We start from the raw sequence: 144,179 nt of genomic DNA on the forward strand, positions 1-144,179 counted from the left end.
GAATTATCATGTGCCAAGATAACGGGTTCTGGTAGTATTCGTTTGTGTTGTGCAAGTATGTCATCGAAGTATTCATCGACGATATCAGTGACGTATTTTCGTAGGATGACCGGGGAAACATATCCTGGTAATTTAAAATTCGGTAGTTCAGCTTTGGTCAGCGAGTACTTGCTCAGAAATTTTTGTTTATCGGGGGATGTGCTGGTGATTACCGCCTGAACCACGTGCTTGTTGATATACTCCATATCTGAGGCAAGTTGATTTAATATCTCAATTTGTTTAATAATTTCTTCGCGTGAACTTGTCATCGCGGTGCTCACCGTGGATATATGTTCTTGGAAGTGTTGCCGTAGATACCCTCGGTGCGTTCCATGCGCGTCACTGATACCCTTCAGGTACTCAACGATGTCGTTCAGATTCATAACAACTCCAACACGCACCCGTGTTGCGTCGTCGTCACGAGTAAAATTAAATATGATATCGACACCGCGCGCGACAGGAAAAATCTTACCCTGTAAATTATCCTTGCGGATCTCATCAAGACGTTCTCGGTGTAGCGGTGTAATTGTGTGATATGACTGCGCGTCAGTCATGTAATCAGACTTTTCTGGTGCAGGTGGTATCGATGGTGTCAGTGGTGGATTTCGAGGCCACCCTAGCACGGTTCTGATTGAACTGTTATAGATATCAACGGCGTAACCCGGCGTTGAGATTTCGATGATCGTTGACAGCGTTGGCTCGTGTGCTGTTATGCTGATCTTTGATTCTTTTCCGGTGACACGTTTTATTTGACGCTGTATTTCTTTGTTGATTTCTTCTATCTGATAACTCCCAGTGGGTAACGCAATGACGTTCCAATCTGGGGTTCCATCAGCGTTATTCTGATATGAAAATACAAATGAGTTATTCGGCGATTGTCCGTGAAATGATGTCGACCTGATATTGGGCCAACTGTGATATACTCGTAATTGTGCCAACGCGATTTCGGTAACTGGAATTGCAGTTGGAAAATTAATGCTGAACTCTGGTTGCGTCGACGATAGTGATATCATTGTGGTCCTTACCGGAGTTGTATTCGCGGCTATGTCGAGCAACGCTTGTCGTTCCATCGTTATTTAACTTTATCGTTTTTAAATGAAAACTATTTGCAGGTTCAGTGCTTGTTGCGCGCTCATAGTCGCTGCAGCACGCAGACATCAGAGTGAACTCAAGATCTGATATGTTGTTGTCGTCTACGCTAGATGATATCAACGAGGACAGTTTCGAGTAGGCGCTGTTGGCCGCGTTGGCTAGTTGTTGATACTCGTGCAATTTTGCTGTCGCGCACGAGGATATTTTTTTCGCGATGATATTGGCGACTCCTGCGATCGTCGTTGACGCTGAAATTGTGATTGTGATCGCGATTGCGGTCGTTACCGGAGTTAGCGCAGACAGTAACACACCCGTGGATGCAACCACGGCGGATACCGAATACACTGTTATGTCCAGCACGGTCACGCGGCGTTTATATTTTTTTATTTTTGTTGCGCATCTGTCGATGGTGTTTTTCAACGTTGATTGCCATTCGCGTACCTGATCATACCGGTATTGCTGAGCGCTTAATGACTCTGTCATTGATGACGTTGTCATCGGTGTTGTCGTTGACATTATTTAAAATCGCTAGCGATTTTCAATTACGCGGTAACCAATTGAGGTGTTTCTGCGACGAATTCCAAACACCACCAGTAAGATGTTGCGGTTAATTTCTTGTCTGCGGCTTCAAGTATGAATATTTCTTCGGTTCCGCTGTTTAGTATTATAGTTACAACCCCGGAATACTTATCGGTGGAATGTCTCCAGGGATATGTTGTGAAGATTTCAAATTTAGCGGATGAAAACACAGACAACCTGTACACGCCAGTGACCGTTGCTGTGTATTTGATAGTATTATTTTGTCGGGACCATGTTGCGAATCCCGATGATACCGTGTATACGATGTTGGTGATATGCCCGGGGGTAACTCCAGTGGGGACTTTAATCAGACTGGTTTTGTTAACGATCTCAGGAATACCCGATACGATATCTTGCTGTGTTTGTTTGATCGTGTCAATGTTGGTTTTGATTTCAGAAAGCTTCATATCGACGACCAAAGGAGCCCCAAAGAACTTATCCACGGTCTCGTCGGTTTTTTGAAAGTTTCTTCGAAATCTTGTAAACGCGCCCACGTGAACATCATACTCTGCTCGCAACGTGGCTAGTTTACCGTCAATGGTGTCTACGTATTGTTTGTTTGCGGCATCTTCGGGACCTTCCGGATTTTTTAGAACGGTTATTTTGTTGCCGTTCATGCTGAGTTCACCTGTCATTGTATCACCGGTCTTCGCTACACGTTCCCGGGCGACTTTTCGTGCATCATCTCGCAGCATCGCAATTGATATCGACGAATCTCTGACTCTGCCGCTGTCAGTGAATACAACGATGTTGTCCGCGGTAGCTCCAAAGACCCTGCGAATTATGTCATTCCACTTAATATTACTGGTTCTAGTTTGCCGTGCCTGTCCTGAAAAATAACAACCTCATCTGGGTCTATCCCGGTCAGATTTAAAAGATTATCAACGTCATCTTTGGTCGCATACTTCGATAAATCGATATCTTTTTTTTCTTCCTTGGTTCTGCTTGATCTTCCGTAAATATCAACCATTATCTGTTATGGGGTTGTTTAAATTTGGAAATCATTTTTGATTTTTCATCGTGTATTCATGCACGACTTTATGAGGAGGAATCGCTGGATGTTTTGTTATCGCGGCGAGAACATTCAAAACCTCTTGACCACATATTGGAGGATCAATTAATGTTTGTGTTGGTAACGTTGACTGCCAAACTGGAATTGGAAATCCTTGGACGTACCTGAGAAATTCAACTGGCGGTGCTAGCCCGTACGAATCGAAATAGATAATTCCACGCGGATCGATCGCGTAAGCAACCCAATGAGTCCCAGGGCCTTCCTTGTTGTCAAGATTAATAATTCCTGTTTCCGGATTATTCGGTCGTGCTGGTAATTCATCTCGCATAAATACACCTTTGAAGGATTTTATGCGTAATTGTTTAGCAGCATTAAGTAAATCAAAATTAGAAGCTGGAAGCTTCAATGCTGGAAGTGTTTTCAAAACCTTTTTGGGTACCATGACGCCGGAGTCCCCGGTAGTCTTAGACCCGCTCCGTATTGTTCCACTGGAAGTTTTAAACGATTGGGCTGAGGCATAGTTGTCTTTCGGGGGCGTCTTGTTGGTTTTTGTGTTCTTGTTTGTCTTTTTTTTTTAACTTTCCTTGTGTAAAATTCCCCTTCCGGTTACTTTCTTTAGTGTCATTCCAGCAGCGGTTCCAACTGCTCCTAACGAGGCTGCCTTTGCCGCGGCGGCTGCTGCTGGTGCTAACGCGGAGGCAATTATTGGGAGAAATGGAAGTATTCCGCCGGTCTTTTTGACCATATCTTTGACCGCGGCCGGAGAGAGATCAATTCGAACTCCAGTCGTGCCCTGCTTCGCGCTGTTGAAATGTTTTAGCTGAGTTTTAGTCAGCGACAGCTTGTTTGAACCACCCGCTAGCTGATCGTGCTTTAACGTTATTGATGTCCCACATGTGCTCGCGTTTTTCGATTGTAATTTCTTCACCTGACCAGGAGTCAGTGACACATTAACGTAACTGTATGACATTTTATTTAATATGATGTTGATCTAATTGTTTACAAGTGGAAACCTAAAAGGTTTTGGAGCACCTACAGGTTTTCGGAAAACTACAGGTTTTCTACTGGGGCATCGATGACTCTCATTCGGCCGCCAACACCCTCAAGTAGCATTGATTTATCAGAGAGTATAACAGCAATTGCTCTGAAACCAGCGGGACCTGCAAGTACGACTGGAGGTCCGCCCGCATCAGCTACTGCAGGTGGAAACTGGCCCACGTTAGCCTTGAAGTGTATATCAACGACAGATTGTTTGGTTAAATCCATATGTTCCAGAGAAAAGTAATAAATCAGATACCGCGTTATGAAATCCAACTGAGATATCTGTAGACCAGTATCAATATTTTGATCACGTCCCATAAATGTCAGAAGGCGGTGATACGCACGTGCAACCTTATTGTCGTCAAAATCTATACGTATATCTTCGGACGGTTCTTGATGTCCGTTTACCCGCAGCGAAACCTCTTTGACCTGAAGTTTGTCAAATGCCATAGGATTTCTTGTTTGATCGTTTAATCTCTTATATTCTTGGAATGCAACGAAAATATGTCGTGGCGCTGATACTCCCTGCTGTGATGATATATGCCACGTAAATTGCCAGGCTCCGGAACCCAGAATTGAATCTGTTGTTGTTGTCAACCACGATATTAATGATTTACCACCTGAGTCCATGAAAGAGAGTAGCCGTTGCTCTTCAGTGATCGATGGGGACATCACTGGCATCCACAACGCAAGCTTGGATAATACTACTTTACCATGAAGTGCTCTAGTTGCGTCAGCATGAGCACCCGGACCGTGCCAGATAGCATCATTGCTATCACCTTTTCTGACAAGTACAACCGTATGATTGGCTCCAAAAATAACCTTTCGGACACCTCTGCAGAATCCAAAGATGTGAGACAGCGGAATCGCACACGAAAATCTTCCGTCATCTGATAACATTGATTTGCGCGCTGCAAATCCCAGATTGTAATTAGAGTTGGGAAATGCTATATTTTCAACATCAGCATCAGCGTTTCTGGCATTATTTCGTGGTCGTCTTGAAATACTGGGTCTATGATCCGGATAATCAGAATTATCCTTAGCGAACATCATGGTCGGACCGGCTGATCTGGTGTAATCATCTGAGTATCTTGCCAATCCGATAATTGTTGTGGCAACATCGACGTTATCCTGAATTGTTTCAATTTCTGTCCCGTCAATACTATATGAAGCACTTTTGAACAGCGCCATGATGCCGTTGTTAACAAAACCAACTTGGTCATTTGCTCCGTATGCTGTGTCATCGTTTTTTAAAATCCTACCTTCGACTTCAAGAAACGCTTCCGCGGGCAAGAAATATCTGCTTGTATCCTGAACTCGTAATTCAATTAATCTCGGCTGATTGGGTGCTATTGCTTCGTAAGAATAATACTGATAATCACGCACAGATTCATCTTTAAGCGTTGGTGCATCCATGTCGAACGCTGGATCAGATACACGTTTGAACATTATATAAAATTATTGTCGTCTAAAACGAAGACCACTTCCTATCAGGCTCGTATTTATTTGTTCGGGTATTTGGTTTACTAGCGCCGCAAGTTTTTGATTTGCGGATTGATTTATTACTTTACTGACATCCGTGGGCATAAGTTCAGTACTCGGCAATTTTACTGGCGGTGGTTTAACCGCTTTTGGTCTACGTGCTAACCGTAACAGTCTGTCCTTGATTGACGTGAATGCTTTACCCGCAAGATCAACAATTGCTCCAGGGGCTTTATCCTTGACAACATCAATCGCTTTCATCGACAGTTGTTTCGCAATCGGTAACGCCTTAGGGGCTATCCTTGAAAACAAACCCATAACAACATCACCGAGACCATCTCCGTAGGTTGCTCTGTAGACCGGTAATCGTGAATTTACTACTCTGACTGGGCCGGGTCGAGTATCGTGTATGATCATTTTATTTAATTGTTGTTTTCTCTAACTAAAATTATTAGTCGCTGTAATAACCATCTGCGAGTTCATTAACAAGTTCACGGTAGATGCCGATATCCATGATACCACGCTGAAATAGTCGTTGACAGATATCAGCCGCTTCATTAATTATTTCTGGTGAGTTATTTCCGGCACGTTTTCCTCCGATGAGCACTTCTAACCGAGATACATCATCGACGATATTATTAGGGCAGGGAATAAAACCCGATCCAGTTTTAGGTTCAAGCATCCCCAATTCTTCAAGAACATCCCCCTTCGGAAGATCAGAGTAAGACGGCGCTGGTTTCTCTTTTTTAGGTCTTCCCTTTCGTTTAGGTGGTTCAGGTGGCGGTGGTTGATGTCTCTGTGCTGTAACTTTCTTTCGCTCCTCCTTCGCTTGTATTTTCGCGATTTTTTCCTCTTCTTTTCTTTTTTCTGCTTGATCTTTCAGCAATTTATTATACCCAATTATACCCGTTTTTATATAATTATAAGTATCATCACCTTTAGATATTCTGGAATAATCTCGATTTACTTTATACACATAATCAGCCCGCTCGGATTGAGACATACCCTTGACAGCTTCTGGTTTTAGAAATTGGTGTCTGCGGCGATAATTATCAACAATCCAAACAGAAAAATCTCTAAGCTCATCTACGGTACTCAGTGGAATACTTTTTATTTCGTCGATACCATCTTCGGTAAATTTTTTAAGAAATGTTTCCTTGGCATTTGCAAGTGGACCTACTGCACCTGGACCTACTGCACCTGGACCAGCTGCGGCTGGTGGTTCACCAAGTATTGCTTGAAGCAAACCCCGCTCTGGTTTTCCGCCCTCAATTGCAGCCTCTTCTTCAGTTCGTCCTTTGATAGCAGTTAAAACCTTTCCAGTGACTGCAGTGATAGGTTTAAATAATTCCCCTGTGGTCGTTGCGAAACCTTCCTTTACTTGCTATCGTTGCTGTAATTTTTCTCTGACACTATCTCGTACAGGAAGAAATTTTTTTATTGCTTCTAGTCGCTCTCGAGCTAGTCTAGCGGAATGTGCTTCTCCGATGTTGGCCATTATTGTTTACTTAAATTTTTAATTCACAACAGAAATCCTAAAATATTTTACAACATAGCAGCAGAGAGACTGATCCCGTCGAGAAGTTCGTCGACGTCACCTCGCGAAGAAACATTTTTTATAGCGAGTTATCGCTGTCGAAATAACCCTTCCGGCCAGAAAAGAGGATTTAGTCATCATAGTTTCTGGCTAGAAGGGTTTATTTTGTGAAATAAGACCTTCTATCAGAAGAGTTTTTGATAGATGGTCCTGTTGGACGAAAAAGTTGGTGGGCTCAGTCTCTCTGCTGCTGGTGTAAATTGGTCCATGTACGTATAAGCGTGTTTTAACATTGCGGTGTAAACTGGTCCATGTACGTATAATTGTGTTTTAACATTGTGGTGTAAATTGGTCCATGTACGTATAATTGTGTTTTAACATTGCGGTGTAAATGGGTCCATGTACATATAATTGTGTTTTAACATTGCGGTGTAAATTGGTCCATGTACGTATAATTGTGTTTTAACATTGCGGTGTAAATGGGTCCATGTACATATAATTGTGTTTTAACATTGCGGTGTAAATTGGTCCATGTACGTATAATTGTGTTTTAACATTGCAGTGTAAATGGCTCCATGTAAGTATAATTGTGTTTTAACATTGTGAACAGCTACTACGTGCTTTACTGAACATCTTTCTCTAATTAAATCGTGAATTGAATTTTATATTATTTTTCGAAAGTTCTAACAAATTTTCAGCATTGATTCTTTTCTGCATATTCTCAACACATGCGTTTACAAAGAAAAAACTTTGATTTTTGATCAATTCCGTTACACGAGTCTCTATGGCTATCAGTTTTAACAACTTTTCTCAAAACAGTATTTATTTAATTCACTATTAGGTATCATCGATGCGGCCTGAGTAAATTCTAATATAAAATTTGTGTTAATTTAATCTGAAGATGTCATAAAGCAGTTACTATTCGTTCAACAATTTATAGAGCTGCATTTTTTAATCTTATCATGACTTTTTTTTACTTCATTTCTTTAATCACTTTACAAATCCACAAGAACGCTACTACGGGATATGAATTGTGTGCATCAAGTAAATCTATTGGATATTTAGAATCACGTGATCAGGAATGTATTGAATATTAAATTTTATTATCTCGTTTTACAATTCCTGTTATTGGGATTCGAGACTCAATTCCATGTTATTTAAGCATAATGAATACGTTCATTTGGTAAACGTATATATGGCCAATAGAGAGGACGAGCACTATCGTGGAGGTGATGATAAAACACACTTACATATCATGTAATGCTCAGTTCTTATTGAAATCCTATCTATGATCACAAGATCACAATAAATCAACATGCCAAGGAGAAAAAGGAGAAACGACACCAACAACAAAAATTTAAGATGAAATACATAATTTAAACGCAGTAGTTAAAAAGATAATAACCCAACTTTTACAGAGAACTAAACACAAGATAAGCCGATTTAGAAGCAATGATGGAAAAGATGGAAAGTTGTAATGTTAAGATAAAGACCAAAGTAGTATGGATCTGGTACATAGCTCAAAATATTTCCTTAATATTGAAGGTTTATGACACAAGCATTGTAATAACAATGTGAATTAATGTTGATGTAATAGGTCCAATAGATATATTAAATAGAGAAATGTTTTTTATGAACATAAAATATAATGATTTGGAAATTCATTGTCTATAATGAAACGGAGGTAAAAATCAGAGCAATACGCTAATGACGCCTTTCTGTTATTAGATGGTTCTGATTTGTCCTTCGCGGCAACCATGCAGCATTTAAATGACATTGTCTTGGTGTCAAATCTGGAATGTAATGTATTTAAATCAAAGCTATTTGAATTAGAAAAAAAAGCTATAAAAAATATTATAATGAAACAGTATGTCCTAAAATTACCAACGTCCACTTGAGATTACTAGGAGTAGATTTCTCTTTGAACTTGGATGATATGGTAGAACTTAATTATTCGGCGAAGTTGAAGGAAGTAAAGAAAATATTTGGCTGGTGAACAAGAAGATATAGGGCGTCGTTTACTAAACAAAGATGGTTTGTGGAATAAAACTGGTTTCTGAAGATTTGAAAACAAATCACTAATAATTTCAAACCGTACTTTGCTCTTAACTCAAACATGAAAGTTGAAATACGGTTTAGACAAAATTTTACTCCTTATGTAAGAGAAAAGAATAAATTTATTTATAAAGGGTGATAAGGACCAAAACATAAAAGCCAAGTGGTAAATCTGAAACTTGTTCCAAGCAGCTAGGGAATGCGCAGATGAATGGATCAGCTCTTTTGTCATGGTCAAGATTTAAACAAAAGAGATTCCGATTTCTTCACAGAAATATTGCCACAAACCTGTTTTTGAAAGCGATTAATTTAACTAATAATAATAAATACACCTTTTGAAAGGTAGGAATAGAAGAAATTGAGCACTTATTATATGACTGTTGGGTTGTTGAACACTTTTGGAAAATACTTGTATAATTGATCTGAACTTATGATCTAAAATTAGTTTTACACAAAAAATTGTCCTTAAACGAAAAAGCACTTCTGTCGCGTTATCTTTCTAACTTACTCAATTCAAATATATAAACAGGAATACATTTACGTAAACATCATTATTTGCTATTATAATATGATCTTTGCTCATTATTTACTGTTGCTTATTTTTCACTATCGTTATTTGCTTCAACAAGCTACAAGAACAATGATTACATATAGCAATTCAAACAACTTGATCTCTCTCGGCAAGTAATTGTTTATAATCAACCATGTAGAGTCAACTGTTCATAACCTAGCGTGCTGCTCTATGCTTGGAAATTCTCTGGAGTGATTGGCTGGTTTATTTATAGTAATATAACTATATTCGGGTAAGTCAGGTAAAAATTCCTGGCGTCTCAGTAAACACACCAGATAATTCGAGGTCTTGTATTTTAAGGGATTCTGAATCGACGTTTTGAATGTATCAATCTACTGTCACCGAATAAAACTAAATTTTGCAACATAAAATATATTTCCACAAGTTGAAATGATTTCAAATGTTATTAAAACCTATAAATATATCTTCAAATTGAAGATAATTTTAAATTTATTAATTTTAATGTGAAAAGAATTGTATATTAAATGTTTTGTTGCCATTACCAGTGAAAGAATAGCTACTTCAAATTTAGGAAAGAAAATGTGTTTAGTTATAGAGCAAAAACAAAATGAAATGTTATGATTTATTATATCATTGTAATTTGCCTTGTTGGAGAAACAAATGGCTGCGGCAATTAAGATTGTTATTTTTTATGTCTGCATAAATCGTGGTAATTGGGTTCGTACAACTAAGACGGAAATGTTCATTACATAATGGTTCAATGAATAATTTAACGGCGATCAGGATATACATTTTCCTGTTTTAAATTATGGTGTGCACGTGTAAATTTCATCAGCATTGGGGAATCTTTGCATTTCAGTTTTGAATTAGCAATTTTGTCCCATAGGTGAATGGTTCATTACTGAAATATTCATTGCATTCAAGTACGAAACTACTATATTCTGCAATGCTAGCTTCATATTTCATGTACCAAGGGAACTGTTACACGCATCCATAGAAATTTCTGTTGAGTTTTCATTTGAATTAAGATGTTCCCTGGAAAGGTTTGTCACGTATAATCTTCTTTTAAATGTGTTTTGATCGTTTATGTATCGAACTGATTGGAGATTGCGGATTGCGTTGCTTTGTTGCATTAATGCGCAAAAGCACCAGAATTGAGGTTCTTTTGTTTGTTGATAACATATAAACAATGTAGAACTGACAGTAGCACAGGAATGTTCGCTACCAAAACGGTAAGGAACATTCCATAGGTTATGATGTCTGAAAATGTATAAGGTAATTTTGGCATTTTAACATTGAATTGTTAATCAGATATACACATTTGCATGCATTTTTCTTTATGTGTTAAATTGCAGACAGAAACATATGGTCTAAAAATGGGCACTCATTGTCTTTTCAATCACAACATACTCTGAAACTGAAATTTTACAAGCTCTTTATGCATATCAATGCATCATTCAGAAAAGAATATAACCTATTAATGAATCATTTAATAAGAAAACTACAATATATTTAGGTCACTGAGCATGCTCTCTGGTAGGTCAAGAAGAATGTTCGTGCTAAAACGTGGAGACAGAAACATAATTGAAAACCTGTGGCATTAGATGTGTACAGCCAACAGTTCTGGAAGGTTACAATAACTGAAATTGGTCATGAAGCTAGGACAAAAAGGGGTCAATAGCGAATAAACAGGGTTTAATTGTGGGACCAAAACACGTTTTCAACGGACAAATTACCATTTCATAGTGAGATAAGATTGCTTCAAAATCTTGTATGCGACTGTTTTGTGACCAGTCTGTTTGACATACCGAAATAGGCTAGTAGAATGCACCATTGGAATTATTTATTCCACTTTTCTCAGTTGCGAACATATAATTACATTTTTATAGATCCATCAATCACACAGAGGAGTATAGAAATGCCTGTTTTGCCTTTTTTGTTGCCTTATGTTCCACTGACACCTTATACAGTTATCCCCCAACCGAAGATAAATGTTTAGCAATATTAATTTTGGGTAAAGTCTCGTACGGATGTTAGTGATTCCAATGAGTTTCACAAAATGATCAAATCGCTTGATTGCACAATGACGGATATTTCATGTTCATAATATCTTACTGTTCAATAAAATTTGTTATTTATGGAGTCAAGAGAAAAGAAAAAATTCAGGTAAGAAATGAAAAATATTCTTGGGAGATCCAGATGCAGTTTTTGTTTTATTAGTTTACATAGTATCATGTAAAGCTGTGTTCAAAATAGACGTTTATTTAATATTCAAGATATTTGGTGCTACTCGTTGAATTCCTCGATTTAAACATGAAAATGTATTCATATAACCGAAAGACGATACCTTTCTAATACAAACTGTTTAATAATGGTGGCAATCTGGTTATTCCTAACCTATTTCAGTTCGATGTAAGTGAAATCGTCGATACATTCAGATTCTTTGAAAGAGGCATAAGTTCGAAATATGCATTTGTTTAGTAATGCGAAGAATTTGTGATGTTAATGTGCTTAAACGTTACAACTTCAATCAAGTTTAGATGCTTTGCTCTCCTATGTCTGGCGTTAATCAAACGCAGAAAGTATATGTACTGAGTATTTCATTTTTATAGCATCTCAAATGAGTACAGGTCGATACAAGACAAAATTACGCAAAGTACACACAAAATGATTTGAAATCAAGATTTATTCAATTTAGGTAATATGACATTAGAAATTGAACAGGTGGGTTGTACATATTCCAATCTGGTCAACTAAAAAAAAACTTTGGAAAGACTAAGGACTTGCTGCCAGTAATTATAGGTGACTGCATTTGTATGGGAAAATATGAACGAGTTTTTCGGATGGAAATACTGCACGACCTTGAGAGTCCATATTTTCCCATACAAATGCAGTAACCTTTTTATTATATGATCATTTTCTTATTATACCTAAGGATTAATGATATAAACAACAATACATTACAAGAAACAAATGTATGCCCTATTTCAAACTAAATAAACAAGCGCAGTACACAACAAAAACGGTCTTAATGCGCACATAACTCCACCCAGAATAATTTGAACTTTGTCGCGCGCTAGACATAACTTTCGAAAGAAAATGGCGTTTTGGTCTACTTAAAAATGAAATTTAGATTCATATTGTGAATAAATGCGCATTGCAACAACTTTTCCATTTAGGCCGGAATGAACAGATTTGGGTATTTTTGTCAATTCTGTTAAATTTCGTAATAATGACTGGATTTATCTTTGTCAATTCTACATGAAGTACATTTGATTTCAGCAGCAAGGGAGCAGCGTTTTGACATCTGCAAGTATGTTTCTGTTCTGTCACTGAATGTGTCAAATCATAATGTGGAAAAATATGAAGTCTTACAATTGCAATTATCAAAGAGACGCGATGGAATATAATGTTTATTTCATTGTGAGTGCAGTAAAGAGGATGCTATTGCACATGGAATATAGTCAAAATTTTAGTACAATTTCGATATGTGTAATCAAGCTTGAGAACTCATGACATGGCTCGTGTAATTCGGATCTGCATAGATAAGAAAGTAAATTTTGAGGAAATTCAGGTTGTAAAACTGTAAGCAAATTTCTTGCCATTAATATTACCAGCTAAAGAAGACAGTTATGCCTAGTCACTTGCATATTATTTGTAGGACCCACATCTATACCTAGCCTAAATCCGAAACGTTGTATCAAAAAAGTTAATGCGGAATGAGGCAAAGCAACTTGTATGTGGCAGTCCATGAAAAATCTGTTTTAGTTCATTCAGAAACACATTTAATTAACCAAAGCGTAAAGCGTCTAATACGTGAGTGTACATTATTTGTTTACGAAGTAGTTCTTAATACACTATTGGGCACACGTCAGTGCAATATGAAGTGCACGTGAGTGCAATATCGTAAAACACTGAACGATTCTGACAAAGTAAAATTAACGAAGACAAAAATGACCATATAATAACGTGCATTTCGTACTGATTAATATTACATTTGGCTACTATCAGTCAGCGAATACATACTTTGAAAATATTACTTTTATAACTAAATCATTTAGGACTTTTAAACGTTGATGAATAACAATTACTTTTAGCACAATAAAAATATGAGACAGTTCATCTTTTAACTTTCTGCGCTACTTAACTACATTCCGCGATTGATAATGACTTTTTTATTTTAACTTATCTTCCTTCATTTGCTTGAACAAATTCCAGGTATACGTCTGTCATCTTTCGACCAAGGCCGTGACCTCGTACGCGAGCAGCATTAACTTCGTTTATAAATAAATGTCTCCAATCTCCTATTTTGGGGGGCAATCCCTAACTTTCCATGAAACATGTGAGAGTCAGATCTAATTCGAATTTTGGTAAGTTGTAATTTTTCCTACGATACATTTGTTTAATATTTTGCGTGGACTTGTATTTTCCGTGGACGTGTATTTTCCGAAAGATATGTCGAATTGTTTTGACTTAAAGTAGCCGCTCGGTTTTGCGACCTCAATTTGGGTGTCTCGATGATGTGATTTTGGAGGGAAAAAAGCCAGTCAGGATACTTTCAGGGCCAATCAAGTTTTTGTCTGTAAGATGCTTTCTTGAGTCCGAATTAAAGTCATATATGCTAAGTGCGTGCTTTTTGTGGGGGTATGGTGTCAGGGGTAGATGTATGGGTGCTCTACTGTAGGCAAGTTATAGATGTATATTTTTTACGTTAACTATACTGTATGTGTGCCATATATATATATATATATATATATATATATATATATATATATATATATATATAATTATATATATGTGTGTGTGTGTGTGTGTGTGTGTGTGTGTGTGTGTGTGTGTGTGTGTGTTTCGCTTGACCTGGTGTAATACAGTTTTCTTTTCCTGATTTTATTAAATTTCTTGTTTTCCTATGTTCCCTTGTTATGTTGTTGTCTTCTACTTGTGTCATGGTTTTCTTTATTAATGCTCTTATTCGCCCTGTTGGTCCCATGGTTTTGGGTTTTGGTCCTTCTTTCTTGATTGACCATTGGTCGTGGGTTTTGGTTGCCCATGTCCTTCTTAATTGATTGATTGATCATTTGTCTAGTTTAGTGGCTGATTTCCATTTTATTATGCTCACGTTTATGCATTTTTGTGAATTTTTTTGTTGCGATAATTTTGCTTTCCTTGTTTGAGTGAGTGTGTTATCTTGTGTCATTTATGAGCTTAGTTTATGTCCTTCTGGTATCTGTCAGAGGTGGGATGATGTAAGATCCCCATTCCTGATGGTGTTTTGGTTATCGCTGTCTAGGAGATCATCGACCACGGTGTTATTTAGTTATTGCCCTTATCGAGTAAACAATCAAATAAAATATGAAATGAATGGATGGAATAACATAGATCTGAGCAGAGATTTTGAATAGGACAACACGAGTCCCCGTAAGTAAATAGGACAACACGAGTCCCCGTAAGTAAATAGAACAACACGAGTCCCCGTAAGTAAATAGGACAACATGAGTCCCCGTAAGTAAATAGAACAACACGAGTCCCCGTAAGTAAATAGAACAACACGAGTCCCCGGAAGTAAATAGAACAACACTAGTCCTTGGAAGTAAATAAAACAATTTGATCAGTTACATAAATTAAACGAAACTGAACATGACATTTGAATGATACACTTTCTCTTAGAAATAGAGTATCACATTTATGCGAAATTCGATTAGCCGTTCTGATAAAACAAATTGCATCATATAATTAAGAGACTGATCAAACTCAAATTGCCGACGTGTCAGCATCACCTGGTTCTTTCTGATCTTTTCCGAATCACTATTAGCGAAAGGTTGACGTTGCCGTATTTGTTCTCTCTAGGGTATAGAGCTATTTATCCTTCAAATAAAATATAATACCCAACCTAAATACTTGTCAGGCTTTTCCACTGCTGGGATCAAACAATATTCCCACTCTTTTTACGTGAAATAGTCTTCCCGTAATTCGACAGAACTAGGCTGATATGGTCAGTACACGACCTAATAAACAACCACAACCCTATTACAGTACATTAATGTATTTTCTAGCTGCTCCTCGCATTTCTACTGGAACATGACATAATTAGACCTCTTAGACAAACCATTAAACTCCACTGCGGCTATAATTATTTTGCTGAAATATGTCTGTTGACACACGTTCCTAAAGCTAACAATATCGATTTTCGACTGAGGAGAATTCACAACTTCAGTACACAAATGAATTAATGGAATTCATTCCTTGTCCTGACTGCGTTACTTTTGCAAATTAACGATTCACTCACATATATTTCCAGACATAGAAAAATCAATTCTCAGCATACATGATATAAATAATTTAAGACAGATAATTTACTTCTCACAATTCGTATCAGAAGAAATGCATAAAATCTTTAGGCTACACGATTCCTATAACACCCAAGACAAATTAATTATCACAATACGCAGAATAATGTATGAAAGTCTTACAGTACATGATTTCTATTTCATTCAACACAGATAGATTAAGATTATTTTTTGAAGTCAATGAAAAGTGAAGTATGAATTTAAAACGAATAAATTTAGCAAATAATTACAAATTTACATCAATGAACATATTGTAAATTATGGCTTCCCTCAAGAAACTTATGCTGACTAATTTAGCCAGTGAGATTACCTAAACCTTGAATTTCGTCTGGGAACACACATCCCATCGTTTAGCTTAGTCAATCAGGATTGCTTTCTCTAACCGCCAATTTATTTTAACATTCCAATCGAAGACTAAATAACTCCCTCTAGACCGGCTATATTAATAACCATTTTGGAAAATATCATTTTATGACGCCTGTTTCAAAAGGCCGATGATTACCCAAAGGTTGGGCTGTGGTTAGGCTCAAAAGGTTATACTTTAATGTATACTCTCATTAATTTAATACATGATGCGATCATGTTATTACCTATTGTTGCCTGGGCACAAATGGTCTACATCGTGAAACGGTTTTCTGATGCATGTGTTATTTAAGTATAACCTTTTGAGCCAGTCATATTTCACCGCTGACGTGTGTGCCCCAGTATACATGTTTTGAAAATTAGAGACGCTTGTATGCAATGCATATGTAGTGAAGAAGACAATTTCTAATTCTCCCATGGAACAGGATACCTAAAGTTGAATAGAGTTAATGGTAAGTGAAAACTTTCTTTTTGCATCTACCACTGTTCTGTAATTAAAGAAGGGGTGTATCGTAAAGTAGAAAATATGGTATATGTAGCTCTTTTCACCGGTTGTCACATGAGCGCGACGGTGTCCCTGCAGTCAAAATTCGCGAAATTCGTAAGTTTCGGAGTCCGTAACTTCAGTTTGGTACAAAAAAGAAAAGTCAATGACGGCTTGATGAATAGAAAAATATCTCGTGAGTAAACTGAGCCATAAAGTATGCTAGTGTGTCTTTGAAGACGGAAATAGCAGAAGGAAATCGAGGGTCATGTGTGGAGCCAAGTATTTGGAAGTTACATACCTTCTCTCTTCTATAGTGTGATCGAGAGGGTCCTATGTCAGAACGGGTCATTTGGGTAATCTAAGGTATTTTTGTCAATCTGTATGATTTTTCCCCTTCAGATTATCGTTTTTTTTTCTTCTTCTTCTTTTTTCTCTTCTCAACATTAAGCTCGCGTCGAGAATCTGCGGTTTTGCTTTCCTTGTTTATAACGTCATTTGTTTTGGATCAGAAATAATCACAGGTGGCTGAGGCCACTCGCGGTCATTGCAGAGATGAGATGAGAAAGAAATGTACGATCACAGGAAATGGCAATAATGGCGAATACAACAATAAATAATCTTACATCTTGGCATCCGTCCGTCTACGGGAGACGATGGCGTAGCTCCAAAGTAAGCTTTTGTTTATCCTTCTTTCTAGCTCTCTTTTCAGCCTGTTTTATTCTTCTCTCTTCCTCTGCGTTTTGAACTCCCTGCCTGACAGCTAGATGCCAGCTGGAACTGTTGTTTGCACAGCCCTCCCAGTCGTTGACATTGATGTTTGCCGTCTTCATATCCTTCTTGCAAACATCTTTGTAGCGCAGATGTGATCGTCCAGTTGGTCGTGCACCTTCTGCTAACTCCAGTACTCATTACTCACTCCCCATATAACAGGCCCTTGGGAATGCGACCTGGGTCCATTCTCTTGACATGGCCAAGCCAGCGAAGGCGCCTCTCGCTGAGAATGGAGAACATGCTGTTCATGTTGGCGCGTTCTAGAACCTCTGTGTTGGGTACTTTGTCCTGCCACTGGATGTGCAGAATGCGCCGCAGACATCTCAGGTGGAAGCTGTTGAGTTTCCTCTCGTGTCTTGCATAGGTGGTCCATGTTTCGCTGTGTAGCGAAGTGAGCTGAGTACGCAGGCTTGGTAGACACGCAGTTTGGTCTTCTCTGTGAGGTTGGGGTTGTTCCAGACTCTCTGGTTAAGTCTGGCCATCACCGCTGCTGCCTTGGCAATCCTGCCGTTCACCTCAGAATCAATGGAGAGAGAGCTGGAGATGTTAGCCGAGGTATGTGAAGTTCTCGACAACTTCTAAGTTGTACCCATCGATGGTGACAGAGGGAGGGGAGTCTGCGCCCTGCGCCATGACGTTCGTTTTCTTCAAACTGATGGTCAGTCCAAATTCCTTACAAGCATGGGAGAGGCGGCATACCAGCTGCTGCAGTCCATCTTCCGTGTGTGATGTCAAGGCTGCATCGTCGGCGAAGAGCAATTCACGGATGAGTACCTCTGTGACTTTAGTCTTAGCACGGAGACGGGCGATGTTGAACAGCTTGCCGTCAGCCCTGGTATGGATGTACACTCCCTCGCTGCAGTCCTTGAATGAGTACTGGAGAAGCATGGAGAAGAAGATGGCAAAGAGCGCCGGCGCAAGGACACAGCCTTGTTTGACTCCGCTCATGACTGGGAATGCTTCAGATGTTGCGCCATTGAAGCACACTGTGCTGTGCATGTTCTCATGGAACGACATAATGACAGCAAGCAGACGTGGGGGGCAGCCGATCTTCTGCAGGCAACACGGGCGAAAGCCTTTCCGGCGATGCTGAGGAGGGAGATGCCCCGATAGTTGTTGCAGTCGCTACGGTCTCCTTTGTTTTTGTACAAAGTGACGATGTTGGCGTCACGCATGTCCTGTGGGATTTATCCCTGTTCTCAGCAAAGGCAGAGGAGTGTGTGTAGGGGCTGGAGCAGTGCTGGTTTTCCGCTCTTGAGGACTTCAGGCGGAATGCCGTCGCTTCCAGGAGCCTGCCCACAGGCAAGGCAGTCGATGGCTTTTCCGAGCTCTTCCATGGTAGGCTGTGTGTCTAGCTCCTCCATGACAGGCAGGTCTGGAATGGCGTCCAGGGCAGTTCCAGTGACATTATTTTAGGTTGCATATAGCTCGAGATAGTGATCAACCCATCGCTGCAGCTGTTTCCCCTGGTCTGTGATGACTTCGCCCGTCTTGGACTTGAGGGGGCGGTCTTGTAGTGGGTGGGGGGCCTTGTCCCCTTTTTGATACCCTCATACATTCCTCTTGTATCCCCGGTGTCAGCAGCTGTCTGTATACTGTTGCAAAGGTACAGCCGGTAGGTGTTGGCACAGCGGCGGGCGGTCTTCTAGGCATTGTTCCTTGCAATCCTGAGGGCTTGTAGTGTTCTGGGGCTAGGTGCAGCCTTGTATGCCAGGAGGGCTTTCCTCTTTGCCTCAGACACGGGCTCCATCTCCTCCCAGTTTGCCTCATACCAGTCGACATTCATTCGCTCCCTCTTCCCGTAAGCTGTGATGGATGAATTGTACACAGAGTCATGGATATGGGACCACTTGGAGTCAATGGTGTCATCAGATGTCACTTTGGTGAGGGCTTCCTTCAGTTTGCTGATGAACTGCTGTGTTTTCTCTGGGTTGCTTGCACAGCAGGTGTTGATGCGTGTATGACCCTTCTTCTTGGCATGGTTCAGCTTCTTGGGTAATATTCACACCTTGCTGGCCACGAGGGAATGGTCCGTGTCACAATCGGCACTGTGGTAGCTGCGGGTGAGGAGGACACTGGCCAGTCTGCACGCCTGGTGATGACGAGGTCTAGCTGGTGCCAGTGGCGTGAACGTGGGTGTCTCCGCGACACCAGGTGGATCTCCTTGCATTTGAAGAAAGTGTTGGTCACACATAGGCTGTGGGAGCAGCACATCTCCAGCAGTCGCTGACCATTCTCGTTGATCTTGCCCCTTCCGTAAAAGCCGAGACAGGTGGACCAGGCCTCATGGTCAGCTCCCACTCTAGCATTGAAGTCTCCTAGTAAGTAAAGGCTTTCATTGTTGGGTATACTGGATATTGCCTGATCCAGAGCCTCATAAAACTTGTCTTTCTCCTCTTAGGTGGAGCAGAGGGTTGGGGCGTATACGCTGAAGATGTTGACCGGGCCTAAGGATGTTGACAGCCGGAGGGCAAGGATTCTCTCAGTACCTGATGATGGAGGTTCAATGAAGGCGATTAGTGTGTTCTTGACGGCAAAGTCTACACCATGCTGCCTAGGTTCATCCGAGGGCTTCCCCTGCCAAAAGAACGTGTAATTGGCTTCCCTGATGGTGCCGCTGTCAGCAAGTCGGGTCTCCTGGAGGCAGGCAATGTCGATGTTCAGTCGGGAGAGTTCACTGTCAATGACGGCAGTCTTCCGTGCATCGTCGATATGCTGTAGATCAGCGGTCAATCCAAGACACATGGTCCTGATGTTCAAGGTTGCAAAACGAAGAGTTGGAGTCTTATTTCTTCTTTTAGTCTTTCCTGGTGCGGAGTTTTGTGGCCCACTTGTCGAGATGGTTCTCTAAGCTCCACGCACCCAGTGAAGCAGGCAGGCCATGGCGGGCAGCACCTTACTGACTGGGGGCTGCCCAGCTTGAGGCGGGCGGTAGCCGTCCAGTGAGACCTGGTGATCTCTCCCACCGTCAGAAGTAAGCCCTGGCGCCAAGCTCTACGCCAATCGAGCTTTGACTTAGAACCGGTAAACTGCTACTTCTCGTGTTGTGCCGACACCTTACGACGACGCTGGAGTGTCCTCTCCTGTGGAGCTATGAAGCCTGGGCAGGGTGGTATGGAGAATCAGCTCTTGCCCATGCAGCGGATCCCCCCTCTCCACGCAGCTGGTGTGCCCAAGAGAACGACGAATGCCGATACAGCTTGGCACCAACGGCGTCGCAGGAGTTGCCGGAATGACGTTGAAGTCAATGTCAGACCGCCTTAGGGACTCAATCTCCTGATTTTCTGTCCGGGTTTACTCCCTTAGCCTTTCCCATGAGTGGGTATAGCCACAAGGCAGCAGAGGTTTGGAATCGGAGTTTCCTTCTCCTAGATGAGCTACCATCCAAGGTTTACGAGTCCCATCTACCCGAAGCAACTGGTTTTAAGGCGCCAGTGGGCCGCCTTCACCCCTTCTCCTGCTAGTAGAAAACATGGTCTGCCGGGCTTCTAATCTAAGCCACTCGCGAAGGCCAGGAGCTGGATTTTAGTTGACAGAGGCAGTCAGAGACGCAAGCCGTATGGGTAATTTTTGGAGGATTGGGGCGCTTGTCTCCCACTACCACCCCGGGCAATGTCAACCTTAGACCATATGTATGTTTCTGTTAAATCTTCTTAGTCGTAACAAACCATGCCGTGTTCTACCATTCTGAAAATCATGCAAACGGCATGTAATGCATTTACGCCATTATTGTGAACGTGCAGTGCTGTTTAGTTTCTAAAAATACGTAAATGTTAATGTACCAAAATAACAATACTTATCTATTATATATATATATATATATATATATATATATATATATATATATATATATATATATATATATATATATATATATATATATATATATATATATTGGTTTCAATATATTAGATTAATTATTTTTCTTTTTTCAATACAGGAAATAACGAAAAAAGAATTTGTCATTAAATTCAACAGCGAAATTAATCGCTATTTAAATAATGACCTTCTATAGGGAAAGCAAAATGCGAAGTGGACGGAGATAAGAAATCACCTGATATTATTCATTAAACAGTCGACAACAAACAAGTTGCAATTCAAGTTTAAAGTCATTGCCATCGAAATATAAAGGTATTAGGCAATTTGACTTTTTTGTGGTTATTGTTATGCATAATGTGTTTACTTACTGGATTTAGACAAATTCAAAGCTCGGAGCGTTTTCTTTACTTGCAGCAAAGCGTGAAATTACTGTCAAAAAAACTGATGAAAATTGCGTCATGAGTTACCTGTTAACACGTGATATCAACTAAATAAAATGGCCGCTCCGAAACACGACTACCTGAAACTGATGAAAATTAATTCAGCAGATTACCACACGAATCACTACACATAAAATGGTGAATATTCAAGGCGTCATATATTTAAGATGTAAGTAGACAAGCTGTGTGATAAAAATGTGCAATCAATTAAAAAAATAGTCTCTTACAGCAACCAGGATACCGTATATGTTATACAATAGACCAACAAGTAGGTCTCCGTTTTTTTTCTGAGAATACTGCTAGCTACCAGTAATGTCAGAAAAAAAAGTGGTGACCTCTTTCAAAGAGTCTTTGTTGGTCTAGGTAATACACCAACCCACACGATGAAACTTTAAAGAATGTTGAAATCACGTATGTCGAAACAAGTCGACTTGTTATGAATAACATCGGGGTATTTAAGCGTGACAATTACGTTTAACAAATGCGGTCATTCATAATTGCACACTTTATCAAGTTTATGTACATAAATGCATGTTGGAGCAGTGAATGAGTAATGCCGTGCATGATGCAGTAAATATTATCAACTTGACGCTGTGTACCAAGTAGTCCTACATGTAAGACATAGCACATTTTGATTTTGTTGAGGTGCTCACAACATAAATATCAGCGTCGGGTCTTACAGGTAGGACTAAGGTAGGACTGTGTACCAAGACGAGTGAACCGGCATAACAGTACTTTACAGGACAGACAGCTGCTAAAACAAAATGAATGCACAAGAAAACACAAAAAATCCCAGAGAAAAGCAATTATTACATCAGAGGTCTCGCTAGGATTTTAAAACTAGGAGTCCAGGAATCCCATTTTGGTAAAACTGGGAGTCCCACCATCAAAAGTTGCAGTCCCTTCTTTCCTACAGAATCAACACAGACGTGAGTGCATCTATTTTTAGATGGAGAGGTTTTCATTATGTAATCACTAACTATACTATAGCTTCATTACACAGTCCATTGACAGGATCGCAAATTTATGGTTTATTTATTTGTATACATTCTTGTAATAATTTTAGGCAAATAAATACTATCTGATTTGCAGTTTTTTCCCGTATTTTCACAAATGCATGTCAAGTCAGAAAACAGCTTAGACCTTAAAGCGCATCTTGTGAATTCCACAACATAGCATTGTTCCATACATTTATGACCTACATAATTTGCATTTTAAAGTTAAATCTTGAATAAAATAATACCTTGGCTTTGGTTTCAATGATTTGTATATTTTTTCTGAATATATTTGCCGGATGATTTAAGAAAACAGACAATCAAATAAACTGGTACATCCCAGACTTAGTGAAGTCCGTCATTATTTCCCGTTAGGCCTACTGGTTTACTTACAGTTTCAAACTAAATTTATGATGAAATAGTGTATAAGAGGCAGCTAATATATATCCAGATCACCAATTCTGATCTTAAAACACAAGTTTGTATGTTTTATCATCAAATGATAGCATGCAGGAAATTGATAGTTGCTTACTCGGAAAAGGGTTAAAGGTCAATCAACTATCAAAACATATGCTTGTGAATGTCAACGTAATTGATATAAAAACTAGGCCTAGCTACTGATGCCTTGATGAATACATTTCACTACAACACTAGAACTAACCGGGCTAAGGCAAGGGGCATTTTAAAAATATGGTATGGTCAGTCAATGTACCTCTTAAATAATCACAGGGCGAAATTGTTTTCACTTTCCTAACAGAAGAAGGCGATGTTTACATTTTTAGGCGACTTGTCACCCACTTACGAATGGCATTTTGTCTACGTCTCAACATGTCTTGATTCTGAGGTCACATGTACTGCTTATTCCACTACATTCGGAAATGAACACAATAACAAAGCTAAAGTTGTTTATTTGATATACTTTTATAAATAATAATAATAATAATGATGAGGACTTTGTATAGCACCTAATCTTTAGAAGCTCTAAGCGTTTTACAACATTAGACAACACCTATATGATAAAAAACATAGAATGATATGATTACAAAAACAAACACCATAAAATTAGAAAACAATAAAAAACATGCTGAGAATATTTAAGGTAGGAAACATTATTAGGTCTTTAAGTTTTTTCTTGCAGTTGAAATAAGTGAGTTTTGAGAGCACTCTTGAATGGGATCACTGTGTCTTTGTGTCTAGGTTCAGTGGGCAATTCATTCCATGTTGCTGGGCCCTGGTATGCAAAAGAGCGCTGTCCATATTACTTTGCTTTCATAGTGAGAATAATGAGTATACGATTGTCAGAAGAGGAGCATAAGTATCTTGCTGGTGCGTACAAATGGGTGAGGTCGGATAGGTATGTTGGGCTAGAGTCTGACAGTGAAACGTTGCACAGAGAACAAATTTTGTGTTTGATTCTGGATCGAATGGATAGCCAGTGTAGGGTACAGAGCAGCGGGGAGGTGTGCTCTGATCGTGGTACTCTAAGTATGATCCGAGCAGCTGTGTTTTGAACTTTTTGAAGTTTCTGGGGCAGATATTGAGATGAACCAGACAGAATTGGGTGACGGTAGTCCAGTCTTGAAAGTACTAATGAACACAAGTGTTTTAGTGCATCAACTGAAAGATATTTGCGAATTGAGCTGATGTGTCTCAGCTCAAGATGTGCAGTCTTGCATATGTTCATGACATGTTGGTGCAGTGTGAGAGTACTGTCCAGATTAACACCTAGGTTTCGTACTGATTGTGTGAATTTAATGTTGGCATTGCTGATACTTATTGTTTGAGGTAAAGGTTGTGAATGAGAAAGTCTTTGTGTTGTAAACAGAATGGTCTCAGTTTTATCATCATTCATCTGTAGCTTGTTACATGTCATCCATGATTTCACATCAGAAATGCACCTCTCTACACCTTGGATGGTAGTATCAACTTCATTTGGGTGGCTAGATTTGTATATTTGGGTGTCATCAGCATACAGTTGGTGAGACACTGGATGATGATATATGACACTTGAGAGCGACTGAGTGTACAGAATGAAGTCAAATTTTCAAGAATATCTCACACAATTGGCAACCAATAACGACATTTTCTCAAAGTAGTCATAATGTTTTAGTTGGACTTTACTTACTGTTATGTCTTTTCTCTAATAAATTCAAATTCTCACAAAAGAAATGGACCTGTTTTCAAGTTTCATTGTCCTACATTTCACTTGGCTGAAGCGAAGAAAGCCAGGAATGCTGAAATCGGGTTAAGTTGAAATTTTATTCTTTAACGAAACAAATAAAAAAATATTATGCCTATTTGAACTGTAAGCAACTTTTCGTTTTGTTCAAGAAACAAATCCCTCACATGAACCTACTTGAACATACTTCGGCATACCTCGACTACCGTCGCAGCTCAACAAATTGAAATGTTTGTCAATGGAGGATGAAAATGCGTCCATTTGCTAGTGTCAGATTTTAATTCCACCAGGATAAAACTAGCTTTGTAAGTATATTAATTACATATCAATTTGTGGAAGAATGGCAGTATGGGCTGCAAAGCGTGAGAGATATTCCTGAAGTTTTGACTACTCAGTCCAATGTCAAACGACATCGGAACACGTCATACAAGGCCCTTATTTGGGGCGTAAGACATAGCACTAAAGTATAAATAACATGTGATACTTCTTACATTGTAGGATTATGTGTTCTGAAGAAAAACATTCCAAGAATTGCCAGTTGAGAGATGGAAACCAGCCATTGAGCTGCATATGGCTTGGAACTGAAGTTTGTGCAACTTTTATAGAGGTTAATAAGGTGTACGTGTACTTTACTTTTCAGATGAACATAATTCTTACCATCAATGCATCAGTTTGGAATACCAAACTTTTTAAATGCGTGTTCGAATAACGTCTTATTCATCAACTGCCGATGTGATCCACTGACTGCCACAGATAGTGACAACCGGTATTAAGTGGCCCAAGTCACTTATATCAATGAAAATTAAAAAAATTTTTTATCAAAATTTGTTGCCAGAAACTTTCACTAGTCAGTAAAAATTAGTACTGCTTTGAAAATTTGTTTGCATTTGTTGCCAAATGCAAAGCCTAGCAGAGGCCCTGGGTGACATGCTCATTTGACATGTTTGTTCATTTCTTAATTTCTGAATGTTTGCGTTTCTTTTCAATAGCATGCACTGCACTGTAGTAAGGATAAATATATCAGTATGCAAGTGTAATAGTCTTTCCTGTTTGTTTGCAAATCAATTGTCTATTTGCAGCTGCACAGTCAAGACTATTTTTGCCTGATTATAATAGGACAGTGTTACATGTGACCTTTCTCTCTTTTGCAAACAAGCTGATATTTCTCCAGCAATTTGTAAATGAAATCTTAGTTGTTTACATGTACTTCGATTTTGGCTGATGTTTGCTTTCAATCTTTTGCAGCCCAGTCCACATGTCGTCACTGCATTAGGTTGAAAACTCAATCCCTTTGGGCCAATATTTCTTGAGGTACAATTTGTTAGAAGAACACCATGGCCACACTCACAGCAAGCAGTTCTTGTAATCTGGTCCAAGTTGGGATTCTGGAACTAAAAGAAGGTATGTGATGTATACCTCGTATATAACAATAGTTTTCGCTAAGACATCAAAACTTATACATGGTGTTTGAATGCTTAATAAACCCAGGTGGGGTTAAATATGCACGATTGTAAAAATTTCAGTTGTAACCAGTTCTTAAATTCACCTTTCACTGAAATTCTCTGCATAACGACGTCGCCATTGTAAAGGTATTGGAGAAGGGGTTACGCTGACAGTATTCTGAGTACAGTAAAACCTGTCTTGAGAGACTACTGCTATGAGAGACCGCCTGTCTTGAGAGACCAGGTTCTCCATGTGCAGATGTAGAGATTATATAGTGTTATAACCTGTTATGAGAGACCACCTGTCATGAGAGACCATTATGTTTTGGCAGAATGGGTGGTCTTTCAAGACAGGTTCCACCGTATGCAGGAATTATACTTAACATTATGCCAATAACTCTCTTCATTATTCATTGAGACAACTTGCATTAAATATCATTAAAATGGCTCCATGCAGTTTAATAAACACTTGATGAAAAACTGTTTTTGATTTTGGTGTATTTTTCTCTACAAGGACTTTCTTCAGCTGTATTACAGTTACCATATTAGGATAACTTTGCAATATTTTATATTATTTATGAAGTATAACAATGTCCAAAGGCGATACTTTGAGGAGGGGAATATTATGTCAGTGTCTGCAAAGACTATTAAGTCTTACGAGTATATTCTGCAGGTACGATGTGTTGATTTGCACTGAAATGTTTCTTTTTTTGTGATTCAACATCGTTACAGATATAATCAGATATTTAAGTTCTGAACAACCAACAATCACAGTTGCACAGTTTATCTCCTATTCATTTGATGTGCTTATACAGTTTTGCGGGATCTTGCTTGCATATTAAGCAGGCGCGATCAGGGCCATGCCAAGCAGTAGCGTGGGAAAATTATTTGGCATTCGTTAAAGGTATGATATTCAGTCAAACTTTTGATAGGGATACAGGGACAAATGCCTGAACTAAATATCGGTACCAAATTTATTAAATATCAGCGTTTATTCTTAAATAGGTCATGCAAGCAAGGAGACAAGTGTCCTCCGTTGTAGTTATTATATGGTACATGTATGACAGGTCAATGGTAAGCAACGCTACGAGTCCCTGTGACCCAAAGTACATTTGGGGTCTGCATTTTATCACGGTTTAAAAGAACAAACTTGTCATAAAGTTAATAAAGTATTTATTTCTACACCTCTCACAGTCTGAGTCTTAAGTGTTCAACTTCTAACACCACTAGTTACTGATGAACCATGACCACATGAAAGAAGACATCCAAGTTTCACCCAAATTTGAGCCTTTCTCCTTTCATTATGAAATTGAAACATCATTAATGAAGGAATAATAATAGTAATTGCCATAATAATAATAGTAATTACCAGACTGTATAGCCCAAGCACTACTCAGCCTCATTATGCCCTATGTCTTCTTTAGGGTCCTTGTTCACGTTCTCGTCTCGTTCGGGCTTAAATTGGTACTGTCTCGCAAAAGCGAGCATAATTTTCTTAAGATTCGTTATGTTCTAAGAGTTCACCTTCCTCACACGATGAAAATGAGCATGACAAATTTGCCATAAATGAATCATCACTAAATTCAGTCATCATCACCACATACGCTAAGCTTGAGGGATTTCCAGACAGTATGTCACTTCCGGAAATCCTATTATCACCAGAAATATACAAATATTTCCAGAGCGTTTTCTGTAAAACATCGATAAATGCACAAGTTGTATCATATAGGTCAAGTCCTTGGAGGTTGGTATAGACACTGATGTCAGTTAGTAAGTTGCATATATTAAGGCTGTTTTCATTTGTCAAAAGACATGTGAAAAAAGGCTACAAGCGAGATAGGTCAAGGTCAGGAGTTTCTGGTAATATAGCTCCCTAACTGCTGTACCCGAAATGTCACAATCTGAAGTTTTGTCACTAAACATGCCTTATAACAGATATATCCGACAACCTTTGACCTTCAATATTTGCCAAGCCCCTAACCTCAGAAGATCTATCCAAAACTGGGTTATCCAGCAGTTTGAATGAGCCAGCACTAGTTCAGTCAGCAGTTGAATAAGAGGATGACCACAGACACAAACTCTTTGAATCACTTAAAATGGAAGCATCTCTTAGCAGTTTCACTCGAAATCAAGCGTGCGTCAAAATTGTACGTGGCTAAAGGGTGATGACTTTGATAGCAATGACTTACTGTATGGGCCAAGTCCCTTGGGGTAATAATGGACCCCAGGGTAAATTGCATGCTTTTATTTGTTTTCTTTATGTCTAGTAATGGTACACATTCTTATCTGGAGGCAGTCTTGGAGTGGCGGGTGGGTGGGAGTTGGTTGGTTGTTGTCAATGTCTGTTACATCTGTACATTTATTTTTTCAACCCTAGAAAGCGTATATATTTTTAATGAGTGGGAATTTCAAGAGTTTAAATCATTTGATCCAGGGACTTAGTTCTTTTGAGTAGGGGTGTACCCCAGGATCCTCGTCTCCTAGTGCTTACACCTCAATCATTGATCACTTATTCTCGGGCATTTGATGCTTGGAACTTGAGACATATTTGAAATTTAAGTTTAATTATGCCTACTCATTTAGCCCTACCCTGAGGATAATCAATACAATTCTAAGTGTTAATAGCATTCTAGGATAATGAATACAATTCTAAGTGTTAATAGCGTTCTAGGATAATGAATACAATTCTAAGTGTTAATAGCGTTCTAGGATAATGAATACAATTCTAAGTGTTAATAGCGTTCTAGGATAATGAATACAATTCTAAGTGTTAATAGCGTTAATACATTCTGCAGGCATACGGCTACCATTGACCTAAGTGTTGTGTGTCTAGATCTGAAGATGTAGTGAGAGTTCAAGGACATTATTACTTATGGCTGTATGTATTATAATATCCCCTTCTCCACTCGGAATCAGTGTTCACAGTATTGTTACTACTTCACAGTATTGTTACTACTTCTTGATTCTGTACAGTTTTGTTTTATATGAACACAGTAACAATGTCAGAATAAAGGTAAAGACCATTTTACATCTTACAACTTACAAACCCAGTGTACATAGCTAACAATAGTGCCATGTGACAACTGCTGTCAGACCATCTGTAAATAATAATACTAATAATAATAAAAATAATAATAATAACAATATAATGATAATAATGATAATAATAATAATAATAATAGTAATATAATGATGATAATAATAAATAATATAATAATAATAATGATAATAATGATAATAATATAATACTAATAATAATATAATGATAATACTAATAATAATAATATAATGATAATACTAATAATAATATAATGATAATACTAATAATAATAATATAATGATAATACTAATAATAATATAATGATAATACTAATAATAATAATAATAATACTTATAATAATATAATAATAATAATACTAATACTACTACTACTACTAATACTTATACTAATATAATGATAATACTAATAATAATAATGCTGATAATAATACTAATAATGATAAAATGATAATAATAATAATAATACTAATAATAATATAATAATGCTAATAATAATAATAATAATAATACTTATAATAATATAATGATAATAATACTAATAATAATATAATGATAATACTACTAATAATAATATAATGATAATACTACTAATCATAATAATACTAATAATAATATAATAATACTAAAATGATAATAATAATAATAATAATAATATAATGATAATAAATATAATAATATAATGATAATACTACTAATAATACTACTACTAATAATAATATAATGATAATTCTACTAATGATACTACTACTAATAATAATATAATGATTATAATATCATCAAGATGATAATGATAGTGGTAGTCATAATGACGTTACAGTTAAAACATTATGTTATATTTAAAGTCATAAATATGAAATTTATTATATATTGCTTTTTCAACATATGTTATATTTGTATTATTTTATTATAAGTATGCATGTAAATATTTGTGTATATGCTGATGTATTTCACATGCTTTTCACAGCTGGGCCTGGACCAGTGTTTACTGGTCTTGTGGTGTTGTATCCAGATATGGTAATGGTCCTAGACACCATGGTGTGGAAACTCCTTATTTACAGTCTCCAAGATGGACGTCTTCTTGCTGTATACAACAGACTGATGTCACGTCCCCGTGATATGTGCATATGTAACATACATGATAATGAAATTCAAATTGCGGTTTGTCTTTGGGACACTGGTCAGATAGAAATCCTGGACATCAAATCTACAGGTCAGGCACCATCGATAACATGGGTGAGAACTTTAAACATGAAGTGTGAATTCGATGAATGTCATGGTGTGACATATTCGAATGATAAACTTTTGATCAGTGGTAAGAAACAGAACATCTTATGTTGGGGCATTGTGTCCATTACAGATGGGCATGTGGACATGGTTCAGAAGATCTGTAATTGTGGGGTCTTCAGTGTGACCTACTTGGCGACTAGCCCCCGAGATGATGCCATGGTTTATATTTCGTGCTGGGCTGGTGACTGCCATGACATGTCTGGCGTATATGGATATAAAAGTTCAAAACGGAAGTTTTTCTTTCAACATGATGACCTGAATGACCCCAGGGATATAGTTGTGGATGCACAGGGATATATATTTGTATGTAACCAGGACCCTCCTTCTATTCATCAGCTGACAGAGAAAGGTCAGTTAGTGACTGTATACAAGGAGGGAATTCCATCAGTTCTCCAGGCCATGTTCTGGGAGGAACAGCAAGGACTGTTGTACGTTACAAATGTGCCCAATAATAAGATTACTATATACAGACCCATGTATTCCGGTCTGCAAGGTAATCCCTATTTCTTGTTGTATTGATCTAATCATTTGCATGATGTGCCAAATAAAACTAGATTCTTCATTTTTTTTCACAATTTTCGTGAATTTCAGTTTATATATAGAATAAAATTATCAAGTTATAACTTTATTACCAAGACAAATAAGTTTAAAATATGTAAAATATGATCACAATTAGATTAAAATCGAATTGGAAATGATAATAATTAAGAATGTTTGTTTTCCTGACAATTTTTATATAAAATGTTAGATGAGATTGATGTTAAAAATAAAATGTGTTGTTGTTGTTGTTGTTATAGGGTTTAACACCATTTTTCAGCACAAGATAGGCTATACATGGCGGCCAGTATTAATGGTGGAGGAAGAACCTGGGAAAACCCCAGAAAAAACCACCGACCCACGAGAAGCTACCGGCAAGCTTTCTCACATATCCACATTTGCCGAGCCTGAGACTCGAACCCACGCAGACAGTGGTGAGATGGCAGTGATCCGTGACGGAGAGCGCTTTAGACCACTCTGCCACTCGGGGCCCCCATAAAATGCGTAATAAAAATGTGAAGTTCTCCTTGGGCAAGACACTTGTCTCTAATTGCTTGGCACTGAATAACCTACTTGCAATTCTGTACCATAAAGCTCCAAACCTGAAATCGTTCTCAAAGACATGCCAATTTCACTTATGGGATAGCTTTTTGGGTTTGAATTTTGTTGTAAAATGTTTTGAGAATGCAAGGCCAATTCTGACATGCTAACCTGTCAAATTACATTATATCACCAGATCTTAGCGCTCCATTGCTTTTGTTGTAATACGATGAGCCCTAAATTTAGAAATTGTTTGCACTTTAGCCACCCACCCTATTGGTCTGCTGCTAAATTCATGTACCCTATGTTAACGGAGATGCCCAAATAACATTTTCTTCTGTACACTAAAATTAGAAAATAAAAAAATGTCATCCACCATGCCCATTTTTCACATCTGATTTGTGCACTTGAGAATGAAAACTGTGACGTGAACTAACACAGGCTGGGAAGTAAAAATTAATCATGTTTAGGTACGTAGGAAAATGAATTTTTGTTGACTTTCATATAAACCTGCTTAAGGACTATATCTATTCTAGAAAAAATGCAACCATATAATAGTAAGGGGTTTGGGTTGGGATTTTGTTTAGAACCATTTTTTTCCTGTTTTCTTTTACATCAAGACGTTTGATTTTTTTTACATACTAATATAATGAATATAATTGGGGTTTTTTCTCTTGAAATTCCAACAGTAATATATTTTTTTCCAACTATTTAAGAACCAAAATATTTTGTTTTCATCAAAATCCCAGCCAACTTCCCATCTCAGAAAAGTAATTGGCTGGCCCATTAGCATGTATTGATGCATGTACTGATGATCCTTAGTTATGCTTTCCAGCTAGAAATATGTCCTGTCAATTTCTTAAGAGCTGACGAATGTGTTCCCTTATTTAAAGACTATTTCTGTATTTGAAGCTCTTCGGGTGGCACCCCTGTATGCATGCTAGGTAGCTACAATGTAATCACTGTATAGGATCACAAGTCAGTATGGAAATTTTTGGCTTGTGCAGCTGTACATTAAAATAAAAAGAACACATTTTCAAGAACTTCTCATGTGGGGCCAGGATATCTAGCCCCATCTTTGCCGACCTAGAGTTTGTATGTATTTATATATATGGTATTGTAGATAAGATCAAGTGTCATAGTGAGACATAGCACTGTCTTGAAGAAATGTTGTCCCTAGGTTTTATTTTTTTAAAATTTTCTTACCTTGATACTGCATTTTTCAGGATTAATCTTACCTTGTCTAGTACTCAAGGTTTAGCATTCATTGTTCTTGATCTCCACATATTTCGATTGTTCAGGACAAAAACTGTCAATTTCGTTGCTCTTATGTTGTATAACTTTGAAAAAATGCTTTTGAAACACACTCAAAAAATGCATTAATTTATGAAGATAGAGTTGCCCGTAAAGTCTGCCATGAATTTTTTAAAAATTTAGAGCAGTGTGGGAGTGCAGAAAGGAGCAAATAAAGCGTTAAAAGTTTTGATCATAGTTTTATCTGGGCTTGCAAATTGTGATCTTAATTAAAATGCAGGGGTGTGTGGATGTTGTTGTTATTATTATTATGTTGTAAGGAGTTGATATCGTGAAAACTTGACCTAAATACACTGGAAACCATTTGTCGGCCAAAAGTCAGTCCCCTAGAATGTACCAAAAATGTATAAAACTATTCAGGATCACATGATCTTTGATATCCAATCCATGACCTTTGATATCCAATCCATGATCTTTGATATCCAATCCATGACCTTTGATATCCAATCCATGATCTTTGATATCTAATCCATGACCTTTGATATCCAATCCATGACCTTTGATTTCCAATCCATGACCTTTGATATCCAATCACCATAATGAAAAACTCTGTCAATTCATACCAGTTGGAGACATAGCAAGATAAACAACTAAATATTAAAATTTTTAGAAATTAATATCATGAAAATGATGCAGATATTAAGTCAGTGTAGAAACTACAGAGTATTCTGAATTCTGAATGCTGTTAACAAGGTTGACCATATTTATAGCCTTTCAGATGATAGGACACTTAAAACTGCATATTTAATTGTCCGCCTCAAGTGTTGAAAACCATTCACAGGAACGTAGCTCATAGTTTAGAGTACATTTATAGCTCATATTTTAGAGTACATTTATAGCTCATAGTTTAGAGTACATTTATAGCTCATAGTTTAGAGTACATTTATAGCTCATAGTTTAGAGTACATTTATAGCTCATAGTTTAGAGTACATTTATAGCTCATAGTTCAGAGTACATTTATAGCTCATAGTTCAGAGTACATTTATAGCTCATAGTTCAGAGTACATTTATAGCTCATAGCTCAGAGTACATTTATAGCTCATAGCTTAGAGTACATTTATAGCTCATAGCTTAGAGTACATTTATAGCTCATAGTTCAGAGTACATTTATAGCTCATAGCTTAGAGTACATTTATAGCTCATAGCTTAGAGTACATTTATAGCTCATAGCTTAGAGTACATTTATAGCTCATAGCTTAGAGTACATTTATAGCTCAGTGTATGCATCACATTGTGCACACTTAAGTTTTATTTTCTTTACTGCAAAACAGTCTCATTTAAAGCAGACAACTGGAAAATGGTCATGTGACTCACGTTTCTGTCATTAAAGTTGCCCTTATAAGTAAACAATTTTGCTTGCATTCTTTGTACATTTTTTCTCCATATTTGTGCACAACGTAACTTAATTAGTGTGCAACTTAGTAGGTGTAAGATGACTGGATGGGAGGGGACTGTGGAGATGACTGGGTGGGAGATGGCTGGTTCTCAGTATGATGGCAGATTGCATAGCTTAAAGCTCCTCATAACAATAAAATTAAGACTAATGGTAAATAGGTAAGTAGGTATTCTAAAGACCTACTAATATTACTCTTGCATACTTATTATACTTATATATATTGTTGTTCTGGTTATTTATTATAATCAATCATCCTTTGGTTGATAATTGTGAAACTCCATAATCGATTTTGTGTGTAAAGGGAGACTACTTCATTTTAGTTGCATGCAAAACACAAGGGTTTGTAAAACTCCTGTGCAATTGGTAAGCTACATAGGGCTTCCATGGAGAAAACAGCATTAGAGCACCATGGGAATGAACATTAATTAGCAAAAACTGACTATTGTCTGCCACTTGAGTATGAACTCTGATTAATACAATATGAATTACTTATTATTACTTTAATCAGTGAAATCTTAGTTCTTTTTCTTGCTGAGAGTTTGGATTCAATTGGAGATCCTGGCCTGGTTTGGATCAATTTTTCCAGGGTATATTAAAAGTGGGCGGGTTGGGAAAAAAAATGGGCTCTTGTAGGGCAATTATACTTGACTTAAAGCTCCATTGGTCATATATGTGGAAAGCATATGAGATGGTCCTGTCACCTTTTTGAACAGTATGATTGAATCAATGATTATTCCTTACCATTATGGCATATTTCACATAATATGAAACCTCACATTGTATGATAAATTAAATTCCTGCTTGTCTTTTTCATGTCATGACAACTGTACTAACACAAACAGTTCTTCAGTTTTAGATACTGCAGCGATCCCAGCAGAAATTCTGAGAATGAATGACAAATCTATTCAGTTGTTCAAAGAGGCGCTGAGATATGGCGAAGAAAGAGTCTACAACATTCGTGTAATGGTGGTAGGTCAGTTAGGTGTTGGCAAGACAACACTCATCAAGCGTCTTTTAGGGAAGGAGGTTGACATCAATGAAAAGCAAAGTACAGAAGGCATTATTGTCCATGTTCATTGTTGCAGAGTGTCACCTGTTACATTTAAATGGACTTCAAACACAGAAGGTAGGTCATTAATACCTATTCCAACACTTTAGCATTAGGTATGGAGATTTGTAATCATTGCTATCCCACCTGTTATTGCAAGGAAGAGGTGGAGGGGCAGTGGTCAGATGCTCACAGTTTTTAGTTACAGTATAGATGGAGTCCTGAAAAACAGATCACATATTATATGTCACAAATTATTTGGTTATAATCCCTGGTAATACTGTCTGGTTGTGGGTTTATTTATATGTGTTGTGTGTAGTCCTGTTAGTTGTCAGTGATTTTAATTCAATCTTTTAAGTCATTTCAGGCTATCCCATTTGACCTTGATTCAGAACCAGTATAGGGTTCTTGTAAACAACTTTTTATTTTTTTAATTCTTTCCCAGAGTAAAAATCATTGGTTTTAGTCAAGGCCATACTGGGAGTATGTGATATTAGTGATATTAGACATGTTAAAAGCTTCTACGTTGTTCTAGAAGGGTGATTATGTGACCCTCATATGAGTTGTTTTGCATCTTAAATTAGTGTATAACTATTTTCTATAGAGAATTTGGGCAGTCAGGCTTTAAACCATTGACACTTAACACATTAACCCCTGGCAACGAGTTAACATGGCCCGAGGTAGTAGCCTACTGCCGACCTCTGTAGCGTCATGGTCATGCAGGTTACACTAAAGTGTGTGGTATTATAGAAAGGTAGACAGATGTTGTAGCTCTACAATGATACCAAATAATCTGGAATTTCTAATTGTACTACAAAATAAAGAGGGGAAAATCTCATTTTTTGGACCAGATTTTTTTTCTACCCAATATTTGCTTGCGGTTGGAATCCGATTTTGTGTCCGGATTTTAGACTTTTTGGTCTCACAAACCGGTATGAACTGCAAACAGACAGATGAACCTTTGCAAAAAAGTAGGATAAGATGGGCATTTGGAATAAAGAGTGGTCTTAATAAATAATGGCTCCATTTAGCAAAAAAAAAAAGAACTCAACTTTAACTCTTCTGCTCATGCGAGAGCCAAATAGCCAATGAAAAATGATGTTTCTAATACAACTAGGCATTTTGTTATTGGATATCACCTGGAAGTTGGTATTTTCGGATGTATTCAGAAATAGCTATTAAAATGTATTTCCTACTTGAATTTCAGGCAAAAACGACAAAAACCTCCAGGGGTTAATGTGTTAAAGGTGTCTTGTTGTGACCAGTTTGAGTTGAATTTTTAATTTTTCTTCAAATTATTTGGACTCCCAAGAGATTATTTTTCTCTGGAAATACTTGTGCTCTAAATTAAATCTTGGAAAAGGACAGTTGTCAAAATTTACACAGAATTCAAACACTGGAATATTATTTTCTGTGATTCAGAAAGAACTGTTGACACATGAGCATGACGCTGACCACAGCATATGTCATCGCCTTCCATTTTGGATTTCATCAGGATTCAAACTCAGTTTCATTAGAGTTTTTTATTACTAGGACTTCTATTTTTTAATTCATGGATTATTCTTAGATTATTTTTGGATTTGATTTGTAGAACTGTAAGTTCTTTTTCTCATTTTTACATTATTTTTCTTGGGAAATAAATTATTTGTTAAATTTTACAAAGCTTGTTGTCTTCACTCTTGTATTTTGTAAGAGCCTAAATGTAACATGGTAAACATTATTATATGAAGTTGAGAAATACAGTCCAAGAAGGAAGTACTCCTTCTACTTCAAGACCCAGCCACCCACCCACCCCACACACACACATACACAAACAGCTCAAAAAATTCGCTGGATCTCAGAAAATAAATCTGATAATGAGCAAAATGGCCACATGTCAGAAATTATAGGAATGCCAGGACTTCACAATATGCCTATTGTTATACAGACAAAATGTGGAAATATCCACTGCAAAAATGTTTTTGTGTGCCCACTGGTGTGCCGTTGTGCCCTAGTGTACAGTTGGCAGGATTCCCACAATTCAGCTGTTGGAGAACAACAGTATAGCATAAAGAAGCAAGCATAATTTCTACACGGATTGTCCTTTAATGACGCACTTAAACTTTGCTAATTGAAATTAATACACTTTGCTAATTGAAATTAATACACTTTGCTAATTAAAATTAATACACTTTGCTAATTGAAATTAATACACTTTGCTAATTAAAATTAATACACTTTGCTAATTGAAATTAATTGAATGAATAATATTTTTAGTATTAAAATTACTTTTGATCTTTTCTATTCAAACCAGAATAAACACGGTAATGAAGTGATTGCATTTCTATTTTTATTATTGAATTATCATGTTTCCACTTTCTTTATTATTTATAAAGCCCTGAACCTGGAATTGTAACTTAAAGGTCTGTTTTTAATGATGTTCATGCATTATTACTCTTTGTTTTTTGTTGTGTTTTGTGTTGTACAGTGTGTACATCAGGGCTCTGTTTCATGAACTAACACAATTTTATGCACTTAATTAATTGTAAGAAAATTGTATACTGTTTTTGTACTAGTGTTTTACAGTGATGTAATTATGAAAATGTTGCATGTATAAGAAAGTTTATTTTTAATAATCTCACCTTTTGTCTGAGAGTTAGGTAATTACTTGGTAAATGTCATAGATAACTGTCAAGATGAACTCGATGGAGGAGATGAAAATGCCTGACATTGGACATATTGATTCAAAACCAGGCGGCCAAATGACAGAGAGAGAGAGAATGCTGCCAAGTCGCAAGTCAGTAAAATGCATGTAGACATGAATAAATTGTCATCTAAATAAGGCCAGCAAGAGAAAGGAAGTTTATTTATAAATGAAACTTTGTGAGTCAAAGGAACAGTCGTAAGCTGTGAGCAGCGTCTTCCGAAGTTTCTACTTTTTCTCATCGAGATAGGTCTTGACATCACTTTGGATGCAATTCTTTAATTAACATGAGGTGTACGAGGTGATCATAATGTTTATCAATGTAGCAAATAGCCCTTATAAAAATGACATGGGTTTGTCCTGTTTATTTTTTACAGTTCCGAAACCTTTGTTGATATGCCTTAGGTACAACTTCATAACCCTTCAATATACATTTTTTTACCACATCATAATAAGGACTCTGTTGTACCTAATGTAGACTTCATTAGTTTTACCAGTAAGTACCAGGGTTCTCAGTAGATTTCCAAACTGAAGAGTCAGTTGACCCTTGATCCCAAAATCTTAAGAGTCAGTTTTTTTGGATAGTCATGAGCCCATAACTGTGATTCCTCATTCCTGATGGAAACAAATAATGTTTAAGATTTCTTGTCTTTTGCTGAATAATGAGAAATACTTGTACGGTATTTTGAAAGAAACATACAATCTCATTTTTGTAAAAGTGTTTCTCTTTCTAACTATGTGTCACTGTGTGTATATTTGTATACAAAACAGATAGAGGATTGTTTTATACCTTATTATATTTTAAACTTCTCAACATATTAATTATCAACTGCTCAAATCATTTTATATGCAAAAATATACCCATGCAACTACGAATGTTATAAATTATTCAAATATCAAGGATGTACATCAAAGAATTATCAGTTCACTTTTCCACTCATCCATACATTTTCTAACACATTTTGGAGATAGAGTCTTCTCCTTCTCAGAGCTGACACTATCTTTCTGTTTCTTTGGAGTCTAAAGTGGTCTAAAGCGCTCTCTGTTACGGATCACTGCCATCTCACCTCTGTCTGTGTGGGTTAGAGTCTCAGATTCGGCCAATGTAGGTATGTGAGAAAGCATGCCAGTGGCTTCTTGAGGGTCGGTGGTTCTTTCCTGGGATTTCCCGGGTTCTTCCTCCGCCATTATTACTGGCCGCCATGTATAGCCTATCGTGTGCTGGAAAATGGCGTTAAACCCTACAACAACAACAACCATCTGCATTTGCCTCTCCTTGGGCATGCTCTGAACCTGCAGTTCATTCTCTTCACTCTGGATTTTTGTATTTCTTTCTTTTCTCTCTGATTTTTCATATCAAAACCAGGGACAGGCAAAAACCAAACCACTATCATTCAAAATTTTATTTCCCACAAAAATGTGAATACAAATATTATTTTATCTCTTGCTTTGTTAAAGATGCTTTGTCTTCAGAAAGATCAAAACAGCTGTCAAGTGCAAAGAACTTGTCTGTTTTCATAGACTATAAGCCATTCTGGGTAAGAATTGAAGCAAAGTTCTCCACATTAGATGATATTGCGATTGCTTGTTGGTTTCACTTTGATATCAGAAATAGGAAATTAAAGTCTTTACTAGGGACAATGAAAATTCCTGAAAAAAGTCAATTTAAATTAAAAACAGTTTTTTATATCTTTAAAATGGTTTAAAGAAATTCAGAAGCCAGATGAATCCCCAATTTCTGTTATGACTCTTAGTTTTCAGTAACAGAAAGAAGTGGAGCCAACAATTAAAGTAAATTAAGTTATTATGTTTCTACAATACAAAGTGAAAATTTAAGAGACACAGGATTGTGAATTAAATCCCATATAATACTAAATGTCCTATCACAAGTCCAAAAATATAGATTATTCTGAATTAATTCCAGTACTCTTGAATGTCATTTTGAATGAGTTCACAATAATATCAAAGTAATGTGTTAATCCAAAGTCAATAAAGCAATAAGTAATTCCAATGAATATTAAAATAAAAAAGTATTCTCAAATTACAACACAACTGTAAATGATACCCACAGACTGATCTTAAAACAGGAATGAATTGTTTGTTTACCAAGTCTGTATTTATACACATTTTCACATTTTACTTGACCTCAGCTTATATGAGATTTAAGGTTCCACACAGCTAGGCAGGATATGATATGTAGTGCAATTATGTTCTCTCTTGACACAGCTTTCAGAAATATTTTGTGATGTTAAATTAACAGACATTGAATGAACGAACACATTAGAACTTAAGTAGAAAGTTTAGCTGTATTGTATTTATAGAAATACCACAACAATCAGTTAATTGGCAATATACCATGGTACATGTACATGCAGGACCCATTCTTCAACAATCCAGTATACCAGTTAAAATACAAGCAATATTAATTTCTCTTCATTAGTAATCAAGAAGTTCAGAAATGTTTTAATTTCTATCTGACACCATTGTTGTGAATCTTTAAGCATTTTTAAATAGTGTATACCACATTTCATTGTGGTTATTGAAGTGAATATGTAATACATAACTACTGATTCAGTTCAGTGATTGGTCTCTTTCAGTTTCAGAGCAGAACTTGCGGCTGCAGCGTCTAGCCAGTGTCCTGAATGATAAATTCAAGAAGAGGAATTCAGATGATATGAGGGAGGAGAAAGTTGAGTTGATTGAAACAGGAGTGAAAAAGGTCCATAATGGTAATGTGGAAACAAAACCTGACCATGCCAGCCATTTGGAGAATGCTGACCAGGGCATTCCATGTAGCGCTGATTCAGATAAATTCCACTCAAGCCAAATGGTGGACACTAAATCAGCTACAAGCAAAGTTAGTGATGATCCAGTAGTGGAAATTTTGAGATTGCTACAAGATAAGGCTGAAAAACTAAAACACGAAACTGATGAAAATGTGCCTCTAACGATATTGGATTTTGCTGGTCAATTCGCATTCTACACAACACACCAGACTTTTCTAACAGAACGGGCAATATACCTGTTGGTTTCAAATGTCAGCGAACAAGTCACAGATCCAGTGAAGGATGACTGCTATTTTGATACAGATGGAATTAAATTATGCAAAGTATATGGTAAGTTTACGCGTATAAGCTTTCACAAAGAAATAAGAAATATATTCTGTATTCCTATGATCCCAATTACTATAGGTTGGTTGTATCTCGTTAAGGCAAAGCACTGTGAACACTCCAGCTTCCACATTTATGAACAGTTTGAAGATCATCACATTCTGCATGCAGTTATGTCCCTCTGATGCAGTTATGTCCCTTGATCCTCTTAGAATTTACATTGCTGACGAACAGTACTATGAATGCTTCAGAATTTGTATTCTGTATTTGGTTCAGTCCAGAGTTAGCATTAATCTTTAAAAAGAATTTGGTTGAATTCAACAATATATGTATTCGCCTTGTATTTCTCAGGGTTATTGCCCTTGATAACTTTGATGAGTATTTCTTACAGTTATACCCCTTGAGCACCACTAAATGAACATGTCTTTGAATCCTCTGGCATTGACCTCTTTGTCATTCGTATGTATTATATTATGATATTAATTAGTTGGAGGTGCCATTAAATGATATTAATTAGCTGGAGGTGCCATTAAATGATACTAATTAGTTTGAGTGCCATTAAATGATATTAATTAGTTGGAGTGCCATTAAATGATATTAATTAGCTGGAGGTGCCATTAAATAATATTAATTAGTTGGAGGTATCATTAAGTGATATTAATTAGCTGGAGGTACCATTAAATGATATTAATTAGTTGGATGTGCCATTAAATGATATTAATTAGTTGGAGGTACCATTAAGTGATATTAATTAGCTGGAGGTACCATTAAATGATATTAATTAGTTGGATGTGCCATTAAATGATATTAATTAGTTGGATGTGCCATTAAATGATATTAATTAGCTGGAGGTACCATTAAATGATATTAATTAGTTGGATGTGCCATTAAATGATATTAATTAGTTGGAGGTGCCATTAAATGATATTACCACACTTTCCTGTAAGATTTATTCCAAGATTCTGGAAGAACTTGATAATCAGCCTATTTGGATCATATTTCAGAAAGTTCTGGCTTGTCATTGGTTTTGAACAGCTTGATGACTTGTTATTCGGTCGTTTTAGTTATAGAACTTCATATTTAGGAAGATGATAATAATCTTAAGATTTTTGTTTAGGTAAATTTGCCAGCTTTTGCCTGAGATTAACTCAATATTTTACCCAGTTCCAAGTCCTGAAGCCATTTAGTGCAGAGGTGGACAAACTTTCCAGTGCAAGTGCCGCATACACAAATTTACACCTTGTAGCGGGCCGCATAGTTCATTAAGTAAAATAATTAATATTTGAAATAGCAAAAACAAAAGGTTTTTCTAAATAACATCATAATTAATTTTCAGTTGTTAACATGTTGTTAATATTTGAAAACTTAAACTTAAACTTCAAAAGAAGCACATTTATTTGATAAACAGAGTAACATTAACAGAGTCAGTGCGAATGATGACTTGTTCCTAGGCCGCATGAAAACCCTTGGCAGGCTGCATGCGGCCTGCGGGCCGTAGTTTTCCCACCCCTGCTTTAGTGGAATTAGACATGGACCATCCCTCTGGTGTTTTTTTATTTTTTTCATTTTCTCCCAAAATTGCATTTCATTTATTTTGGTTATATTTTTGCAATTGCAGACAATCTCTTTTATAACTGCTGCAACTTGTTATTCATCCTATATCTAGGAATTTTAGCCAAACATTTAGCTGACATGTTAGATGATACTGTAATCATTCCTTTAGTGTATGCATATCCTAGATGACTCTTAGCTGTAATAGCTATAGATGACAGATCAGAATGATTTTTTTTAACCGTTTCAAGGCAGAGGAATTATATTCACTCAATGATATCAAGAAATTTAACATGATCGGGTCATGTCAGTTGATTGACAATTGGTCAGTTCCATTGAGACATAAAAAATTATCTTTTTGAGAGATGTTGTCTTGGTTTACAAACAAAAATGTTATCTGCCCTCTTTATTGCTAGCTTCTTTACTTCTGCTTGTTAACATATGTGCCATTGTTCAAAAGTGGAACCTGTCAGTCATCTATCATATAACATACATGTCAGTAGACTGTTAACCAGTCGATCGTAAAATGTCAGAGTGAAACACATGTCAATACCTATGGGCCATTGAACAATATTATCTCTCAGAGTTAAGAAAGTTTCTGACTCGTCACATATCACGACCTAAGCCACGAATTTGACACGCAACAAAAATCTGACCTGCAATATTTAATATACCCATAAATTATGTGCATATTTTTTGCTGAGGTTGAAGAAAGATATTAAACATTAGGCTGCATTTATATGGAAGAGATGCTGGAGCTAGCAAGCAATGTGCTCACCTGGAATCAAATAAATTCCAATTTGCATAGAAGCCTTACTGTATGTACATGTACAGCTGTATATTGTATTTATATTATTCCAGGAGTTAACTCAGTTTGCATGAAATATAATTTATTTGCAAAGAAGTCTTAATGAGATCTTTGTGGACAGTATGGGGACAGTGTGTGGACAGTGTGCTAAGGCATTACATTCGCTTAACTAATCATTTGGACATACATACAGGGACCCCGAGTGGCCAAGTGGTCTAAAGCGCTTTCTGTTACGGTTCACTGCCATCTTACCTCTGTCTGCGTGATTTAGAGTCTCGGATTCGGCCAATGTGGGTATCTGAGAAAGCTTGCCAGTAGCTTCTAGTGGGATGTTGGTTCTTTCCGGGGTTTTCCTGGTTTCTTCCTCCACCATTAATATAATACTGGCCGCCATGTATAGCCTATCGTGTGCTGAAAAATGGCGTTAAACCCTACAGCAACAGCTAATCATTTAATGGTAGTAGTACTGAAATTCTTCAATAATAAGCACACATACTAACGTATATTTATCACAAATGCATTGTTTTGTGGAAGGAATCTCGAAAAAAGTTCAAAAATTCACTTCGGTTTGGATACTTTGCAATTTTGATTAGGACCTTGTTGACACTTTACTTTGTTGATGTCATACGTGATGTAACTTAATCACATTCTTATACTGATACCAATTCTGTGTCACTTTCCTTTTTTTAGAACTTGCTGAAGTTTGGTTGAACTCGATACATTCTTGTGCTCCGAACCCTGACGCAGACATCCCTCCAGTGATTTTGGTGGGAACACATACGGATAAAATTCCACAGGTATGTTTTGTTTTAGATGATCCAAATCGATATCCAATTCGATTGTTCAAGATTTTGGATTTAGCTTCATGCTAGTGGGTATATATATTATTGGTAATAGTAACAGAGTTTTCAAAAGTGGTTATTAAATAAATCAGTGCTAAATATCAACGGTATATTGTGGATTCTTTCTCAGTGATCCAAAAATACAATGTGGCCACTAATGTTGATTTTATGACGTTCTGACTATATCTTACGGATCATCATCTTAAATATGAATTATAAAGGTAATCAAGCAATTTATAAGAATGGATGACATTTGAGTTTGGTCCATTAGTTTTCTTGTATAATTAGATATTTTGTACATTAATACAAATTTAGACTTTAAATTAAGTATGGTTAAAGCTTAAAAGTCATCGTGGCGACTGGTCATGTTCAGCAGGTGGTAGCTCGTAACAGAGCGTTTATATAATAAAATCGATCCGTGCATTACGATTATGGTCAGAAATGACAGTTGTTCGCTCATAGCAGTTTTTACTGTATGGTTAAAGCTATAAATATCAATTAACCTCTCCGGTGGCATAATGGTTAGAGCATCTGCCTTGGATGTGGGAGGTTGTGGGCTTGATCCCTGGCTGAGTCATACCAAAGACTTACAAAAATGCTACTAACAGCTGCCTCGCTTGGCGCTCAGCATTAACAGGTTAGTGTTAGGACTGGTTGGCCTGGTGTCAGGATAAGGTGACTTGGTGGGACATCATGCTACATGTCTGAGGCATGATACCCCAGTGCTAGACATCACTATAAACTGTCACAGTGCAGACATGATAACGATAAGGCTGATTTTTTTTTTAAGCTACGTTAAATATCCAAATCACACACACACATAATTATCAAATAACGAGGTAAACAAGTATGTTTTAATGATGCATGTAAATCCATCTGACGTCAGAATGTATTACATACCTCATAAGATGAAATAAAGAGGTCACAGTGCTCTAGTAAATAAAGTCATATATAAAGATGTGTAGAGAAACGAGATAAAACAGCATAAAGAATTTATAAGCAGATTCGTGTGAAAACTCTTCATCATACAAAACCAGTTGTGAGATGAATGCTATGCATGAGTAATGTGTTGTTTGCTTCAGGACTCCAGAAAAGAGGTGTGTGAAAATTATTTCCGGCAAATTCGGTCCGAGTACCTTGGTGACAAGCCAACCATAGTTCACCTGGCTGATGAAGACTTTGCAGTTGACAATAGTGTGATTGACCAGAAGTTGGAGGACTTGAAAAAGAAAATTGTACAGCTTGCATCTGAACAGCCATACTGGGGAGAAGTCATTCCAGCGAGGTGGCTCCCTTTGGAAGAACGCCTGATGACCCTTAAGGATGCAGGTGTCAAGGTACACATGGTGGCTTGATTAATGTTTTTGATTTTCATGTCTGAAAGAAAGTAATACTTTCAGTGGACTTTCATGTCCAAAAAGAAAGAGAGAAAAGAAGGAAATAAAAGTTCGTTGGTTTTAATGGCATTTTAAACATATTAATGGCTGTATCATAACAAGGAAATGGGAGCTAAGTGTCTTTCCATAGGACACACCAAGGCATCTGACCTGGGTGGGTGGGTATTGAATCCTCAACCTTTGCATTATGAATCCAAAGCTCCAACAACTAAGCTACTGCAGTTCACTCCACAAAAACAACTGACAGAGTCAGAGTAAACTTGGACAATTATATAGCTGGCATTAGAGCTACTTCAGTTCCCTCCACAAAAACAACTGACACAGTCAGAGTAAACTTGGACAATTATATAGCTGGCATTAGAGCTACTGCAGTTCCCTCCACAAAAACAAGTGACACAGTCAGAGTAAACTTGGACAATTATATAGCTGGCATTAGAGCTACTGCAGTTCCCTCCACAAAAACAAGTGACAGAGTCAGAGTAGACTTGGACAATTATATAGCTGGCATTAGAGCTACTGCAGTTCCCTCCACAAAAACAAGTGACACAGTCAGAGTAAACTTGGACAATTATATAGCTGGCATTAGAGCTACTGCAGTTCCCTCCACAAAAACAAGTGACACAGTCAGAGTAAACTTGGACAGTGGTATAGCTGGCATTAGAGCTACTGCAGTTCCCTCCACAAAAACAAGTGACACAGTCAGAGTAAACTTGGACAATTATATAGCTGGCATTAGAGCTACTGCAGTTCCCTCCACAAAAACAAGTGACAGAGTCAGAGTAGACTTGGACAATTATATAGCTGGCATTAGAGCTACTGCAGTTCCCTCCACAAAAACAACTGACAGAGTCAGAGTAAACTTGGACAATTATATAGCTGGCATTAGAGCTACTGCAGTTCCCTCCACAAAAACAAGTGACACAGTCAGAGTAGACTTGGACAATTATATAGCTGGCATTAGAGCTACTGCAGTTCCCTCCACAAAAACAAGTGACACAGTCAGAGTAAACTTGGACAATTATATAGCTGGCATTAGAGCTACTGCAGTTCCCTCCACAAAAACAACTGACAGAGTCAGAGTAGACTTGGACAATTATATAGCTGGCATTAGAGCTACTGCAGTTCCCTCCACAAAAACAACTGACAGAGTCAGAGTAGACTTGGACAATTATATAGCTGGCATTAGAGCTACTGCAGTTCCCTCCACAAAAACAAGTGACACAGTCAGAGTAAACTTGGACAATTATATAGCTGGCATTAGAGCTACTGCAGTTCCCTCCACAAAAACAAGTGACAGAGTCAGAGTAGACTTGGACAATTATATAGCTGGCATTAGAGCTACTGCAGTTCCCTCCACAAAAACAAGTGACAGAGTCAGAGTAAACTTGGACAGTGGTATAGCTGGCATTAGAGCTACTGCAGTTCCCTCCACAAAAACAAGTGACACAGTCAGAGTAGACTTGGACAATTATATAGCTGGCATTAGAGCTACTGCAGTTCCCTCCACAAAAACAAGTGACAGAGTCAGAGTAAACTTGGACAGTGGTATAGCTGGCATTAGAGCTACTGCAGTTCCCTCCACAAAAACAAGTGACAGAGTCAGAGTAGACTTGGACAATTATATAGCTGGCATTAGAGCTACTGCAGTTCCCTCCACAAAAACAACTGACAGAGTCAGAGTAAACTTGGACAATTATATAGCTGGCATTAGAGCTACTGCAGTTCCCTCCACAAAAACAAGTGACAGAGTCAGAGTAAACTTGGACAGTGGTATAGCTGGCATTAGAGCTACTAACAAGATTTATAACAGTGGCAGGTTTTCTGCATGGGGACAATTCATCCCCAGACCATTTATTATCTTTCAGACTTTTAACAAACTGTGACATATCCTTTGTGTGTGTGTGTGTGTGTGTGTTATTTTCATTATTTATATTGATTGAAGTAGTATTGTATTATCACAATACACACATACATATATACATACATACATACGTACGTACATACACACGTATATGCATACATACATACATCAGAATGCAAAGTAACAGCCATTTAATGCACAGTAACTTCCATTCACAGCACATCTGCTCACGAAGCAAGTGAAATCTGCAGCAAAAGTAATTGTATTATGGTACTGAATACACACACACACACTCACACGCATACTGAATACCTTTGAAACTTGCTGATCTTCAAGAAAGGAACATCAGAAATATCCTGAATTGATATATGGTACTGGAATTAGACATTTCCATTTTGCAATAAAGGAAATTATCAAATAAAATTAAATATAAAACATTAGTCATATTTTGTGTTTTTAATAAAGCAATAGTCAGTTGTGATACAAGGGATATTAGCATCGAAGGAGTCATAGCTTGTTGATTGTGCAGTCTTTTGCCATTTTGTAATGAGTAGACCAAGTTATTTCAGTGTATGAATTAATCATTAATATTAATTAATTAATCATTTTTTCCCCATATCTTAAATTAAAATTACAGGAAAAAGTAAAGAATGCCTAAAAGTTTATTATTTACTTAATTTTTGTTTCACATGTAACTTAGACAATATTTGAGGGGCTTCCCCTCCACCATGCAACCACATAATCCCCATATGAACCCAAGAAACTTCCACTTCTAGCTAATGATTTGGTTGTCAAGAAGTAATTTAGTGACCGTGATGTGATTACCGATATAAAAGTCTTTCAGATGTTGTCATGTTTTTCCAGGAAGTAAAATATTAAATGACTTGATCTTCTTTCTTGCACTGATTGGGAATTTTATGCATTCCTGTTCTGGGAATATAACGTCAAAAAAGTACGCAGTATCATCTCAGTTTTCTTTCCATTTAAACAGTTAATTGTCCCCTTGTCTTTTCCTGAAGAGTGGAAATATACTATTTGAATTTGTGTATGTCTGTCTGTCTGTCCATTCATCCATCCGTTTTTTGATCCTTCTTTTGTTTCTGCTTTATTAAAATGGCATCGTCATTGAAAAGAAATGTGTGTTATGTGTTCTGGTACACATTCTTCTCTGCTTCGTGCCGATAAAGCCACTTGGGAGTAAAAGATGGAACTTTGTATACTTGCACATCATCATTAAGTGTGTTGGTACAGCATTGGAAGTTTTGTCTTCAAGGTTTTCCACTACATCAAACCACTGTGTAATGTTCATTTCATTTGTTTGAAATTGAGTGAATGGAACTCTGTATACTGAGATATCATCAATAGAAGGTGTCACATTCTACAGTTTACGTTTAGGTCCTGACTTGAAAGTCACTGCTCAGTTTCTGCTTACATTTTTCTTTCACCTAAATAATTTCTAGGCTACTTGAAGCTTAGGGATGTATGTGACAAATAGAATGGAAGGTATTAGCAATATGTGTCCATATTAAAGGTCAAGGTTACTTTTCAGTATTCTTCTCTTGCACTTTCATTTCCACTGTACAATTTTTTAGTTTTTGAGATTATGGGATGGATAATTTTTTAGTTTTTGAGATTATGGGATGGATAATTTTTTAGCTTTTGAGATTATGGGATGGATAATTTGTTAGTTTTTGAGATTATGGGATGGATAATTTTTTAGTTTTTGAGATTATGGGATGAATACATTTTTATTTTTTGAGATTATGGGATGGATAATTTTTTAGTTTTTGAGATTATGGCAAACTAGATTATTTGTCCCTATGAAAGGTCAAGGTTCATAGCCATGGCGGAAATATTTTAAGTTTTCCATCACACTTATTTTTAACTCATTACCTTCAGAACCGTTTGAGTTTAATGGATGCAGCTTGGTATAGTATATTTTACATATTCATTACACAAAATGTTGCATTCCACATTTGTTAATTTGTTATCCTATCTTCAAAGTAAAGTTGACAGTTCAAAATTTAAGCTTTTCCTTACACATTCCTTTTCACTCGGTAACATAAGAGCTTTCTTTTATTTAAATAAAGAACAAATTTTACATCTACATTATTGCTAAATGATGTGCTCAAGGTTCCCTTTTGGTCTGAAACTTACGAAAAGTTTTTCTACCTCTTTTCTTTTTGTGGTCCCTTTCTTGGCCTTGGAAATAGAGCCATGAAATGTATTTATTCTGTTTCTAATATGTGGAGCCCAAGTGTCTGTCTTGTCAACTTAATGATAAACAAGGAGTGGGCTTAGTATTGAGAGCCCAGGTTTTCATTCTTGTTAATCTTTTGATAAGTGTGGAGATTGTAGTTACTGTAATTATGCTATAATACAACAAATCCAAGTGTGATAACCTATTAATGCATTGTGAGTGGGCTTAGCGTGGTAATCAAGATGCGGTGGGATGTGGTGGGGTGGAGAAATTCAGTGAATATACTTGCTGTAACATATGTCAGTAAAAGCATATCAAAAACAAAAGTGTTCATGTCTTAATTTTTCAGTAAATAGTAATTGTGAACCAGATTGTTTATTTTTATGCCTGCAAGTAAATTTTTGCCACTATTAATTTAAGAATGTGTTTGCCTTTTTATCTACAGGTGATCCCATACAGTCTGCTGGAGAAGATGAACCAAGAAGGAACTGTTAATATAGAGTCCAAAGAAGAGCTGGACCTTTTTCTCAGGTTTCAGCATGATATTGGGAACATCCTCTACTTTGGGTAAGATAAATCTTTCCTTTGGAATAGATGCTTATAATTATCTGGTTCTGGAAAAGAAGTCAGCTGCATCACTGGTGTTTGCCACAGACCTAACAGTTCAACTCCAATCACAATTCATGGCCTCAGCAGTGTAGTCCGATAGTTGTAAAAGTGATTATAGAAAGGAGGGCTATTGGGTTTTGAGTTTTCATCAGTTTTTATATATCTACAGGCATAGTTGCTCTATGACATATCAACACTGTTGGTCTCGTATTTGCAGGATGACTTATTAAACATAGCTGTTCTGTGTCAATGAAAGTTTATTTTTCAATATATTGATATACAGGCTTCCTGTTTTTGAAAGAATTTTGTCAAAAATACAAAACTAAACATTCCAAGGCTTTACTTTTGCACATAATGATTAATGGTAAAAAGGTATTAAATCTTTGCAGGATAACTCGCAAGAAAGACCCACGTATAGTGTGGAAGTTTGTGTGGATCCCATTTTTAACTCTGCAGGAGATAGACCAGATCTGTTGTCCATAGTCTGTTGTTCCATGTCCATCTGTCCATTAGTAAAAGTTGATTATCATTATTGTTCCTGAACTACTTCGATGATTGTCATGAAACTGTAGACTTGCATATTCCTTTCTAAGTCTGGTTGGTCCTAAATGAAAATGATGCTGCTCAGACATCCAGTATGACTGCCACAGTGGCTTTCTGAATTCTCTTTGTTGTTCCTACCCCTGAATGGATGGTCCTGAATGGATGGTCATATTGGCATAATTGTTTTACTGTTTGGCTTTTTAAGGTTTTTGTTGTTCTTGTTGTAGGGTTTAACGCCATTTTTCAGCACACAATAGGCTATACATGGCAGCCAGTATTAATGGTGGAGGAAGAACCCAGGAAAACCCCGGAAAGAACCACTGACCCACGTGAAGCTACTGGCATACTTTCTCGCATACCCACATTAGCCGAATCCAAGACTCGAACCCATGCAGACAGAGGTGAGATGGCAGTGATCCGTAACGGAGAGCGCTTTAGACCACTCGGCCACTCGGGGCCCCTTAAGGTTTTTAGTTAGTCCTAAATAAAAATGGTGGCAATCAGTTGTCCAATATGGCTGTCATGGCAGACATCTTGACAATCTTGTTATTGCTACTTCATATCTTCATTGGGTTTTTCATCAGAAGACTTATAATATCCAGCTGGTCCTAAATGGAAATGGAGCCCCCCCCCCCCCAAGATACCTAACAAGGTTGACATGATAGCTATTATGAGAATCTTGTTTTTCCTGCTTCTTAAAGGAAAGTGATATCAACAACACTGTTTTCACAAAAGACTATTTATGATGCCAGGTTCATCTTAGGTGAAAATGGTGCTGATCTGTTATGTCTTATGGCCACACTGGCAGCCGTCTTGAAGATGTTGTTATCACTGGTATTTCAGAAAATATGGTCATATCAGCAAAAGACTTCTTATGATATATAATATATCAGTCCTAAATGAAAATGGTGCCAATAAAAGTGTGGAATAAGGCCACCAAAGAAAGCCATCTTGAATATGTTATTGCAACATCCCCAGAACAGAAAGTCATATCGACATGGGATTTCTGCTATTATGGTAAGGAGTTGGTTCTAAACGGATATATATAGTGCCACTCTGACCTCCAGTTTGGTCACCATGATGGCCATTTTAAACTTACATTGCATACTTCTTTAGATGGATGTTTATATATTTACAAGGTGTTTCACCAAAGGATGTGTTGTGACGTTGGTTCTAAATAAAAATGGTGCTGATGCTACATCTAGTATATATGGCAGCCATCTTGAAGATATTTTTTATTGCTTCTCTTGATGAATGGATGGCCATATTTGAAAGATGTTTCTTCCTAATGTTTACTTGGTCCTAAATGAAAATTGTACTGATTTTACAGCCAATATTGCTGCTGAGAAACCTAATTTGAAACTCTGTTATTTCCCAAAATGTATCAGACGTGGTTTAGCAGTGGAAAGACCAAACCTGCCAACTCTTATGATTTTGCTGTAAGTCTTACGAAAATTACCTTAAAATACGGACTTAAGGCATAATAGCAAAAACTACTGAAAATGCTCATTGCCAAAAAATCAGGAAAGTTTGTTCATCCATATTCGATTTGCATCCGGGTTTCATATTAGAAGTAGTGAAATTGGTCAGGGAACCAGACTAACTTTACAGCATTACATCGAACATTTTAATCTGCACCTATTTGTTCATGCAAAGTGTCTGCATGATCAAACTATTGATCATATAATTTTTTTATTAAAAATGGCGTCCAGCAAATGATGCATCTTTAAGATGAAAGGGAAAATAAGCCTCTTGAAAGTGTTTTGTGAATAAAAGCTGGAAGGAACACAGTTATGTTTATTGGACATCACATGCCAATTTGAGTATGACTCATGGCACGAAATATGATTGCCATTGTCATGTGAAATGGAAAAAGAATTTCCAGGAATTAGACAGCAACAAGCCATTGAGCTGTATAGGGCTTATAACTAAAATTTGTGCACTGTACTAGTGGTAAATAAAGTCTACGTGTGCTTCACAAACATTTTAGTTGAACATAATGTTTATCGTCGCTGCTCATTCCAAATACCGAACTTTTAATTCCGTTTTCCAGTTTTACAATAGCAGTTTATGATATTTTGTTACACCTTACTGAAAACTGGTCAAACGTACGGAAATAAAACCAACTGCCTTACTGAGATGGACTCATCAGGGTTGGCAGGTCTGAAAAGAGAGAAATGGTTTTATCTTAAATTCATGGAAATTCTTTTGTTAATTAATATCTTTTCACTTGAGGACTCCTGTTTTCTTATAAAAAATACCACAACTTGGCTCCTGTCTGCTTGACATGAATGTATTCCAATTTGATCTGGTAAAGAAAAGCTTAATATACAAATCATTTCATCATCAAAATGGGAGTGTGCAGAAATTAGGAATTGTCATCAGGTTTGAAAATTTGAATAAGAGATCATACATGATGTAAACTTATCTCTCGCAAAAATATTTATCAGTAAGTAACACAATACATATTGAAATACCAATCAATGAAAACCATTTTTACATGCCAACAGGTGGCAATTCTGTGAAAGCAATATCAATTAAAGAACTTTGTCAAGTGAAATTTGTGTTTTATTGCTTCGTTTCTGTTTGATTAAAAATGTGATGATTCCAACAAGTTAGTTGATTGTCATAGTGATGCCCACAAGTGCTTCCATGAATACCTAAGTGTTCCCATGAGAACCTAATTAAGTACTATCATGAGTACGTATAAATACTTATAAGTACCTAATTAAGTGCTTCCATAAGTACCTATTTCAGTGCTTCCATATATACCTAATTAAATGCTTCCATAAGTACCTAATTGAGTGCTTCCATAAGTACATTATTGTGTTTCCATGAGTATCTAATTAAGTGCTTCCATAAGTACCTAATTAAGTGCTTCCATATGTACCTAATTAAGTGCTTCCATAAGTACCTAATTAAGTGCTTCCTTACATACCTAATTAAGTGCTTCCTTACATATCTAATTAAGTGCTTCCATAAGTACCTAATTAAATGCTTCCATAAGTACCTAATTAAGTGCTTCCATAAGTACCTAATTAAGTGCTTCCATAAGTACCTAATTGAGTGTTTCCATGAGTACCTAATTAAGTGCTTCCATAAGTACCTAATTAAGTGCTTCCATAAGTATGTAATTAAGTGCTTCCTTACATACCTAAATAAGTGCTTCCATAAGTACATAATTGAGTGTTTCCATGAGTACCTAATTAAGTGCTTCCATAAGTATGTAATTAAGTGCTTCCTTACATACCTAATTAAGTGCTTCCATAAGTACCTAATTGAGTGTTTCCATTAGTACCTAATTAAGTGCTTCCATAAGTATGTAATTAAGTGCTTCCTTACATACCTAAATAAGTGCTTCCATAAGTACATAATTGAGTGTTTCCATAAGTGCCTAATTAAGTGCTTCCATAAGTATGTAATTAAGTGCTTCCTTACATACCTAAATAAGTGCTTCCATAAGTACATAATTGAGTGTTTCCATAAGTGCCTAATTAAGTGCTTCCATAAGTATGTAATTAAGTGCTTCCTTACATACCTAAATAAGTGCTTCCATAAGTACATAATTGAGTGTTTCCATAAGTGCCTAATTAAGTGCTTCCATAAGTATGTAATTAAGTGCTTCCTTACATACCTAAATAAGTGCTTCCATAAGTACATAATTGAGTGTTTCCATAAGTGCCTAATTAAGTGCTTCCATAAGTATGTAATTAAGTGCTTCCTTACATACCTAAATAAGTGCTTCCATAAGTACATAATTGAGTGTTTCCATAAGTGCCTAATTAAGTGCTTCCATAAGTATGTAATTAAGTGCTTCCTTACATACCTAAATAAGTGCTTCCATAAGTACATAATTGAGTGTTTCCATAAGTGCCTAATTAAGTGCTTCCATAAGTATGTAATTAAGTGCTTCCTTACATACCTAAATAAGTGCTTCCATAAGTACATAATTGAGTGTTTCCATAAGTGCCTAATTAAGTGCTTAGTCTGCAGCTATGCTAGCATATTCTGACAACTGTTGGGAATTTAATGGTCATTCAGCAGCTAATTATCATTTACAATGCAATCATCATTGTTATTTCCAGTTCTAATTAAACATGGATATTTTGCATTTTCTATTTATTTATGGTGTATTTTATTTATCCATATGCAGCATTTCAGAAAAGTGCAACTGCCGTGTGTTGACTGTGTTAATTAGTGTAAATGAAATACATGGTGGCATTTAAAAATCACTCCATGGAGGAAGTAACCTGTGCAAATATACTATTGTGCTTGGTTTCATGTGTAATTCTAGCTACAAAGCTTTATTTAGTTTATATGTGTTTGCTAACTATGGATACACACACTTTGATGCTGAGAAGGTGGCAGTTCAGATCAGAAGTCTTAACCCCAGCCTAAAGAAGTCTGACCTCGTATATGCAGGATGAATTCCCTGACCAGCCCCAGGGCCAGCCTTGTTAGGGCTATTGCTATATCTTGGGCCTTTTTGAATCAATCGTTTTTTTAGATGAACGTTATGAAGCTGCCTTTTACACATCTTTTTCCTTTCTTATTTAAGTTTTGGTACATCAGAGCAGTCATTTTTTGTTGGGCCCTAAATTAACGGCATAGCATGTGTACCAACCTTCTGCCATCGAACACATGAGAACACTTCTACCCTAAAACTTAATCCACTCAATGAGGCCATTACAGCAATGCAATAGTAGCAAATAATATATTACTGTCATGCTGTTAAAATGTTTGTTTTTTCAGGGGAGGATAAAACTGCTTTTAGTTATTTAATACTTAACTGCTACCATTGCAAAGTCTGAAAGATTCCATCCTTGCATCAAGCTCTAATGCCATGTACTCTAGGTCCAAGTCAGAAGTGGTTGATATTCCATTGTAACTGTCTCTGACTAAGGAGTCAGGTTGAGATCATGTTCTTTACAATTCTAGTCTGGTCTGGTCTTGTCTGTTCTGATCTTTACAATTCTGGTCTGGTCTTGTCTGTTCTTTACAGTTCTGGTCTGGTCTTGTCTGTTCTTTACAGTTCTGGTTTGGTCTGGTCTTTACAATTCTGGTCTGGTATTTACAATTCTGGCCACTCCCTTCTGATTGGAGGAGGGAATATTAGCAATGTAGTTTTTCAGGATTAAAATTAGTTTTACCCAAAAAAATTCTACATTTTGCAAAGAAGAAGTTAAAGGAAATATGATGAACAGCATCACGTATTGTTTTTCTTTTTACGTATTACGATTAGATGCCTCTTAGTCTGTTAATTGTACCCCATGTTCTTTGAAAGCAAATTCCATAAGCAAATTCCACAAACAGATACTGAGGGCAAGTGAAAATTCTTGGTTAGGCTGCTCAGTCGTAAAACTTTGCAAGGAGATTCTTCAAAATGAGTCTGTTGTCAGTGTGAAACAGTCTGCAAGGAGATTCTTCAAAATGAGTTTGTTGTCAATGCGAAACAGTCTGCAAGGAGATTCTTCAAAACGAGTCTGTTAATGTGAAGCATCTGCAAGGAGATTCTTCAAAATGAGTCTGTTGTCAATGTGAAACAGTCTGCAAGGAGATTCTTCAAAACGAGTCTCTTGTCATTGTGAAACAGTCTGCAAGAAGATTCTTCAGAATGAGTCTGTTGACAATGTGAAACAGTCTGCAGTGAGATTCTTTAAAATGAGTGTTGTCAGTGTGAAAAAGTCTGCAAGGAGATTCTTCAAAATGAGTCTGTTGTCAGTGTGAAACAGTCTGCAATGAGATTCTTCAAAACGAGTCTGTTGTCAATGTGATAAAGTCCGCAAGGAGATTCTTGAAAATAAGTCTGTTGTCAATGTGAAACAGTCTGCAAGAAGATTCTTCAAAATGAGTCTGTTGTCAGTGTGAAACAGTCTGCAAGGAGATTCTTTTAATTTTAGTGTTGGGACCCAGGGATGGCACTTTTAAAGTGGGGTATTCACCCACAGATGCAATCTAGATTTTCTTATCATTTTAATATGAACTCTCAATTCAAAGTACCCTGGCATATATTTTTTTTAAACTGCCTTCCCTGGGTACCATATATGTTTAAATCAAACAGCCTCTATTGAATTTGTGTCTAGAGGTCATATAATATGGTCACCGTGACAACAAAATATGGTTTCTATGGTTACAACTGTAGATATCTTGACCCTCTACCATCACCTGACCTAATGAATGATATCAGGATGTGAAGAGGCCTGTTGACTATTATTTCAAAATTATGCAACTTCACCAAACAGATAAATGGCTCACAATTTTAGGTTAGAAAGAAACCTAATGATTTGAGGATAAAAAGGTCAAGGCAGCTATGAGTCAAATAAGAAAAGTTATTTTTGGTACAGTGCAACTCTTTTGACATGCTGATATGGGATTGAAATAGACAACTGATCACTAAAATGAAGACATCTGATTTCTTTGGCATTGCTGTTCTGAGTAATTCATGCTTTACACATGCATACATTTAAAACTATTACACAAGGGGAAGATTTATACTATACCATTTATAATATATTTCTTGCAATTGTATTTGATAGTTAATCACTCATGGCACATCAGTTTTTCCATGGGTAGTTTTCATTGATTGGCTGTTCCAAATGTCGACAATCAATAATGCCGATCAGCAGCTCTACAGTTGAGATGATATTGGCACCCCAGCCTTGGCATGGTGATTTGTTGAGATGCTGTTGGCACCCCAGCCTTGGCATGGTCATTTGTTGAGATGCTATTGGCACACCAGCCTTCGCATGGTAATTTGTTGAGATGTCATTGGCACCCCAGCCTTGGCATGGTGATTTGTTGAGATGTCATTGGCACCCCAGCCTTGGCATGGTGATTTGTTGAGATGCTATTGGCACCCCAGCCCTGGCATGGTGATTTGTTGAGATGCTATTGGCACCCCAGCCCTGGCATGGTGATTTGTTGAGATGCTATTGGCACCCCAGCCTTAGCATGGTGATTTGTTAATATTTTACTGCTCTGTCAATGAGTGTTATCATGGAGCAAGAGTGGAACGATTAAATCCCCCACCATGTTGTGTGGGGTTCTGAAGCTGTACTATATTAAACAAGGGGAAGATATATACTATACCATTTATAAAATTCTTGTTGAAATAGAGGGGACCATTTCATGTTTAAGCTGAAAATAGTTACGTCGTCAAGTGTAATACAAAACATTGAAAATAGCCATGTGTTTTTATTGTTCAGTTTTGTCGACAGTCTTGATTAAAATCAGATCTCCGCTGTCCTACATGAAGATCTGACAAAGACCACTTAAGGGTCATGTTCTGGTGATCTTAGAATTAGCCAATGGAAATGCAGCTTTCAAAAATCTGATAGTGAATAAATCATTTGGTATGCATTCATGCTCTTCATCCACAATGCTCAGTCTCCAAACATGAAGATATAAAACTTCAACTGATTGGTTGATTAAATCAGAGATTATGGTAATAACATGTGTTAAGAACATGACCCCTAAGCAGTCGCTGTCAGATTTTCATGTATAACAACGGAGAATCTGATTTTAATCAGATTGAGTTTGGGGATCATATTATATTATTTAGTTCTCAGTTGGGGCTATACTGGCATTCAAGAGGTTGTGGAGTTAAACAATGTGCTTTTCCGGAAAGCAATGATAGTGGTGGGTTTTTTTCAGAATGTGCAGATGGTGGTAGGGATATCTGAGTTTTCCAGAATGTGAGGATAATGGTGGGATTATTTTTGTTTCTCCAGAATGTGAGGATAATGGTGGGATTATTCTTGTTTCTCCAGAATGTGAGGATAATGGTGGGATTATTTTTGTTTCTCCAGAATGTGAGGATAATGGTGGGATTATTTTTGTTTCTCCAGAATGTGAGGATAATGGTGGGATTATTCTTGTTTCTCCAGAATGTGAGGATAATGGTGGGATTATTCTTGTTTCTCCAGAATGTGAGGATAATGGTGGGATTATTCTTGTTTCTCCAGAATGTGAGGATAATGGTGGGATTATTCTTGTTTCTCCAGAATGTGAGGATAACATGTGGATATGCAGTAAGAGAGGCAGGGATACTTTATAGAAGTAAGCAAGGTCTCAAATGTCAAATAATTTCACGAAAGTTCTGTGTTGCTCACCCGTGTAATTGCCTTCCTGTCTTCCAACCGGTTATACAAAAGCTGCTGTTGAATAGAAGTTATGTCTTCCATAACTGTCAAGGTATGTAATTAAATTTTAGAAAATTCTTTTTGAAAAACACTATTTTTTTTCTCTCCCAAATATTTTTTGTGTCATAGTCATTACAATCAGCGATGTGTAGTTAAAATTTCTTACTGCAGCATCTACAATTATTTTTGTAAATTTTAGGACTGAAGAACTAAAGGAACAGATCATGCTTGACCCACAATGGCTGATTCATGCGTTGAGGACCCTCATCACGGCTGAGGATTTTATCCTAAAGAAAGTAAAAAAACCTGCTGTCGTACTTAAGTGGCGTGAGTTCAGTAAAACTGGAAAGCTCACTCAGGAATTAATAGGTTTGTGAATTACCAATATGTTAAGATCTGTTTATAACAAAAAGAATTTCTTGTACTAATTATCATTACAAAAGTTATGGCAAATATACATTAAAAGGAAACATAAAAAGCCATTTATAAACAAAGTAAATTAAAAATGAGATATGAAGAGAGACACTTTTGTACCTAGTACCAGGACATTATTCCCTCCTATTTGTAACTGAAGGTTTAGAATAAAAGCAACATGATTGCAGTCTGATGGCTTAGTCTACTTCTGAGAATTGGAATATTTCCTCAGATTTTGTATATAGGCATCTTTGACATATACTGTTCTTTGTTTCCTTTCTTCTTTTCTCCCTTGTTCTTGCTTTATGTTTGTGTTTCTGTGATCTTTCTTATTGATTTTGAGTATTTTCAGTTTGTCATTGGGGATAAGTGTTTCTTGTGCTTCATCCCTTCCATAGTAAACTGTGTCTGGGTAAATATTTCCTACCCTTTTGCTGTTCTGCTTCTTCGTTGTGTTCTTGTATCTCCTTTCAGTATTCAGTAATTCTTTGGCTTTGGCATATGTGGGCATAAATTAAGCAGCGTGGGACACTCACACCACCTGCCTTGTGTACATAACTTGTGCATGCATAGATGATTGCTTCATTTGTTATATATAACCCTTTAAGGAATGGTACTGGGCAGAAAGTTGCCAGGTCTATATGGCCAATATTGGTGACCTCTCTTCCTCTTCTCAGGAAGAGAGGAAGGGGTTGCAGAATTTCACAGTGCATGCAATTAACCTGCTTTAGTGGCAGTACTTTGTTGTATGGCAGTTTTCTGATTAAGAGGCAGTGGTAGCTTCAGCACTTCCCAGGATATGGAAGTCACTTGGGGCTGCATCAGTGCCCAGTATGGTGAAAATCATCTGTGTCAGTAATGGTACTTCCCTGCGTCAATAATGGTACTTCCCTGCGTATAGAAGTTTTGACTAATGGTCCAAAGAAACAAAATGGTTTTTCTGCTTTAATCCCAATTTGGCTTCTAGTTTTGAGAACCAGTCTGAAGCAAGGGATCAAGTTGATACCTCTCTTTGTTTTTGATGTTCTTATTCAACCCCTGAGATTAGGGGTTGAATACTAACATTGTAAAAGGAAAGGTATCAACCTGATCCCTTGCTTCAGTCTGGTTTTCGGGACTAACTAGATATATTCATGGAAGAACCTTTCACACCTGATCCATCTCATCTGTTGGTTTATTTGTCTTGGTCCCATCCACCAGGTTAGATGATGGAGAAGGAAGAGTTGTGGAGTTTTTTATAAGGTGGCAAATAAGGTTTATTGCCTGATTTGGTCCCCACTGTCTACATCCCAAGTCTTCACGATCTTTGGAGGCTAGGATCCCCTCTAGTTTGGATCGGTTTTTAAGGGTAAAGTTCAATTCAGCGATGGTTTATGCAAAAATATCATGACCTGACCTTGTGTTTCTCAGGTGTTTTATAGTATTCATTAGTTCATGTTCATTTTGTAGAATCAGTACCAGAATTATCATCAAAGCTCAGCATCATGAACACAGTATAACTTTTGACAATCTGGAAAGTACAGTGTATGCACTACATGTTGAAAGATGACGACTTCGTACAGTTCTCTTCTGATTATTGTCAAGCACATGGTACCACCACTAGCTTGTTGCTTTTGAAGCAATAGATAACTTTAGGCAATAGATGTTGTAGGAAATCAATAATTTTAGGCAATAGATGTTTCAGGCAATAAATAATTTTAGGCGATAGATGTTTTAGGCAATATATAATTTTAGGCAATAGATGTTTCAGGCAATAGATAATTTTAGGCAATATATGTTTTAGGCAATAGATAATTTTAGATTATGAATACATTATGCAGAGAGCATTGAGAATTAATGCATTCCAAAAGTTATATGAAATGCACATCTTTACAAAATGAATTATAGTATTACAAATTGGTCCATTTTCGACAGAGTCATGTCCCTGTTTGTGTACCAGAAATTTACATTCGCAATTAGCATAAGATTTCTTCATACTTGGTATTAAGAATGCATCTTTCAAAAACAGGGTTTTGATATCTCTAATCCTGTTTTGCTTCATGTTTTCATCCAAATCCCACTCAATAGATATGTACATGCATAGTGTTATGATCTCATGCCTTTGATTGTTAGATGCCATTTGGACAAAGGAGGAGCACAAGGAATTGCTTGACAACAAGGACCATATCTTGCCTGTAATGGAAAAGCTAAACATCATCACACGGCCAAGATCGTACAGTGAGGATCAAATGGAGGTCAAGGTTTGTTTATAGAGTCTGATTTAGTGCTGTATTACTGTTATATGGTCCCATGGTATGTAAGATTTAATGCTGTATTACTGTTATATGGTCCCATGGTATGTAAGATTTAATGCTATATTACTGTTATATGGTCCCATTGTATGGAAGATTTAGTGCTGTATTACTGTTGTATGGTCCCATGGTATGTACGATTTAATGCTGTATTACTGTTATATGGTCCCATTGTATGGAAGATTTAGTGCTGTATTACTGTTATATGGTCCCATTGTATGGAAGATTTAGTGCTGTATTACTGTTATATGGTCCCATGGTATGTATGATTTAATGCTGTATTACTGTTATATGGTCCCATTGTATGGAAGATTTAGTGCTGTATTACTGTTATATGGTCCCATTGTATGGAAGATTTAGTGCTGTATTATGTTATATGGTCCCATTGTATGGAAGATTTAGTGCTGTATTACTGTTATGTGGTCCCATTGTATGGAAGATTTGGTGCTGTATTGCTGTTATATGGTCCCATGGTATGTATGATTTAATGCTGTATTACTGTTATATGGTCCCATTGTATGGAAGATTTAGTGCTGTATTACTGTTATATGGTCCCATTGTATGTAAGATCTAGTGCTGTATTTTTGTTATACGGTCCCATTGTATGTAAGATTTAGTGCTGTATTACTGTTATATGGTCCTATGGTATGTAAGATTTAGTGCTGTATTACTGTTATATGGTCCCATGGTATGTAAGATTTAGCGTTGTATTACTGTTATATGGTCCCATTGTATGTAAGATTTAGTGCTGTATTACTGTTATATGGTCCCATTGTATGTAAGATTTAATGCTGTATTACTGTTATATGGTCCCATGGTATCTAAGATTTAATGCTGTATTACTGTTATATGGTCCCATTGTATGGAAGATTTAGTGCTGTATTACTGTTATATGGTCCCATGGTATGTATGATTTAATGCTGTATTACTGTTATATGGTCCCATTGTATGGAAGATTTAGTGCTGTATTACTGTTATATGGTCCCATTGTATGGAAGATTTAGTGCTGTATTGCTGTTATATGGTCCCATGGTATGTAAGATTTAGTGCTGTATTACTGTTATATGGTCCCATGGTATGTAAGATTTAGCATTGTATTACTGTTATATGGCCCCATTGTATGTAAGATTTAGTGCTGTATTACTGTTATATGGTCCCATGGTATGTAAGATTTAGTGCTGTATTACTGTTATATGGTCCCATGGTATGTAAGAGTTAGTGCTGTATTACTGTTATATGGTCCCATTGTATGGAAGATTTAGTGCTGTATTACTGTTACATGGTCTCATTGTATGTGAGACACCCAGTACTTTGTGTACTTAACAATACATTTAAACTGGGCTGGCTTTTGTAAGCATTTACTAAAGTTGTTCACAATAGTAGCTCTAGTTTTCTCTATGAGATAGTGTTGGACCTTTCAAGACAGTTTTAGAAAGGTGTTTGGTGGTCAGGTGGTCATCTATCTGAGTGGAGATAGTGTTGAACCTTTAAAGACAGTTTTAGAAAGGTGATTGGTTGTCAGGTCATCTATCTGAGTGGAGATAGTGTTGAACCTTTAAAGACAGTTTCAGAAGGTGATTGTTGTCAGGTCATTTATCTGAGTGAAGATAGTGTTGAACCTTTAAAGACAGTTTTAGAAAGGTGATTGGTTGTCAGTCAGCTATCTGAGTGGAAATAGTGTTGAACCTTTCAAGACAGTTTTAGAAAGGTGTTTGGTGGTCAGGTGGTCAGCTATCTGAGTGGAGAATATCTAAATATGTCCATACCATTGACCAGATATTCTTTAGTTCAACATAAAAAACAAAAAGGATGATTTTTATTTCAATAAACATTGTAAATTAGGTGCATAAGAACCCTTAATCATCATTTTCAGCTCACCATTATGAACTAGAAGGAATCTATTGTTCTACCCAAGTGTCGACATCAGCACATGCAAAAGCATGTACTTACGGACATCCCCACTACATTTAAACTATTCTGTCTTCCTAAGACCTAGGCAACATTTAATGATGTTTATCCCCAAGTGGGTCACTGTGACCTGCATTTCACATTTGACTAACTTAGTTAAAGAACGAAGATTGTACATTCATGTCTATTAGTTGAACTGTCCTGTTTAAGATCTTCTGCATTTAGCACACATAATAGTGTACTACTTGATGCTTACAAGAAGGGAAGGTCACTGTGACCTACATTTGACTAACTTAATCTGACAAGAAATGCATTACCTTAAAAACCTCTGGATCACAGACATCTAACCCCCTCATTTGAGCTCAGAGAGAAGTTAGTTGTCTTCACTATAAAGAGTTAACATTCAAAAACCTTAAGCATTATTTGATATTCTGCTGGAAAGGAGATTATATGCCAGAGCAAATTCCAGTTTAACCTTGCAGATTTGAACTTTATTCAAAATAACCTTTGCCTGAAATGGAATCTTTCTTTCAGCTTTGGTATGGTTTCATAAGCAGTCTTTCATATCCATGTATACCACTTTGTTGTTTGGCCTCTAGTAAAAAAGTTTTTTCCTAGTTATTCAGAGTACAGCAGGAAAACTCAGTGAAATACATGCATTGCTGGTTAATTCCAAACTATCTGCAATTCCAAAATCATGGCCTTGTTGAATTTATGATAGCCTCTGCTTTCTTTGCAAAGAACACCCTTGCACCCATAGAGAATCAGTCCTTTTCTGTGTAATCCCTATCTTTTTTTTTTTTTACCAGGTCATCAATATCATCAGCAAGGGCTCTGATTTAATACCTAACCAGGCCAGTTAGAATACGGAAGGTTGTATGTCCTTCCCACATAAAAAAAACGATGTGATAATATTTTCACACCCCATGGTCATCCTGGATACGACAGATTATAAGGAACTAACTCAAGACTTCCACATTTGTTGCGCTTATCAGCATATGAGGATAGTCTGGTTGCCACGGCATTAAAATATAACTGCCCCCAATTGATATGTGATGAATATCAGCACTAGCTTTTTCCTCAGACGTTGTATCCCAAAGGGTTCAATTTGACCAAATAGGACCTATATCAATGTCGTGAAAGTACACATTCACATGCTATTCAGTAGTTTTGTAATGATGCTGATTATTCTGCATCGTCGGATTCGCAGAATTCGTATAATCTAATAAAAGGTTTAAGTAAACATTTGAAAGTTGATTCTCTGCTGCTTTGTGGCAGGATGATTCATAAACCTTCCAGGCATTAGCCAGGTGCCAACCCTAGTCTGTGTGTCACACAAGATTCAAAGCTACTTCATGTTCATTAGGAGGCAAGATAAAGGGCCCGCACTGGGTAAAGGCATGTAACTCCTCTAATGTGTAGTCTTAACATATTATGATTGGATAATGTATCAGAAGATTTTGTTTCTTCAAATCCTTATGTTTTCTTGATAATACTTACCAAAATAATAATACAGACAAACACTCTAAGCACTAACAGCTTCCAGAGAATGTGTACCTCCATTCCAGTAGAAAGTGACAAAAATGTTTGAAATTTGCTGGTAGTCCCTTATCTAAGGGGAACCACTCTCATCTGACTTCCATCTTGTTAATCAGATGACTGTGTAATGCGTGCTGGATTTGTGAATCACTGGATTTACTAGTAATGTGTTATGACTGGGTAAAGTGCTAGGAACTTTGTACTATACAATTTGTCTTTTAATAATACTATGTGATTTATTATATGATGGCTCCAGTAGTAATGTATTTTTTTTATCTCACCTTGCCTGGGTGGGGTTTGAACCTGTGACCGTTGGACTACAAGTCTGACACTATGACCTTTCGCAGCTTCATAACAGTTCAGTTAAGTATTACTCATTTCATGCTAATCAGCAATGTGTTTTCTTTAGCATAATTTTCCAATCCTGTGATTTAGCATTGTATACTGTGGAAACCTTTGTCCATCTGTCTGCCCATTACTAGATCAAAATCACTGGGGATGGGGAGAGTCACCAAATTTTATAGATAGTTGCTCTTCAGATAACCACCTGTCTTGGGGCAAGGGGTTGATTGTGAGGGTATTGAGGGGCACTGCAATATGCAATACATAAAATGGGAATTTTCCAGCACATCTAACTAATTACAGCCATATTTATTTTTGTATTAGGTACATAATTATTTTCTTGCACCATGCATGCTTCGCCAGACAACACCAAAGGAGATTATCTCCCCTGAACCTCACCCTGAGGTGGAGAGCTCATCAGTTCTGTGTTGTGTCTTCGTTGAGAAGTTCCTGCCATCTCCCATTTTCCATAGGCTCCTTGCTTCATGTTTGGCCCACTGGCCAATTGCAGAGAGGAAGTCAGAGAATCTGATATTCTGTGGATGTTGTGTCTTTGATGTCGACCCTTGTCACAAACTCACTCTGTATTTAAGGGACCATGTTATCTTTGCAAGAGTATCAAAAATGAGTTTAGAGAAGAAGACGCCTGACTCAAAAATGTGCATTTATGTAAAGAAATTTATAGATGACAATTTGTTAAAAATCATTGGATGCCTGAGCCAGAACCTGATGTTTGAGTGGTACATCCAGTGCCCCAAGTCTGCAAGAGATTCATTAGACAGCATGTTCTCCATATCAAAGCTTCAGGAGAGAAAAGAATTGTTCTGCACGTTCCATGAGAAGGGTCACATGGTTGTGTCACTGGACTTGCTTAAGTTCTGGGTTGAAGATAAGGTAAGTGATGATTTTTATTTATTTTTGGAGGGGTATAAGTGATTTGGAAATGTGCAATAAATAACAGTTAATTTTCAATTCAGATAAGACAGAAATGTTACAAATTCCATTTCAACATCCAAATTAAAACTGCATCATGTCTTACTGCATTGCATTTAACATTGTTTATATATTAATGGTTGCCACTGATTTAGCAAATTGCAGAGATTTGGATTGGTCTTGCTAACATTGTGTTGTGTGATTAGGTGAGAACAAAATGTATGATTAAGTGAGAACAAAATGTGTGAGAACAAAATGTGTGAGAACAAAATGTGTGATTAAGTGAGAACAAAATGTGTGAGAAAATGTGTGAGAACAAAATGTGTGATTAAGTGAGAACAAAATGTGTGAGAACAAAATGTGTGAGAACAAAATGTGTGATTAAGTGAGAACAAAATGTGTGATTAAGTGAGAACAAAATGTGTGATTACGTGAGAACTTGGCTCTCAGCGAGGGGTGATGTTATTTAATAGTGGCATTCTATTAGTGCCATCCAGACTTGGCTCACTGTGAAGGGTACTGTTATTGTATTAGAGGCATTCTGTTATGATCAGTATTTCTTCCAACTTGGCTTTATATGAAGGTTCGGATTAAAGGTATTTTGTTATGATCAGTATTTCATTCAGATCTGTATTACTTTGAAGGCCAAAAATGACATCAATGAAATAATATAAAGTGTGAAACAAAAAAGTGAACATTATCTTGATTGCTGTTGTTTTGTTTGGAGTAACAGTATATATTTGCATATATTGTTCAGGGGTCAAACAATTTGATCTGCTGATCTGAGATTTGACAACTACAAATATTTCAATATCTTAAAACACATATTGTGTATGAAAAAGGAACATAAAACAACAAAGTTGTGATTTTGCATGGATAGCTGTGTAAAAGAAAGTGCACAAATTTACATGAATTACTGTAATTAATTATATATTTTACAAAGCAGAAATTTGTAAATATAATCATCAAAATATTATACTGTTTGATTTTTCCCTTATGTGATTCACTTTCTACATTTCAGAAGACACAGGGACAAGATGGAGGGGACAATGGTAAGCAGTTGTGGATACTCATTTCCCATGATTGCCTTAGTCCCTAGTAATGGTCTTTATACAATTATATTAGTGTCCCATGATTGCCTTAGTCCCTAGTAATGGTCTTTATACAATTCTACTAGTGTCCCATGATTGCCTTAGTCCCTAGTAAATGGTCATTATACAATTCTACTAGTGTCCCATGATTGTCTTAGTTCCTAGTAATGGTCTTTATACAATTCTGTTAGTGTTCCATGATTGCCTTAATCCCTAGCGATGGTCTTTATACAATTCTACTAGTGTCCCATGATTGCCTTAGTCCCTAGTAATGGTCTTTATACAATTATATTAGTGTCCCATCATTGCCTTAATCCCTAGTGATGGTCTTTATACAATTCTGTTAGTGTCCCATGATTGCCTCAGTCCCTAGTAATGGTCTTTATACAATTATATTAGTGTCCCATGATTGCCTTAATCCCTAGTGATGGTCTTTATACAGTTCTACTAGTGTCCCATGATTGCTTTAGTCAGTTTTAGGCATGCATTTTATTATGTTTTTACTATTTTTTTACAGAAACAAAACCCTTCTTTTATTGAATATTTAGTCTGTTTATATACATCCGTTTATTTGGGGTGGGTATTAAATTAAAAATCATATTGTGATATATTGCAGTATTAAGCAAACTATTTCAATATTATTGCAATATATTGATTTAAGAAAGAATTACAGATTACTGTTAATGTACTGAAATAAAATGAAATGTAAACTGCAAAATATTACTTAAAATTATCTAATTACAAAATTAAAATACAGTAGAGAAAATTAATAAAATGCAGTAGGTTTTTCGGTCTCCGGTAGGTGACTACAGGTTTGTCAAGGACATCCTAGCCAGGGCAAAGCTAACGCCACCCACTAATCAAGACCACCCTAGTCAATCTGGACCCTGTGGCAATAAAAGGTGCAAAACCTGTCAACATATGATAGAGACCAGGACATTTTCTAGCACAGTGACTATAAAAAATTAAACATGCATGGTCCAAACAAAACGTGCAAAACAGAGAATGTCATTTATCTCATCACATGTAAGATCTGTAGCCTTCAGTATGTCATAGAAACTGAAAAGCTACAAAAAAGGATCAACTTTCATAGATTGATTGGATGACAAAGAAGCTGTACAGAAGCCTGGTCGCAGAACACTTCTCCTCCCCTGGCCACACTTTCAGTGATATAACACTTATTGCAGTTGCTCACAATCCCAACTGGAGTCCCCAGACCAGGAAAGAAAAGGAATCTTACTGGATGCACCGCCTTAGAACATTGAAACCAAGCAGTTTAAACAAAGAAGACTAGAAAAAGACAACCATGCACAAATAAAATTATCTTTTGCAGCCGACACATTTTCTTTTATATTATTCTCTAAATTTGCTTAATAGCCTATGACTATTATAACAATGAAATATCCGGGATATAATTTGCGCTTACATAAATTTGTATAAAATAACAGATGTCGTTATTGCTCATCAATTTCTATGTCAATACAGATATTTTCCAGTATCAGCAAAGAGCTGAAATAAACTAGTCAACACAAAATAGAGTTAAAATTTGTTAAAATATGTAGAAACAGCCATGTAAAGTTTCGCAAACATAACCGTTTTTTTCTGTTTTATTTGTTTGTCATTAAAGAACAGAAAGCGCTCAGGCTAGATACTAGTTTCACACTGTTCATTGTCAGTTTATTGCATTTATCTTAATCAATCCCTGACACACGTGATCCCTTGCTGGATCCAGCGCACTTGAAATGATTGTTATTCGCCATATGATTTGTATTCTTTATATATATATATATATATATATATATATATATGTGTGTGTGTGTGTGTATATCTGCGGCATGTTCCCTTATACCAAATCTAATCACTCAGAATAACATTAGAAATAAACTTTTTTGTTCGTTGTCAGTTTATTGCATATATATATATATGTGTGTGTGTGTGTGTGTGTGTGTGTGCATATATATATATATATATGTGTGTGTGTATATATATATGTGTGTGTGTGTGAATTTGCGTTTCACAAGCACACAAATGTCAGCTACACAGCCCATGTAGACCTTTTGTTTTTCTTTTGTTTATTTCAGCTCTTTCTCTGTTCACTGATATACTAGACAGGAAACCATCTGAACGTGATTTAGGTCGATTGTCAATGAAAATTGGAAAGGAGTTTTTTGTCCTTGGTCTACATCTGGGACTTTCTAGTGCAAACATCGAGCAAATAAGGCAGGACCATCGCCATACAGTCACACAGTGTCTTATGATCTTGGCTAAATGGAGGCAGGAAAGCAGGGACAAAGCCACGTTTAGAAACCTGGAGACAGCATTCAGAAGTGCTGACATTGATATTGATATTCTTACAACAATCAACTCAGCAGGTATTTGTGTCAGGAAGAGTTAAAATAAAATGTCAATAATAAGTTCACTTTAACTTTCAAAATTTGTGCAGATATATTTTGAAAAATGAATGATTAGTTTCATCAAAAACCATTGATGAAAGATTTGAAATTCTTTTGATAAATTGATCAAAGAAAGGTACAAGTTGTAAATTGTTGTATGACATGCCTTCTAGTGGTTAGACAGCGACTCCAACCTTTAGTATTATGATGATAATAATAATAATAATTAATTATTTAAACAGGGTGGATATTTAGTTCAAATTTATATTTACAGACTAGTTAACATAATATTTTACTAACAACATAATGGTGGCCGAATGGTCTAAAGCACTCACTGTTCCGGATCACTGCCATCTCACCTCAGTCTGCATGTGTTTGAGACTCAGGCTTGGCTAGCAAGGGTAGATGGGAAAGGCTGCCAGTAGCTTCTCGTGGGTCAGTAGTTCTTCCCTGGGTTTTCCAGGGTTCTTCCTCCACCAGTTATTCTGGTCACCACCTATAGCTGAAAAATGGTGTTAAACCCTAGAACAACAACAACAACAACATTGTGAAATACCATTATGTATAAATGTAGAAGTCAAAGAACAGACAGATAGACAGTTAGCTTATATACAATGGTATTAAACCCAGTAGTAAAGTACTTAGCAGGCAGCTTTCGTTGAGTAGTATTAAATCCATCTGTTGCAATTGAAGAATTAGATGTTAGCTTCAATCTGATGGTATTAAACCAAGCTTTTAAGTCTGTTTCATCTGAAGAATCATTACCTAGCTTCCATATGGTGGTATTAAACTCAGAATATAATATGTGCGTATGAAAAGTCAGTTGTTATCTTCCATTTAATGAAAATTTGCAGGAAATCATTATATAGGCAGAATGTCGGAGTGTAAAAGTATGCGAAAAAGAGGAGATGGGATCATATTGTATCATGGACATTAATTTACCAGCGAAAAACTTTAGTTCATACGGACAAAAAGTAATTTATTATAACCCATTTTTCAAGGTCAGATGGTTTGAACATATTTAGAAGTTTCTTCTCAACTCATCAAATGTCTTTTGAGAGCTTGCTTGCATACTTGGAACTTGCAAAGTCAAGCATGGTTGATTCAGTTTTAAGAAAACGTCTTGCTTATTATTTTATTGTTTATTTGAAGTGCATCAAACAGTAGACAGTAAATTAATTTTACGCATTGTTGACACTCTGAACATTGATTGACAATAAGCTTGTAATACAGAATCAATAATAAACTTGGAAATGTTTTAAAACAAGTTTTATAAGGACAGAATAATTAATTAATTAAGAATATTGGAAACATTTGATCATCTTTTTACAGGGGAGAGTGTGTCTTGTCTTCCACCAAGAATGCTAGACATGCAACCAGAGGAAAGACATCTAAATCAACTCTGTAAGGAGATTGGGAAAGAATACGTACATCTGGGGGTCGAACTTGGAGTGCCTGTATCTAGAATTGAGCAAATACTTATAGGCTGGCCAAATGATGTGTCAAGACAATGCTTTGAAATCATGAATGAGTGGAAACAAATGAAAGCTGTGCAGGCTACATTCAAGAATCTGGAACTAGCAGTTAGATATGTCGGTATTGATCCAAGTATTTTGAGACATTGTTTTTCATGAATAAACAGCCACTGCACATGGTGGACGTTTTGCTGACAGTTTGAAATTGCTTGTGCATCATTTAAAAGTAAGGCAGATTATCTCATCTTGAATTGTACATTTGGGTTATGAACTAGGGAACTTGGTGTTTCGAATCTTGTATATTTGTGTAGAAGATGTACATAATGTCTGTAGGCAGTGTTTGAAAATCATGGAAGAGGGGAGACAACACAAAACTATGCAGAGCATAGTCGTACATATACAGTTAGATGCAGGGGGAATAACCTCATTATTTTGAAACGGAGTGTGAAGAGATCCATTCTAGTGAGAAATTGGACACTGTTCATTTTATAATTATTACAGTTACTCCTCCTGTTGAGGCATACTGCTCTTGTGCAATGTGGTAGAGGCCATAAGGTCGCACAAGAGCCTCTAAGTACAGGTCACATTTCAGGTCGTTTATCATGACACCCTCGACAAGCCTTTTGTCCAACTTCAGAGTTCCAACTTGTCCACTCTTATTATGTTGTACATCTTCAGGTGGAGTTCCCAGAGTGCCACAGTCTCAGTTGGAGTTGGTTCGTCTTTGGAATGATTTTAAATAAATCAGCTACGTTAAAAGTCTAAATCTCACACACATAGATCAGATGGTTGATCTTAATGCTTGCTTTTGTTGGATGTATAGCAGCAAGGTTGCTGCTTAAGTTATTTAGCATCTGTAATGTAGGGTTGGCAGTTGGGTAATTTGCTATCATCACCATCTGGTATGACCTGGTCGACATTCATTGTCTACCTGGTTTTTTTCAATATGTTTACTTGAATTTTAGTACAAGGCCTGACCTTGCCTACTTGTTTGCTATTTTCTACAAGCAAACTTGTTTACAAATTTGATGGGAAATCATACACATACTGAGCATTTTATTGTATCATTGACTACGTAAGTTTCAGCCTTATTCTTATTTTAATATCATTCTATGGAATCACTTTTAGTTATGTTATTTGAGTTGAAATATTCATTGGAATTACAAAATACTCATTAACATTTAGAACTACTTTGGAATTATTGAGGACTCATTCGAAGTTATTCTGGATTACTTCGTTGAGATACATCAAGACTGTTGGTACATCAGCACGTTTATGATGATTAGAATTAATTCCAAGCAGTACATACTTTCAACTTGCAAAAGAACATTTAGGATTATTTGGGATTTAATTTACAATACTGTAAATTCCTATTAAGTTATCACTTTGTAACTTAGAGAATTAAATTATTTGTTGAATATAGCTAAACTAATTGGTTTTGCTTCTTTCTGTTACATTAAGACCAGAAATTCATAATTTTTTATTGATTGCATCCAGCTTCATCACAAATAGGAAATAACAGCTAGCCATGAACGTGATTTTATGAAATGCATCACAGGTGAGATGAAGCAAAATTATTTTGTTAATATTATCTTCATGAAGCATCAAATGTGTGTATGTGTTTGTGTATTTGTGTAGGTGCTCCTGAGATAAATTGTGTGTATGTTTGTGTATTTGTGTAGGTGCTCCACAGAGATAAAATTGTGTGTATGTGTGTGTATTTGTGTAGGTGCTCCACAGAGATAAATTGTGTGTATTTGTGTAGGTGCTTCACAGAGATAAAATTGTGTGTATGTGTGTGTGCATTTGTGTAGGTGCTCCTGAGATAAATTGTGTGTATGTGTGTGTATTTGTGTAGGTGCTCCTGAGATAAATTGTGTGTATGTGTGTGTATTTGTGTAGGTGCTCCTGAGATAAATTGTATGTATTTGTGTAGGTGCTCCTGAGATAAATTGTGTGTGTGTGTGTGTGTATTTGTGTAGGTGCTCCTGAGATAAATTGTGTGTATTTGTGTAGGTGCTCCTGAGATCAATTGTGTGTATGTGTGTGCGTTTGTTAAGGGAGGTAATATATTGCTCTTACGAAAATGTTATTTCATTGACAATGCAATTTGGTGTCCTTCCTATACTTTAATATCCATAAAGTGTTCCTATAATGTATGTTCTTTTAAATATATGCCATTTCTATAATTTAATTCCATAAAATAGTCTGTCACCTTATCCTGTCCTTAGAGTCACAGTAAGTGGCTGTGACTCCCAAATCAGCAAGGGATTGTTTTTTAAATTGCACCAAAGAAACTGTTGACCTCTTTCGCTCACACACATGCACACACGTACTCGCAAACACAGAACTATGTAATTGTCTATACATATTATTATTCACCCCAATTATGCGGACAGCTTTTAATGACATTAATAATGAAGATGAATTAAGGTATGTTTTGTGACCTGTTCTGATACGAAGGAAAGAGACATTGCTGTTATTTTTGCCTGTAAAAACATCATTGTTATCTTTATCTATTCTAAATATAGCAAAACTAACTACATTAGTAAAATTAATCTTTGGCATAAATTCAATAATTTCACCAATAAAACAAATCCTAGCACTTGAAACAATTGAGAACTGTCACTACCTTATGCAAAAAGTCTTATATGAAAAAGAAAATGTTTGCAATATTGAAGACACTTTTAAAATAATTTAACTATTAAGAAATATAGAAGTTTTCATTAATATAAATGGAAAAGAGAATTTGAAGTTCTACCTCCTGCATGTCTAGATAAACACTACAAACAAGACATTGCTTATTGCATGAAATGTTTATGAATGTTGTTTTCTGCTCTGGGTGAATTCCTTATTATTTGCATTAAAATACAAATTGTCTAAACAAAACTAGTGTATAAACTGCACATCAGGGAAATATCTTTATAGCTTGACGTATGGCCGATTTTAGAAGTGAAACTAGTCCTATCTATATCTATATATTCTCTCTCTCTCTCATATATATATATATATATATATATATATATATATATATATGAGAGAGAGAATATTCAAGTTATTCATGTCAATTCAATACTTTCACTGTGATTTATGCCAGTGTTCAAATAATTATTTATTTCATCTTTTCCACTACACTGAATCATGTAAGATATCAATCATGACTGAAGACTTTCCCTCATTCATCTTGTATTATACATGTATTAGGTTTAGCACATTACATCAGCTTTCAAATAATTCAAAACAAATATTTCAATTATACCTTCTTATCACATAGATGGTACACTTTACATATAGAGGGGTCCCGAGTGGTCTAAAGTTCTCTCCGTTACAAATCACTGCCATCTCACCTCTGTCTCTGTGGGTTCGTGTCTCGGATTCAGATGATATGGATATGTGAGAAAGCTTGCCAGTAGCTTCTCGTGGGTGGGGGGTTCTTTTCAGGGGTTTTCCCGGGTTCTTCCTGCACCATTAATACTGGCCACCATGTATAGCCTATCATGTGCTGAAAAATGGTGTTAAACCCTACAACAGCAACAACAACTTTACATATAGTATGTGCAGTTTCATATTTTTGATATGACATATTAAATATCACTTTATTCTATTCTGATTGGGCCAAATAATCCAATGAAATACTTGCACCGTATTCTTCATTGATTAGCTGTGATAATGAAAACATTTTCTTTTTCTTTCTAATTGACTGATGAAATGGAATTGTGGCAAAAAGGTCCTGTCTCTCTGAATTTAGCCCATTTACCCCCACCCCCATGGGCTTGGTATGTCATTTATACATTATCTTTCGCTTAAAAATAGTGATAAATTCAAAACAACAACAACAAATAAAACTATGGGAATTTGTCAATTGATAGTGTGCGTGTGGAAAGGGGTAGGAGGTGTACCTATAACATGGAATTCACCCTATATACAAGTGTAGTTTAAACGTGTAGTTTAAACAAGTTTAGTTTAAACGTAAACTTGTAGGAGTAAAAGACTCACCTCTGTTCAGCGACGAATGTCAATATAAACTGATCCCCAAAATGAAAGAACATTATCCAACCACATATGTTTATAAGATGAAATAGGTCTTATCCTCCAGTGTAGTTCCAAATCTAAGTCTGTTATAATTCAGATATTCATTCACAAATCCCTTACTGTAAATCATAATCATACCTTCAGATATCCAACAATTTGAATGCTTAAAAGTTAAACTGATAGTGATAATGAGTAAAATTATTTATTCTTTCACTCCTGTTTTCATGAAAATCAAAACTATGTGATGAACAGAATTGCAAGTGGGTAATGATTTTAATATTAAATTTATGAAACTCATGTTATAATGACTTTTACAAGCCTTGGCTTATTCAACTCATTTCACAGAATACAAGTAGGTAGAATTCTAGAAATTTGTTTTACGTTCCAACCATTTAAGACAAGAATATTTGTGTACACTTATTCACCTTTGCATATTGTGGTGGCGGTGGGTCATATGGCAAAACTTCAGTAAGCTGAGATCTCATTTGCATTTATTGTGTGCCTTTGGATAGAAACTTTTTAAAATAAAAATCGATAAACACTTTAAGAACTTTCGTTTTTGTTTTTTACTTAATTTGTAGATGAAGTGACATAGTTGATCCTTGTAAGATGATACTTCTGGAACACACAACTTTTGACATCAATAAACTCATTCATATTGTAAGAGGTTTATTCCACATGTATAAATTGTTTTAAAAAAAATTAAAACTTATAAACTGTGTGTTGCATGTGAAATGCCCAATTTTGTTTACGCCACAATAGTACTGATATTTATAGAACATGATGTAATGTCTTACTTTAATGTTAGCATTGAAACACACATTGTTCAAGCTAGTAATGATTTCCATAACTCTGCTTTATTTAGTTCTTGTTAATCAATTCAAAAAACATCACAATAAAAAAAATTAATAAAATCTTCAGAAACAATAAAAAATGTTTTGGACATATTGAAAATAACAAGTTTTTATTCTTTACTGTATGCAGGATACTTTTTTCCATAATATGTGCTATATGGCAAACATTTAGAATATTCATTGGTACAGACTAGTCATTTTATCTTTATTATTTGATTGATCCTTAACAACAACAAAAAACAAGAAGTTAATTTAAAAAAGTTAATTCATGATGTTTTAATGGATTAGGTAAGAAAAGAATCGAGTGATTTTCTTAGACTCGACAACATTCAGCAGGAAACCATAACGAAATGTGATCATTCATTCTGCCACAGTAGTATCTTTGCAGAATGTTTCAATCCATCTTTTTACCCTTGAGGCACAATTAAAAACCATCTTTTTACATCACATATTGAGGAAAAGTGATACTGTTGATCCCTCCAGCCCCATTCTCTATGTTGCCAAGGAAGCTCGTAGACTCCCTCCATTCAGTTATGATTGTGCAGACTCTCCTTTTCCTCTCATGGCAACATGAATGACTTGGTTGGCAGACAGGACAATTGATTATACTTCTCCAGCTTTGCTATGTAAGAACGAGCATGGGGCTGACACTCTTCTCCTCCTGCATCAAGACAGTCATTGGTCCTCTTCACCAGGAGAGAGAAAGAGATAGTCCTTTATCTCCGCATGAGCAGAAATGGGAACGATGGACCCACAATCATGGTGGGAAGAGATAGTCATGCCCCATCCAGAACCGAAAGCAGGATGATAAACATTCCAGCATTTCAAATGAGTTCAAGGACAATGTTTCAGTACTAAATTTCTATTTTGAATTCTTTGGATAGGAAATTGTGCTAATTGCCTGAAGTTGTAGTAGTGTTAGTAATAATAATAATAAGGATACCAAAAATGATATGAGGTGCATGGTAGTTGTTTATGAGGCAAATTTGAATGGTGAACCTGCATTCAGAGGTCAGCTGTGTACAAAGGTGACTTTGATTTTTTTCCATTGGGGCCCCGAGTGGCCGAGTGGTCTAAAGCGCTCTCCGTTACGGATCACTGCCATCTCACCGCTGTCTGCGTAGGTTCGAGTCTCGGATTCGGCCAATGTGAGTATGTGAGAAAGCTTGCCACTAGCTTCTAGAGGGTCGGTGGTTCTTTCTGGGGTTTTCCTCGGTTGTTCCTGCACCATTAATACTGGCCGCCATGTATAGCCTATCGTGTGCTGAAAAATGGCGTTAAACCCTACAACAACTTTTTCCATGAGTGACTGATTAAGACGGGTATAACATTATTTGGATTGGTTAGGTTTATACTGGTGTTAATAATAGATACAGGTATATGTAGTCAGAATAAAGAGAATATGATTAGATAATATTGATTCTCATGGTTACTATATTTTTTGTCACATATTACAGAATAAGGAATTTCTTGTTACTACATTGTAACAAGACAAAATATTGTGTTGATTTAAAGCAAATGGCAAGATAATCGTTAAATTGAAAACAAATCAGAAAAAAAACTATAAACAATGTTCATAGATGCAGTAAACTTAACATACAGTGATAGCTAAAGATCGCATATAGAATCTGTTGTCATTTTCCAGTTTTGATATTCACGTCTAACAAAATCTTTTTATAACAAGCTGAATTTTCACATTTCCTAACTTTACCTTTTAAGTAATTATATAAATGTTATTAATCTGAGAAAATTAAACTATATATATATATATATATATATATATATATATATATATATATATATATATATATATACAATCTATTTTAAATGCACGTCTCAATAATTGTCTTTATGAAGCCCTACCTTTTCTATTTAACTACTGTAAAGAAGAATCCCATAAACTGTCGAGATTAAAAGAACTGAGTTCCTTCCCTTGTTTATAAATTGCATGATTGAAATTTCAGTGAAAGTAATTAATGAGTTGGTTTTTCTTCATTTTTTTAAATAAAAAAAAATCTTTTTCTCTCTCTTCTATTAAAATTTGCTCCAACTTTTACGCATGCTTAACGGCTTAGTTTTTTGTACAACCTGTAAACGTTAAGAAAATCACTCAATGTGCAAACGAGAACGTGCATGTGCCTATGTTTGACATTAGGAAAGACCGTTTTTAATTAAATATTACTTAAGAAAATCATCAACTTCAAGATTCAGTTGATCCGAAATGAAACTAGTACTACCCAGACCTCTAATATGGCCATGAATGGAAGCATTCTGAAAACGGTTTTATTGCTTCTGCTCCTGTATTGATCATTTGTGCACGCGGTTTTTATTTAAATAATTCATGTGATATACGGTTGGTTCCAATTGAGAATAGTGCTGATCCAGTATGGAGCCAAGCTAAATATATATATATAGCCAGCATGACCTCCGTCTTGGCAATTTTATTAGCATTGCTCTTCCTGAATTGATGGTCAAACTAACAAGATGTTTTCTCTACAAGACTTATTTCATCTAGTTGGTTCTGAATGCAAATGGAGCCAACCTTGCATCTACTATTGCCACCACAATGGCTATCTTAAAATTCTTGTTATTGCTGTTCCACGGAATGGATGGTCGTATCAACATGTGAAACCCACCAAAATGTTTCGTATGACGTCTGGTTAGATCTAAATGAAAATGGCGCATATCTTATGTTCAGTATGGCTCCTAGAATGGTTTCAACATGCAGCAGTTATAAAATGAAATGGCTTTGGCTTCAATTCCTGGAAATTTTCTATGGTCAATGGAATGGGTTCTATACTTAGCAACGTGGTGTTCCAGCACAAAACCAGAATGCATTTTCAGTATTACCTATTTCACATTCCCATTTATTGCATAGTTGCTTTATTAAGGCAGTCAGGTTTTGAATATCAATGTCTATTATGGGAGAAACCATACCAATGAACACCTTACAACTATCAAAGTAATATTCTTCTAGTAAACATTTCTTCAATTTGTTCAATATCAGTGTTGTTACCATTATTTCCTCCAACAATGATGATGATGTCGTATGGAGAAGGACGTCTTTGTCTAATCACATGACCTGTTCCCATGCCCATTGACCGCACAGGTGGCCTAGTGTTTAGAGCGTCCGCCTCGGACGCAGGAGGTCGTGGGTTCGATCCCCGGCCAGGTAATACCAAAGACTGATAAAATGGTACTAACAGCTGCCTCGCTAGGCGCTCAGCATTAAGAGGTTAGTGTTAGGACTGGTCGGCCTAGTGTCAGGATAATGTGAATGCATGGGACGTCATGCTACATGCCTGCGTCATGATGCCCCAGTGCTAGACATCACTATAAACTGCCACACTGCAGACATCGTAGCAATATGACTGAATTTTGTTTAAAGCTACGTTAAAAACCAAGTCACACACACACACACACACACACACACACACACACACACACACACACACACACACACACGCCCAAACCCATTAATGATTTGACTTTGACTTAGAGTTAAAGACCTCTTTTCACTTAGATAGTTAAAGGCATAGTCACCAGTTAGTAGGGCTTTGTTTAATGGACAATTACTGAATTTCGGTCGTTAAACTTCATTTTGTAAAGTTTCGCTGGTATTGAAGAGCCAAGAGTTTTAATGCCAATATTAGAACGATTATGTTCACTTGTTGCATCATTAGAACGATTATGCTCACTAGTTACATCATTAGAACGATTATGCTCATTCGTTACATCATTAGAAAGATTATGCTCACTCGTTACATCATTAGAAAGATTATGCTCACTCGTTACATCATTAGAGCGATTATGCTCACTAGTTACATCATTAGAACGATTATGCTCACTCGTTACATCATTAGAACGATTATGCTCATTCGTTACATCATTGGAAAGATTATGCTCACTAGTTACATCATTAGAACGATTATGCTCACTAGTTACATCATTAGAACGATTATGCTCACTAGTTACATCATTAGAACGATTATGCTCACTCGTTACATCATTAAAACGATTACGCTCACTCGTTACATCATTAGAACGATTATGCTCACTAGTTACATCATTGTTGTGGCTGGAGCTTACCTCAACAGAATCATTTGTATGACTTCCTCAAAATGGTTTGAGGGAGAAGAGTGCTTTTCAGTTACGTTAGAGTTAACAGCTTTAAATGATGTTTCAATTTTAAAACATTTGTCCATATTTCTGTAGATCTTTGGAGTCTCTGCTTTTATTAAATTGTCGAGAACCAGCGTGATTTTCTCCATGGTTTTTATTTTGTTTGTTGTATTGTTTGTGCACTTTTCGGAGTCATTTTTCCTACGCTTACTCCTTCCGTTTTCACTTATTTAGTGTCTTTTAATTAGGTATCAGGATCCACAGTAGCAAAACCTTTTTTATTTAAGTTATTTCTGATAACATTTACTTTTGTTTTTACTGAGGTTATTACTTTTCTCTTCAATGATTAGTCAGCGATTTATTAATTGGCTATGTAACTTTTTTGTGGGGGTGGTTGTTATTATGTATGTAATAACTGTCAGCTTCATATTATCGAAAATAATACCTCGAATATGTAATATACTTCTTAATTTGGAATATTATGCCTCATAAAGAATGTCAATGTACCACGACTGATATTGTATCATTGGCCGCAGAAACTTGTTTTGATGATTTGACTCCTTTAAATCACTAAAATAGAGCAAGAGGCTGACGCTTGAATCCATTTTCTAAGTTCCAGTACAGCTAGCTTCCATCCCTTTCGCATGTTGTCTAATACAGTACAAGTATATTTTCATCTTGGCAATGCCAGCGAAACTACAGATGGGACGCGGAAAGAAAGAATCAAGATTAAAACTAAGGTAGTTATTCACCAAGAATATAACTGTAAATACGTTTTATTTTTCAAACAAATCTAACTCTAGCGTTATCATAGTAATGATTTTTCAGAATGAATTCATTTAAGCCAATGACAAAGAGAGAAGGGAAGGAATTAATACAGTACATAATCAAATAATGAGGAAATACAATGTTTTGGCAATAATTTATTTTTTAAACCTTAGGTCTCCGTTTAAACATTGCAATCTGCAAATTCAAACAGAGTGAGAAAAAAATCGTAATGCACGGTCTAGATTTATAACAAGAATATGGGGCAATACATTGCTTTTACAAGAATATGGTACAATGCATTGCTTTTATAAGAATATGAGTAGTGAAGGGGGTTAGATTAGCGACAATGGGAATTAGCATTAAAAACACCCTTGGGTCAGATTAGCGACAAGGGAAATTTAACATGGAGAAAAATCGTGGGTCAGATTAGCGACAAGGGAAATTAACATGGAGAAAAAAAAAATCGTGGGTCTGTCTAGCGACAAAAAAGGAAATTAAACAGGGTGGGTCTTTATAGCGTCAAGGGAAATTGAACATGGGATTTTTTTAAAAAAAAAAAAAATAAAATAAAATAAAAAAAGGGGTAGGCAATGGAAAGGCTATCTCTTTTCGAGAAATATGGCTGGCCCTGAAAAGGGCCTTTGGGTTTTTCTTCTTCTTCTTTTAACTTCTTAACTTTTTCCACCATCCTCTTATTTTGTCCATCATTCCTTTCTTCTTTTTCTTTTCTGTTTCTGGTATCCAGTCCGGGTGACCCATGGCTCGGAACTTGGCCTGTATTTTCATCCAGTTGTTATTCAGTTGGTCGAATTCTAATTTCTTCTTCTTATTCTGTTCTTCCTTTCTTTCTTTAGTCCACCTTTCCTTTATGTTTTCTACTTCTTGGGTCATCACTTGTTTCATTATTTCTTCTCCTTTTTTCAACCTGTTCAGTCCCCTCTTCATATATGACAACTCCGTCCAATACACTATATGTTCTAGGAAGCACCGGACTTGGATGACATAATCCAGTGCTTCCTTCAAACTCCCCACTCTTACATAAGGTGGGTCAATTAATCCTCTTGATTTGTTGACTTCATCTTCTATCATTCCTTCTATTTTATGTCTGGCGGCCTTTATACGTTCGACTTGACTGGTTACCAAGTGTTCTTTATCTTCATACTCCCATTCCTTTTGTATCCTTTCTATAGCATATTCTGCATCTATTATCCAGAAATAGATATGCCTCAATTGATTAAATAAATCAGTCACTTGCGTCATCTTGTCTAGATTATTCTTTGTAGAATGGTTTGAACGACGAATACTGTGGGTTCTTATACGAAAAGCGCGTACGTGAAGGAAAACATCCCCCTAAAAACATAAAATTGATCTTACCTAGATCATGACCAAACAACGCGCGGACGTGAAGGAAAACATCCCCCTACTTTTTCATTTCATATAATATAACCCAAACTATACTCTCCACATACGCTAAGAAACAATAAAGAAACCCATAATCTACTATTCGCACAAACATACCTTAACTCTTACAAACGCAAACTCACTAACACATACCCTCACACTATCTTAAAAAAGAGTTAGTGTTTATATTCACACTACTCTACCTACACACATTGGCAAATTAATAGCTATTTCTTTTCTAGAGTATTGGGTAGCCCTGAAAAGGGCTGTTGGTTTTTTTTTTTTTTGAACTCCAGATGCACCTATCTAATGGTTGCACCTTCCAGGCGTGGCGCCACACACGCATCTTTGACTCCAGTCTCTTTTTACTTTTTGTCTTGAGAGTACAGAGGCGGAATGATTCGCTTCAGCACCCCAATCCTCTGTCTCGGGAATATTGTATGACATCCTCTCTCCTATTTTCTTTTCCTCTTCTTCCCTCTCTCTTCTCTCTTCCTCTTCCTTCTTTATTCTTGCTTCTTCTACGATAGCCTCCGCTGATAGTTCGTTTACTATGCGCCTGGCATATTCCAGGTGCATCTGGAGTTCTAACAGTTTCACAATTCTGGTGTTCATTCTTCTGGCGGTGTTGATCAATCAACAAGGGTAGCTAGACTGCCGAGCGAGTTTCAATTTATACTGAAAGCGCGGACGTGATGGAAAACATCCCCCTAATAACATAAAATTGATCTTACCTAGATTATAACCCAAAACAACGCGCCGACCTAAAAGAAACACTCACTCACTTTTTTATGCTACCCATCACTATTTTAAAATTTTTTATAAATCACTTCAATTGACTATCCACATACGCAAAACCAATCCAATCTAACCCCCAAATATACACCTCAAACACCAAAAAAGACATTATGTTAATCTACTATTCACCCAAACTTACGTTAACTGTTACTAACACAAACACACAAACACATACACTCTCACTATCAATAAAGAGTTAGTGTTTATTTTCACACTACTCTACCTACACACATTGGCAAATCGATCGTTATTTCTTTTCTAGAGTATTGGGTAGCCCTGAAAAGGGCTGTTTTTTTTGTTTGCTATGGCATTCTTTTTTAGTTTCTAAGAATGCGATGTCCTCTGAGGATAGACTTTCTGGCGATAGGTCTGCTTCTTCGGAAAGAGAAGAAGAACTCTTTGGTGTCGATACGGCAATCGACAAAGCCTCTGTCAGCTTCAGGTTGCTGCTGCTGCTGCTGTTGTTGTTGTTGCTGCTGTTGCTGCTGTCTCTGAAGTCTGTACTTCTCTGTCCATTCTTCTTTATCCCTGTTCATTTCTTCTCTGAAGAGTTCTTCTATCAGGTCTTCAGTGATTTTTAACATTCTCACGTTCTCTATTTCTTCTGGCTTCGGTATCAGACTGTGTCTGACCCTATGCAAATTCACGTAGGCTTCGTTGAGCTTAGCTAGTTTGGAGCACATCTTCTTAGGAGGATGAGTCGACAATGGATGGTTAGACTGGAAACAACCCCGGTTCTTAAAGTCAAGGCGCGGACGTCAAGGAAAACATCCCCCACACGGTTTTCGAATCGCAACGTTCAGTGAGTGTCATGAGAGGGATAGTAAGAAATGAAAGAGCATCAATCCATCATTCTTATAGCTAAACAAACCACAAAGGCATTTTTTTCAAAACACAACATTTTTTTTATTCAAAAATCACTTAACACTAAACAACAACTCTAACATTTTTAACAATAATCCAACATGATAACATCAAACAATTTTTTTTCAAATCGCAAACATTTTTTTCTCAATTCACAATCTACTTTAAACAGGGCTGACAACGTTGTGAATGAAATTGTGATTTCCACTGTTGGAAATCATTAGGCCATTGATGGATACTACGTTTCCTAGCTTGAGACAAAAGATAAGCATAATGGTCACACAACCATCGATCTACTTTCACATCGTTTCTAGAAGAAGAACGAGGATCAAAATGAGTCACTAAATGTTCTAAGGAATAGCCTAGGCTGCGATGATGCAGAAAATACACACAGTACTGTCCGCACACCAAGGAATCTGTGCCTTGTAATTTCACGTTATTGAATCGGGTGGTCTGAGCATTTCTTCTCATAAAGTCGATGATATCGTCTTCCAAAGGGGGCAATCCGTACGAATCGAAATATTCCACACATCCTTCTTGAGGAAAGTAGACGGCTACCCAGTGGGTTCCTGGGAGATGACTTTCGTCCGTGTTGATCACGTAAGCTTGATGGTCTTTAGGTTTGCGATGAGGGAGTTCATCTTTAGCACAGACGACAGGATTCCAAGAAGCCGTATACGAACTGTGGTTCAGAAGGTAATAAAGTTCCCAGGTATCCATTGATTTGTGTGTTGTTTTCTTCTTCTTCACAGGTAATAATAAGTCGTCAGTTCGATCCTGACTTTTTGCTTGAAAATGTCTGACGAATAAACGGTTATTCGTTCTGTTTCCTCACTCTGATTAAGGAGAGCTTCGATACGATGGATCTCTTGAGTGGTTAATGGTGGACAAGAATGTTCACGCAAGTCTTTATACCACTGGTGCAACACGTCTTTGTTCGAGATGAGACTCCAAGCTTCGTCCAGATACTCGTCCAATTTTTCTTCTTGACTCAACATCAGGCATTTATCGTGTTGAATTTGACTGGGATGATCGTTTTGACATCCGTAGCAATTTTTCTTGATTAATTCCGTCATTTTTTCGACCAAGTGTTTGGCAAAACAGGAGACTAAATGGGCTTCTTGTTCTGGCCATCTTGACTTCATCATGATCACTTCTTCTTCTTTTTCCACGGTCTTCTCACATTCCATGTCTAAAGTTTCTCCACTAGGTAAAGAGGGATAACAGTCTTCCATGGCTTCTAATAGTCTATAATGACTTCTCTCAAACCGTTGATTTCTATCGTATTATCGAATTCTGCATACAGGATGACGTTCACCGTTTCATCAGGGGTTCGGTTTTTGAACTGAATTTCCACACGAATCTGGCCAGATTTTATAGGGTGGAAATGTCCCTCGTCGCTGCCTTGGTCTGGAGTGAAATCGAAAGCCCACAAAGCGTAGCCTCCTGCGTAATCTTCGTACGTAATGCCGTGACTGGTGTTGGTTCCTAACTGTCCCGTGGGTTCGTACAGGGACAAGTACGATCTCAAATAATTCCTCTCGTCACCAAAGTTAGGTTAGAAAGGTCGGGTACACAAGGTTTTGCCATCGCGACTGACTTCGATCTTGGACACGCCAAAGTGTTGAAAGTTGAAAGGATTTTTATCGACAGCTCCGTTGAAGGCTTCATTCAAGACCATACCAAGGATCAAACGTTTGGGTAACTGTCCTTGGAACAGATGATCTTCGATCATAGATCGCTGTCCCCTAGGAATGGTGAAGGTTTTCACTTCCACTCGTCGGATCGGATACTTGGCGGTCGTTCTGCTCAACGTCTGACTGATGTCGTTACCTACTTTAGGTAACACTTCCACACGTCGCACGTAGAGTCTGGCTTCTTGGATGACAGTTTTGTAATCGTTAGCATTAGACAAGAGATGGAAAGCGGCACTGCTGCGATTCAGTCTCAGGCGGACATCCACCCCGTTCAGCAAATACTTTTCTTGCAAAAACATGTCCAAATGCAAACGATCCATCAGTTCTAAACTACGACTTAGTGCAATTTTCTTTCTTCGTTCTATAAATCCCGATAAATTTTGAGTATCCCCATCAATTGTAGTGCTGTCGAACTTTGCACCTAATGCGTCAGGCTTCCATACCACGCAAGCATCCAGATGAGTATTCTTGGCTTCTTTTCCGTACGTCAAGAGATTTTCCAGGTACGCTCGGTAAGGGTAAGTATCCATGCTGCTGCTGACCAGTTTGTTATTCAAATACAAGTCCACTCCACTGAACAAGGAATGCATGAAATTGTTGACGGGAGCTACTCTGGACGTATTAATGAGAGGGTCATTGTCCGCTTCGGTTACCTTGACTTTCAAGTACAAGTAACTGCTATTCAGATCGATGTAATCTTCGGGCTGTCCCTTGATTTCAAACTCTATGGGAGCTGAATCTGTCAATGAGGAAACGGGATGAAATTCCACCCACTGGGATTCTTGCATGGTCATCATGGTGGGGGGCATGGCAAACAGATCCAGTTCCGTCTTGGAACAGGCGCAAGATTCTCGGTGCATCATTTTGTTCTGTTCTTTCTCAATAATCGAAAACGTCTAAGTCTCGAACGGTTCTTCTTTTTTTGGCCTTTCTCGCTTGAAGTCTGGTGAAATGGTGTTTTCTTCGTCGTCGTCTCTTTCTGCCTTGTCCTTGCTGAATGCCTGATTCGGTAGCGTGTAGGGCATTTATAGGTGTGTCTCGTCGGCTTAAAATGTCTTTACCCGTTTGCAGCAAGACATTTTTGCCTGCCCTCATGAAGGCTTCTTTAGGGTTTTGTTTGTCGATGATGACATTTTGGAGAAATTCTTTGCCTTGCGTCAGTGCCGCATCTTTCAAGGCGTGCATTCCGCGTGTCACCATCGGTTTCAACACCGGGGCCACCGAACGAAAGGCCGATTTTAACATGTCTCCTAAACCGTGTCCTCGCTGTCGAGCAACCCCTTGGTACACTGGATACATGACTTACTTACGAGTCGTGAGAGAACCGTTTTCGAAAATGGAGTTTCACCGTGACTTTTCCTTTGGTGAATGGAATATTTTGTCCCAAATCTCCTTTTATAGTAATGTTGACCGTGTCCAAATACGACTTGCTGACAGGTAAATAGTGAGGATGGACAAATTCCCGGTGAACGTGGTAAGTGTTTCCACCTTCCTGGTCACTGGTCGTGGTACTATCCACTTTGAAAGGAATGACACGCAGTAATGGCACAGAGGTGTGTCCCACCACGTTGTACTCCACCACATCGGAGTACACAAACATTAAATTCAGTCCTTGGTTCAGTTCTACCGGTTTTCCAAAAGCTCTGTAAAAATCCATATTACTGTTGATCTCGGGGCTCATATTGTTTGTGACCATTACTGCATGTCCACCCAAAATTTCAAACAAACTACCATTGAACTTGAAGGGCAACAGTTGAGTATCCTGAAATTTCATCAGTAAGCGACGAGCCACTTTATGGTACTCCAGGGTGACATTTTTTTTGATTTTGTTCAGGGCTTTGCCAAAGGCGAACTCGAACTTGTTCGCAATAGTGTCCACCAAATGTTGGCCACTAAAATAAAACCCTGGTGGAATTTTGAAGATGTAGATTTTGAAGGGTGATTTGCTGGCTGGTTTTGTGTCCCTTGAAAACCCGATGTCATTCATGGCTTGTTGCAATTGTTCGTTCAGGATTTCGACCTTAAAATTGTTTTGCTTTTCGGTGATGTTTTGGATTTGTGTAGGGTGAACCATTTCCACTAAAGCCACTTCCCAATGGGCTTCGTGATCTAACGGGATGGCCTGAGGTAATTTGGCCGTGTAACAGCACAACGTGTTGTTGGGAAACACCTCCATGGAACTGTCACTGGGTAAGGTTAAGTAAAATTGGTTTTGGTGTCTCATAATTCCAGAGTTCTGTGGCTGTCCGAGGGGTTACTGGACGTCAGAGGCGTGTCTCCGCGCAAAATGGGGTTCTGATTGTGGTGATTGGAGTGGTGACTGGCACTGGCACTGGACACAAGGTTCCCGTTGGAAGAGAATTTCAGGGAGGGATTGGGAAGTAGGTAACCGATGCAACTGCTCAATAAAATGGTCCACAATTGTTTGTCTCCTTGTTGCAGACTCAAATTGGCGATGGCTGCCCCGATGACACAATACACCACGAAGATTTGGCAGAAAAAGACGATTTGCGTTTTAGGCACACGTTCTCCACACCACACCCACAAGGGTTGTTTTTGTAAATCTTGCACAGAAGAACTAGGTGAAGGAGGAGTGGTCGACGTAGCTGCGTCTGCTGTGTGAAAGGGCATGATGGTCAGTTCTTTTTATAGTCGATGACTTGCGAAGCGTCGATCCAAGAATCAAAACTGGGTGGATATCCTTTCCAACGTACTTTGACTTCTTTGACACGTCGTTTGCCCACTTTACGGGTTCTGCGTTCGAGAATGCTTTCGATGTCGTACACGTCGTCTTCCTTTTTGGTGACACGTTGTAACTCGGGCAAATAAAACGTTCCTTTGAGCACTTCTCCGTTCATGTCTTCCAATTTATAGACGGCAGGATGACGGCCAGGCACTCGTCCAGTGACGCGAAACAATTCGGTCGTCCAGTTAGGTAAGTAACCTTTGTCGAAAGTGCGTTCGGTTTTGCCAATGCGCACCCAATCTCCTACGGCCAAGTCTCCACTTTTCTTGGGGACAGCCCTCGTCGGGGACGTACCAAACAGGCGCTCAAACACCAACACTTCGTTGCCGGGAGTCACGTCTTGCGGGGCACGTCCGATGTTTCGATGGTAAGATTGGTTGTACGCTTGCACCAGGTGCGGTAAGATGTCGATGTACTTCAGAGTGTGGTGATGCGTAAAATATTTCCACATGCGTTCTTTCAAAGTGCGTTGAAAACGTTCCACGATGCTGGCTTTGGTTTCGGGATTCTCGGTGGTAAAAAAATGAATGTCACGTTTCTTTAATTCTTTTTGGAAAGCTTGGTTCAGAAATTCGGTGCCTTTGTCCGTTTGCCATCGAAGAGGGTGTCGACCGCTTTGTTTCAACACCCGTTGCAGGGCTCGCACTAACTCGCTGCTCGATTTGGAAGTCAAGGGCACGACCCAGACAAATTTGGAAAAGACGTCGATGACACAGAACAAATATTTGTAGCCACGATTGTAGCTGGCCAAATGAGAGACATCGGCTAAATCGGCTTGCCATTGATGATCGATGCCTTCCACTCGGGTGCGACTTCTGGCAAACTTGCGTCGAATGGGTCTGTGTAAAGTGTAGGTAGCTTGTTCTTGTAACCATCGTTGCACTTGAGGTAAACGGAGACTTTTCAGTCGCGTTTTGGCAGCACGATACAATTTTTGAACTCCTGCGTAACCTGCAGGATGCGAGGGATCGTAGTAAATGCTGGCTAAGACTTTTTCCATTTTGTTGGTGTGTTAATAAGTCACCCACTCATCGGTGATGCTACTTTGGGTGGGTCGAAAGGGTGGTTTGGAAACGGATTTACGTGTCCGATGGGCTACGGGAGTAGAAGTCGAAGGTAGTGGTGGTGGTGGTGGTGGAGGTGGCAATGGAATGGCTTTGGTTTTCTTTTCTTTTTTCACTTCTGGTTTCCCTTCTTTCTTTTTCACTTCTGTCGAAGGAGGCGTGGACATCATCTTTTTAACCCAAGCTTTCATTTCTTCTCGTTGGGGTGTGGGGGACGGGGTCAACAAGGATGCTGCAATCTTACTCGAAATGGGAGCTGCTGACGGTGTTTGAAACACTTCTCGCATCTCTTCTTACTCAGGCCTTCGTGGGGTAGCATCTCTGGTGACCCCAGGGGATGGTAGTGGTGGTGGTGGTAATGATGATGATGGTGCTGGACTTTTCATCAAGGTCTTAAAATCTTTCAGAGTGGGTAAAGCTGTTTCGTCTAAAGCTTTCTGGTGAAAGAGTTGCAGTCGTTGCAAGAGTTGACCGTACTTTTGCGATTTTTCTGTTTTGCACAAATCTTGACGATCCATCAAGGACTGCAATTCGTGTTGTAACTGGGACATCTCGCTCAAATTAGGATTGGGAGGTAAATGCGGGGTGCGTTGTTCTTGCCACCGATGGTATTCCATCCATCGTTTGTAAGGCACTAAAGCTAGTTTTCGTCCTTCCATGGGGTTGTCAGGGGTCGATTCTGAGATCTTGGGACTTCCGAGGGCCTTTTTATCTTGCTCCCACCAGTCCTCCCAACATGGTTAACAAGACTCCTTTCAGTATGGGGCTTAACAAGAAAGGTAAAATGCCTCCACGTTGCACTAACATCTTCTTTTTTTGACGAATGGGAATTTTCTTTTGAACCATTTTCCGAAGAACGTGACGATGTTTGCCTAAGCATTGTTTCTGGTGTTTGGACAAAGGGATCGTGCCTTTCAAAACGTTCAAACAACATTCGCACACGGTATCGATGACCTCTTTGGAGGCTGTTTGAATGAGTTTTTTTCGTAGGGGTGGAGAAGCTTTGGACAGGACAGATAACATGTCCCCATGTTTGACTAAACGTGGTGGTAGTCCTTTCCTTTTGTTTCCTTGGGGTTTTCTGGAGGGTGACATCTTTGAGTCTTCAGGAGCACCAAAAAACACTGATAACCTACTTGGTCACAGGTCTTTTTTATACTGGAACGCGTCGCCACTGATTGTCTTTACGTCGTATCAGTTTGAGGACAGGCATGACACGTCGTGCAGGGGTACGCAACGGACTAAATCGAGCCAGTTCTTGCTTGGACAAATCCAGCAAACTTTGTAACATGCCCGATCTTTCATGGACTTTGATTTTGGGAGAAGGTACTTTGTGAGCAGCAGCCACTGCCGCTAAATTGGAGGGTCCTGCCACTGGGGAAGTTCTTTTGGGGGTCATCAACGGAGAAGTTCTTGGTGTGATCAACGTCTCCAAGTACTCTTCAGTTCTGGGTGTCATCAACGGAGAAGTGGACAAACGTGAGGCTGCCGGAGACGCAGTCACCGCTGTGGCAGGTCGTGGTTTGCGAGTGTAAGGTTGCGTCCTGGCCGAAGTACCTCTCTTGCGACTAGTTTTCTTCTGTGGACTTTTCTTTTTCTGGGGACTTTTTCTCTCTTTCTTTTTCTGGGGGCTTCTTTTCTTTTTCTGGGGTGGTGGTGTCTGGTCAGAGGAGGGTCCTGCCACTGGAGAAGTTATTCTTCTTGGGGACCTGGTCTTTTTCTTTTTCTTCTTGGGGCTTCGTTGGACTTTTGTCTTGGGGATAACTTTGGGGGCATTAGGATCCCATCTTAAGAGTGAGCGAATGATGACCCCTCCTAGAGTACCGCTCCCTCCAGGTTTCAAAATGATTTGTTTTTTGGTTTGAGTGTCGATGCGGGGATCGGCCAGTTGGACCAAAGCGACTTTGTTTCGATCGAAAAAGTGTTGGGTTTGATGAGGAATCTGAATGATTCCTTGGAGTATTTGACGTGCCGTCACCGTGAACCATCGTAAGACTTCTTTGAGACTAGCTTCTAAGACACGAGCTCGTGTTTGTGGACTTTTTTCTCGACTGATGCCATACAAGGCACGAATCAATTTGACGGGAAGATGCGACTGAAGGGACGTCATGTTCGCACTGAGAGTGAGACAGACGAAAAAGGGTCTGAGGTTTTTATAGATTTTTTATGGGGAGTGAAATGAAGTCGAGGACGGAGACGTGTACAGGACAGGCCCTCCGTCTTGGCACCAGTGGTGAAACAAGTGGGTACGAAATCGCAAATCCTCGGGAGTCGTAGGTTTCAAATCGACGAGTAAATAGGCGTGTGGCGTTTGAGTGGCATCGTCGTACGCCTGAGTCAGCCAAGGCGTTCCTAACTGTTTGGCTAAGACTTGCACTTGCGATTTATCTCGAGGGCTTTTAAACAAGACCACGTAATGCGCATTGAGACTGATGGTACGATGGGCTTTACTTTGTTGAAACAAATTTTGGGTGATGTAAATGACACTGGCATTACGGTGATGCCCTTTGCGCGTGAACCACAGTTTAATTTCTTCTTCGTCTTCTCCTAACATGTCGTCGAAAATGACCAAATGGGTTTGACGGGAGTCAGAGACGATGCCGTCGTCTTCTTTAGGAATGCCTTCCACAAACACGATGGAATCGCCTTGACTTTCTCGCAAGAAGTTGTACGCCGATTGCCACTCTTTGTAACACCACACGATCCGCTGAGGTGGCCGATCGATCAAATGATGTTTATGTTCGATCAAACGTTTGACGAATTCGGTTTTGCCTGAACCGCTAGGTCCAGCAATGAGCATGTTAAAGGGATGGCGAAGATACAAAGCCTCCCAACTGGCACGATCTAAGTGTTCGTCGATGACTTTGACAGTAGAGGAAGAGGGAGCAGAGACAGCAGAGGTAGTCATGGTGTGAGAAATGTCACTTGTGACACGAAAAACAAACAAGACAAGAGTTTATATACTTTTTCAAAACACGTTTATTGAATGTTTCAAACATGAATACGAAAGACAAAAATACATAAAAGCCAAAGGCTTAAGTACAACAATAAAAGGCACATGATAACCATGAACGTGGAATAAACACAAGTGTCTGTACAACAACCACATGTTTTGAATAATGTTCTAACCAGTTCTATAGTAGGGGGTAAGGTCACACAAGTGTCCTCCCGAAAGGGTCTTTCAGGCCTGTCCACGACAGTCCTGTCCTGGGTGACGGGTTCTTCTGGCACCGTCACTAACACGGGTTGAAAAGTAACTTTTTTCCTTGAACAACTCTCGTGCATATTGGGCCACTTTTTGGGTCCAAGCCTCAAAACCCCATTCTTTCCAGGCACGGACATCTGTCCAATGGGGATGTAAGTCACAAGCTACACACACATCGTCATACACGTCTTGGGTAGTTAAAAGTTGACGAATCTTTTTTTCCTGTTGAGGTCGAGAAGTATCCAGATGAAAACGCAAGGCTTTGAGCAAAATGAGTTTTTCGTGACCATTTAAGGCCATTGAGGTGGCAAGTACTGATCGTAAAGAGTCCACAAAGAATCGGCTGGTAAACGAAATCCCAGAAAACAAGTCACTAAGACACACAGCACTTGTCGTCCCAAATTGAATGGATAAAATTCTTGTAATAATCGATGGTAATGATCCACGGTTTGAATATGGTCATTGAGTTCCTTCCACGGAATCTGTTCAATGACATGTGACATAAGCCGTGGCATGGCAGCCTGTTTTTATATTCTCTTTTTTTCGGATGCAATACACGTACTTTCTAGCCAGAGATCTTCGTTCTCCAGTAGGGAATCTAAATCTTGCATACTGTAACCGAAACGTCAGACTTCGTTTAGAAGTTTCCTCTTCCGCTAAGTAGATTCCACGTAACAAATGTTGGTAATCCTTTAACTTGTCTTCCTCAATGCGTTGCACTAGGTGAATCTCGAAGTAACCATAATTATGAACATGTCAACCTCAACGTTTTGAACAATGTCTGACCATTGAAACAATTTCTGACGAATCAGTTCTCTTATACCATTCAGGTACCAGTGGTTAAAGATCTGGTGACGTAACGGATGCAATTGTTCTTTACATTTCACTTGTATTTTCACCAGCTCTCGGTAAATCCTTTCTCTCAACTCCACAGGCAAAGCACGAATGTTCTCTTGTAAAGTATTCATGAATAGGTCAGTCCGTACAATTCACAAAAGTAATCCACATAGTGAGTAATTTCTGACCACTGCCATTCAGGGTAACGTCCAAGAATGTCACTGAACTCTTTTGATGTAAACGGTCTAAAGCGATATAATAGGATGAATGCACCCTTGACCCAAAGAAATCTAACACACTGGTTGACTTTTTTCACTTTCCTCTTATGAATTTCTCGACACAAAAGTTCTACAGTGACCCATTGAGATTTCACTCTGGCAAACCCCTGCCAAACTTCCTTGTAAATCTTCTCTTGCACTTCTTTAGGTAATGATTCAATATCGTTTTTGAAATGAAGTTTAAATACTGGTCTCGGTGATGTCCAACATTTGACTCCTAGCCAATCTGGTTTCTTCTTCGTCAACGACATGGTAAGTTACTTCAATGTCTCGGTCCCACTAAGGGTAAGTAATGACAATTCGGTGACCATCGAGCATGTTCTACGTAGGCCGAATCTTGCGGTTCCCAGTGGTGAAGTGACACACCGCAACTGAAGCACTTGACTTTATCTCCTTCGCCCAAGTAGAAAAATCCGGCTCTGGCTAATTCTTCGGGGGTCGGTCCTCCCAGATACTTAGGCCATTTTCCTTTGAACGATTGAAGACGATTTTCAAAGTCGCAGTATTCCGACAAACGCACAGGAAACGAATATTCGTCTTTCACAGGTTCTTTTCGATGAGGGTTGGGTGACAGGAACAGGAGTTTGCTCAAGGCTGGATGACATCCGTAGGGGGGTAGACGTGAAGGTGAAGATTCCCCTTTAAAACGAAACCCTGTAAAATGTCTAAGAGGACGAGCGGCATCGCTTTCGCATCCCTCAGGTTTGACACGCACAGCATCACTTTCCATGATAGGGGTAGGGACACTAAAGTTCCCATGATGCTTTACGGCATCGCTCAGGTCACAAGGTACAGCATCGTATCCATCGCAAGGCTCACAATCGCACTCGTCTGCAAACTCCGTTACGCAATTACAATGGTAACCACATGGACAATCGCAGTTTCCTTCCGGACATTTTCCGTCGCAATGCCTGGGTCTTATCCATCCAATATTAGTCACACTAGAGGAAGATACAACCATTTTACAATCCCCAAACTGGAACGATGTCTCTTTCAAAGTATTCATCTTGTTCGCTCGGTCTTGGTAGTCACAATGAACTATCAATCTTGACCATAGCCCCCTTTTTATACTAGTCGCAATGCAGTCTTCAGCTTGTACATCTTTCCTTTTTTACGTTTTTTATGTCCTGTTCTGGAAGGTACCGTCTCTAAGGTACCGTCAACATTGTACCGTAGTGTGATGGGTGGAAAGGCCATAGAAAGGTAAGGACAGTGCAGAGACCATCGAGTATGTTCCAGAATAGCTGAATCTTTATAGATACATAGATCCATTCGTAACTTCAGTCCGCAAGCGAAACACTGTACCTCGTATCCCAATCCTGACTCAGGTCCCAAGTAGACAAATCCTGTTCTAGCTAAAACATGCGAAGAAGGTAATCCTTCCCTATCCGTAGGCCATTTCTGAAACGTGTCCAATCGACGGGCACAATCACAATAGTCAGGTAAGAAGACTGGAAAATGGTAGGGTTTGAACTTGGAGTTCTCATCGGGTTTCTCACTCGATTCTTGCTGTGGCGAAGTCATCTTTCTGGTGGGTGACTATCCTCTTACAACCAATGTTTTATACCAACGTGTCCATACGGTAAGGTGAAATGATTGGGAAGTCGCACTCGCTTCTGGTACACGATTTGATAGACTTTTTCCAAGGGTCGACTGACGATGCGGTGAGTGGGTAAACGTACAATCTTGTTCGGTTGATAGGTGGTCACTTTAAAGTTTCCATCCTCTCCCGATTGCAAGGCTTCTTTCAATACCCCAAAGTTGACCACTCGACTGGTATGATGATTCAGAGTCAGTCCTTTCACTTTGCACGTCGTGTGCACTTCTCCTTGTTTGTCCCGGTATTCGTAGCCGTAATTTTTGGGACCGCCACTGACGAAACTTAGAATCTTGTCGTCGGGATGCTCGTCTGTCCAGGCTCCTAAACGGTCTCCTTCGATGTTAGGGTGATGTTGAATCGGGTGATGGATGTAAATGCAACTGTCCGTGTCAAAGTACAGGACGCGTTCTTCTAACAGTTCTAAAGCTTCGTACAATTTTAAGCGAGCATGGGCTGTCACGTAAGCCGCAATGATGACATTTCCAAAAGGGTCGTCTTGTACAAAGTCCAGATCTTCTTCGTAATTGACCAAGATCAAATCCTCTCGAACGACGTCCACGTGTTTCATGTATTTGGTTTTGTCGTGAATCATCTGGAAGTAGCGGGAAGGTTCGGTCAAATATTCCGTCTTGGGTAAACACGGTCGTTGTGCCATTTTACCCCACAAGCAATTTAACATCACTTTGGCAAACGATCGCCTGCCTTCGTTTTTCTCGATGTGGTCTAAAGAGATACCTTCTTGTTCGTAGTATTTCTCTTTGAATTGCATTTGGTCTTCGGGAGTGTGACACCAGGAAGGATAGCCGCTGGCTTCTTGTTTCAGTTTCAAAAAGGCATCCACGTAGTCAGCGAAAATGCCTTTCTGACTGGGATCACCCTTGTGGTATTGTTGTGTCTTGGGAAAGTGGCAAATTTCGTACACTTCTAACAGTTGGTATCCCATGTCCAGAGCTTTGAACAATTCTACGCTGACCCAGGTTCCCGTCAAGGCCCGTTCTTCCTGGCTGTGCTGACAAGGTTGGTCTTGGTTGCACGTTTCGGCACAAGTACGGCACAAGGGAAACATCAGTTTGCCTTGACAATGGTGAAGTAAGACGGGATGGTATAGGTTCGTGGGAGGCAAAACTTTACACTTGATCAAGCCTTCGTATTCGAATGTTTTTCAGGTCGATGTGTTCCGTCAACAATTGCGGGTGCCCTACAGGAAAGCGACAATATTTGCATACGTCGGGATACAACGAACACACGTCCAAATATTTGATTTCTTCTCCTTTCTCTTCGTCGGCTTGGTACAGCAAACAGGTGGCATTGGTCCTTCCTCCGTACAAACTATCCCTCGGGTTCAGCGGGTCCATGAACTGGTAACTTTCCACGAGGAGTTTAAACTCGGGATCGGTTTTCATACGGTGATCGTACTCGTGTTCCCACATTTCCACCACTTGGCATCCTTCCTGTTCCAACTTTAGGCGCCGCTGACAAGTGTCCTGGTACAAGTCTTCCATGGTTCATTGTAAAAACTGATTTTTAGTGCTACGATCAGGGTAACAGACGGGACATCCGTGAAATAAGCAACCGTTAAACTCGTACACGATCTTGGGGTTTTCTAAGTCCCAGCCATCGACCGAATACGTTCCGATGGTCTTTTCGCCCCCTCCGTTGCGGGCATGCTGAATCCACTTGTCTTCCTTGTCACACAAGTAATGTAACCAACGTAGGGCTTTGACCGAGTATTGACGTTTGACATAGTGGGTCGTTTGAGGACTGATGACAGCCACGGTGTTTTCAGGCATGAATCGTTGTCGATACACTAAGGAACACGCTTTGGCAATGGTGCAAGCTTCTTTCAAAGGATCGACCCCTCCGTGTTCCATGAACAGTTCTCGAAATTTTCTACAGCAACGTCGTAAAATGTCCACGTCGGAACGACAATACTTTAGCATTTCTTCCTGAAAGTCGAAAGGGTCCGAGGCGTGAGCCTGGTACCAAGCGTAGAAAGCTTCTCGTTGTTCGGTACGCATGTTGTCGGGATCGTAATAGTGAGCCTCAGGTAAATGGGGTAGAACGGCGTGTTGATTGGCTTCCGTATTGAAAAAGTGTGGAAAGTACCCTTTAGCCATTTCTGTCATTCCAAACGTTTTAGGCATTCGACTCAAAGGCATGGCCAAATAGCTCATCGAATCTTTAAACTGTACTTGTCCCACTTGCATGAAAATGATTTTGGCTCCGTTCAAAGTCACTTTAGGACGTTCGGTGCCTTGTTCCGTATAGTACCTCAAAAGAAACTGTCCATCGTATCCGGAGAAATTGTGAGCCATCACCGTGGCATGACGATGACAATCTCCGTAAAGTTCGATGTCCTCTTGGCTCCACGTCTTGTCGATGGGGTCTAAGACCCATTGGGCAAAATCGGCTAACGTGTTCGGTCCTCGAAAGATTTTTTCACGCCCTCCGGGAATTTTGCTGCAGTGAGGGCAATGACTGAAGATAGGTTCTTGAATGCACTTCTCGCACGCTCGATGAGCCACGCAGAAATTAGGAATGTGAATGCCAGTCTCTTGCATGCGTTCGAAATCGAAAAAGATGAAATTGCCTTTCTTCTTGTGACCGTCCTCTTTCTCTGGTGGGGGTTGGTATTTTTGCACGTAACATTGGTGTTCCAAGTCCACGATGTGGTGACAAATGTGACATTTTTTCTTTCCTGAACATACGTGTGCCTTGGTATTATTGGTACGTATGACTTGTTCACACGCGGGGCACAATCTCAGCAGTTGACAAGCGCATTTCTTCTGTGAACCTTGCGTCTTCAAATGTTGTTGGTAACAGGTAGGGCTGACAAACGTGCGCAGACAAGTTGAACAAGGCACTGGTCCTTCGCTCAGACAGGGTGAAGAGGCCAAACATCCTGAGCATTTCAATCCACAATGCTTGTGTTGCTCTCGATTGTTATAACCATGGTCACATTTCTCACAATAATAAACATATCCCAGGAATCCGGTGATACTGGTAATGGTATCGAAATGTTCATCGTGATGATAAAGGTGAATGTATTTTCCGTCCTTAAAATCTTGGCCTCGAAACAACAGAGGCTCGCGGATTTCTTGAGGGTGCACTTTCAAGGTGTATCGTGGAGCTAGGACATCTTGCAATTTTTGCATCTCAGGAATGCCACAGGGTGTGTCTTTGGACAGGCCAGCTTGTTGCAACAGGAGTTCTGCTTCGTTTCGTTGTTTGGCTCGATCGCATCGTTGAATAGTTTTCCAGGTTATTTTCCATTCTACCGTGTCGTTCTTGTTGGCATAGGTTCGTCCCACTACGATGGCACGGGCTAAACACATCTGGTCCTGAGGGTTGTTAATTTGGACGAGACTCTTTTTGGTGCTGCGAAGGTCGTTCACCAATAACATCTTTTTGCATCCAGTCCCTTGAGGAGGAGAGACGTGGGTCATGTCCAGTGTGGCTTTACCATCAGTGATGTCAAACTGGTCGTTGGATTGTTGTACGTGTTGAATCTTGTCCATGACTTTGGAAACGGTCAATTCTGCAGGGGTGCTAAACTCGATCCAAACAGGGGATTTCAAACCGTCGTGTTGTATGGAAAGTCTCAAGCGATCGTCTTCTTTGGGTTGACATTGTTGCTTGAGTGCAGTGAGCAAAGAATCCCACACCTCAGTGATGAACACTTCTGCTTTCTCTAACGGCACTTCAGCCTTGAAATCTTTAAACTTCACTGTGTAGGTGTAAGCCGTGGTTCTAAATTTTCTAAAGGAGCGCTTTTCCGTCTCTCGAATGGAATAGTACTTTTCAGGGTTGACTAAGGGTGGTGAACTTGGTTTAGAGGGTTCTGATTCTGGTTCACTCATGTCCTCTTCAAAATCACTGGCATGAATTTGTGCCAAGATTTCAGCCCTGGTACGAGGCGATAGATCACGTTTCTGCCTCTTACTTTCTTCTTCTTCTTTCTTCTCGAATGAATTAGATCGTTTCATCTTGAAAGCAAAAAGTCAAATGACTCAAGTTCAAACACCATGAGCTACTTTATAGTCATGGCAGACCAGCGTATATTAAAGGGTGTGTGTCTTGTCCTTTCACTATTCATTTCAGTCTCAAGCCGAGCACAACGATGGAAGAGACTAACCAGATGGAACGTTTCGTCAGAGCTTTGCGAGGGGTCATTAGAAAATTCTCTTCAGACCAGCCTACGGACTACTCTCCTTCCTTTCGAGATAAAAGTCAAGATACTTGCTATATCTGTCAGAAGAAAGGGCATTGGTCTTCAGAGTGTCCAGACCGTCAAAAAAGAAGAAAAACAGGAACTAAAAAAGACAAAAGTCAAGATACCTGTTATTATTGTAAAGAAAAAGGACATTGGTCTCCAGATTGCCCAAAAAAGAAACAAGAGGAGTCAGAAGAAAAGAGGGATTCTTCAGAAGAAGAGAGGGTTTCTTCGGAAGAAGAGAGGGATTCTTCAGAGGAAGAAGAGGAAGAAAGAAGACAATTATATTTGCAAGAGGCAAAGAAACAGGAGAAGAAGAAAAGAAGAAGGGAAGAAAATGAGGAAAAGACGGTGAAGAAATTTAAAAAACAGAGAGACTAAACAAGGAGAAAGAAGAAGTCAATGAACTTTTTATTAAAGTGTTGTGTTGTGAATTGTGAATTGGATTGTAAAAAAATGGATAAAAGAATAAATTAATGATATAAGGTAAGTGTCTTTGAGTTTTGATTTTAAAATAAGAACGTACACTCACGCACTCATACACAGACACGTACTATAAGGGTAAAATGGGTGGTTTTTTTTTTTTTTGAGTTATTGGCAAATTGAAATTGTATTTCTTTTCGAGAAATGTGGGTGGCCCTGAAAAGGGCCTTTTTCTTCATGGTGAAGGGGTGAGTTTAAGCAATCAACTTTAACTGCCTTAAGCCTTTGCCACGGCCAAGGCCTACTTCTTGACTCCGTAATGTTGATGATGATGATAATGATTGGGTTGAAATCACTAAGGGTGGTACGGTAGGCTTAGTCACAGGGTTGACGTGTTTAGCTCGGGAAGGTCGTATTCTCTTCGGTCGTGATAAAGAAGTCTGATACATTTGTTTCAGACTTCTTAACTCCGCTAAAATGTCCAACAGTACCGTGACCGTTTGATTTTCACCCTCTTGTTTCTTTGCTGCTACTTCTTCTTCTTGCTGTTGCTGCTGTTGTTTTTTTCTTACCTCTTCTTCTTGCTGTTGCTGTAGGAGAAAAGCTTGTTCCGCTTCCTTTTGTCGTTGTATAAATTTCTCCAATTCTTCTTTCTGTCTCTGTCTAAAATTCTCCACTTGCGGTAATGAAGAAGGTAACGAAGGTTCCGGAACAAATTCTTGCGAGGAGAGAAAATCCACAAAATCCCAATTCACCTCTTCTGAAAGTAAGTCCGGGTTCCCTTGGGCAGTCTCCCCTGTTGGTGCAGCCCAATGGATCGTTTTCTGAGTTTCCGTCATGTTGAATCACTGTCGCATAGATTGACTGCACACAAGCGCTAGCGAATCTATATAGACCAACAGACGTCACAGACTGCTCTCTTCGGATTGGATGCGGGCTGACTGAATTTTGTAACGCGTGTTCGGATTGGTGAATGAACTCAATCCGTTTCAATCCTACCTGTACCTATAAATAAGCGCAGTTCAGTGCATTGATTCACCTGTTCTCGTCGCTTCAAGATGTGGACCGATGTGCAATCTTCTACGCTTGTGTCTTCCATGATGTTCCGGACGGACATGCTCATGTATGTCCGATCCAAATGGACCGTTGTCCACAGGACAAACACCAGCCTGTGGATACGTAGGATCTACGTCGAAAGACAAGGATGCCTGAAAAGAGTGCTGATTTACGGACCAACTGTGAGACGCAGCCTAAGGACAAGAAGAAGACCAATGCGGTGCCCTTTATGTTAATGAATACATTAACATAAACCCAAAGGCCCTTTTCAGGGCCAGCCATATTTCTCGAAAACGGATAGCCTTTCCATTGCCTACCCCTTTTTTTTATTTTTTTTTTTTTTTTTTTTTTTTAAAAATCCCATGTTCAATTTCCCTTGACGCTATAAAGACCCACCCTGTTTAATTTCCTTTTTTGTCGCTAGACAGACCCACGATTTTTTTTTTCTCCATGTTAATTTCCCTTGTCGCTAATCTGACCCACGATTTTTCTCCATGTTAAATTTCCCTTGTCGCTAATCTGACCCAAGGGTGTTTTTAATGCTAATTCCCATTGTCGCTAATCTAACCCCCTTCACTACTAATATGGGACAATGCATTGCTTTTACAATATGGGAAAATGCATTGCTTTTACAAGATTTTAGGACAATGCATTGTTGTTACAATGAATCCTAGAGGAAGAAAGATTATTTATATCACCCAGCTAAAACCTAGCTTAATAGCAGCAGAGAGGCTGAACAGACCTTTTGCTGAAAAGTCGCTTTTGAAAAATAAAGCTTCTTGCGAAAATAAAAAATATAAGGTCAATAACGCCAAAACCGAACACTCTAACTTAAACCGAGAGTTTCTCTAGTTGGGTTAGTTTATTTTGTTACTTTATCTTTGTCGTTCGTGCTTTTTTTAAAAAATTTATATGTGCGTTCATTTATCCGCCGGACGTTTCAGTGAGGTTGCACCCTCTATGCTGCTGTAATGTGTCAATAATGGAATCTCGCACAGATAGATTAGCTCGAGAGCGATTATATGCAATTAAAAAATATATCCCTGTTCGTGATGCTGTCAAGCAGCAACTACAAGCACGTCAGGAGTTTCAGGTGGAATTTGCAGAAGGTACAGAACCGTTATTTAAACCAATTGTCGAACCAACGAAGAAAATTGTTACATCAACCGAGGTGGCTCAAAAAGCTCTTGAGACATTGCCTATTGAAATTGCTGGCCGTCTTCAAGCAGCTCAACCACCATGCTAGCAACCTCCTCAACCACAACCTCTGCCAAGAGTTAGAACTAAAATCACTGAAAAATTTACACCTGAAGGTATTGCCGCTATCAGAGACCCAGATAAAGTAATTGATATTGGTGTGTTTCGATATCATGATAGAAATGAATATGTAAAATCCGAATATGTTAAAACTTTAAAAAATTCTGATTGAATTAGGGATAGATATCGCATCTATACTGATACTCCGCAAATCAGATCTGAGGAAGATGTTAATAATTTTAACATTTTTAACCAGACAGTAGATGAGCGTATTAGACGATCAATTCTGGAAAGGAGACAAAATGAAGAAATAAAGTTGCAACTTGAAAAAGCAAAGCAGAAAGGAAACAAAGAGAGAAAGAAATGAAGTCGAAATTTAAGGAGGTTGAACGAAAAGGGAAACAAAAAGAAGAAGAAGATATATCTAAAACTAGAAGATGGAAGAAATTAAGTTCTTCACCAAATAAGAAAGAAGTAGAAGAAACAACTGGAAGTGGTCTTGTTACTCGAGGAAGTGGTCTTATTACTTCATGTCCCAATAATGTCCTTGCCGATGTTGAACGATTAGAAATTCTGATGGGGGGAAAACGTGCCGGAAATAATTCCCCAGAAATCACTAATGACGCTGCTGATATTTGTCAACGATTATTTACAGGCGGTATCATGGACATTAATGTTTATCGGTCCCTCATCGATGAAATCGTTGATGATTATCACAGTGATTGAGGGTATACACTTAGATCAGTGACAAGAAAATAAGATGATTATACATAATTCTCCACTTTGACCTAGATTGGTCATGGTGATAAATTCACGATTACCAACACACGAAGCATTCTACGGTGATGGACTCGGCGATGTTGTTCAGAGTCCATTTAAAAGGATAGCCCCTAAAGCAATACCGATTGCAAGGCAACTGGGAATGAAATGTATTGACGTTGTTCGTGATAAAGATGTTGGTGTTGTTGCTAGTAAAGCATTCTCGGCAATCAAGGATAGACTAGCACGATTAATACGAAGAAAACCACAGCCAGCAAAATTACCCAGTACTGAAGTTATGCCTTCAAATGTTAGTAAAATAATAAATCAAGCCGCAACAAAACTAGAGACTTGGCAGGTGAACAGAAAAATATAACTCCTAGTCTGATAGCAGGAAGTGGTCTTCGTGTTAGACAATAACAGTTATAATAAAATGTTCAAGTGTATGTTAGATGCAGTATTTGAAATGGATGCGTCAGTTCTCAAAGATGAATATGTGCGTGATTATCAATATTATTCTTACGATGCACGAGAACCAGGTCGGCGTGTGAGAATCGAACTACAAGTTCAGGATACAAGTAGATAGTTCTTACCCGCTGAAGCATTTATTGAAGTAGGTGAAACTATAAAAGCAGGTAATACTGAATATGAGTTAATGTTAGAATTAGTTTTGTTAATAATGATATTATGGCATTGTTTGACAGCGCTACATATATCATCGACGGAAGAAATATTGAATCAACACAGAAAGACGTCGACGTTGTCACGACGATAATAGGTCTAGCAAGATATTCAGATGATTATTCAAGACCAGCTGGTCCGTCATTTATGTTTGTGAAGGATATTTCTGACGTTTCTGATAACAGACAGTATGAAGTAAGACGACCAAGAAACAATGAAGGTGCTGCTGACGCCGATGTGAAGAACATGATTATTAGCGTTAATCCAAATTTTAATTTAGGATTCTTAGTACGTCGATCAATGTTAAAAGGTAATCGTACAAGATTTTCATGCGCAGTTCCATTATATCATATTTTTGGATTTTGTAGAGATGTTAGAAAAGTTATTTTTGGAGCTAAGCACACAGTTGCACTTGTAAGAAAATCTACAGATAATGATGCAATTTGGTGTCCAGCTGATGAGGACAAAGTAATATTGACAATACTGTCATTGTGAATGCCAGTAATGTTGACAATACTGTCATTGTGAATGCCAGTAATATTGACAATACTGTCATTGTGAATGCCAGTAATGACTCCGTCGATCGACGAAGAACAACGATTGTTATCTTTCATGGGTTAAGGCGGTAAATCAACATTGTCATGGTTGACATTGACTAAAGATAACGTTAAAAATACAGTTAATGGTTCATGAACATGGCATATAGCATCACAGCAAGGTATTTCTGCACCAAGACATATATTCCTCGCATTTCACTATATCGCACGAATAAACGATCAAAATAATAGTATAAAGATATTTGACAAACTTGGTGTTACTGAGGTTTCTTTAAGGATAAACGGGCATTAAGAACCATCTGAAGATATATTTTTAAATTTTGATCAAAATCACGTAGCGCGTGTATATCATCGTTTCATGAACTTTATGGGAAGATCAGAATATTGATTCTGGTTTACAGATATCACAAATAGATTTTACAACGCTTTATCCTATCCATTATTTTTCTCTGGAACATTTAGATTTATTCAGACAATCTCTCGTTGATATACATTTTCGAGCTCGTGTAAATATAGATAATGCTGCTATTCCTAATTATAGAGCAGTTGCTGTTATACTCAGCGACAAAACAATGTTGCTTGAAGGTGTCGGTGGACGAATGAGAGTTATTATGCCCAAGTAGAAAACATGTAATTAAATCGCTCAAGATATTTATAATGTCATATCATTTTAGTGTCAGTCTGACTCCTGATCAGATTAAAAAGGTACAATCAGTATCCAAAAAGAATTCTGGAACAAAAACAGCATTAATAAAGATTAGATAACAGGTGGTAAAAATAAACTATTACTGACTGAACGTCAACTCAAGCACTTCAATAACGCAAAAAGATCTAATACCGGTGTTAGAACTGATCTTTCTGCGGATGCCATTAAATACGTATTTAAAATAGGTGGTATATTTCCACTTCGTGCAGCTATATCAACTTTAACAGCCGCTGTAGCTCTAGCTGTCACAAAAGCGGCTGCACTTGGTGCTGTTGGAACTGCTGCTGGAATGGCATTAAAGAAAGCAACAGGAGTTATAAGGACTTCTAAAAAAGGGAAGGGGTCTAAGATTACCAGGAACCCCTCATTGGTATGAAAAAGGTCTAAGACTTCCAGGAACACATCGATGATTCTCCCTATGTCAAATTTCGATTTACTCGATGCTGCTGAAAAATTAAATATAAAAAATCAAATTTCGATTTACTCGATGCTGCTGAAAAATTAAATATAAAAAACTTCAGAGGTTGTTGTTGTTGTAGGGTTTAACGCCATTTTTCAGCACACGATAGGCTATACATGGAGGCTAGTATTAATAATGGAAAAAGAACCCAGGAAAACCCGGGAAAGAATCACCAACCAAGAGAAGCTACTAGCAAGCTATCTCACATACCCACATTGGCCGAATCCGAGACTCGAACCCGCGCAGAGGTGAGATGGCAGTGATCCGTAATAAAGAGCGCTTTATACCACTCGGCCACTCGGGGCCCCCTTTAGAGGTGTTATTTATGCGTGATCAGTTACAAAAACAACTAATCAATATTGAAACATGCATTATTAATCTCTATAAAAGTTCCGGTCCTGGTACTCATTGGGTTGCATACGCGACTGATCCACGTGGAATTGTTTATTTTGATTCGTATGGGTTGGCTCAATTAAAAGAATTTTTAAATTATGTAAACACAGTAAAAACTCCAGTTTAGTATTTAACATTATCAACACAAAAAATAACCGATCCGCCAATGTGCGGGCTTGAAGTAATTGCTGTAGTCGACGCTGTGTCAGAGTCCTTAATACCACCTCATAAAGTAGTGCACGAATATAGAAGCTGACAGTCCAACATTTTAAACAGATATTAAAGTATAATGGTAGATGTTTACGGAAGGTCTTTTCTGAGTAAGACTCAGGGCAAACCTAAAGTCAAATTATTTAAATATGCAGCCCTTGACGAGGTCAAGGATGAACTCACTAATCTTTTGAGTCTTGCATATGTGGACCAAAATGAAGTCGTTGTTTTCAGGATAAACAAGGACGATTAAAGACGATTAATATCCCATTGACAGATACTATTCTGCGCGTTCCAGATGCAACAGAAGATAACTTAGTGGTATTTATTAAAAACGGTAAAATTAAAAACTCGGAGGAATCACTTCTATCAATTAAGGGAGAAATTGCTGAACGTATCAGAAGAATTGGGGATATTATGTACGGCGATCTCAATATGAGTAAAAATACAATTATTAATGTGAGAGAACCAAAATCAGATGATGATGTGGTAACAAAAAGATATGTAAACAGCAACAACAACATGATCACAGCTGAGATCAAAGATCGTTTATTAACCACAGGTGATACAATGACTAGTTCCCTCAATATGACTAATATTAACTTGCTTGTCTCGGAGAACCATAATCAAGCGATGACGCTGCAACGAAGAAATATGTCGATCATGGCAACATCCCTATGATGAACTCGTTAATGACAATCATGATGGAATGGCCACATTTAGATCTGAATATTCTATACATTTACAAGCATTTACAAATTTTCGTAGAAACACAAATAGAAACCATTAGATAATTTTTTGGAAATCCAACGATTATTGATATTAAGCTCTCTGACATAAAAAAATACCGACAGTGTAGTATATACAGTAGTGTCTGGACAAGCATTATGGTCACCAGTCAATAAATCCATTAAACATCGCGCTGAGGTTACCGGTATATACAGGCTCTCAGTACTTGGCGTTACAACATTTACGATATCTACCACACTTTCACGACGTTATCCACTCTTGACTCCATCAGGTGGAACTCCTGGTCCTATGTTAGTTATGTTGGAGCTAAACGACGAGGACACATTTGTATTGGAACCCGAAGAAAATAAACATGGCTTGATTTATTATTGGTGTTTTGAGTTAGTTGCTAAACTACCACCTACTTAAAATATAATGAGCTCCCAAATCGACGTTCAACATTACAGATACAATCATGTACGTGAATGGCAAACAAAACTAAAAAATATCGTCGACGTGTATACAGTAAAAGTAAAAAAATATCTCAGACGTATAGTTGTCGTTGACATAATTGTACATTCGGCGTCTGCACAGGTCTGACCAAAAAGAAATGTTTGAATCAAATCTCTCAGGTATTATTTACAATGCTTACTCATATTGAGAACATCTATTATACAGTGTTTCCATTGTCTAAAACATTGCCACGAGTACGTTTCTACTGTCTAAAACACTGCTAAAAGTATGTTTTCATTTTCTAAAACACTGCTAAAGGTGTTTTCATTGTTTATAACTCTACTACAAGAATGTTTCTACTGTTTAATACACTGCTAAAATATGTTTCTATTGTCTAAAACACTGCAATAAGTACGTTTCTTTACTCTAAAACACTGCTAAAAGTATGTTTCTATTGTCTAAAACGCTCCAGTATGTTTTTTATTTTCTGTCTAAAACACTGCAACAAGTATCTTTATATTGTCTAAAACACTAACAAGTATGTTTCTATTGTCTAAAGCATTCCTAAAAGTATATTTCTGTTGTCTAAAACACTGCAAAAACTATGTTTATATTGTCTAAATCATTGCTAAAAGTATGTTTATATTGTCTAAAACATTGCAATAAATACGTTTCTATTGTCTACAACACTGATAAAAGTATGTTTCCATTTCCATTGTCTAAATCACTGTCTGAAACACTAATTGTGGACAAATAAGACTATGAATTGGGTGAAAATATAATAAGATTTCTGCAATATATTTAATAGTAAATCTTTAAACTAAACTATGTTGTTGATTGTGATTGAATATTTTTATTGTAAAGTAATAGCGTGATGAAAACGATATATTGTTGGTAACAACAACTTTGAAAAGCACTATACACCTTTACACGATGAATGAACTCTGCCATCAATGCCAGTGTGATAAAACATATATGATTTCAGCAGCTGATATGCACTCTATAACTCTTCTTCTAAAGAGAGACAAAGGAATGAAAGAATATAACATATGTAAGAACTATTTAGAAGAAGGGAAAAAAGATAGCATACTTATAATTGCAACTGCGCACGATTTAAAAGCTATATATCATGACAAACTGATCATTTATAATCATAACTATAGTTTGCACGGCCTGGGTTGATTTAATTTATGGAATATGGTATTACATCGTGTCCGTTTTGATATGGTATGTACACCTCTGATTAGAAAATTCAAGCAACTAACCAGCATATGGTAGAATAAACAAACAAATATCACAGCCGAAGAAATAAACAACAAGTTCAGTTGTTTTCAACAGCAATCTTATTAGTATTTCGTTATCAATATTACGTTCGAATCTTACCATCGGACCAGCCTGGGTCAGTTACCTTGGTATGCCATTGGGCAAGGCACTTCACGCCAATTGACTCGGCGCTAAAATACCAACTTGTGTTGTTGTGCCATAAAGCACCAAACAAAACCAATGATACTGAATAACTTTGCTTCTGCCTTTCGTGGTAACCTGAATATTTAGTTTGCAATATATGCCTTGCTTGACTTTGTGCACAAATGACTCTGAATTACCTTTTTATCTCTACCCACTAACTGTATACCTCCTCCATCTCCTGCAACATCATTCACCAAGTTTGCTATGAAAAGAGTACTAATTGCTGCTAGCATACCTATGCTTGCAATACCGGTGGCAATTGTTATACTTTTCTCTTTACACTGACGTTTCAACCTTACAACTAAGTGTAGCCTTTCTTTTACTTTTTTATTTGTATTTCACGGCTGACTTTAATGTTACTCTCTTATTGGCCTACCAATCTGTGCTCTTTTACATTCGCACATTGCAAATCTTCTTTCAATATAAGATTGTCATTTCGCGTATATTTCACTTTATGCCATTTGTCTCTTTGTCATACGTATCAATGCCTGAATTCCTTTTTATTCTTTTCGAATTTACAAATTCTACAACACTGACAGACCTTTTCAATCATTGTTCTTCATGCATGTAAAATAATCTTCGGTCTTGCATATTCTTTTGTCATAATCATCTATTGTAGTCTCTGCTTCCAGTACCTAGAAATTAGTTGGTTCATTTTTGTCGATTGTGTGCATTTGTTTCTTCAGGAATTTTTTCTTGTTTGAAATTGTTGAACAGTGAGTTTGCTGAGAGAGGTTTTCCTAGAGTTTGACCATCTGGCAGTATCCATTTATTTCCTTCTTTTGCCTAATGACCAGAGGAAATCACTTCCAGCATTTTGCGTAGCAATAGAGATAGTTGCTAACATCTTATCTGGACTTCTTCTAGACCTGTTTATTTGTTCTTTGCGTACTTTTGTTTCCCTACAATCTTTTTCTATCAGTTGTAAAATACAGCTTAAATAGCTGATATGTTCAAATCGTATTTAACAAATTCTTTTTGTCCATTCACTAAAGCTGGAGATATTTGCTGCGGAGTATCCTATCCGTCATAAAATGGTGTAAATGTGATGTAATCCTCCATTTTAACATCTGTAGTTTGTTCCTGGTAAACGTATTCATGGTTAATATAACAATATAACCAATTTCACAAAACACTCACCATCGTCATCGGACATATTTATACTAATGAAATGGATATAAAACAACTTTTAAAAGAGAATTAGAATTTAGATGTATGTATATCTATATTACTTATGCTATTTTTTTGTGATCATAGATTGAAAGGGGCATTTAATAATAAAAAACTTTTTGACAACAATTAGGATAAATAACAAAGCACACTGGTACTAGCAGAGGCAGGCAGAAGTGCCTGAATGACAGGTCCTTTGCATCCTCAAAAAATGCCTATTGAATTCAAGTGTCACTACGTTGAAAGATTTTTGTTCATTCTCATTTCTCCGATCCATACCTAATTTTCTTTTGCGTTGCATTCAGAAAGTAATTCGATGATTTATAATAAGTTTTGCTGTATTCACATATATGGATATTCAAGATATCTGCAACATTTTTGTGTCATTTGTTTAACATTTTCTACATTTTTATATGTCGTTCTTATATTATGCCTTTGTATTATACGAGATATTTTGTATGCGTATGTAAGAACATAGTCGATATTTTCTCTTTCTAATAACTCCGTTATCTTGAGATTGTCCAATTACTGTCGTACATAAAATATAACTTTTACTCTTCACTATCCCCAAAGATACATTAAATGTGTTACACACACATGCACATACACACACACACACACACACACACACACACACACACACACACACACACACATATATATATATATATATATATATATATATATATATATATATATATATATATATATATATATATCGACTGCTTGTGTGGTGTGTAGGTTGTTCAGTTAACCATTCTTTCAATTTTATCAGCATAATCTTATTCTTTTGACTTACTCCGTCAATTAATATTTCGGTATGTAAATGTACCGTCAGGATTATAATATAAATACATAACATATTTTTATATGGATGTTTTAGTGAAATTATTGTCGCATAGTAAATGAGATCGATTATGCTAATTCTAAATTAGTATGAACTATTTTTACTTTTGTAGGAAGGGAAAGATGTCGATTTCCGATCGGAATATTTACCTATTTTTTTCGTCTGGATGTGGTAGACGTGTGGTACAATAAAGTCGTTTTGAAATATAACGTTCGAGAGAATATAAGCATTAATTTGCCTATTTCTCGAACAAAATATAAACGCTTTTTGCACTGGACTTTATTTTTTTCTTTCTCAGCTTTCTTTATGCTATATTTTGATGATCCATTTAAATTGTTGGGTTCTCACTAAAACGATTCCTTGAAAGCTGAAATGGAATTTATCGAAAAGAACAATATATTTCAAACGGTCGCTTAAAGATCTATTTTTAAATGTCTTTTCATAACTTCAACATTATAATGGTAAAACTCACTTTAAAATGAAATTATTTATTCGGCTAAAAGGATTAAAAAACGATGTAAGCTATTAAATGCTAATTTTTAATAACTATCCTGCAGACCTGTTATTATTACTTCAGGATGATTTGTTAAACGTGACAAGAAAAGTATTTCATGTACTTTTTCGCTTAATTCACGTGTTTACTAAGACGTATTTCAAAATACAAGATGAATAAATTGAAAGCACGATGCTAGTGGCGGGAGAAAAGCAATTCTTAAGTATTTCCCTTGAAATTATAGCAGAAACTAAAGTATGTCCTTACTCTAAATTAGTGATTCAAGTACTAAACAATTCTAAAATATCTACATCGCTTAATTTCTATACATGTTACATTTATGAAGTGTACAGATTAAATTTCGTTCCTTTACAGACATTTTAAAGTTATTACAAAGACGTCTATAGTGACAATTACGGTGAAAATTAGTGTTTGGTGCAGACCAAATACGTCACAACAGATTCAGTGTGTAACTACCAGAGCTTCCGTTTCCGGTAGGATTTGTTGTAATTCACCACCATGTGATGTTGATTGTGTCCGGTAAGTAACTTTCCTAACAGTTTTGCCATGTGTGGACTGTTTTGTCCTAAAATGTGGAGAATTTAAATTCACTCCAATGCGAATAAATTGTGTTCAGTTTGGACTACTTTATAAAACAATATAATGTGAGAATCGCGCATGTGTGATTAAATATTAGTTAGTTTATAAACCAATATAATGTGAGAATCGCGCATGTGTGATTAAATATGAGTTAGTTTATAAAACAATATAATGTGAGAATCGCGCATGTGTGATTAAATATTAGTTAGTTTATAAACCAATATAATGTGAGAATCGCGCATGTGTGATTAAATATTAGTTAGTTTATAAACCAATGTAATGTGAGAATCGCGCATGGTTGATTAAATATTAGTTAGTTTATAAACCAATATAATGTGAGAATCGCGCATGTGTGATTAAATATTAGTTTGTCAAGCTTGGGTTACTAAAATGGAGAGGAGCAATACGATATTAACGTATCTCTTCAGTTTACTTAGATTTAGAACAGTGCAAATAAATGGTACTTTATCACGTCAACAAAGAAAGATGGCGTCGCAAATGTTGGAGGATTCCTCGCCACCAGAGACAAGGATCTATTTGAAAAATGTTCTCAGAAATGTATCCTAAGCGAAGGCTTCATCACATATGGTGGCTTGTCTGGAAGAGATTTGGAAGCTATAGCAGTTGGTTTGACGGAGGCCCTAGATGAAAGGTACCTCCAACATCGCATAGAGATGATAAAAGAATTCGGACGAATGCTAGAAGCCCGCGGTGTCCCTACCCTCGAGCCGGGAGGTCATGCCGTGTTCGTGGATGCAGAGAAGGCTCTCTATCATCTGTCTCGACACGAATACCCAGGATGGACGCTCACCTGTGCTCTGTAAGTAGAAGGTGGGATCAGATCTGTGGAAATTGGGAACATTATGTTTGGTTACCGAGATCCAAGTGGTAAAGAGGTATTTCCCACAATAGATCTTGTCAGACTAACTATACCTCGTCGTGTTTATACGCTGTCTCATCTAACCTACGTTGCAGATATATTTGGCAAGATTGTGGAAAAGAAGAATGATATTAAAGGTATGGCCATCTTGAAGTCTTCCTCCGTTCTTCTTTGTTGACATGATGCAGCCGTCAAATTCTGTAAACATTTTCAGTGCTATTTCTGCTGGTGTTTTATCGCCGTATTCCTCTTCTCTGGTTTTGATGAACCAAGCATTTTCGGTGAAGCGACAGGCGTCTGCATAGAACGGAACTCTGTACTTGCGACATATTAATGCAGCTTTTCGTATATTTGCTAAACTCACGGGTCATCCTCCTCTGACATTGTTGGTGATAGTCATCACGACAATACCGACTTTTTGATCATCATTCGAGAGCATTTCCTCGAGTTTCATGCAATCTATGTTGCCTTTAAAATCCACAGAGCCGTCAGCATCGTTTATATCTATGGCTTTAACGTCATTATTCTCCACGTGAGCTCGGGTTTTATCAAAGAAACCATTACTGAATGCAATATCTGCTTTTCCTAAAAGACAACCAAGCAATATGTTTTCTGCTGCCCTACCCTGGTGGACTGGTATTATAAGAGGGAATCCTGTTATCTTTTTTACAGTAGACTCAAACCTGTAGAAACTTTCGGCACCTGCGTAGCTCTCATCTCCTATCATAATTGCTGCCCATTGATAACAATTCATGGCACCAGTTCCATAATCCGTCAAGAGATCATTAGTGACTTGGTTTGCCCTTAGAAGGAAGGGATTGAAACCTGCATCTTTTTGATACCTTTGACGGTCTTCTTTGGCAGTAATGTGAATAGGTTCCACGGTTTTGATACGATATGGTTCAAAAATGGTCGCCATCTGAAATCAGAATATAAAGTAATACATACACAATTCTCGGCCATGTCTTTGACCTCACTCGATTGATGATATGTGCCATGATGATGATGATGTGAAATCGGTGCCAATGGCTGATAAAGAAATCGAAATTTAACGCCACAAAATGAGCGTAGCTTTTAACCTTGTGTATATTGCAAGCATGACAACGTTAGATAATATGTAATTTTCACAGGCTTGCAGCTTGTGTTTTATATGTTTCTCTAGTCAGAATGAGGCTTCACAGAATTGGTCTCTCTTTGGGCGTTGTTTTATCTAGTCAGAATAAGGCTTCACAGAGTCATTGGTCTCTCTTGGACGTTGTTTTGTCTAGTCAGAATGAGGCTTCACAGAGTCATTGGTCTCTCTTGGGGCGTTGTTTTGTCTAGTCAGAATAAAGCTTCACAGAGTCATTGTTCTCTCTTGGGCGTTGTTTTGTCTAGTCAGAATAAGGCTTCACAGAGTCATTGTTCTCTCTTGGGCGTTGTTTTGTCTAGTCAGAATAAGGCTTCACAGAGTCATTGTTCTCTCTTGGGCGTTGTTTTGGGGCTATCTAGAAAGCAAAACAGTCCTCATTCAGACCATTAAATTTGACAAGAAAGGAATCATTAAACGAATTGGTCCACATGCTCATTGGACCAAGGAACTTGATGGTATAGATTGGGAGATCTTTTTCAGTTTGAAGTTTCTTTTGGTTTAGATACTTAAATTTTTCGTCGTTACTGTCTTTTTATTTGTTGTTTGTTTCTTTTCTTTCTTTGAGGGGCTTGATCAATATGTTAACCTTGTAAATGCCATTGTTTATTCTTATCTAACAATCCTATTCTAATGATGACATCAGTAGTTAAGGGGGATATTATAGGGTCTATGGGACTTATCATTAAAAATACCATTGGGACAATATAGGGTCTATGTAAATTTAACATGGAGAAAAATCGTGGGACAATATAGGGTCTATGGGAATTAACATGGTCAAAAACCCTTGGGACAATATAGGGTCTATGTAAATTTAACATGGTCAAAAAAAAACCTGGGACTTTATAGGGTCTATGTAAAATTGAAACAGGGAGGGTCTCTATTTTTTTTTAAAAAAAATAAAAAATAAAATAAAATAAAAAAGGGGTAGGCAATGGAAAGGCTATCTCTTTTCGAGAAATATGGCTGGCCCTGAAAAGGGCCTTTGGGTTTATGTTAATATTGATATTAACATAGATGGCATCTGTTACATCTTCTTCTTCTTAAACTCCTTCTAACTACCGGTCCATACACAAGTACCCTCTTGAGACATCCTTGTCTTTCTATATAAACTCTCCTCATCCATAGACTTGTATCTGTCCTATCAACAACAGTCCACTTGGACTGGACATACATGAGCATGTCCGTTCTGAACATCATTGTTGACACAAGGGTTGAAGATTGAACGTCGGTCCACATCTTGAGGCTCCGAGAAACAGGTGAATCAATGCAGTCAACGGCGCTTATTTATAGGTACAGGTAGGATTGAAACGGATTGAGTTCATTCACCAATCCGAACACGCGTTACAAAATTCAGCCAGCCTCATCCAATCCGAAGAGAGCAGTCTGTGACGTCACTTAGTCAATATAGATCTGCTAGCGCTTGTGTGCAGTCAATCTATGCAACAGTGATTCAACATGACGGAAACTCAGAAAACGATCCAATGGGTGTGCCAGCAGCGGAGACCGCCCAAGGGAACCCGGACTTACTTTCAGAAGAGGTGAATTGGGATTTTGTGGATTTTCTCTCCTCGCAAGAATTTGTTCCGGAACCTGCGTTACCTTCTTCATTACCGCAAGTGGAGAATTTTAGACAGAGACAGAAAGAAGAATTGGAGAAATTTATACAACGACAAAAGGAAGCGGAACAGGCTTTTCTCCTACAGCAACAGCAAGAAGAAGAGGTAAGAAAAAACAACAGCAGCAATAGCAAGAAGAAGAAGTAGCAGCAAAGAAACAAGAGGGCGAAAATCAAACGGTCACGGTACTGTTGGACATTTTAGCGGAGTTAAGAAGTCTGAAACAAATGTATCAGACTTCTTTATCACGACCGAAGAGAATACGACCTTCCCGAGCTAAACACGTCAACCCTGTGACTAAGCCTACCGTACCACCCTTAGTGATTTCAACCCAATCATTATCATCATCATCAACATTACGCAGTCCAGAAGTAGGCCTTGGCCATGGCAAAGGCATAAGACAGTTAAAGTTGATTGCTTAAACTTACCCCTACATCATAAAGAGAAAAAGGCCCTTTTCAGGGCCACCCACATTTCTCGAAAAGAAATACAATTTCAATTTGCCAGTAACTCAAAAATAAACCCCACCCATTTTACCCTTATAGTACGTGTCTGTGTATGAGTGCGTGAGTGTAGCTTCTTATTTTAAAATCAAAACTCAAAGACACTTACCTTATATCATTAATTTATTCTTTTCTCCATTTTTTACAATCCAATTCACAATTCACAACACAGCACTTTAATTAAAAAGTTCATTGACTTCTTCTTTCTCCTTGTTTAGTCTCTCTGTTTTTTGAATTTTTTCACCGTCACACTCTTTTCCTCTTCTTCTTCCTCCTCGCTTTCTTCCCTTTTTCTTTTTTTCTCCTGTTTCTTTTTCTTCACCTGTCTTCTTTCTTCCTCAGAAGAATCCCTCTCTTCCTCCGAAGAATCCCTCTCTTCTTCTGAAGAATTCCTCTTTTCTTCTGATTCCTCTTGTTTCTTTTTGGGGCAATCTGGAGACCAATGTCCTTTTTCTTTACAATAATAACAGGTATCTTGACTTTTGTCTTTTTTAGTCCTTGTTTTTGTTCTTTTTTGACGGTCTGGACACTCTGAAGACCAATGCCCTTTCTTCTGACAGATATAGCAAGTATCTTGACTTTTATCTCTAAAGGAAGGAGAGTAGTCCGTAGGCTGGTCTGAAGAGAATTTTCTAATGACCCCTCGCAAAGCTCTGACGAAACGTTCCATCTGGTTAGTCTCTTCCATCGTTGTGCTCGGCTTGAGAGTGAAATGAATAGTGAAAGGATAAGACACACACCCTTTTATATACGCTGGTCTGCTATGACTATAAAGTAGCTCATGGTGTTTGAACTTGAGTCATTTGACTTTTTGCTTTCAAGATGAAACGATCCTATTCATTCGAGAAGAAAGAAGAAGAAGAAGAAAGTAAGAGGCAGAAACGTGATCTATCGCCTCGAACCAGGCTGAAATCTTGGCACAAATTCATGCCAGTGATTTTGAAGAGGACATGAGTGAACCAGAATTTGAAACCTCTAAACCAAGTTCACCACCCTTAGTCAACCCTGAAAAATACTATTCCATTCGAGAGACGGAAAAGCGTTCCTCTAGAAAATTTAGAACCACGGCTTACAAATACACGGTGAAGTTTAAAGATTTCAAGTCCGAAGTACCGTTAGAGAAAGCAGAAGGGTTCATCACCGGAGTGTGGGATTCTCTGCTCACTTCACTCAAGCGACAATGTCAACCCAAAGAAGACGATCGCTTGAGACTTTCCATACAACACGACGGTTTGAAATCCCCTGTTTGGATCGAGTTTAGCACCCCTGCAGAATTGACCGCTTCCAAAGTCATGGACAAGATTCAACACGTGCAACAATCTAATGACCAGTTTGACATCACCGATGGAAAAGCCACATAGGACATGACCCACGTCTCTCCTCCTCAAGGGACCGGACGCAAAAAGATGTTATTGGTGAACGACCTTCGCAGCATTAAGCGTAGCCTCGTCCAAATTCACAATCCTCATGACCAGATGTGTTTAGCCCGTGCCATCGTGGTGGGACGAACCTATGCCAACAAGAACGACACGGCAGAATGGAAAAGAGACTGGGAGAACATTCGACAATCGGACCGAGCCAAACAACGAAGTGAAGCAGAACTCCTGTTACGACAAGCTGGCATGTCCAAAGACACACCCTGTGGCATTCCTGAGATGCAAAAATTGCAAGATGCCCTAGCTCCACGATACACTTTGAAAGTGCACCCTCAAGAAGTGCGCGGGTCTCTGTTGTTTCGAGGGCAAGATTTTAAGGACGGAAAATACATTCACGTTTATCATCACGATGACCATTTCGATACCATTACCAGTATCACCGGATTCCTGGGATACGGTTATTACTGTGAGAAATGTGACCATGGTTATAATAATCGAGAGCAACACAAGCATTGTGGATCGAAATGCACAGGATGTTTGGCCTCTTCACCCTGTCTGAGCGAAGAACCAGTGCCTTGTTCGACTTGTCTGCGCACGTTTGTCAACCCTACCTGTTACCAACAACATTTGAAGACGCAAGGTTCACAGAAGAAATGCGCTTGTCAACTGCTGAGATTGTGCTCTACGTGTGAACAAGTCATACGTACCAATAATACCAAGGCACACGTATGTTCAGGAAAGAAAAAATGTCACATTTGTCACCACATCGTGGACTTGGAACACCAATGTTACGTGCAAAAATACCAACCCCCACCAGAGAAAGAGGACGGTCACAAGAAGAAAGGCAATTTCATCTTTTTCGATTTCGAATGCATGCAAGAGACCGGCATTCACATTACTAATTTCTGCGTGGCTCATCGAGCGTGCGAGAAGTGCATTCAAGAACCTATCTTCAGTCATTGTCCTCACTGCAGCAAGATTCCCGGAGGGCGTGAAAAAATCTTTCGGGGGCCGAACACGTTAGCCGATTTTGCCAAATGGGTCTTAGACCCCGTCGACAAGACGTGGAGCCAAGAGGACATCGAACGTTACGGAGATTGTCATCGTCATGCCACGGTGATGGTTCACAATTTCTCCGGATACGATGGACAGTTTCTTTTGAGGTACTATACGGAACAAGGCACCGAGCGTCCTAAAGTGACTTCGAACGGAGCCAAAATCATTTTCATGCAAGTGGGACAAGTACAGTTTAAAGATTCGATGAGTTACTTGGCCATGCCTTTGAGTCGAATGCCTAAAACGTTTGGAATGACAGAAATGGCTAAAGGGTACTTTCCACACTTTTTCAATACGGAAGCCAATCAACACGCCGTTCTACCCCATTTACCTCAGGCTCACTATTACGACCCCGACAACATGCGTACCGAACAACGAGAAGCTTTCTACGCTTGGTACCAGGCTCACGCCTCGGACCCTTTCGACTTTCAGGAAGAAATGCTAAAGTATTGTCGTTCAGACGTGGACATTTTACGGCGTTGCTGTGGAAAATTTCGAGAACTGTTCATGGAACACGGAGGGGTCGATCCTTTGAAAGAAGCTTGCACCATTGCCAAAGCGTGTTCCTTAGTGTACCGCCAACGATTCATGCCTGAAAACACCGTGGCTGTCATCAGTCCTCAAACGACCCACTATGTCAAACGTCAATACTCGGTCAAAGCCCTACGTTGGTTACATTACTTGTGCGACAAGGAAGACAAGTGGATTCAGCATGCCCGCAACGGAGGGGGCGAAAAGACCATCGGAACGTATTCGGTCGATGGCTGGGACTTAGAAAACCCCAAGATCGTGTACGAGTTTAACGGTTGCTTATTTCACGGATGTCCCGTCTGTTACCCTGACCGTGGTACCAAAAATCAGTTTTTGCAACGAACCATGGAAGACTTGTACCAGGACACTTGTCAGCGTCGCCTAAAGTTAGAACAGGAAGGATACCAAGTGGTGGAAATGTGGGAACACGAGTACGATCACCGTATGAAAACCGATCCCGAGTTTAAACGCCTCGTGGAAAGTTACCAGTTCATGAACCCGCTGAACCCGAGGGATAGTTTGTACGGAGGAAGGACCAATGCCACCTGTTTGCTGTACCAAGCCGACGAAGAGAAAGGAGAAGAAATCAAATACTTGGACGTGTGTTCGCTGTATCCCTACGTGTGCAGATGTTGTCACTTTCCTACAGGGCACCCGCGATTGCTGACGGAACACATCGACCTGGTCAACATTCGACAATACGAAGGCTTGATCAAGTGCAAAGTTTTGCCTCCCACGAACCTATACCATCCCGTCTTACTTCACCATTGTCAAGGCAAACTGATGTTTCCCTTGTGCCGTACTTGTGCCGAAACGTGCAACCAAGACCAACCTTGTCAGCACAGCCAGGAAGAACGGGCCTTGACGGGAACCTGGGTCAGCGTAGAATTGTTCAAAGCTCTGGACATGGGATACCAACTGTTAGAAGTGTACGAAATTTGCCACTTTCCCAAGACACAACAATACCACAAGGGTGATCCCAGTCAGAAAGGCATTTTCGCTGACTACGTGGATGCCTTTTTGAAACTGAAACAAGAAGCCAGCGGCTATCCTTCCTGGTGTCACACTCCCGAAGACCAAATGCAATTGAAAGAGAAATACTACGAACAAGAAGGTATCTCTTTAGACCACATCGAGAAAAACGAAGGCAGGCGATCGTTTGCCAAAGTGATGTTAAATTGCTTGTGGGGTAAAATGGCACAACGACCGTGTTTACCCAAGACGGAATATTTGACAGAACCTTCCCGCTACTTCCAGATGATTCACGACAAAACCAAATACATGAAACACGTGGACGTCGTTCGAGAGGATTTGATCTTGGTCAATTAAGAAGAAGATCTGGACTTTGTACAAGACGACCCTTTTGGAAATGTCATCATTGCGGCTTACGTGACAGCCCATGCTCGCTTAAAATTGTACGAAGCTTTAGAACTGTTAGAAGAACGCGTCCTGTACTTTGACACGGACAGTTGCATTTACATCCATCACCCGATTCAACATCACCCTAACATCGAAGGAGACCGTTTAGGAGCCTGGACAGACGAGCATCCCGACGACAAGATTCTAAGTTTCGTCAGTGGCGGTCCCAAAAATTACGGCTACGAATACCGGGACAAACAAGGAGAAGTGCACACGACGTGCAAAGTGAAAGGACTGACTCTGAATCATCGTACCAGTCGAGTGGTCAACTTTGGGGTATTGAAAGAAGCCTTGCAATCGGGAGAGGATGGAAACTTTAAAGTGACCACCTATCAACCGAACAAGATTGTACGTTTACCCACTCACCGCATCGTCAGTCGACCCTTGGAAAAAGTCTATCAAATCGTGTACCAGAAGCGAGTGCGACTTCCCAATCATTTCACCTTACCGTATGGACACGTTGGTATAAAACATTGGTTGTAAGAGGATAGTCACCCACCAGAAAGATGACTTCGCCACAGCAAGAATCGAGTGAGAAACCCGATGAGAACTCCAAGTTCAAACCCTACCATTTTCCAGTCTTCTTACCTGACTATTGTGATTGTGCCCGTCGATTGGACACGTTTCAGAAGTGGCCTACGGATAGGGAAGGATTACCTTCTTCGCATGTTTTAGCTAGAACAGGATTTGTCTACTTGGGACCTGAGTCAGGATTGGGATACGAGGTACAGTGTTTCGCTTGCGGACTGAAGTTACGAATGGATCTATGTATCTATAAAGATTCAGCTATTCTGGAACATACTCGATGGTCCACGCACTGCTCTTACCTTTCTTTGGCCTTTCCACCCATCACACTACGGTACAATGTTGACGGTACCTTAGAGACGGTACCTTCCGAAACAAGACATAAAAAACGTAAAAAAGGAAAGATGTACAAGCTGGAGACTGCATTGCGACTAGTATAAAAAGGGGCTATGGTCAAGATCGATAGTTCATTGTGACTACCAAGACCGAGCGAACAAGATGAATACTTTCAGAGAAACACAGAACAAGTTGTTTAGAAAGGCACAATTCAAGTGTGAGGCTTCGGAAGTGGAATGCGATTGTGAGCCTTGCGTTGGGTACGATGCTGTACGTTGTGACCTGAGCGATGCCGTAAAGCATCATGGGAACTTTAGTGTCACTACCCCTATCATGGAAAGCGATGCTGTGCGTGTCAAACCTGTGGGATGCGAAAGTGATGCCGCTCGTCCTCTTGGACATTTTACTGGGTTTCGTTTTAAAGGGGAATGTTCACCTTCACGTCTACCCCCCTACGGATGTCATCCAGCCCTGAGCAAACTCCTGTTCCTGTCACCCAACCCTCATCGAAACGAACCTGTGAAAGACGAATATTCGTTTCCTGTGCGTTTGTCGGAATACTGCGACTTTGAAAATCGTCTTCAATCGTTCAAAGGAAAATGGCCTAAGTATCTGGGAGGACCGACCCCCGAAGAATTAGCCAGAGCCGGATTTTTCTACTTGGGCGAAGGAGATAAAGTCAAGTGCTTCAGTTGCGGTGTGTCACTTCACCACTGGGAACCGCAAGATTCGGCCTACGTAGAACATGCTCGATGGTCACCGAATTGTCATTACTTACCCTTAGTGGGACCGAGACATTGAAGTAACTTACCATGTCGTTGACGAAGAAGAAACCAGATTGGCTAGGAGTCAAATGTTGGACATCACCGAGACCAGTATTTAAACTTCATTTCAAAAACGATATTGAATCATTACCTAAAGAACTGCAAGAGAAGATTTACAAGGACGTTTGGCAGGGGTTTGCCAGAGTGAAATCTCAATGGGTCACTGTAGAACTTTTGTGTCGAGAAATTCATAAGAGGAAAGTGAAAAAAGTCAACCAGTGTGTTAGATTTCTTTGGGTCAAGGGTGCATTCCTCCTATTGTATCGCTTTAGACCGTTTACATCAAAAGAGTTCAGTGACATTCTTGGACGTTACCCTGAATGGCAGTGGTCAGAAATTACTCACTATGTGGATTACTTTTGTGAATTGTACGGACTGACCTATTCATGAATACTTTACAAGAGAACATTCGTGCTTTGCCTGTGGAGTTGAGAGAAAGGATTTACCGAGAGCTGGTGAAAATACAAGTCAAACGTAAAGAACAATTGCATCCGATACGTCACCAGATCTTTAACCACTGGTACCTGAATGATATAAGAGAACTGATTCGTCAGAAATTCTTTCAATGGTCAGACATTGTTCAAAACTTTGAGGTCGCTAATGATCGACATCTTCATGATTATGGTTACTTCGAGATTCACCTAGTGCAACGCATTGAGGAAGACAAGTTAAAGGATTACAAACATTTGTTACGTGGAATCTACTTAGAGGAAGATGAAACACCTAAACGAACTCTGACGTTTCGGTTACAGTATGCAAGATTTAGATTCGCTACTGGAGAACGAAGATCTCTGGCTAGAAAGTACGTGTATTGCATCCGAAAAAAAGAGAATATAAAAACAGGCTGCCATGCCACGGTTTATGTCACATGTCATCCAACAGATTCCGTGGAAGGAACTCAATGACCATATTCAAACCGTGGATCATTACCATCAATTATTACAAGAACTGTATCCATTCAATTTGGGACGACAAGTGGTGTGTGTCTTAGTGACTTGTTTTCTGGGATTTCGTTTACCAACCGATTCTTTGTGGACTCTTTACGATCAGTACTTACCACCTCCATGGCCTTAAATGGTCACGAAAAACTTCTTTTGCTCAAAGCCTTGCGGTTTCATCTGGATACTTCTCGACCTCAACAGGAAAAAAAGATTCGTCAACTTTTAGCTACCCAAGACGTGTATGACGATGTGTGTGTAGCTTGTGACTTACATCCCCATTGGACAGATGTCCGTGCCTGGAAAGAATGGGGTTTTGAGGCTTGGACCCAAGAAGTGGCCCAGTATGCACGAGAGTTGTTCAAGGAAAAAAGTTACTTTTCAACCCGTGTTAGTGACGGTGCCAGAAGAACCCGTCACCCAGGACAGGACTGTCGTGGACAGGCCTGAAAGACCCTTTCGGGAGGACACTTGTGTGACCTTAGCCCCTACTATAGAACTGGTTAGAACATTACCCAAAACATCTTGTTGTACAGACACTTGTGTTTATTCCACGTTCATAGTTATCATGTGCTTTTTATCCTTGTACTTAAGCCTTTGGCTTTTATGTATTTTTGTCTTTCGTATTCATGTTTGAAAAAAACATTCAATAAACGTGTTCTGAAAAAGTATATAAACTCTTGTCTTGTTTGTTTTTCGTGTCACAAGTGACATTTCTCACACCATGACTACCTCTGCTGTCTCTGCTCCCTCTTCCTCTACTGTCAAAGTCATCGACGAACACTTAGATCGTGCCAGTTGGGAGGCTTTGTATCTTCGCCATCCCTTTAACATGCTCATTGCTGGACCTAGCGGTTCAGGCAAAACCGAATTCGTCAAACGTTTGATCGAACATAAACATCATTTGATCGATCGACCCCCTCAACGGATCGTGTGGTGTTACAAAGAGTGGCAATCGGCGTACAGCCTCTTGCGAGAAAGTCAAGGCGATTCCATCGTGTTTGTGGAAGGCATTCCTAAAGAAGACGACGGCATCGTCTCTGACTCCCGTCAAACCCATTTGGTCATTTTTGACGACATGTTAGGAGAAGACGAAGAAGAAATTAAACTGTGGTTCACGCGCAAAGGGCATCACCGTAATGCCAGTGTCATTTACATCACCCAAAATTTGTTTCAACAAAGTAAAGCCCATCGTACCATCAGTCTCAATGCGCATTACGTGGTCTTGTTTAAAAGCCCTCGAGATAAATCGCAAGTGCAAGTCTTAGCCAAACAGTTAGGAACACCTTGGCTGACTCAGGCGTACGACGATGCCACTCAAACGCCACACGCCTATTTACTCGTCGATTTGAAACCTACCACCCCCGAGGATTTGCGATTTCGTACCCACTTGTTTCACCACTGGTGCCAAGACGGAGGGCCTGTCCTGTACACGTCTCCGTCCTCGACTTCATTTCACTCCCCATAAAAAATCTATAAAAACCTCAGACCCTTTTTCGTCTGTCTCACTCTCAGTGCGAACATGACGTCCCTGCAGTCGCATCTTCCCGTCAAATTGATTCGTGCCTTCTTTGGCATCAGTCGAGAAAAAGATCCACAAACACGAGCTCGTGTCTTAGAAGCTAGTCTCAAAGAAGTCTTACGATGGTTCACGGTGACGGCACGTCAATTACTCCAAGGAATCATTCAGATTCCTCATCAAACCAAACGCTTTTTCGATCGAAACAAAGTCGCTTTGGTCCAACTGGCCGATCCCCGCATCGACACTCAAACCAAAAAACAAATCATTTTGAAACCTGGAGGGAGCGGTACTCTAGGAGGGGTCATCATTCGCTCACTCTTAAGATGGGATCCTAATGCCCCCAAAGTTATCCCGAAGACAAAAGTCCAACGAAGCCCCAAGAAGAAAAAGACCAGGTCCCCAAAGAGAAGAACTTCTCCAGTGGCGGGACCCTCCTCTTACCAGACACCACCCCGGAAAAAGAAAAGAAGCCCCCAGAAAAAGAAACAGAGAAAAAGTCCTCAGAAAAAGAAAAGTCCACAGAAGAAAACTAGTCGCAAGAGAGGCACTGCGGCCAGGACGCAGCCTTACACTCGCAAACCACGACCTGCCACAGCGGTGACTGTGTCTCCGACAGCCTCACGTTTATCCACTTCTCCGTTGATGTCACCAGGAACTGAAGAGTACTTGGAGACGTTAATCACACCAAGAACTTCTCCGTTGATGACCCCCAAAAGAACTTCCCCAGTGGCAGGACCCTCCAATTTAGTGGCAGTGGCTGCTGCTCACAAAGTACCTTCTCCCAAAATCAAAGTCCATGAAAGATCGGGCATGTTACAAAGTTTACTGGATTTGTCCAAGCAAGAACTGACTCGATTTAGTCCGTTACGTACCCCTGCACGACGTGTCATGCCTGTCATGAAGTTGATACGCCGTAAAGACAATCAGTGGCGACGCGTTCCAGTATAAAAAAGGTGTGTGATCAAGTAGGGTATCAGTGTTCTTTTGGTGCTCCTAAAGACTCAAAGATGTCACCCTCCAGAAAACCCCAAGGAAAGAAAAGGAAAGGACTACCACCACGTTTAGCCAAACATGGGGACCTGTTATCTGTCCTGTCCAAAGCTTCTCCACCCCTACGAAAAAAACTCATTCAAACGGCCTCCAAAGAGGTCATCGATACCGTGTGCGAATGTTGTTTGAACGTTTTGAAAGGCACGATCCCTTTGTCCAAACACCAGAAACAATGCTTAGGCAAACATCGTCACGTTCTTCGCCAAATGGTTCAAAAAAAAATTCCCATTCCAAAAAAAAGAAGATGTTAGTGCAACGTGGAGGCATTTTGCCTCTCTTGTTAGGTCCCATACTGAAAGGAGTCTTGGGAACCATGTTGGGAGGACTGGTGGGAGCAAGATAAAAAGGCCCTCCGAAGTCCCAAGATCTCAGAATCGACCCCTGACAACCCCATGGAAGGACGAAAACTAGCTTTAGTGCCTTACAAACGATGGATGGAATACCATCGGTGGCAAGAACAACGCACCCCGCATTTACCTCCCAATCCCAATCTGAGCGAGATGTCCCAGTTACAACACGAATTGCAGTCCTTGATGGATCGCCAAGATTTGTCCGAAACAGAAAAATCGCAAAAGTACGGTCAACTCTTGCAACGATTGCAACTCTTTCACCAGAAAGCTTTAGACGAAACAGCTCTACCCACTTTGAAAGATTTTAAGACCTTGATGAAAAGTCCAGCACCATCACCAGTACTAGTACCAGTACCAATGGTCAAGACAGAAAAAGGAAAAGAAGAAAAAGGGTTTCAAACTCCACCAGAAAAAGTACAGAAGTTAACAACACCAACTACCTCCAGAATTGGATGGATTAAAAAGATGATGGTCACCCCTTCTTCATCACAAGAGAAAAAGAAAGTGAAGACAGAAGTGAAACAAGAACCGATATCCCCCGCTCAGACATCCTCCTCCTCTTCAACACCTATTGCCGGTCGCACACGCAAAGCATTGCAATCCAAGAAAATACCCTAAGAGAAAAAGAGTAGCCTCTTCCAAGAGTGGGTGCCTTATTAAGACACCAATCAACACAAAAAAATGGAAAAGGGCTTAGCCAGCATTTACTACGATCCCTCGCATCCTGCAGGTTACGCAGGAGTTCAAAAATTGTATCGTGCTGCCAAAACTCGACTGAAAAGTCTCCGTTTACCTCAAGTACAACGATGGTTACAAGAACAAGCTACCTACACTTTACACAAACCCATTCGACGCAAGTTTGCCAGAAGTCGCACCCGAGTGGAAGGCATCGATCATCAATGGCAAGCCGATTTAGTCGATGTCTCTCATTTGGCCAGCTACAATCGTGGCTACAAATATTTGTTTTGTGTCATCGACGTCTTTTCCAAATTTGCCTGGGTCGTGCCCTTGACTTCCAAATCGAGCAGCGAGTTAGTGCGAGCCCTGCAACGGGTGTTGAAACAAAGCGGTCGTCACCCTCTTCGATGGCAAACGGACAAAGGCACCGAATTTCTGAACCAAGCTTTCCAAAAAGAATTAAAGAAACGTGACATTCATTTTTTTACCACCGAGAATCCCGAAACCAAAGCCAGCATCGTGGAACGTTTTCAACGTACTTTGAAAGAACGCATGTGGAAATATTTTACGCATCACCACACTCTGAAGTACATCGACATCTTACCGCACCTGGTGCAAGCGTACAACCAATCTTACCATCGAAGCATCGGACGTGCCCCGCAAGACGTGACTCCCGACAACGAAGTGCTGGTGTTTGAGCGCCTGTTCGGTACGTCCCCGACGAGGGCTGTCCCCAAGAAAAGTGGAGAGTTGGCCGTAGGAGATTGGGTGCGCATTGGCAAAACCAAACGCACTTTCGACAAAGGTTACTTACCTAACTGGACGACCGAATTGTTTCGCGTCACTGGACGAGTGCATGGCCGTCATCCTGCCGTCTATAAATTGGAAGACATGAACGGAGAAGTGCTCAAAGGAACGTTTTATTTGCCCGAGTTACAACGTGTCACCAAAAAAGAAGACGACGTGTACGACATCGAAAGCATTCTCGAACGCAGAACCCGTAAAGTGGGCAAACGACGTGTCAAAGAAGTCAAAGTACGTTGGAAAGGATATCCACCCAGTTTCAATTCTTGGATCGACGCATCGCAAGTCATCGACTATAAAAAGAACTGACCATCATGCCCTTTCACACAGCAGACGCAGCTAGGTCGACCACTCCTCCTTCACCTAGTTCTTCTGTGCAAGATTTACAAAAACAACCCTTGTGGGTGTGGTGTGGAGAACGTGTGCCTAAAACGCAAATCGTCTTTTTCTGCCAAATCTTCGTGGTGTATTGTGTCATCGGGGCAGCCATCGCCAATTTGAGTTTGCAACAAGGAGACAAACAATTGTGGACCATTTTATTGAGCAGTTGCATCGGTTACCTGCTTCCTAATCCCTCCCTGAAATTCACCTCGAACGGGAACCCCGGGAACCTTGTGTCCAGTGCCAGTGCCAGTCACCACTCCAATAACAACCAGAACCCCATTTTGGGCGGAGACACGCCTCTGACTTCCAGTAATATCCCCTCGGACAGCCACAGAACTCTGGAATTATGAGTCACGAAAACCAATTTTACTTAACTTTACCCAGTGACAGTTCCATGGAGGTGTTTCCCCACAACACGTTGTGCTGTTACACGGCCAAATTACCTCAGGCCATCCCCTTAGATCACGAAGCCCATTGGGAAGTGGCTTTGGTAGAAATGATTCACCCGACCCAAGTCCTCAATGTCCTTCCCAACCAAAATTTTTTTGATGTGGAAGTTAATGACGAGCCATTGCAACAGGAATTGAATAAGAGAACCACGTCTGACATTAAAACCTACAATGAGACAACTAAAACGTTGACTTACCACTTGTCCATTCTCCCAGGCTATTATTTCAGTGGTCATCATTTGGTCAGCGCCATAGCCTCCAGGTTCAATGGCGTGTTCGGGAAAGCTTTTGAGATTGTCAAGAACAAAAGTGTCACCATGGAGTACCACAAAGTAGCTCGTCGCTTCTTGATGAAATTTGAGCGGAGTAAAATCCTGTCCATTTCATTTTGTCCTGAATTGTTTGTCATGTTGGGTGGAGACATGGAGATGAGGAAGAAATTTGATCAAAAAGGTGAGCAAGTAATCATTTACGACAACGAGTCTTTTGCCAAGTATCTTCGTACCCCGGTAGAACTGAACCAAGGACTGAATTTGATGTTCGTGTATTCCGATGTGGTGGAGTACAACGTGGTGGGACACACCTCCGTGCCGTTACTGCGTGTCATTCCTTTCAAAGTGGATTCTGCCACGTTCGCTGACGAGGAAGGTGGAAACACTTACCACGTCCACCGCGAATTTGTCCATCCTCACTATTTGCCCGTCAGCAAGTCATATTTGGACACGGTCAACATTGCTATAAAAGGAGATCTGGGACAAAATATTCCATTCACCAAAGGAAAAGTCACGGTGAAACTCCATTTTCGAAAACGGCTTTCTCACGACTCGTAAGTAAGTCATGTATCCAGTGTACCGAGGGGTCGCACGACAGCGAGGACACGGTTTAGGAGATATGTTAAAATCGGCCTTTCGTTCGGTGGCCCCAGTCTTGAAACCGATGGTGACACGCGGATTGCACGCCTTGAAAGATGCGGCGCTGACGCAAGGCAAAGAATTTCTCCAAAATGTCATCATCGACAAACAAAACCCTAAAGAAGCCTTCATGAGGGCTGGCAAAAATGTCTTGCTGCAAACGGGCAAAGACATTTTGGGTCGACGAGACACACCTATAAATGCCCTGCACGCTACCGAGTCAGGCATTCAGCAAGGACAAGACAGAAAGAGACGACGAAGAAAACACCCTTTCACCAGACTTCAAGCTAGAAAGGCCAAGAAAAGAAGAACCGTTCGAGACTTAGACGTTTTCGATTATTGAAACACAGGAAAAAATGATGCACCGAGAGTCTTGCGCTTGTTCCAAGACGGAACTGGATCTGTTTGCCATGCCCCCCACCATGATGACCATGCAAGAATCCCAATGGGTGGAATTTCACCCCGTCTCCTCATTGACCGATTCCGCTCCCATCGAGTTTGAAATCAAGGGACAGCCCGAAGATTACATCGATCTGAATAGCAGTTACTTGTACTTGAAAGTCCAAGTTCTAGATAAAGATGCTGGTCCAGTAGAAGACACTGAAGAAATAGCTCCCGTCAACAATTTCATGCATTCCTTGTTCAGCTCAGTGGATTTGTACTTGAATAACAAACTAGTCAGCAGCAGCATGGATACATACCCTTACCGTGCCTACCTGGAAAATCTCTTGACGTACGGAATAGATGCCAAGGATACTCATCTCAATGCCTGTGTGCTGTGGGTACCTGACGAAGCGGGCAAGTTCGACAAATTGGATGGAAGCAATTCCGGCTTTGAGGCAAGAGAAAGCAAAATCTTAGACAAGAAGAGTTTAGAACTGATGGATCGTTTGCATTTGGACATGTGGTTGCAAGAGAAATATTTGCTGAACGGGATGAATGTCCGCTTGAGACTGAATCGGAGCAGTACCGCTTTCCATTTGCATGCTGATCCTGCTAAGGCTCCTAAAAGCCAAATTTTAGAGGCCAAACTCTACGTACGACGCGTAGAAGTGTTACCCAAAGTGGGTAACGACATCAGTCAAACGTTGAGCAGAACGATCGCCAAGTATCCCATACGACGTGTGGAAGTGAAAACGTTCACCATTCCCAAGGGACAGCATTCTATGATCGAAGATCATCTGTTTCAAGGACAGTTACCCAAGCGTTTAATCCTTGGTATGGTCTCGAATTCAGCCTTCAACGGAGCCTTCAAAGAAAATCCTTTCAACTTTCAACACTTCGACGTGAAGAAAATCGAAGTCAGTCGCGATGGCAAGACCTTGTGTACCCGACCTTTCGAACCTGACTTTACCAACAAAAATTACTTGAGATCGTACTTGTCCCTGTACGAAGCCACGGGTCAGTTAGGGACCAACACCAGTCACGGCATTGAGTATGAGGATTATGCAGGAGGCTATGCTTTGTGGGCTTTCGATTTCACTCCAGACTAAGGCAGCGACGAGGGACATTTCCACCCTATAAAATCCGGTCAGATTCGTGTGGAACTTCAGTTTGCAAAAGAACTACCAGTGACAGTGAACGTCATCCTGTATGCCGAATTCGATAATACCATAGAAATCAACAGTTTGTTAAGTCAAGAAGAAAAACTGGACGAGTATCTGGACGAAGCTTGGAGTCTCATCTCGGACAAAGACGTGTTGCACAAGTGGTATAAAGACTTGCGTGAACATTCTTGTCCACCATTAACCACTCAAGAGATCCATCGTATCGAAGCTCTCCTGAATCAGAGTGAGGAAACAGAACGAATAACCGTTTATTCGTCAGACATTTTCAAGCAAAAAGTCAGGATCGAATTGACGACTTATTATTACCTGTGAAGAAGAAAACAACATGGATACCTGGGAACTTCATTACCTTTTGAACCACAGTTCGTATACGGCTTCTTGGAATCCTGTCGTCTGTGCTAAAGATGAACTCCCTCATCGCAAACCTAAAGACCATCAAGCTTACGTGATCAACACGGACGAAAGTCATCTCCCAGGAACCCACTGGGTAGCCGTCTACTTTCCTCAAGAAGGATGTGTGGAATATTTCGATTCGTATGGATTACCCCCTTTGGAAGACGATATCATTGACTTTATGAGAAGAAATGCTCAGATCACCCGTTTCAATAATGTGAAATTACAAGGCACAGATTCTTTGGTGTGTGGACAGTATTGTGTGTATTTTCTGCATCATCGCAGCCTGGGCTATTCCTTAGAACATTTAGTGACTCATTTCGATCCTCGTTCATCTGCTAGAAACGATGTGAAAGTAGATCGATGGTTTTGTGACCATTATGCTTATCTTTTGTCTCAAGCTAGGAAACGTAGTGTCAATCAATGGCCTAATGATTTCCAACAGTGGAAATCACGATTTCATTCACAACGTTGTCAGCCCTGTTTAAAGTAGTTAGTATTTGAAAAAAAATGTTTGTGATTTGAAAAAAATTGTTTGATGTTATAGTTGTGGATTATTGTTAAAAAATGTTAGAGTTGTTGTTTAGTGTTAAGTGATTTTTGAATAAAAATTGTTGTGTTTTGAAAAAAAAATGCCTTTTTGGTTTGTTTAGCTATAAGAATGTTGGATTGATGCTCTTTCATTTCTTACTATCCCTCTCATGACACTCACTGAACGTTGCGACTAGAAAACCGTGTGGGGGATGTTTTCCTTCACGTCCGCGCTTTGACTTTAAGAACCGGGGTTGTTTCCAGTCTAACCATCCATTGTCGACTCATCCTCCTAAGAAGATGTGCTCCAAACTAGCTAAGCTCAACGAAGCCTACGTGAATTTGCATAGGGTCAGACACAGTCTGATACCGAAGCCAGAAGAAATAGAGAATGTGAGAATGTTAAAAATCACTGAAGACCTGATAGAAGAGCTCTTCAGAGAAGAAATGAACAGGGAGAAAGAAGAATGGACAGAGAAGTACAGACTTCAGAGACAGCAGCAACAACAACAACAACAGCAGCAGCAGCAACCTGAAGCTGACAGAGGCTTTGTCGATTGCCGTATCGACACCAAAGAGTTCTTCTTCTCTTTCCGAAGAAGCAGACCTATCGCCAGAAAGTCTATCCTCAGAGGACATCGCATTCTTAGAAACTAAAAAAGAATGCCATAGCAAACAAAAAAAACAGCCCTTTTCAGGGCTACCCAATACTCTAGAAAAGAAATAACGATCGATTTGCCAATGTGTGTAGGTAGAGTAGTGTGAAAATAAACACTAACTCTTTTTTAAAAAATGTGAGGGTATGTGTTGGTGTGTTTGTGTTTGTAAGAGCTAAAGTAAGTTGGTGTGGATAGTAGATTAAAATGATGTTTTTTGGTGTTTGAGGTGTATATTTGGAGTTAGATTGGATTGCTTTGCGTATGTGGATAGTCTATTGAAGTGATTTATAAAAAAATTTAAAATAGTAATGGGTAGCATAAAAAGTGAGTGAGTGTTTCTTTTAGGTCCGCGCGTTGTTGTTTTTTTGGTCATGATCTAGGTAAGATGAATTTTATGTTATTAGGGGGATGTTTTCCTTCACGTCCGCGCTTTCAGTATAAATTGAAACTCGTTCGGCAGTCCAGCTACCCTTGTTGATTGATCAACACCAAAAAATGAACACGAGACTTGAGAAACTGTTGGAGCTTCATGTGCATCTGGAATATGCCAGGCGCATATTAAATGAACTGGCCGCGGAAGCCATTGTCGAGGAGGGAAGGATAAGAGAGGAGGAAAGAAGAAACAAAGAAGAGGAGGAGAGAAGATATAAAGAAGAAGAAGAAGAAAGAAGATATAAAGAGGAAAGAAGAAACAAAGAAGAGGAGGAGGAAAAGGAGAGAAGAAATTTCAAAATCCCAGAGAGCGAAAATTGGGATTCTGAAGCGACATATCCTGCCTCTGCTCTCTCCCCCCAAAAGGTAAAAAGTAACTGGGGGATAAGATGTGTATGTGGCGCCAGGCCTGGAAGGTGCCACCATTAACCAGGTGTCCATGAAGTTCCAAACAAAACAGCCCTTTTCAGGGCTACCCAATACTCTAGAAAAGAAATAACGATCGATTTGCCAATGTGTGTAGGTAGAGTAGTGTGAATATAAACACTAACTCTTTATTAATAGTGGAAGTGTATGTGTTTGTGTGTTTGTGTTAGTAAATGATGAAGTAAGTTTGAGTGAATAGTAGATTATGGGTTTATTTATTGATTTTTAGAGTATGTAGAGAGTAAAGTTGTGGTTATATTATATGAAATGAGAAAGTAAGGGGATGTTTTCCTTCACGTACGCGCGATGTTCGGTCATGATCTAGGTAAGATCAATTATATGTTTTAGGGGGATGTTTTCCATCACGTCCGCGCTTTCACTATAAGAACCCACCATGTTCGTCGTTGGAACCATTCTACAAAGAAGATGGCTTCGAACCACCTCGATAAATTCCAATCATTGCAAGACGTCCTTGACAATTTGGGAATGATAGAACAAGTGCTCGTACGACTCAATGAAGACCATTATTCTTATAGTCCGCATAGAGTAAAAATGGAAATTAACAATTTAAGAAAAGCAAAGGATATGATAAGTGGTGTAATGAAGGAAATAAAGGAGGAGAAGGAGGATGAAGAGGAAAAGATAAGAATAAGAACATGGAACGAAAAAATTGAAAAAGAAGAAGAAAATGAAAAGAGGAAGAAAGAAGAGAAGAAAGAAGAGGAGGAGAAGAAAAAAAAGAAAGAGAAGAAGAGTGTAGGAGATAAAATAAGAACTTGGTGGAGGAAAAGAAGAAATTAGAAGAAGAAGAAGAAGAAAACCCAAAGGCCCTTTTCAGGGCCAGCCATATTTCTCGAAAAGAGATAGTCTTTCCATTGCCTACCCCTTTTTTTATTTTTTATTTTTTTTAAAAAAAATAGAGACCCTCCCTGTTTCAATTTTACATAGACCCTATACAGTCCCAGGGGTTTTTTGACCATGTTAAATTTACATAGACCCTATATTGTCCCAAGGGTTTTTGACCATGTTAATTCCCATAGACCCTATATTGTCCCACGATTTTTCTCCATGTTAAATTTACATAGACCCTATATTGTCCCAAGGGTATTTTTAATGATAAGTCCCATAGACCCTATAATATCCCCCTTAACTACTCATATCTAATGCAGTTGTGTATTATTTTTTAGACATTTCGAATAATTATTTTTCTTTATTCCTGAAATATTTTTTTCTTTCTTCCAGCATATTGATTCTTCAGATCCTGGTCAGGTTTTTTAGTAAGGTCTGAATCTACCAACAAAATGCTTATTATATCGGTTTACTCCCACCGGTACTAATGTTCGAACAATTAGCTGAGGATCATGGGTAATATAATTACGAACGTATGTTTCTTTATAGCATCTACGAGGTTAGTCACTCAGAACTATCAGCTCATGCGCACAGTGGAACAATATGAAGACGAGTAAACAGAATTTCAAATAGGAAAATCCAATTTTCGACTTACAATGACAAGCCTTGAGTCTATTAACCTCTAAATAATTTGTGTGGAGAGAGAGAGAGAGAGTTCTGACTTCCCAAAATAGTATCCACCGTTTCACATTTTTACAAATACACAATCATTTTAACATTATTGAAAGAGCCGAAAAGGTCAAAATGAACCGCGTCTGAAAAGGGTATTGAATAGGAATGATTCGCCTCGCCTGTGCTTTTTCCAGGAATTTGTTATCAGCTATCGTGAAGATAAATTGGTGGTTGTATAATATGCTTGTTTAAAAGTCGTGCTTGCCGACTTGTCTCTACCCAATGACTACTACGCCTCACCTCCACACCATCTATATCATGTCTACGAACTGTCTTATTTTTAGGTATAGTCTATATATGGGGTGGGCAAACTACGGCCCGCAGGCCGCATACGGCCCGCCAAGGGTTTTCATGCGGCCTAGGAACAAGTCATCATTCGCATTGACTCTGTTTATGTTACTCTGTTTATCAAATAAATGTGCTTCTTTTGGAGTTTAAGTTTTCAAATATTAACAACATATTAACAACTGAAAATTAATTAGATGTTATTTAGAAAAACCTTTTGTTTTTGCTATTTCAAATATTAATTATTTTACTTAATGAACTATGCGGTCCGCGACAAGGTGTAAATTTGTATATGGGGCACTTGCACTGGAAAGTCTGCCCACCTCTGGTCTATATTATTTTTCTCAGAGAAAGTTGTATGTTGATTTCTGCTAGCGCCACTCCCTAATTTCAACATAGACACGCGGATTAATAATAATAATAATAATAATGAGGACTTTGTATAGCGCCTAATCTTTAGAAGATCTAAGCGCTTTACAACATTAGACAACACCTAATGAACACACAAGTGTTTTAGTGGCATTAACAGAAAGATATTTGTGAATGGAGCTGATGCGTCTCAGCTCAAGATATGCAGCCTTGCATTTGTTCATGACATGTTGGTGCAATGTGAGAGTACTGTCCAGAGTAACACCTAGGTTTTGTACTGATTGTGTGAATTTAATGTTGGTGTTGCTGATATTTATTGTTTGAGGTAAAGGATGTGAATGAGAAAGTCTTTGTATTGTAATCAGAATGGCCTCAGTTTTATTATCATTCATCTGCAGCTTGTTACATGTCATCCATGATTTCATATCAGAAATGCACCTCTCTACACCTTGGATGGTAGTATCAACTTCAGTTGGGTGGCTAGATTTGTATATTTGGGTGTCATCAGCGTACAATTGGTGAGACACTGGATGATGATCTATGACACTTGAGAGCGACTGAGTGTATAGAATGAAGAGAACAGGTCCAAGAACAGACCCCGGTAGAACACCACAACATAGAACAACTGGGCTGGACTGTATTCCATTTGCAGACACAATTTGTGTCTTGTTGACCAAGTAGGAATTGAACCACAGTAAGGCTGTATCATGAATGCCAAATGCATGCTGGAGACGGTGAAGTAATATATCATGGTCTATTGTGTCAAAAGCAGCAGACAAATCAAAGAGGGTGAGGACTGTAATCTTTCCGCTATCCAAAGCAGAGAGAATGTCATTAACTACTTTTAGAAGAGTAGTTTCAGTACTGTGGCAAGGGCGATATGCAGATTGTACATTGCTAAAAAGACTGTTTGAATTCAAATGAGATAAAATCTGGGATAGAAAAACCTTTTCTAAGATTTTTTATATGAATAGGAGATTAGCAACACGACGGTAGTTAAATCGTTATGGTCTAGTGTTGGTTTCTTCAGCAGAGGCTTTACAATAGCAGTTTTGAAAAATGATGGGAATTCCACTGATGAGAGAGAGGTATTAGTAACATCAGTTAGTTAAGGAAATATTGGATCTAAGCACTCAAGCAGCAGTGATGCTGGAATTGGATCAAGTTCACATGACTTTGGTGCACTCTTCGTCGGGATTGTACGTACGAAATCCACTGAGACAGGTTCAAATGCTGTTAATGGTTGCCGCTCAAATTATGTATCCCAACTGTATGGTGACGATGAGTCAATTGTGGTGTAAAGCTTATCTCTAATGGTTTGTACTTTGTCACGGAAGTAATTTGCAAACATGTCCGGAAGGTCGACTGGAGAATGATAGTTGGAAGTGGGGTAGATTTGTTCCTTGACATTAGCTTGTTAGTAATCTCGAAGAGCTCTTTGCAGCTGGAACTTTCCATGATCTTAGTAGCGTAGTGGGCTGATTTCGCTGCATGGACTATATATGTGACATTCTTCTTAGCGGCTTCATATATTTGTTTATGAATAGTGAGTCTGATGGAAAGCCAATGCCTCTCAGATTTTCGGCGGTCTCTTTTAGCAGTGCGAAGCTGGTCCATAACACTGCTATACCATGGAGAACACTTTTGAATTGATACTCTGCACTTGGTAGCTGGGGCATGTTTAAAGAGCAATGAACGCAGGCAGTTATCGAGTTGTGCTGTTCTAGGAGGTAAGCAAGTTGTTAGGTTTGCTTGGATGTCGTGCATTAGTTTGGTTGGTAGCAGATACAGGTGGAGGGTTAGGGATTGATACGTCAGGATGGCATATAATGCAGAGGTGATCTGATGCAAGGTCATGGGATACCAGGGAGGACCGTAGAATGTTATCATCAGGTCTATGAAGAATCCAGTCTAAAATGCGACCTTGTTTATGGGTGGGTTGGTTAACTGACTGTTTGCTGTTGAAAACATTAATGGAATCTATGAGCTTTGATGTGTTTGGGTTTCCGGGACAGTCAAGTGAAAGTTGAAATCTCCAAGAATAATCAGGTCGCCACCTATCGAATTTCCATACTCCATGAGATTCGGAAACTGCTCCAAAAAGAGAGATTCAGCCAACTTGTTTTTTCTACTAGGAGAAGGGTGGTATAGGCAGAAAAAATGGACTGACCTTTGCTCTAGTGTGAGTATAGTTTGGACTAGTTCAAACGATGTATGGTCGAAACTGAATGATGTGGTGTGGTTAAGACGTTTGATCATGGAGTTCTTTGTGATGACAGCAATTCCACCTCCGCGAGAGTTACGGGGGAATGACTTGATGGAGTAACCAGTGGGTGTTATATCCGCACATTTGGGCTCATCGCCTGATATTTGTAGCCATGCTTCTGTCAGGAAAAAGACGTCAATATTCTGGTCGTTGAGAAAATTAACTATTTCTGTGCGCTTTTCCGGTGGTCCTACTGACCGGGCATTGAATATTGCAATACGCAGAGGTATCTCTTGGATAGAAGACACAAAGGTTAACGAATTAATAGGGATTTGAATTAGGTTATCTAAATTAACGATCAAGTTTTTTTAATTGTTGAGCCAACATAAGAGAGATAACTGGAATTCTTCTTCCTGTTCTACGCCGGCCAGCTTTGAAACAACGTTTCATTTTTTGTTCTGTTTACATTTAGGTAATGATGAATGTAGTCCAAGTTCGTTTAGTCTAGAGCACAATGTTGTGTGGAAAGCCAAGGAGTGATCATTTAAAGCAATTAATGAGGGTCCATCATAGCATAAACGGGTTGACTGGAGAGTATCACGTGATGGCGGTTTGTTCAAAAACAGTGGAGCATGACAGCTGAGAAAAGGTCTAATTGTTCTCATTTCCAAAAAAAGGAGATGAAGAAACGCATACGAATTGAACAGCCAATACGTAATGAACACAATAACGTAGATGAAGGCAGGCAACAAGCACAAATATCATGAAAACGGCACTAAAAAAACGGAACAGCTGCTTCAAGCCGGTTAAGCGATAGCGGTGATCTTTTTTTCTCGCAGTGTCTCGAGTCAGAAGAATATCTCAGCCACAAAGAATTGTCATAGACTTCACAGAAAATAATAATCAAATTCAGGACACCAACGATGATATAGTACAAAAAAATTAGCTACAAACAGTATGACAAAAAAAAAATAAACGCGACTTTGATCTCGATGTTGAATTTATCATGACATTGAAACAACGACAGAATAATCATTGTGCGAACTGTAATACAGTAATGTTGTGGCAGTATTCAAATAATAATCCAAGACAATTTACCGTAGATAGAATTAATAGTAGTCTTGGTAATACACGCGAAAATGTAATGCTGACCTGTTATCAATGTAATCTAGGCCGAGTTGCTAGTTTACAAAAGTGATCGTGGTGGTAATTCTGTGTCTTCAGAAATTACTTTTGATTGTTCACGTACAAATTCACGTTGAGAAGCAATTGAATCTAATATGTAGATTGTAGGTCTAGCAGTGGATCTTACCACGCTAGATATTTGATGTGTCGTAATACTCCAATAGGATCAGTCGCTCTTCTTTTACCGCCTTCAAGTTCACCGGGTTCATATAAATATCTTACAGTAACATTACGTAATACTGGTTGTTTTGAAAAGTCATGTTCCATTGGTATATGTTTTTTTTTTTTTGGTAATCGCATTAACGGGTGTCATGGCAGTTGTTCGAGTAATTCCATTATTTAATGCAGTTATCACATTTGGTAATCTTGCAACTCCCTCGCGAGATCTCATATCTTTCTGAATTATTTCCTTTGCATATTGATATCCAAATAACCACTCAGCAAGTGTTCGATTAAATTGTTCAACAATTGCCTGATCACGATGAATTGCGTTATGTCCTCGTCTGATTTTGACGATGTGTTGCTTCATCAACGACGATGCCGCACCAAGAATTTACTAGGATAAAACCTGTAATAGCTGTGGACATCGTAAGGGTCCTCGTTCAAAAGCAAAAGAGACTTCAGTTGATAACAATTGTGCTTCCTTAAATCTACTTGCAACGTCAAAGACAGCTAACGCTTGTTTGTATGTTCATTGACGTCTTCCAATTTTAATAGTATCATGTGGTAAAAATAAAATATCAGCTTGATGAACTTCATTAGAAGCGCTTACATCAAAATGTACACGCTGAATTTGTTTAGGTGGTGATTGATAAATTTGCCATATTGCCTGTCGTGCTAACCTTTTTGCAGCAACAGAACGTGTAACATTTGCTTCATCAGCGAGATTACTAATAGCTGCTCAACCTTTTCAATATCCTCTTCGGCTAAAGTAAGTCGATTCCACTATTTCAGTAATCGGATGATTGATTACCAGCTCCAAATAATAATTTACTTTTCATCGCAGATCCTACCAGCCAATTAGCTAATGATTCTCTGAAAGATTTAATTTTTTTATAGAATTTAATGCATTAATTAGTTTTACGTCTGCGATATGTCGTTGTTCTAAATCTTTACTTTTATAAGCTACATCATGAGCGTGACATGCATTATCAAAAGCATTTAAAGGATACTCTCCAGGTCTTGGTTGATTTTGTTCGTTATGTCGAATATCAAGTCGGGTACCAGGACTACAATAAATATATTCAGGAAGGTGTTTTTCTCCAGGGTATTTAGCCCATGGAGCTCCTGGTAATTTACCTAATGAAGTAGCGATAACACCAACAATTTTCTTTGATTTGTCAAGGGAAATAAATTTATATTTACTTGTACCACATTTTACACATTTACCTGTAAGTACACGTTTTTTAGTTTGTGTTATTATTGTTATTAATCTACGCGTGAGCGTGGGTGTTCTCCATCGAACGCAATATAAATCCATATTATTTATTATATTTGTACAACATGGATGTCATTGATTTCTCAGCGACACGAAAACAAGAGCCAGTAAAACATATTTAAGCATTATCGAATCCCATCAGAATGATAATAATGGGTCCGTCTGGGACGGGTATAACAATTATTACTTAATTTGATAATTAGATGGTTAAAGTGGGATAAACTATATTTAGTTGCACTGTCATTTGATGATCAGCGGTGTTATGATGTACTTAAAGATTTTAATGAAAATACAAAATTGTTAAATGAAGATGGCGATGATATTATTAATTTTATCACGGATATTGATGAAGCCCCATCCGTAGACGACCTCGATGGATTTAATAATAATTTAGTTGTATACAACGACGTAATTCTGGACAAACAATCAAATCCTGCAAAATTATTTCCTCGAGGCAGACAAAAAAATACTGATGTGGTTTTTGTTACTCAGCGATATACACAAATACCAAAAGAAATCAAAGATAATTGTAATATTTTAGTTGTGTTTAACGGAGGCGATACACATACTTTGAGAAACATTCATAAAACCTGGTGTAGTGGAGACACGGACATGATTTAGTTCAAGCATTTCTTTTCAAAAGCACAATCTACTCCATACGAATTTATAACAATAAATGTACATGATCTTCGATCACGATATCGTATATGTCTCGATAAACTGCTTGGTTCAGAGACTGATCTAATTTTATAGCATCAGGAGAAGTGCGACCTTAGTAAAACGTCCCGCGGTAAACGAAACGCGCATACAAATTTAGATAAACACAAACGACAAAGATAAAGTAATAAAAAAACTAACTCAATTAGAGAAACTCGGTTAGTTAGAGGCTTCGGTTTGGCGTTATTGGCCTTTTATTTTCATTTTTTGTATGAGGCTTTTCATTTTTCAAAAATGACGTTCTGGTAAAGTTTATATTCACCTCCTCTGCTGCTTCGTATGAAGCTTTTATTTTTCAAAAATGACGTTCTAGCAAGGTGTCTGTTACCTTATTCTGCTGTTGGTGGAGGCATAACACGGGAAAACCGCGGAAAGAACCACCGACCCACGAGAAGCTAACGGCCAGCTTTCTCACATACCCACACTGGCCGAGCCCGAAACTCGAACTTACGCAGAGTTGAGATGGCAGTGATCCGTAACGGTGAGTGATTTAGACCACTCGGCCATCCGGGGCCAACTTCGAACTTCTACTGTACTTTACAAATGCAAGTGTTAAAAACAAACAGCTGAAAGATTTAATGAAATGGAATAAATGTGCGTGTAATAATGCTTAAAAGAGTTAGTGAAAAACACGTGCGTGCAATAAGTCCTTATATCATTAGGCATCTTAATCTCCTTATCCGTTATTGTTAAGATCTAACATCTAACAAGCACACAAAATTTAATTTATCTACTCAAAGGAGGCCCACACCACAGAAGTCTACTGTAATAGTGAAAATAAAGGTTAATTCGCCGGATTGGATTCATGCAATGGTCGTCCAAGAGTTATGCGTTGGTACGTTACTGTCTTTTGAATGGATATGTGCAGTTTTTCAGTCTTCTTGCGATTTTGAAGCCATAAAAGACGTGTGAGAAAAGTCGAATCGAGCAGATGGTTGAGTCACGCTTGCACTCCTTGTGTCCATTTATAGTACCGATAAGGTGATTTCGTGTTGTGAGATTTCATCGTACTTTATTGATAAAATTTCAGACTCTGTGCCCCACATAAAGCTTCAGGATCAAATGGTCAATGGCAACATACAATGATGCAAATTTGTGCTGGTTAAAAAAAGGTTAAAAAGGAGATCAACTAATGGAGGGGGGGGGGACTATGTCCTATCGTTTATGTTTAGGGTTAGGAGGTGTGTGTTGTCCTGGGGTATTTTATCTGTACCCGATATTATTTATAGGTAAACTGCCCTAAGCAATAATACGAGATCCACCCCCACCCCAATAGTGGTGTGGCATTTTGCAGTATCTCCAGCACCAAAATTTCATGTAGATTATATCAAACAACCAAACCTTAATCTATAGTATGCACTCTGTCTAAATCACTGTGAGCCATTTTAGCCCAGTTTGCAACAGGAGATATTGGAGGATTATTCCAGCACAAGCAAGTCACATTGCATGATCAGCCAACCTCTTCCAGACTTTGGAATATTCCTCATACTGTCTACACTGCTAGATCCCTGCTACGTCTACAAATCCCTGCACTACATTTACAATAATTACAGTACGCTTCCTGTAACGTAACCACAAACCCGCGATTATTTTTTAGAAGACGGCTTGCCAGGAAGCTGAGTAGGCGTATATAGAAGCATGCGCATCACGCTGGAAAGTATCACTTCGGAGGTTAACCTAGAAGTGGGCAAAATGTCTAGCTGATATGCGGGGCTATGGTATTTCATTTATCTATGCTAACGGTTCGATTATTAAGAACGATGATGATCAAAAACAAACAAAAACAAACTTAAAATCTATTTTAGTGATATAAACACACACACGCTATCAAGAAAGAGGTACATAGTATACATGATGTCGCCGAAAGGTTGCACAGTGAATATATATATATATATATATATATATATATATATATATATATATATATATATATATATATATATATATATATATATATATATATATATATTGTAACGGCCAAGCTAGGTCCTGATAATACTATCTTGGAGTATCGCACCAGGGATGAGTATGCTTCTTATCAGCTGACTGAGGAGGGGGAGAATGGAGTAAACTCGAACTCTTGATTTCTTTTCAACCATAACACAAGATGATTCATTTATTAAGAAACAGCGAATAAAGCCAGTTCATGACCATGACAGTCTTGTTGTTTTTGTCCTAAGCCAAAATATTATCATTGTTTGAAGGTACTGTATGGTATATGATAATTTCATGTAAGGTCAGGATACACATTAGCACTATGCTATTAGTTCATTATATTATTTCTTCTGATGAGTGAAGATTATATTAGAGTTACCATATGTGAATTTAGTTGCATTAAAGGTTACTACAGAAGAGAAACTATGATTTGATTGTAATCGTGAAATGTAAAAATCTGCAAGGAAAACACTTGCTTGACTTTACACTTCAACCTTCGCGTAATACTTATTTGAAGTGTATTGGTATAAATGGAAGTAAATTGGCTGTCAAGTCGGTGAGGAAAACACTCACAGTGACTTAGACAACTAATAAATTATAAAATAGAAACATAACTTACATTGTTTAGATTGCCAGCATAATCAAGTATTGTTGAATTGAATTTAGAATGTCAAGTCGGTGAGGAAAACACTCACAATGACTTAGACAACTAGTAAATTATAAAATAGACAAATAACTTGTGTTTTATAGATTGCTAGAATAATCAAGTATTGTTGAATTGAAGTTAGAATGTCAAGTCGGTGAGGAAAACACTCACAATGACTTAGACATTTTATTTCCCTAAGAACTTTGTTGGACCTATAATTTAAGAAAAAGGAATTATATATTTGTAATGTAGCAAAAC

General features: G+C 38.5%; 1 protein-coding gene across 6 annotated transcripts; it reads left to right on the top strand.

The window, feature by feature from the left end:
• The first annotated feature begins 21,605 nt into the window (after positions 1-21,605).
• LOC149792868 (uncharacterized) lies at positions 21,606-76,108 on the top strand. Of its 6 annotated transcripts, none has more exons than XR_016422649.1 (16): positions 21,606-21,765; positions 25,269-25,388; positions 26,016-26,171; positions 30,237-31,052; positions 35,198-35,473; positions 40,676-41,194; positions 44,238-44,344; positions 45,472-45,726; positions 50,293-50,414; positions 59,340-59,509; positions 61,667-61,794; positions 65,959-66,528; positions 67,589-67,619; positions 69,740-70,030; positions 71,384-73,462; positions 73,509-76,108. XR_016422649.1 is itself a non-coding variant. In XM_089966654.1 (15 exons), exons 3-15 carry the CDS (start codon positions 26,105-26,107, stop codon positions 71,683-71,685), a joined length of 3,654 nt encoding a protein of 1,217 aa, XP_089822780.1. In that variant the 5' UTR covers positions 21,606-21,765; positions 25,269-25,388; positions 26,016-26,104; the 3' UTR covers positions 71,686-76,108. The 6 variants fall into 6 exon arrangements, 4 of the variants coding, with proteins under 4 accessions (XP_089822780.1, XP_089822781.1, XP_089822783.1 ...); XR_016422650.1 differs by having other exon boundaries at positions 71,384-73,428; positions 73,463-76,108; XM_089966654.1 differs by having other exon boundaries at positions 71,384-76,108.
• The last annotated feature ends 68,071 nt before the right edge of the window (positions 76,109-144,179 follow it).

Source organism: Sinohyriopsis cumingii, chromosome 8 (assembly GCF_028554795.1).
Source record: "Sinohyriopsis cumingii isolate HCF-2022 chromosome 8, ASM2855479v2, whole genome shotgun sequence".
Lineage (NCBI taxonomy): Eukaryota > Metazoa > Mollusca > Bivalvia > Unionida > Unionidae > Sinohyriopsis > Sinohyriopsis cumingii.

What these genes read in the sequence shown, in the direction of transcription:
- LOC149792868 (XM_089966654.1), top strand. Translation starts at nt 26,105, where the DNA reads ATGGCCACACTCACAGCAAGCAGTTCTTGTAATCTGGTCCAAGTTGGG. An exon ending in GATTCTGGAACTAAAAGAAG is followed by an intron (nt 26,172 to 30,236) that starts GTATGTGATGTA and finishes TGCTTTTCACAG; the next exon opens with CTGGGCCTGGACCAGTGTTT. An exon ending in CATGTATTCCGGTCTGCAAG is followed by an intron (nt 31,053 to 35,197) that starts GTAATCCCTATT and finishes ACAGTTCTTCAG; the next exon opens with TTTTAGATACTGCAGCGATC.